This window comes from Microtus pennsylvanicus, chromosome 1 (assembly GCF_037038515.1).
Source record: "Microtus pennsylvanicus isolate mMicPen1 chromosome 1, mMicPen1.hap1, whole genome shotgun sequence".
NCBI classification, from domain to species: domain Eukaryota; kingdom Metazoa; phylum Chordata; class Mammalia; order Rodentia; family Cricetidae; genus Microtus; species Microtus pennsylvanicus.
This window is the reverse complement of record NC_134579.1, coordinates 51,382,757-51,512,402: the sequence shown is the minus strand read 5'-3', so window position 1 is coordinate 51,512,402 and position 129,646 is coordinate 51,382,757. Positions and strand designations below refer to the sequence as shown.

Here is a 129,646-nt window from a genome sequence, read left to right as displayed (position 1 = left end):
AAAAACCTTGGAATGAATATTGTTGCCATCCATGTGAATGCAAACTCTGTCTGATTTCTTTCTTTCTCTTTTACTTTCTTGATTGAGATTGAATAGGATGCATTTCTTAGACACTCACTGCCTAATGTGTGTCGTGGGGCCACATTAATTTATTCTGTCAACCATACCATCCATAGCATGGTGACTGCAATCTGCAATACTTCTTGGTTGAGTTTGTGATGGTCTACAGCAGCTTTCCAGACCTGTCTGGTTTCTGAAGAGTGTGGGGTAGCACATTAAACAGCGACACACACCACCATGGGAACCACCACTTGAATTGTCCAACTAGCTAGTGTGGATACACTTTTTATTAGTTTATCTTGCCACAACCCTCCATGAGACAATGAACTATTTTTAGTTTAGAATTTTGGAGTCTTTTCTGAGGTTTCGTTCAGCTGTTTGCACTGTGAGAGCTCACCACAGTCTCAGGACATGGAGAAGGGATCATTCTACCTGTTGATTGTCTAAACTGGAATGAATGCATGTAGGCACATGGCTTCCATGGCTGGGCAGTCTTTCCTTCTAGGTCCCATCTCTTTGTTTAGTCAGTGGGTTACAGACAGGAAAATGATTCATGGTCTGGAGACTGAACAGGTGATTATGGCTTTGTTAGGCAATCACTCTCAGCCTCCTCTCATCCACTCTTGTCTTGTGGCTGTAGTTTTAAACAGCACACTTGTTATCTGCCAGTCTGTTTTGTTTCTAGACATGCATGCTGAATTAACCACCTCTACAGCTCCCTATAGGTCAAAACTTTGCCAATGATTGTGATAATTGCAACCACCTGGAACACACAGGCTAAGTACTGTCAGCAGGCCTGTACTTGAAGACCTCATCTTCATGGCTGTTAATTAATCCTATGTGGCTGTTCTGGGATTATTGTCTCTGGTCTGCAGAAGGAGCACCACAGAATTTCTTAGCCCTGCCCTGTTTTGATAGTCTGTAAAGGGTGTGTGCTCAGGGCCCTTTTGAGACATAAGTGATGATCGTCTAGCCTCTGGTCATGTATCTGTTCTACATATCAGCTTTCCTTAGCCTCTTTATTTCTTCACCTACCTTCTGCTAGGGCATCTTAGGTATTTCTATGTAGTTGAGTATTGGCCAGGCTTCTAGGAGCTATACTAGCTGTAAGTTTACCCATTCTAAGGTTCTTGCTTGGGTATTAAATTTGTAGTCTTAAGAAACTATCCCCAAGTCAATGAGTCCTTACGTACTGAATTATGATAAGCACTTTCAGCATCCAATCCCTGACTCCTGCTCATATACTGTTACCTTGTATGAATATATGTTTGTTCAGATGTAGAAGATCTCAGTTTCTTCACAAGTCTCCACCATCAGCATTCCTGATTTACACTCACAATAACCAAAACTCTTTAGCTTATACTTTCATTTACTTTTGTTTCTCTCTTCCATGTTCTGCTTCATCTAATTTCAAGGTATTTAAGAGGCATTCCACCATCTGGTTTGCCTACTAACTTACATATGATTGTGTACGATTTAAGACAATAAGCTTAAAAGTTCATTTGTTTCAGCCAGTACCATAAGAGTTAACTTTCCTTTTTCTCTCATCTATATTAAATACAGGTTGATGAAAAGCAAGGATTACCCCCAAAACAAATCACAGGGAGCTGTTTCAGGATACTTTTCTTTCCTCGGAGACGGTTGATTAACATTTCAGCTCTAGCCTGACATATAATTCCAAAATAATAAAACCCAAATTTGCCTTCTGAAATGGCCTTTTCGAAATGGGAATTGGGGAGCTGAGTTCCTATCCAAAAGCAATTAAATGGCCTTCAAGAGGTAACTTGTGGTCTCATGATAGCATCTATGATGTATTTTAGAGCAATACACTACCACTGAGTGAGAAAGGAAGGAACAATAGCCCTCTGCCCTGAAGGGCACTAACTGTGGTTAGCCTTGTATTAGTCCCATATTCCTTTAGAAATCTTACCAAAACATAAATGGGCATAGATAATGAGACAAATTAAAGTATTTAATTTCTGTCTGCATGGGAGTTAAAATGCAATGTAGCAGAAGAAATAAAAGGAATGAATGAGAAAAACCCAAAATACACCTTATGACTGTGCACCAAATCAGCCTTCAATTTGTTTAATCTTCATGTCATTTATACTTGAAGAGCTGGCTAATTTGTGATATTGTTTGGAGAATTCAGAGGTATCAGAGTGGAGCCCTTTTTTCCAAAGTAAAATTAGTTGGGAAGATAAGAAAATCCACCATTTAAAATAAATTGGCTCGGGGACTCACTAAAACTCAAGGCAGAGCTGTATCACAAATGAAATCCTTATTGGAAACTTAGCTTTGACTTGTCAGTGAAGATAAAATCTTAGTGGGAAAGCAATAGATATGAATTACTTATAAATTTGATTTTTCTGATGATAATTGACACTGTTTGGTAATTGAAGAAACACAGAGTTTTTTTTTAATATTTATTTATTTATTACGTATACAATATTCTGTCTGTGTGTATGCCTGCAGAAGTGGGCACCAGATCCCATGACAGATGGTTGTGAGCCACGATGTGGTTGCTGGGAAGTGAACTCAGGACCTTTGGGAGAGCAGGAAATTCTCCCAACCTCTGAGCCATCTCTCTAGTCCACACACAGAGTTTTAAAGAGAAAGATACATTGGAATTAGAAAAAGCAAATTGCACGCCAATCTGCCTTTTATTATTGGTTTAATAAAATAGTAGGCTTACCTCAAATTGGACAGAATCTAATGACTGAACTCTGACCTCTCTTTCTTGGGAACTGCTAGAATAACACATTATCTGCCTCTTGTAGTTTTTTCATAGTCAGACTTGAATAGGGCGAAGAGACCTGCTCTCTCCATCTCACATTCAACCGGCCTAGTTAAAGAGAGTGGATCATAGATTTCCATTGCTTTAACAGAAATGCTACTGAATCAATAACTTTAAATAATAGTGAATACATTGAGTAGAAACATCTTGATTAGAAATGGGTTCTAGTTATGATGGAAGCAAGCAGGGCAGTTATATCTTACTTCAATGTTGTCTATGAGAAAAAAGAAAAATTTGGGAAATCCTTGATTTATTTGACTCTTAAGCTAGCACAGTCATTCCACATGTTCTTAGAAGTATATGGAAACTGTAGCACAAATTCGAATAGGTATTAATAATAAAAGCCTGGAAAAAACCTGGGAGAGCAGAGAGATGAAGGAACAAAACCACGGACACCTTACCTCTCAACTTTCTAGTAGAAAAGAGGCCATGTTCCTGTTTCCTCCCACCTTATTGCTTCCTCTCTCCATCCAATCATATCAGTTTCTATCTGTCTGTACAGACCTCCAGACCTCTATGGTTAGCTGGTGGCTAGCTCTGCCCTCTGATCTACAGACAAGCTTTATTTATACAAACAAGGTATCACCACATTTCCCTTCTTTTGTCTAAAAATTAAAAAAGAAAGTTTATAACTAATATAATAAAAACTATATACAATAAGTACAATAACTATATATAATATATACAGGTAATGGGTACAACAACAATGTCTAGTCCATTAACAATTGACAAATTAGAGAAAATACTCCATATCTATCCTAACTTGGTGAGTCCAAAAGTTGTGCCTAATTCACTTTGTATTCTAACTTGCATTACCAAAACTATCTTTTTATGCCTCTCAACATTATACACTTTACATTTCTTTAGTGAGTTTCTTTTCTGGATCTTATAACAAGGAACACTATAAGTATAAAGTCCTCAACTCCATCAGCGCCTTGAGAAAGAAATAATATTACCTGAGAAAGTAGGAAATGCAAGCAAGCAACTTCCAAAATGTGATAAATGACAGAAACAGCTGGCTGCCTGGACAGTCATCCAAGGTTCCTCTGCAACATTGCAGCATTCATCTTTGGCCTATAGGTTAGCATATCTGACAGACTTTTGTTGAAGCAGGATATTCTGAAGGGCTGTTCTACCTTGTCTTGGTAAAGTTTAGCCATTCTTTCTTTTGTGTCCTGCTTGTCCAATTTGTTCAGCATACTGTCAGCAGTCAAGTCAATATCACTTTCTTGCCCAGTGGTTAACATTTGCCACTAAGAAAGTAAACTCCATGTGCCTGCCTGTCATCGTCTCTGAAGTAGATTGGTGCTGCCAAAAGCAGGCGTATCTCATTGTTGACCTATGTTTATTGTTCCAATGCCTGACGTTGCCAGACCTTCTGCACAATCCAAAATGAAAAGACATTCTGTTTGATTTATGCTTAAAGAAAACATTGGGTGACTATGTTTGTCACAATTGGAACACTGGATATTTCAATTGTTCATCAAACTTATGGAAATCTTTTCTCCTATCCATATGCATCATCATGATCATGAGATTCAATACTGATTGTATCTCGGATTCATTCCTCCAAGGATACTTATCTTGTCTTTATTGGCCTAATTACCCTTTTACACGTGCATTAGCATTTTCAAAAGTCAGAGATTCAATTATTATTTGTCTATCTTCTGAATCTGGTATCATTCTATTTACTGCTGATGTTAGTCTTTGTATGAAATCTGTGAAGTCTTCCTTTGGGCCCTTATAACTTTAATAAATGACTCAATTTTCCTTCCTACTTCTCCAGTCCTGTTCCAAGCATTCAAAACTGCTTTGTGGCATCTAGGATATGGTCATCATATAGAGATTGACTTTGTACATCAGCATAATCTCCCTCTCTAAGGAGTTGGTCTTGGGAGACTTCCATACCTCTAGCCCTACTTCATTGTTCAATGGTCTTAACCTCTTTTTTCATCCAGGTCGTCCATTATAATGGAGGATTAGACTCCAAGACTGCTTTAATCCAGTCTCTCCAGGCTCTAGGGATAATTCTATTACAAGTTGACCACGAGTTTAACATATGCTTCACATAAGGTAGAATGCATGCCTTATGAGACTATTGCTTTCTTGAATCTCTTTAAATATAACATTTCACAGAAATCCATTTAACTTTTGCACAGTCTTGGGGATATCTATCATCTGGGAGTTCCTGAAAGGTGACTGGATGAATTAAAGTTGGTTGTTTGAAAACCTTAGGCTGTTCCTCTCTCTAACTTTATAATGCAGTTCTGAAATTGGTTCTCCATCAAATTTTTCTGTTTGGATCTGAATATCTCTATGATCTTTATTAAGGTTTTCTAAAACTTGTATCTTAGCACATTTTTTTTAGTGAAAAAACTGAAAATGATAAAACTGATAATGCTTATAATTGGCATTACATAAGTCCCATCTAAATTAGTTATCCTTTCATTTAATTGTTCCATTTTTAAATTGTCCATGGTAATAGCATACAGAGATCTAAATACTTCTATGGTAATAGTGTTTCCCTTTATTAATGTGGGAAAAGCTCCTCTTTTAACTAATTCCTCCCTTTAAAAAATATCCCAATTGTTTTACCAAATCTGCCAGGAATGTTAGTGAACTCCGAGATGTAGCATGGTTGAGTGGAGAACACAGGCAGTGAACAGCTTGCCAGAGGACAGCTGTGGGCAGCTAGCATGTAGCTGTGGGCTGCAATAGGTAGCCCAAGGAGACGAGGTATAGGCAAAGCCATCACCTCCTGGTGGGGAGAGAAAGAGGAGGCGGGGACTATCTGAAAAATGCACAGGATATTGTGAAGGGGGAGGAAGGGGGCAGGTTGCCTAAAGGCAGAGCCAGCCAGTCTAGGGTGGGTAAATCCTGGGTCTGGGGCATTTGGAGTCCGGGTACTTCTGGAGTTTGAGTGGTCTCTGGAGACTATTTCAGAGAGGCTACAACAGGAAAATCTCAGAGTTTCTCAGAGGCTTGGGGAATAAAGGAAAGAAAGCCTCGTTGGGTGGGGCAGGAGTCTCATGTGCAGTTCTGGCTTCTGCCAGTGGCTACAAAGCAAGGCAAGTAGCTTTTTCATGAATTCCTGCCTTTAAGTTGTATGCCAATATGTAGGACGAGTTCTCATATACCTTAGTAATAAAAGCCCAGAGTCAGATATTGGGGAAAATGTTGAGAGATCAGAGGGATGAAGGAGTAAACCATGGCCACCTAACCTCTCAACTTTCCTGTTTTTTCCGCCTTATCATTTTATCTCTCCGCCCAGTTATATCATGTCCTGTCTGTTTGTACAGACCTCCAGACCTCTATGGTTAGCTAGTGGCTAGCTCCACCCTCTGATCTTCAGGCAAGCTTTGTTTGTACAAACAAGATAACACTATAGGAAACAGTGTTGGTGAAAGTATCAGTTACTGTTATGTGGCTGTGAATAAAAGCCAAAGGGAGAAATGATTCATTCGGCCCTGACTTTAGTGAGATTTCAATCCATCATGGCAGGAAGGGAATACCGGGAGGCCAGCTCAATCAGTGATTGGAGCCTGTGGCAGTACCAAATTTTGGTAACTCAGGAAACTGTCTGGAATCAGAGTCTGGAGTAGTCACCTTCACTTTGGAGTCTGAGTTTTGGTAATCTGCTTCCACCAGTGAGGCCGTACCATCCAGGGGCTTTGCATTGCCCGCAACAGTGCTACTGGACAGGAAGCTAGTGTTCAAAATATGAGAGTGTGGGGTTCACCTCACATTTTAACTGTAAAAGCATAATCCACAGAGAAGCCTTTCAGGTAGTTAAAATAGCCTTTGGCGTTCCCTTTGTCATCTTTGTCAGTCTTCCTAAGCCTGCAAGCAAAGATCCCAGCTCACCCATCAGCTGATGGTTGGTTGCTATGCAGACGCCAGCTCCCACCAACCCTTAAGGATGTTCTGACTTAGTGTTCAGATGGAGTCTGTATAGATGTATGTTTAAAATTCCCTCCGTTGAATCTGATATGGAGCCGGGAGTTAGATCATCCTCCCAGGAAAGTTACTGCTTCTATCTAGCATCTCGCTGCTGGGGATAAGAAATCAGAACTACCACCCCATTCAGGAGTACTGCTTGTCCTGTGATATCTTGACATTCAAATTTTCTTCCCTTTGAGACCAGTTCACTCCATCAGTCTTGTGTTTCTCACCTTGAAATAAAACAATTTTTCCTTATGAAGGATGACTGAAAACAAAATTAAGAGGCTCTGCCTTCTTTACTCACTGGCTTTTTAAACAATGTATTCTGAGAGCAATGGGCGCTGTCTTGTCTTTGTTGCTCTTTTCTGCAAGTCTAATTTTGACAGCGTGATGTAGCCCGTTATTAGTTTTGGTTCTAGCTAGTTCCCTGAAGCTGCAACTGCTTCGTCTGCTTAGTCTGTCTCTATGCTTCTCTTTCTTTAGCTCCCGAGGTGGAGTGGAACCTCACACAAGTCCCAAACTGTTTCTCACTATAGTAGACTATCTGGTATGGGAATGCTCTAACTGCTTTTTAAAATAAATTTTCTTAGAACCTGGCACATTTTACAGTGTCCTTGACAGTGTCCTTTCTTGGATGTAATAGATTTGTTTGTTTTTTTTCCTTGCAGAGTTCCTATTCTCTTCTGATGGCACTAATTTATGGTCAAAGCCAAATTAATTCAAGGGGAAAATATACTTTTTGAAAAGAGGCTTCTTAAATACACAGTTTCATTCTTTTCAGAAGGATTCACCAGGCAAATCAAAAACTTAGCATATATCTTTTCCCTTCAATACTCTCTCTCCATAGAACATTGCTACATCAAAGTCAATGCAAAGCTTTATGTAAACAAAATTTTTCTATTAGTTCATACAATAGAAAAATAATTGGAAGCAACTAGCATGTCCAGTGGTACATAGTTAATATTCCATTGAATATATGGTGCTTAGTTAGACAACGTTAGAAAAGAGTCTGTGGGATACTTAATGACATGGGAAAAGACTCATGCAATCACAAAGTAGGTTTGAAGATTATGTAAAATGCACAATATCAGCTTTCTAAAAATAAATCAAATGAATTATCATGTTAACAACAGTTCTACTACCAGATTATTGTGGGTTTTGAGCTCTTTTTTTTTTCATTTCCAAACACTTTATAACGACATGGTACTTTAAATATAAGAAAAATATATTAGATTGTTTTTTTTATCATAGATTCTTATATCTCCATCTTTGGTTGTCTGCTTGGCTAGATTTCTCTTTTATTTTTATACATGGTCCTAAAACTTTATTCAAGTCTCAGCTATCAAAGATAATGAAAAGGACAGAGGAGACAGTCCAGTCGCTTGCTAAGCAATTCTCTTGATTCCCTGCTAGCTGGCATTTGAGTCTGTCTGTCAAATGGAGCACTTGGGGGTTAGAATACTCAGTTCTTTATGTATCGCATTTACTACTATCTCACACTAACCTTAAAAGGTATTTAGTGTTTTGTAGGTGTAGACTCTAGGTTCATATTTCCAAGAGCACACAATTGGTATGGTTGTCTGTGACCCAGCATCTCCAATGACAAACTCAATCTTTCCATTACAAGCCAAACCCGAGGCACGTAGCAGCCTCCAACAAATTATTAGATTTTATACAGCAAGTGTCTCCATTTCCTAGCCCTTGGATGAGTCATTTTTAAATTGAATTTTGTTTTTTATTTTGAAATAATTATAGCTCCACATGCACTTGCAAGAAATAGTAAGGACTCACTTTCTCTTTCCTCACCCAGCTTCACAGGGAAGATTGTACAAAAACTGGTGTAAGATCAGCACTAAGATCAACTAACTGACGTTGAAATGGTCAAGATACGGAACTCATCCATCACTATGCACATCCTTCTGCTTGACCTTTTCTAGCCAAATCCACTTACCTTATCATCCTACGTAATCCCCGAGGACTACTGAGTTGTACTAGTTGTATAATATCATAAATGATGACTGCTGCCTGAATAGAATCATGAGCTATGTAACTTTTGGGAATTTTAGGTCTTAAAACTGAACCTTATTCTCTGGATGCTCATATAGACTGTTGTGTGTAGCAATTGTTGGTTCCTTTTTCTTGCTGAGCTGTAGTCTGTGGTATGGGAGCACTACAGTTTAATTCTATTAGCAGTCATTCTGGTTGGCATATGATGATAGCTTATATTTCCAATAATGTTGATCATCTTTCCATGTAAATTTTTCTTATAGTATCTTACATGAAAGGTGTCTTCACATCTTTTGTTCTTTGTATTATTGTGTTCATCACTTTTATTGTTGAAATGTGATATTCTGGATAGGAGTCCTTCACCAGATGAGAGGTTTACAGAGAAAAGTTTCTTTGTCTCGCGTCCTTTGCTGTCTGAACGTTTTACATTTTAACGAATCCCAGTTCATAATATTTTTCCTTTTCTGGATTATAATTTCAGTGTCCAATATAAGCAATGTTTATCTGTAATACTAAAGATTTTTCTCAAATTGTTTACACTAAAAGTGTTATAACTCTACATCCTTATGCAATGATGATTGGGTTGCATTTTGTTCTTTGGCCGTTTTGGGGGCCTGCCCCCCAACTCACAAATAATCACACACAGAGACTTTTTTTTTTACTTATGAATGCCTGGCCTTAGCTTGGCTTGTTTCCAGCCAGCTTCTCTTAAATTATCTCATCTGCCTTATGCTCTGCACATTTAGCTTTCTCTAATCTATATTCCTTTGTTTGCTTCTTACTCTGGTGGCTTGCTGTGTAGCTGTGTGACTGGCCCCTGATGTCTTCCTCTTCTCCTTTCTGTGGCACCTCGATCTTCTCTTCCCAGATTTCTTCTTCTATTTAATCTTTCTGCCTGCCAGCACTGTCTACCCTCTCTCCTGCCTCACTATTAGCCATTCAGCTCTTTATTAGACCAATCCCGTGTTTTAGACAGGCAAAGTAACTCAGCTACACAGAGTTAAACAAATGCAACATAAAACAATGAACACATCTTTGCAGCATTAAACAAATATGCCACAGCACAAATAAATGTAGCACATCCTAAATTAATATTCCACAACAGCACACTGTAGACAATGTAAATGTTTGTGTACCTAGGCACAGAAGAAACAGAGAAAATGTGATAGATATAAAAAAAGAGTACAAGTGCTCAGGCCAGTTATGAAGAATGGAGTCTCCATGACTGGGAATCATTAAGAGAGAGTCAGTGGGTGATTGACGTGTGAGCATGAAAGGCTAGGACATCACTGTGCACAGCTGAATAGACTTTATAAGCACCATACACTTGGACTATCCCAATGTAATAAACAAACATTCCTTCAATAATAAGCTAACTTTGGCTCAGTAACATTTTGGCTTTATAAATATTTATATTTCAACTTTTGACTCACAAGAGCAGTTTAAAGCAGAAACACACTCTACAGGTATGCAAAATTGCTCTCTTAGTGTCCTCATTGTTATCTAAGTTCTCTGAGATTGTGATTTGATATGTAGGCTGGTTTTCTTTGCTTTATGTTTAAAAACTACATATGAGTGAGTACATGTGATAATTGTCTTTCTGTGTCTGGGTTACCTCACTCAAAATGATGTTTTCTAGCTCCATCCATTTTTCTGTAAAATTCAAGATGTCGTTATTTTCTTCTGCCATGTAGTACGCCATTGTATAAATGTACCACATTTTCCTCATCCATTCTTTGGTCAAGGTCCATTTAGGTTGTTTCCAGGTTCTGGCTATGTCAAACAATGCTGCTGTGAACATAGTTGAGCACATGTCCTTGTGGTACAACTGAGCATCCTTTGGGTATATACCCAAAAATGATATTACTGGGTCTTGAGGAAGGTTGTTTCCTAATTTTCTGAGAAATCGCCACACATTGATATCCAAAGGGGCTGTGCCAGCTTGCACTCCCACCAGCAATGCAGGAATGTTCCCTTTACCCCACAACCTCTCCAGCATAAGTTGTCATCAGTGTTTTTGATCTTTGCCATTCTTTCAGGTTTAAGATAAAACTCAGAGTTGTTTTGATTTACATTTCTCTGATGCCAAAGAATGTTTAGAATTTCCTTAAGTGTCTTTCAACCATTTTAGATTCCTCCTCTGTTGAGAGTTCTCTGTTTAAGTCTATACCCCATTTTTTTGGATCATTTGTTCTTTCTATGAGCAATTTCTTGAGTTCCTTATATATTTTGGAGATCAGCCTTCTGTCTGATGTGGTTGGTATAGGAATTCCTTCTGTTTGTGTGTTGCTTTCATTGGATAATGAATAAAGAAACTGCCTTGGCCTAGTTGATAGGGCAGAACTTAGGTAGGTGGAGAAGACAGAACTGAATTTTGGGAGAGAGAAATGAGAATGAGAGAGATGCCATGCAGCCTCCAGGTCAGACATGCTGAATCTTTCACAGTAAACCACAACCTCATGGTGATACATAGATTAATAGAAATGGGTTAAATTAAGATGTAAGAATTAGCCAATAAGAAACTAGAGCTAATGGGCTAGGCAGTGTTTTAATGAATACAGTTTCTGTGTGATTATTTCAGGTGTAAGCTAGCCTGGTGGCTGGGATGACAAGCAGCCTGCTCCTCCTGTTACAGTTGGTGAATATCTTTTCCCATTCTGTAGGCTGTTGTTTTTTATTGTTGACAGTGTCCTTTGCTTTACAGAAGATTTTCAGTTTTAGGAGGTTCCATTTATTAATTGTTTCTCTCAAATGTCTGTGCTACTGGGATTATATTTAGGAAGTGGTCTTCTGTGCCAATGTGTTCAAATATACTTCCCACTTTCTTTTCTATGAGGTTCAGTGTGCTTGGTTTTACGTTGAGGTCTTTGATCCATTTCGACTTAAGTTTTGTGCATAGCGATAGATATGGATCTTTTTTCATTCTTCTACATGTTGATATCCAGTTATGCCAGCACCATTTGTTGAATATGTCTTTCTTTTTTCCATTTTAGATTTTTTGCTTCTTTGCCAAAAATCAGGTGTTAGAACCTTTTTTTTTTTTAAGCTGACACAGAACTTGCTATCTTAGGCTTTCACAGAGTCAGGGTCGTTGATAATTAATGTCATTTTCTCTACCTCCTCATCTTGTCCTGGTGGAAGTTGTTCTGCAGTAATGAGAGAAAATGCAGGAAATGTCACTGTTACCTCCCATGATAAAGGATCTGTCTTCTGGAATACCTCCCAAACAGATTAGCTGGAAACTGTTTTTATGTGAGTATTTTCTATAAACAGGAGTGGTAAACCCTGAAGATTAAAATATAATATAGTAGATACAAAAGATGATAACATAGCTGTTTATTACTATTATGAAATGTTGCGTAGTGGATGAAATTGCATGAACTATTTTTACATGGCTGACTGTACAGTGCGTTCTCTGTACTCATGCACTGAAAGCATGAACACAAGAGTGTGATGGTATCACTGGCCAAAAGGGAAATTTCAGATCTACTAATGCTATGGTATCCCATAATATGAAACCTATCATTGACTGAAATACCTTTTCACAGTGTGTAAGTGCATCTAAGTCATCACATCTTGGATATTTCCAGCCCCCGTGCTAGAATCAGTCATTTCTCAAAAGAACTGTGGTTATTTTTAAATTGGTTTAGAAGCAGAGACTTGGTTTCTAGATGTGCTCATTGTTGCTAAATTGTCTTTGCTCCTAGATTCTCTCAGTCAACATGGCAGAGAATCGTGTGTTATACCTATCTCTGAATTAATAGTTGCACATATGCATCTATAAATACTTTTCTAGGCAAGCATATATAACTGTATTATCTAAGAGAGTTAATAATGCTATCTGTGACTACTGTCTGGTCTGTTAGAACACAGATTTCCTGTCTTTGTTGGTTTTCATATTCTCAATGAAAAAACCTGGCTCCTGTTCTTTTCCTAGTAACAGAGCTGCTTATCAGTACTGTATATGAAAGAGCTTTATCAACAAGAGTGCTGGCCTTTCTTTTGCGTTGGCATCAGATATTCTACTCATTTCTTGAGTTACTACCCAGCATCTTCGGTGAGGTTGTTGTATACATTACTAATACATTTAGGCTGTCTACATTGTCTGCATCCTATGCAGAGACTAGTAGACCTTGGAAATATTTTTATTTGCATATACATTTTTGTTCTGTACATTTCTATGAGTTTTACAAGTGTAATAATAGGCATCTATAATCACAACTTGCAGAACAAGTGCCTAGGAAAAAATGTTCAATATTTCCCCCATTTAACCTTCTGCCCTTGCCTGGCAACCACTAATCACTTTATGATCTCTATCGTTTTGTGTCTTATAACTTGCCCCATACCTTATGCAGTTTTCTAGACTGGCTTCTTCTACCTTTAATGTGCATATACGATTCATCCATATCTTTCTGTGGTATTATAGTTCAATTCTTCTTTTAATCCCCAGTTAGTAGTGCACTGTACAGACACATCATGGTGGTTTACCTAGGAACCTATTGAGGGATAACTTGATTTCTGTCATCTTTTCTGTATCTGTGAATAAAGCTGCAATAAACACTGACATGTAGATGGTTGTGTAAACACAAATATGCAAATCATTTGGGTAAGCATCTACAAGCATGATTGCTGGGTTACATGGTCAAACTATATTTAGATTTGTAAGAGGATGCCAAACTTTTTTTCATAGTGACTGTACTTTCCTGTATTCCCACCAGCAACAAATAAGGTTTGTTTTCCTCTACATCTTCAGCAGTGGTTACTACTGTTAGGTTTTTTTTTTGCCATTGTAATTGACGATGGGTAATTGTTATGCTTTAATTGTTAAAAATCAACTGGAAGACAGCTAGTTCTTTTGACAATAAGGGAAATGGTAAATACAGAGTTCTTTTCTGCTACTTTTTTAATTGATTTTTTTGAGCTCTACATTTTTCTCTGCTCCCCATAAACAGTTGTTTGGCCTTACAGAATGAGGAGTACCTTCACTGCAAAGGAGTGGCTTTAAGACCCACACAAGCCCATGTTTCTATACTTTCACTTAAATTCATAGTTCTTAGCCCTATCAGAACCAAAGCTCCCTTACGACAAATGTCTGTAATGACAAAATGAAGTTCATCAATAATGTACCTGGGCATAAGAGTTTTAAATAGCAATATGATGCTTTACTACATTAAAGAGAAAATTTAAATATGAGGATTAAATTATTTGTGTCAATGTATCCCATAATATTCTAGTTACATTAAAGACAATAAAATGGTCAGATATTAATACCGTAGTCTTAAACAAGAAGGTAAGACTAGCCAGTGTCGCTCCAAGAAGACAAGGATCTTAAAGCTGTAGCACTTCAGTTTCTTGTCACCACTGAGGGGCTTAAACCAACTTGCACTTCCCATATTCCCAAAGGCTTGAAGTTCAGGAGGAAGTGAGAGTCAGTACAGTTAGGCTCTGAGGGATTCCTTTTACGTTGAAGAATAATATTTTTTGTTGTGTGCTCATATGCTGAAAGAGAACAAGATGGTTCTTGTGTTCTCTCTTATGCTGTCATTAATCCTGTTAATGAACACTATACCTCCTTGACAATTTATTTCTCAAAGGCACACACCAGTGTATCATGTTGGTAACTAGAATTTTGACTTGAACTTTTGAGAGATATAAACATTCAGTCTTCACAAGCAGGATGGGTGGATACGAGGATTCATATATTATTCATGTTGTGCATGAGAAAAAGAGTGCTTATTTGTATGCTAAGGGAGGGCATCACCCCAGCTGAAGTAGAACTAACATGCTGAGCTAAATGTTGCTGAGGTGGAAACAATGGGAACATAAGGTTCTTACAGAAAGAGATCAATGTGCATGCGATGTTAAAGTTCCTCATAATACAATGCATAGTACGAGAGTGACAAACTGTCCTGTTTCCTGTTTTGAAATTCTATCCATTTTGAGATATGCATTTATTCTCATCTACCATGTCAGAAAAGGCCATATTCTTCAGTGAGCCACCGGAACGACAAAATGGATTGAAATAAGACACTTTAGGGGGAAAATGTGTGTTAAATGATTGGAAATGGTGTTGGAGCAAGTGCTAAAAAATAAGCAACTACAAAAATTTTTTATTGTTATTTTCACAGCATACAGTTTTATCATTGTACCAGAAAAAATAATACAAGATGACTAAGGATGTAAAATTTTAATGCACTTTTTGTAGTGAAATGCTTGAAGCTTTCCGTGTGGTCCTCTACTTTGATGATATTTGGCATCTAGTCACTTAAAAGGAGTCCCAAATCTATGATACATTTGCAGTCTGCCTGTAGTTTTTGAGGGACTGCACAATTGTACTTTTAACTAGTGTGTATTTGGAAGCGCTATGCTACATTGAGTAGGTAGAAACCAGAAACTAAGTCAATTATCTGATAGTTTAAAATAATGTCTTTATCCCACTTAAGTTTCTCTGTGCAATATCCTTTAATTTACTTTGATTTTTTGGTTGAATATATGTTAATTTTCAGTCTTTTATTTAATAAAATATTGACTTACTTTCGTAGTGTATTTGACACCTTAGGCCAATAAAAAAATGTACAAGAGCATTTCTTCAGTGAGATCTTAGAATACCTGGAGTGCTTAGTAATGCCCAAGTTTCCAGGTCTTTACCACTAATTATCAGAAAATGGGCAATGCTCCCAGGCTACCATGGATGTCAAAAGCCAAACTTGCTGTCAAAGCCTGTCTTGCTGATGATGACACAATTCAAACGCACGTTCCTGCCCTTCCACAAAGAGGATCTTGAGGTTGGGCTGTTGTGTCTGCAAAGGTATGTAGGTTCTCTGGTAACTTCCTGGTGGCTGCGAGGTAGGTGATTAAAAACAGGTCCCTGCGAAGTATGCTAATAATCAGCCAAGACCATGTCAACCACGTGAAAGCTAACCTAGCTATTCTGCTCTTCTTGTTTTTGTTTGGTTTTGATTTTGTTAGAACCTTGGTTATAACGAGAAAACAAAGAAAACGGAAACTTCTCTGTAAGCATGCACTATAGGCCATCGGCTATAGTGACGACTCCACATCTAATATTCATAAAAGGCTCAGAAGATTTTACTGCCCTCGTGTAATATTCACTTAGTAGAAGAAGAAACTGTTGGAAGACACGGGGAGAAAACTAGACATTGGAGGAGAGCTCGTGGGATTGCCTGCAGTGTTGAATAGGTCAGCAGTAAGGACTACTGAGAGGCTGTTTGCTTTTTAAAGATGAATGGCATTTTTGCAGTGTCAGGTAGAGACATTCTGTCTTCTAACCTTGTTTAAGGTCTCCTGTTTAACTTGTGGGAATATCCAACCGTTTAGTTTCGTTCCTTGCTTCTAGGAACAAGCACACTACCGAGGCAAAGGATTTGTGACTCAGCTGGAGCTGTCTGGTGGCCTCTGCTTAGTAAAGGGGATTTATGCACGTGCAACAGTTAAACGTTTCAACTTGAAAGATGGAAGAAAGTCCCCTCAGCTGAGATTAAAGATTCAGTGCGAGTGAAATAAAGTGCTTTCTGAGAGCTTGTGTACAGAACACGCCTAAGTTGTTTGTTCTGTGTGCCACCCTTTCATGATCTGTGTTTAAATCAGCTCATCCTATGCTGACTCTGGAGCCTCCGAGGTAGCATGTGGGAACACACTCCTGGAAGCTCAGGAAGGTCCACTGTGACATTTTAAGAACGCTTCCATCTGGTAGTTCATTGACTGATTATAGTTTAAAATGAGCCAGGAGAAGAATAGTACTATGACAGAAATCAGCAAATCTTACAAACAAAACCTACACTCCTCCTTCCAGATGCAATTGTGAAATATTTATCAGTAGACAGGGGTTTCAAGATTGACTGTTCCACTGTGGCCATTGGTGTTTATTTAGCTATATGATTAAGGGATCCCTGGATTTATTAGGATTTCTCTCAGTGACTTAAAATACTTGATTATATGACAAGTATGAAATTAAGGGGAATGAAGAAACCACATTACTGGTTTTCAAGGAGATCTCAAGGGCAGATGGCAATGTCCGTCAGTCTGTGACTCATTGTTGTAAGGCTGTTATTATTTCTGTGTATTCTCATTCTTTACTACCACTGTTCTCTACTGACATTGATAGGATGTTCATCTTTGTGTGTATCTTTATAAAATAGGAACTGCTCTGCATAGATCTGTTTGCTTACAGTAGTGGTTCAGTTCACTCAGTTTCATACCTTTTACACCAAAAAAATAGTTTTAACTATTCTTAATTTGATTATTATTAGTGATCAGTTGTACCCTGGGAAGATCTAGCCAGCTTACTTTCTCATCAGCCATTCTTGAGAACTCCCATATTGCCACATTCATACCAAACTTCAATAATTAATTTAGCTTTCCATTTCCAGGCTAATAGGTGTAAAGTTATATCTTTTCCTAATTTACATTTCTCTGATTATTAATGAGCTCAGGGATCATTTTATATTCTTGCTAGCCTTTGGGTTTTCTTCCATAAATTGCCTGTCAGTATATACTTACTACACTTTTATTTCTCCCACGGAGTTCCTGTCTTTTTATTATACATTTTAGATATTAATCTCTTATCAATATCTCCTACTGCAAATATCATAGAGAAAATAAATTAAAGTTCTTTGCTATCTAGCTGTGTATCAGAAGACAAACATTTCGTAAATTCTACGTGCTCATTTCTTTCCTCTCCACGCTCCTCATGGGCCCTTTTTATCAGTCAGGATTGATTCCACGGAGTTGCAGCAGCAAACATCTCCCAGATTTTTTATGACTTAGAACCGGCTACAGAGCTGAGTGAGAAATGATCACGTCAACTGTGGATCAACACAGGGCTTCTGTTTGTCATGGTCACTCAGGGACTGACAGATATGCTATTACTGTAAGCACTGCAGACACAAATGGAAGGGGGGGGGAGGTTGAAGGCACTGGTATAAAAATTAAATGGTTGGCCTGAAAGTAATAGGCTTTGCTCACGATTCTCTGACCAAGAGGTGTCATGGTGCTTCATCTAATTTCTAAAAGGGCCAGGAAGCAAATTCTTACTCTTTCTTCTGAAAGCAATCAGCAACAAAGGGTCACAAAAGAAATAACAATGGCAACAGCAGCAGCAGCAATGATAGAAAGCACTATTATTAACCCTTCTGGCCCAAACTAACACACTGCTGGCATCTTTGCAAGTGAGAAATAGTTGCTAGTTTTTGAGAATCAGCACCCAAAAGTCAGTTCCAGTTGGTTCGTCAAACTCAAAGTTCCTGCATCTCTGAATGGTTACATTGTCATCTCTGAATGGCTATGCCATCATCTAGGAATGGTTCCATTATCTGGAGATAATGAGCAAAGACGACTAATTACTCATGTCTCACACTGCCAGGGTGTGTAGAAGAATCAGGAGAAGGTAACTTTAGTCAAAAGCTGCTCAGGTGGGACAGAGTAGTGCAATTCACAATCCTAATATCAGCAGGGACTGCAAGGGGTCCTGAGCACCAAGGTAGGAGCTTCTAACCAGGACTCAGTGGGGGCATCTGCTCTGCTATCTTTATCTTCACCACTGGGAAATTTCTTCTTTAGTCTTTGTCATCCTCGGCCACATCTGAGCAGATGTTGGAGATTATGCCAGCTTTTACAGTTGAAAGCTTTCTCAAGCTGTGTTTTAGGGACCTAGCGTCACTTTCAGTCTCACACAGCCACCAATTCCTGATTAGTCTTGTGGTTCTCTGGACCATAATCGCCATGGTAATTGGATTCTCATTTGTTTGAGTTCAAACAGCATCCTGTGCCAATAGACTTGTACACAATTATTCTTAAAATTGCGCCGCTGCCTTCAGCTAAGTGCTCGGCTTGAACTTGGGTCTGGTGATCTAAGCCTTTGTGTCTTTTTACTGAGTGGATGCTATTACCACAAACGGATCTCTGTTATGAAATAACTGGCCATTCCACTGCTCTAAGCCTTGACTTGGTTCTTGCTGCGACACCAAATTCTAAGAAGACCCTTCCTCTGTCTTTACCATTTACTAGCTGGAGATACAGCAGTGACTCCCTGGCCCTTCAACTCCCAGACTCCCTGAGTCTCCCTTCTTCCTATCACTGTGGCAAATGAGCCAATGATCTCCCGAGTCATTGATTCCTTATGTGTTAGCAAATATCACCAACGGTAAATAGTATTTTATTTTTCAACCTTCTTCCCCTCAGATGCCATCTTACCAAGCACTTACATTGTCTAATAACATCCATGATGTCACAAGTGACAGTTTCAGAGAAGGTTTCACCACTAGATACTATGGATTGTTCCTTTTCCATGCACCAAAATTTATTGCCTTGTCACCTAGCTACTGGAACAATGATAAACAATTTGAATTTCAGTTATCTCGCCTTTATTTTTGGGTATTATTTAGTGCCTGAGCCAGTCATTCTTTCCCCAGGATGGATGACTGTTGTAGCAGATAAGTATGAAGTCTCCCTGAGAACTACAGCATTTTTTTTCTAAATATGAGTTAGAGAGAGAAATTTTATTGGTTAATTTTCTCTTAAAACCATGTATTTCTAGGCCAATAGTCTAAAGGTAACATATTAAATGACTATCAAGATTGAAATCACTAGTATCTAAAACCAATACATAGTAAGAGGATCATAGTCACTTGAGAAATTCTTCATATTACTTTCCCTCTTGCTGAATGCTTTCATACTGGTATAAAGGATTGATAACTTGATCATAGCTGGCTTTTGTAAAAATTTGCATAATCAGAAGCTTTCAAGGAGCTACAATAAGACTGCAACGGGCCTAGCTTTATAAATTTATATTTTTGAGAAATTGTTGAGTAATTCCTGACATTAATACACTAAGCTACAGTCTTTGAGGCATAAGAGAAATTGATGATGCTCTTTTACCATAGGGGTTAGGGTGGACCTTAAGTCATGTGGGCAGGGGAACTAGCATCATGACTAGAGTTTATTAAGCAGCCACATCTAATGCAGCTCTGTTTGAACAAAGAAGGTGGATGGAGATGGTAAAGAAGTCTGGGTTGGATGTAGAACACCTAATTCATCCCTAACTATACAAAATGAGCTTGACATTAAGAAAACTCAGTATCTCCAATAATCAAGGTGGCTAGCACTAATCAACAGATACAAGAGTACCAGTTCCACAGATCTGACAGCCTCAAATGCATATGTCCCCTCAAGGCCAAAATTTCAACTTCTTCAGGTTTAGTAGACATGCATGGTTTTTGTCTCTCTCTTTACTTCTAATTCTCAACTCTTTCAACAGATAAAATCAGGTTGTAGATCATACTTAGGGACTATCTATCCTTGATTATAAGTTTTCTGTTTCTGTGAAAAAATACTCTAGATAATCAATCCAGAATGGGAAAAAGGTTATTTTACACAACCTTTTTGGAAAATCTTGTCTGTGATTGAGTGGCCCCATTATTTCCAGCCTGTTTTACACACCACATCAAGAGCATGAGACAAAGAAAAACCAATCATCTCACAGCCAGGGAGCAAAAGAGAACGAGATAAGGCTGGTGACTCAGTGTCTCTAAGGACCTTTTGCTTGGCTTCACCTCTTAAATGTCCTACTACCTCACAAAGAGAACCACCCTCTGGATAAATCACTATCACATGGACTTTTGGAGTGTAATCATGATCCAAGTTATAACAGCCAGTTTAGTTCAATTTAGTCAGATCTCCATAGGATAGTGGGCAATGGGGGGCTAGAAAGCAGGACATAGGAAGCAGAGGCAAAAAAAACTCACTCCATCTAATTGAATGCCTGCTAAGGGACCTATCCCCAGACTCCATCCGCTATGCAGAGACAGCCTGAAAACACATGATTTTTTTTTCCTTTCTCCCCATAGCCAAGTGACATAATTTCTGAGAAACTCAAAGAAAGAGGAAAAGCTCTTCAAATCAGATCTTTAAACAGGAATGCAATTAGGTGATTTTTGAAGTTGGCTGGAAAGAAAATTATTGAATTGGATGACTTTTTCTGTATCTGGGCAGTCATGGGGAGCCAGCGCTAAGATGGAACTGGTTATAGAAAAAGGGCTCCCATTATGCTATTTGCAACTTGGCTTTCAAATCTGCACCTGGCATACAAAGATGTTTGGACCACAGCCAGTGGAATTAGAGGCACCGAGCATACATCTCTGCCAGTGTCACCTCCAGCTGTCAAGTTTGCCTACTGCTCATTTAATACATCTTCTCCAAAACACATCTCCATGTATATACCTAAACATACGAGAAGAACTAAAGTTATTTCAGAGTTCCCAGATACTTTTTATCATCATGTATAACTGAGATAGAGATATAATTTTTAAATATTTATTTGAGTAATTAATAAAGTTTGGATTTGGAATGCCCTTCAAAGTCTCATTTGAAAGACTTGATTGGCAGTCTGTGCGGTTGATAGAAGGGTGGGGCATTGTAGAGGAGAGGCTTTTCTCTGCTTTTTGGCTGCTGTGAGGTGAGCAGGTCGGCTTCACCTTAAGCTTCTCACCATAATCAACTTAGCACCAACTTCAAAGCAAGAAGATCAAGTACCCTCGAAAACCACCAGCCCCAGTCAATATTTTACTTCTGTTGTCCTGGTTGGTATTCAGTAACACTGACAAAGCTGACGCACAGAGTAGCCTTTGTAGGTTCTTAAGAATGTCTGTTGTAAGCTGATACTGATGACACCAAACCCACAGAAGCACACTATCAAAGTTTGTTGGATTGGGAAAGAAAAGAGTTTATACCATTTAGGTTTCAAGAAAAAAAAAAGAAAGAAAAATCAATTACGGTTATTGGAAACTCTCAGATTTTTTTAACCATCAAGAGTTCAGTCATAAAACTGATTTTCAGTCTTTTACATTTGCTGTTAGTTTTTTTTTTAAATTTACTATTATTTTATGTGTAAGGGGGTCTTGCCTGCATGTGTGTCTATTTGCTACATTCTTGCAGTTCCTGTGAAGGCCAAAAGAGGACATTGTATGCCCAGGAACTGGAGTTAGAGATGGTTGTGAGCAGCAGCCCATAGAGATCAAACCTTGGTCCTCTGGAAGAGTAAGCAGCAGGTGCTCTTAACTGCTGAGTCATTGTTCCAGCTCCTGCTGTCAGTAATCTCCATGGAAACATCAAGGACTGAGATGCCCTCAAGTCTTAAAACAGTATCTGTAAAAACGAATTTGACTCTTTGAATGGCTTGTGAGTTTTATCTGAAGTTCTAGTTTATATGTCTTTGGTCTTTACGTCTCTCTCTTCTGTTGAAAGTCTTCCTGTAATTTTTGCCTGGTACTTTTTTTATTTTCCTGTATATGCAGATCTGGGCAGAGTTTTATGGGGTTTAGGTCAGGCTGTCACATGGGTTGGATTTTATGCAATTCTTAGGACTAAAAAAAAAACCCAGGAATCTCAAAGATAGAATATCACAGTCACGAGAGCTTTGTGGACACCAACCTCACAGTGGGTATTGTTGACTTTTAGTTCCAAGGAAGCCCAGTGTCCCTTATCTAGTTCTGTTTGGATATTTTAGTACTATCAAGTTTCTACTTAAAGACTATGTCTTATCTCTTAGTCTAGTGACCAGCAAGATTATGTTATTAGGTTCATTTTAAGGGTCATCAGAAAGGCTTGAATCAACTTCTCAGAAGGAGTTTCTACTTTAATTTAATTGCTTTCCAGGGGATAGATAGGAATCTAGAATAGCTATATTAACCATGCTGTCTTGGTGCCCTGCCTGTCCAGTTATCCCATTTGCTTGTATTTGTACCATAGAGAGTATGGTAATTAGACTCCAGAAATTGTGTTCATCTTGTTCAGATTTGGGGAGAATCGAAGCTAATGTAATTAATTACTCAATGACATTAGCCGACCTAAAGATTTCCCGGAGAATGTCATTGTGGGGTCTATAATGATGCCCAGAGTCACTAAGAATCTTGCACTTCCCCAGGAGAATTCAGGGTAAATAAGGAGAGTGAAGCCTCTGAGTAAAGGATGGTCTATTACAAAGAGAATCACCTTGTCCTTGTTAGTGCAAATCAGGGAATTCTTATAGTTCCCCAGAGATCTACTGTCCATCGTCCCTCAACAAGCCTGTCAGAACCACTCAGCTGGCTCATGCTATGGTCTCCCCAGTTGACAGACTAAAATCCTAGACCCTGGGGCAGGTGGTGATGCAGATATTAAGTGCTTTTTGAGACAAAGCCTTTGTATTCTTCAGAAGTCTTTTAACTTGATGAAAAGCAATGTCTTCTTTCTGGAGGTCAAAGTTGTGTAAGAGGAAGGGTTGAACTATCTTAATAGGTTTTGGTTCAGAAGGCCTCCAGACCATGGTCCTCAACAGGCATCCATTCCTGTCATGTCTCCCCAACCTGGACCTTAGGATTTCATACTGGTTAACAGCTGGCCTAAGCAGCAGGTCCCCATCTGCCTTAGTCACTTTTCTATTGTTGTGGTAAGACACCCTGACCAATCTGGGGGCTACTGACACAGCACAAGTTTAGTGAAACCATACGCATCGGGTCCAAAATTTCCAATCTGAGTCAACAAAACATACTTGAGAGCAGACAAGGGCTCTGCTGTTCTAAGAGATACCCTAAATTTCCATTCTCTTTAGAGAATTCTTCCTTGGGAATGACTCTAGAGAGCTATTACTCTCTTTTCTCCCGTTAGCTGTATCTCGCCATTGTCTTCTTTCTTCCACGATACTATTCAGGAGGTGTTTTTTCTTCACACATTACCTTCTTTCTGTCATCAGCCCCTGTCACTCTCTTCCTCCAGTCCTCAAGCTCTTTTAGAACCCGAATTAGACTATTTTCCACATCTTCTCTTTTATATATTTGAGCATTAATCTTCCTGGGTACATATTAGAAGTCTCTTCAAAATTTACTTCAAGAATACACAGAACAAAAATAAAATTAATCAGCATTTTCAAGTTCTTACTCTGAACTTGACACACTGGATTCTTATTTTATACACACTGACTAACGATCTTGAAGCTCATAGCACACTTTCATTATTAGTTTTTGATTTGCATCTTGGTGTGTGTGTGTGTGTGTGTGTGTGTGTATACTCAGTTTAAGCTTCCTGCCAGTTCTTCTGAGAGAATTGATGCTTTATTTTATCACTATCAAAGGTATGGCTTATCCTGGATACTTTCAAATTAAAATGTGTACTTGAGATTTTCTTGGATAACACAGATGCCCTGATTTCTTCAGCTAACCATTGGGCTGGTTTACATTATGGGTTCTCAGGGAAGAATTGATTTCCTTTTAGATGAATCAACAACTTAGGGCCACAACCTGTACAGCTTTGGAATTGAACTAGCTGAGATAATACAAAATGATGAAGAAACAACAGACCTCATAGAGGAAATCTGGGATCAGGTGAGCGCTGATAGAGATGTACCAGCCTAAGAGAAACCGTCTGGGTTTACAATACACAGATGAAGGAAAAAGGCAGGTTGACTGAACTTTGGGATGTGTGTGTCTGTAGCAGGGAAATTTCAGACTGTAGTCATCTGGGAGGGAGAAGCTGCTGTTGACTCTTCCTGTACATACTGTCTGTAACATGTACAGGGCCTGCTCATTGGGCTTTTCTGTCCTGCCTGGTACCCCCAGCTGTTTAGCCCCAAAGAAAATCACTCAGAGATCTCTATATGTTATAAAGCTGATTGGCCCATTAGGTCAGGCTACTTATTAGCTCTTGTAGCTTATTATTAACCCATTATTCTGATCTATGTTAGCCATACAGCTCAGTACCTTTTTCAGTTGGGCAGATCACATCCTGCTGCTTTGGTGGTCTGGGCAGGAGTGGGAGGAATCTACTTCCTCCTTCCCAGAATTCTCCTGTTCTCATTGTATCAACTCAACTTCATGTCTGGTTTTCCTGCCTATACTTTCTACCTGGCCAATCAGTGTTTATTTAAAACATGATTGACAGAATACAGACAATTCTCCTGCACCACTTTGGCCCATTCATGTTACCCTGTCAACATCCAACATCCGTACCAGGGGAAGGCCTTGCCGTTTCTACTGGGATGAGGCATTGGTGTCCTTGACCTGACCACACTCATGCTCAGGGATATATTTATGTACACGGCTGAACTTGCTCCCTACAACTAAGTTTGAGAATGTATGTTATCTTGATTTTTGCCTTCTTTTTTCCTTGGTACTCTTTTCCTTTATATCCTAAAGGTATCAATATTTTAGTCAAAGCCTTCCTGTTAGAGTCTCCAACTGCACTGGCCAGAGGGCTTAGCTCCTTTTACACATATTAGTATCTACAGAAGAAACCCAAGCATCTCCAGAGGCCAGCAAAGATTGACAAATCTATTGTGATATTATCCTGTATTCTTTATTTTAGATGGTTTCAAGTTTTTTTTGTAGTCTCTAATTTTGCACCAACTTATTGACAGTTCAAGAATAACTTTTAATTTTCTACTCATTTTCTCATATTTAACTAAAACAAATTGTTTATGGCATTTAATCTACCATATTAGTAGAAATATAAATATTGATAACTATTATAATGTCAAAATTTTCCAACTGTTTCCTACTAAAAATTAAGATTGCATATTTTGAGAAATGGGTACTTTAATAGAACTAATTAAAACTCCATTTGCCCCAAATTGGAAAAGCCTTCTGTGAATGAAAAATGAAATGTGAACAAAAGAAAAAACCCAGCAAACAACAACAACAAAAAACCCTCCTTTGTTTTCAAAAGATGCAAGGGTGGTTTTGTTTTCTCCTTCCTCCCCATTGTCTTCTCTGCTGGCTTTTGTTACTTTTCACCCATTTCTGGCTTACTCCCATTGCTTTCTGGGGGTGCCTCCATGTCCTTTCATTGCCCTCTCCCCTTCTGCCTGGTGTAATTTTAGGCTGCATGGAAAGTTCCTAAGGCAGCATCCAGTCCAGTCGAAAGTAGGAAGATAAATTTCTAAGGCTCATGGTACCATATTCCCACGAAAGGTGCTCGAGGTCTAGATTTTCCCACATACTCCTGGGGGGTCCTTAGCCAGATAGTCCTCCCACCAGCTCTCCCTGAACTCAGTGGCCTTGACTGTGTCTGCCGACTATGAGGTGTTTCCTACACCCTAATGTCAACCCCCGCACGCACATGCTGATGTTAACCATTTTTTTCCTTTTCAAAAAGCCCTTTCAGATTTTATGCATTCAATATCTGCTCCTAAGTTACTGTCAGTGAGCCAGTGTGTAACAATGGTAACAAGACCTTTGTCCTGAAAGAGGACTTTGAAACAAGTTAAAGAGAGATAAGAAGCTTATGTGTGATTAAGACACTTTACTCCACTAGTAACCGAAGAAATATACTCCCAACTGGGGGTGAGCTTGACTTCTGGAGAGGAATAGGGAAAGAAGAATGTCAAAGGGTGCCTGACTCATCCCCAGATGGCAGTTTGGCAGGAGAACAAGGTAGAGGGTGAGGTGCAAAGGTCTTTTGTGAAGCCTTACAGCCTTAGAAGAAAAAAAAAACCCAACTTGGCAAATAGGAAGGCTGGAAAGTCCTCGCCAGAGGTCCATTGACCCTGCTTGTCGCTCAGGACAGGTAAGGCAGGTGCAGGCTCAGAGGCATTTCAAAGGTTCTGAGAATAACCTGTTTCATCAGAATATTAATTATTAATTCTAAAGTCAATGCTAATTAGAATACTCTTGAGTAGAGCTTTAAGATGTTAATGAGACATATAATGTATATGTATGCATAGAATTGTATATAACAGAGCGTGAACAAAAAAAGGCCATGTTATGCAAATGAGGCAAGAGTATGGACTTTTGTGCTGGAGACACCCGGTCCTGGAGAAACCCAGTCCCGGATGCAAAGGCACACTTGAGATACTGGACTTCCATGCTCCCTTGAAAGAGTGTCCTCTGAACCAGCTCTCTTGCTTTCTTCACCGCTGTCTAGTCCACTGCCATATTCTTTACTCCGGGACACAGGAACTGGGGACTTCCTGCAAGCACTCATCAAATGCCAAGATCAGCTACTATCAGTGAACATCAGTAAGATTACATTTCTGAGTATCAAAGTCCCTACTTCAACACATAGAATCAGAGACCACCTATGCCTGAACTCAACACAAACCAAGAGGCTCTTAAAGAACTTTATCAACTTTCAAAGTAGGGAAGATCATGGTACATTTCTACCCCAAAGAAAATGGGCTCATGTATCATATGTAGTCACTCCTAAGTGGTCTTTAAGCATAAAGTAAAGAAAGCCAGGCCACAAATCACAATCCCAGAGAATCTAGATAACAATGAGGACCCTAAGAGAGACATACATTGATCTACTCTACATGGGAAGTAGAAAAAGACAAGATCTCCTGAGTTAATTGGGAGCATGGGGACCATAGGAGAGGGCTGACGGAGAGGGGAGAGTATTGTAGAAAAGCAGAGTAAAATGTATAGCTCAATAAAAATCAATTAAAAAGAAAATGGACTCATGTAATTTTTGTACTATTTGTAAAAACGAAAGCCTAAATCTTGTAACTTGATGACTAGTGTGTTCAGCATTCTTCAAATGTGACAGAATATATATCTGAGATTCTCTTAGACTTGCTAGAATCCAAAAACTGAGTCAACTAACTAAATTCAGGTTGATGATCACATGCCTCACAGTTCTCCAGCTCTAAGACTTTGAAATACTTAAAAACCATTAATGACAAATGGTTGTTTAATAATTTTAAAAGCTTAGCACATGTGCTCTACCACTATAGATAGAGTCTAATTAAAACAAGTGTTCTACACAAGATGAAGAGAGGTGAACAACTTCCATGTGACTGAGCCAATGCTCACATCCCCTGGTAGCCAAAGAAATATACTCCCAACTCCAAGGAGCTTGACCTCTAGAGAGAGATAGGGAAGAAAGAATGTTGAGGGCATCTGACATAGGGCATCTGAGCCATCTGCAGATGGCAGTGAGGCAGGAGGACAGGGGAGAGCAGGTGCTCTTTCGGAATATTCTCTTTGCTATGTGTAGTTCTCACTCAGAAGTTTAAACTAGAAGCACATGACTTTACATGTCTATTTCACATTAGCCATAGATTCCTGCTTTTTTTTTTTTAAATAAAAGAGAGTCCGGGTTATGACCTCAAAATGGGGCTCTGCCTGAGTTTTCCCAATCGGGGGGCTAGAATTTTCTTTCAATGCAGTCCTGCACTGGTCTCTACTCCTGTTCTGTTCTCCTCCATGCCCCTCCCCCCCAGCTAGTTCCTGCTGTAGGACAGGAAATAAGACAGAACAAAAACTGCTGATAAAGACAGGTGCTATTGCAAAGGCACCTTTGTTGCTGTTAACTGTGAATGTGTCATTTTTGCATTTTACAAAATATAGAGTGGGCAGTCAATTTGTTCCTAGATTCTCCTAGATATTAGGATATTAGGTACAAGGAGCATCTCCTCTTTTGTACTGAGAAAGTCACCCTCTTGCTGAGGATTGGTCAAAATACTCACTTCAAGCTCTCAGTAATACAGGGGAAACTTTGAGTAAAGAACTTTTGTCTACTGTATATGGGGGCTTTGTTAAGAAAGTAATATCTGGGCATACCAATAATACATACCAGTTCCACAGTGTAAAACCAGCAATACTCCGAACAGTTTTGAGAAGGGTCTGGGACTATTGAGTGTCTCTGGAACTAGGAAATAATTCAGAAGTGTTTTATAAGTCACACTTAAAAATTTGGGAGAAGAACAACATGGTTTCATTTCAAAGAATTGTTTTTCTGTGTCTAGCATTAGTACCACATTATGTAGGTATTGCTTATTCTCATGAATTACCCTTTGAGGCTGATATCTCCCAGAATTTATAGGTAAGTCACCCTTGTGGTATAGAAACTTAATCAGAACTAATAAAGTGATAGTGAAGAATAACTGCTTCTGGACACTAAGGCTCAAGTGCTTGCTCCTATATTCCCACTAAAGACAACACAACCCTCAGAGCATTATACATAGAACACATGTGAAGCTGTGGGGGTGATAGGAAGACACACACAAACACATATGAAGCTCTCAGCGCTGGGGTTGGAAGGTCAGAAGATTTCAAGACCAAAGCATTAAGGAATAACACTTTTAGATTCCCACACCCCAGAGTTGAAGCTGAAGAGGCCAGCAACCTGGACATGCCAATGGGTCAAAAGAAGACTGAACTAAAGCCTTCTCACTCTGTGATTGTGATTAGGATATGGAAAACATGGAAAGAGAACTTCTCTGTGCTGGTCTAACATTCTAGAAAAACTTCCGGAGGGCTTTAGTGATGAAGGAAGGTCATTGGTTAATTAATAAAGAAACTGCTTGGCCTCATAGGTTAAAACAAGGGTGGGTGGAGTAAACAGAACAGAATGCTGGGAGGAAGAGGAAGTGAGCTCAGACTCGATAGCTCTTCTCCCTGGGGCAGACGTGATGAAGCTCTGACCCAGGATGGACGTAGGCTAGAATCTTCCCGGTAAGCGCACCTTGGGGTGCCACACACATTATTAGAAATGGGCTAGTCCAGGTGTAAGAGTTAGCTGAGAAGAGGCTAGATATAATGGGCCAAGTAGTGTTTAAAAGAATACAATTTGTCTGTTGTTATTTCAGGTAAAGCTAGCCAGTGGTGGGAGCTGGGTGGCGGAATGCAGCACGCAGCTCCTACAACACTTCAGTTTCTGTCTCCTGGCAGCTGTAAGAACGTGCCTGCCCTCCTGCTAGGCTGGGGTCACAGGAGGCAGAATGGAGGTCCTGGCTTTCCTAACCCACCCCAGGTAGTAACATGAACTCGGTGCTCCCCAGAGCATTGATCTCCAGGGCATTGCTGGAGACTAAGCTAAGGACCTGGACTTCTGCCTGCAGTGTGCAGTAATCAAACGCCTTCTTGCACTTCCCCTGCTGGAGCTATGTCAGAAAAAGGCAACTAAAATACAATGTAAAAATAAGTGCCAGCGTCTCTTAAATTAACTGGTTTTGCTCTGCAAAACTCTCTGTTACAAGAATATAAACATAAACTATAGAAAGAGACAAAATATTTGCAAACTCCATAGCTGCCAAAGGATAAAATCTGGAATATATAAAGAACCTTCAACAGCATGAAGACCATCCAATTAGGAAATGGGCAAAAGATGTGCACAGACATTTCACCCAAAAGCATATGCAGATGGTGAATATGCACATGAAAAGATGTTCAACATTATTAGACATTAGGGAAATGCAAATTAGAACCAAACAAGATACTACTACACACTTAAGAGAATTACTAAAATAAAAAATAATGACAATATCAAATCTGGTGAGGACTTAGAGAAGTTGGGTTGCTCCAATCATTGGTGGGTTTTGCATGTTGTTGGTGAGATTATAAATAGTACAGAATTCTGGGAAAACGGTTTGGCCTGTTCTTTAAAACACTAAATATCAAGGCAATTGCACACCTGGGCATTTTTCCCAGCGAGAAATAAAAAAAAAATCATATTCACTCAGAAACTTGTACACATATATTTATGGCAGCAGGACTCATATTTCCAACCACTGAAGCTAATCCAGTGTCTTCAGTGGGCAAACCTTAAACAGGAGTGTATCACAGGACTCCATCCAGCCATAAGAAGAATGGAACCATTGATATGTACAGCAACCTGGACGAGTCTCCTGAGAGTTAGACTAAGTTAAAAGAAAAAAAAAGTCCTTTTCTCAAAAAGTTATGTGGGAGTGATACTATCTGAAAGAGAGTATGGAAGTCTGGCGGTGGTGGCGTATGCCTTTAATCCCAGCACTCGAGCAGCAGAGGCAGGCAGATCCCTGTGAGTTGGAGGCCAGCCTGGTCTACAATAGTTCTAGGTCAGGCTCCAAAGCTACAATGAAACCATGTCTCGAAAAACCAACAAAAAGAAAGAGAAAGAAAGAAAAAAGAAAAAGAGGCTGTGGAAATTATAAAAGTGGAGATAATGTCTTTACAGAGGTACTTAAACTAAACTTAAAAAATGTCATTGGGTTGTAATCTAGTATGCCTGACTTCCCTTTAAGCAGAGTGATCCAGACGACAGATATAAAAGAACAATTCTGTGAATTACCAGGATCAAGTAGCCATCTGCAGCATCCGCAGGCCCAAGAAGAACGTCTCGGAAGAAATAACCTCTCTGACAGCTTTTGTTTGAACTTCTAGCATTTAGAATTGGGAGGAATTTTGTTTCTGTTGTTTAAGTCAGCCAGCCCCTGGCTTTTTGTTATAGCAAAGGAAATGATACACGCTGGTTATGATACTCTATTATAGTTTATATGTTATGTTATGGGGAGATGTTGCTTACCAGGGAAACTGAGTAAAGAGTACATCAGATATTGCTTATATGATTTCTACTACCGCCTGTGAAGCGTCAATCATCTCAAGACAGTTGTTTTTTGTTTTTTTTAAACTGCCATGTTTTAGTTTATTTTGCAAAAAAGGAAAAAAGCCTAGCTGAGAAGCAGCTAGTTCCACAGCTGCTTGTGTTCAGAGATCAAGAGGGAAATGAGGTGAGAAGGCAAACTTGCCTTCCTCCCAATGCAGCATTGCACACCCCAGAAACACATCAGAAGAATCCACACAGGAAACCCACGTTTTCAGCACAAGCAGCATGAATGAATATTGCAGGGCCATGGGGGTTGGTTGGCCTGGGAACTGTATGTTAGAAGCGTGAATCCATCCCTATAGCGTTTCCGCCCATCTTTCAGACGCATCCCTGCCTTTGATGACATAGCGGGTCATCCATAAGCCCACATCTCGGCAATTTCAATGGACTCATTTGCTCAGTATTTGAACTAGTCAGGTCCAGGCTGTTTCTGCACAGGGAGTTCTCTTTGTTTTCCGAGGACTCAGAATCCTCTGTGTTGCTTTGATGTGGATGACCACCTGCATCCCTTGCCTTCAGCTCTCCATTGGCTCATCACTTGGCAATTCATCACTGTCAACTCTCGGAGGTCTCGCGGACACCGGTGGAGTACTCGTACAGCTATCTCTGATGACCCTAGACTGCAGGGACAAGCACTAAGCTCTCCTCTAGGCCTGGAATTCTTTTCTTCCTTCTCTTAAACTCCCCAGTGTATTTTTACTGGGAGAATCTGACTGTCACTTTCCGGGCTGTGCTGGCTTTTAAAGGAGGTTTCAGCTTCAGCTTCAGCAGAGGGCCAGGCACTGAGTGACCTACAGGGAGTGGTTTCCAGGATCTGCGGAGTCCTGGAGCTGCAGTCTGGGGCAAGCACAGATTTTCTAAGGACCTTTTGGTCCTCCTTCAGATTCTGCTTGCAAGTGGGTACAAATTTATTTCTAAAATCCATTGGCATCTTCTGTGCAGGCAGATAAGATCCCATGCTGATATTAAACTTTTGGCCAACATGGGAACTGACTCACAGCAGATTCCACGTGTAAATACTTGACCGGTCCCATACATTACTATGTCAGGTTCTGTGTGAGACATCTGGCATCTCTGTAATGTCTGGAACTGGATTACCCCCTACCCTGGTGGCTTCATGGTACAGGATGAGAGAACTAATGGCGGAAGTCCTCCATGGAAGCAAGATGAGTGTCTAGAAAGTCACAAGATAAATTTTAGTCAGCTCAACTTGTGGATGACAAAATGTATTCCTACTGAAGGGACCTCTAAAGGGAGGCTGTTAGTTCGTTTTCCTGCTATCCAGACCCAAATAACCACACAGAAACCATATTAATATTAATTACAATACTGTTTGGCCAATGACTCAGGCTTCTTATTAACTAACTCTTACATCTTAAATTAACCCATTTTGCCACAAGGATGTGGTTTGCTGGTAGGTTCCAGCGTCCTTCTCCTTTAGCAGCTACATGGTGTCTTTTGACTCTGCCTAGTCTCTCTATACATCTTTGTTCAGATTTCCCACCTGGCTTTGCTCTCCTAAGCCATTGGCCAAAACAGCTTTATTCAGTGTCCAATAAAAGCAACACATATACAGAAAAACATCTCACATCAGGACCAGTGGTTGCAAGTGAGTGGAACATTCTCTCTTGTTTCCTGAGCATCCACTAAGATGAAGAAGGAAGGGTTGCTGCAGATGCAGTGGCTGGGCCACTAAGGATGCTTTGGAAGGACTGCTGCTGAGAGGTGCCAGAATGCAGGTGGGACCGGAGCCAGTAACACCTCTCCACCTGATGAAGTTTCATGCCTCTGTCAGTCTCCAGGTGTGAGGGCTAGGGCCTTTGTCCACGACACAATGGGTTACCACCCTACCTGTGTGGCTGCCTGGCAAGAGGCTCAGGGTACCTTCAAAATAAACGCTCAAAGTGATTCTAGGGTTCAAATGCAAATCTGCTGAAAGAGTTTGTATTCAAAACTGGCCCAGACTTTTGACCTGGTCCTGTGTCAGAGGACCTTCAGTCCTAAAGCTGAGTCAATAATCCGAAGTATAATTTTAGACTTCAGAGACTGATGTGGAGGCTGACCAAGAGTCCTAGCTCTGGTAGCTCCAACCGTAGTATTCCACCCAGCTTTCTGATTTTCCTCATTGTAGGCTAACACTTCCTGGTTGCTGTTTTCCATGGAGTAATGATTCACTCTCCCAGACCCGGAATTTAGTATAATGGCTGATATCTGCTGTCATGTCCACCTGTAAGTAAAGCCTTAACAGTCTTAGAGACGATTGGCACCACACAGTATTCTTCAATTTTCTAAAAATCGCACTGAACATCATTTCATAGTAATTAGAGGAACATTGCTTTTTAAATGGATATTTTGGTAAGGCATAGCCCCTAAACATAAGTCAACCACGTCATGTCTTCACTTGAGAAAATAGTAATTTCCCCCCATGTATTCATTTTTTATTGAAATAGAATTATATCACTTTCCCCTCCCTTTCATTCCAGACACCTTCCCTCAAACCCCACTATGTCTCCATCTCAATTTGATAACCTCTTCATATTATCATTGCACACATGTGTGTGCATGTATGAATGTATATGTGTGTCTATGTATGTACAAATACACACACACAACTTGTTAAGTCCTGTTGCTATCTGTGTGTAAATGGTTTCAAGACTGACCATTCAGCACCAGACAGTGACTAAATAGGCTCACCCTATCCTTGGGAGAGACTAACTCTTCCTCCAGCACTCATCAGTTGCCTGTAATTCTTTGTTCCGAACATTTTCCTCCTTCCGTATGAACTTGACTATTGATCCTGCCATTGTTCTGGTCTTGCTTGTGCAGCCATTTCTGTGAGAGACCTGTTCATTGGAGACTGTATTCCAGCTCTTCTAAGATTTCTACCATGTCTTCCACCATGTTTCAGGAAGACTGAAACCCCTTGTGTTTGTGCTTTGGGGAGCAGTTTAAATACCCTGTGGGAGTGGTCTTGAGTATCTCTTGGGAGGAATCATTGTTTGGCGGGCTTTCTTAGGGGTGAAGTCCAGACTGAGGCAGCCCCCAGGGATGGGGGCTTGGGGTGGAACTTCCACTTGAACATTCCAGACTCTTTGGCTATATGGATGCCAGGGGCTAGAATGATGCTTCCACCCAAATAATATGGTGTCAGAATGGAATAACAAAGAGAGTCTCCTATAAAGAAGGAGGGGCTAGGTCAATAAAAAGGGAGAAGGAGGAACAAAGAACAAATAACACCAAGGTTGTTTGATAAAGCCTCAATGAATCATTTTATATTTACCTAAAATTATATACAATACATTTAAGTATATGTGTACACATAAATATCTTTAAAAATCGCAACATTTAAAACATACAGACTCCCCTGCTTCTGTCTGGTCATTATGGAGGAAGAGATTTTCATAAGGAGTTTCAGAGGTAATTCTGACATTGTGAATATTTTGCTGCCTTGAGAAATTAACCTCTTCATAAAATCCAATCCTACTTTGCTATTTTGACACTTCTTTTGTGTGAAAGTATTCATTAACATTTCACATAATTGCCCTGTTTCCAGAGCAAGTATGTAATTTCCCCCAGAAGGAAGATTTCATAATGCATATCCAATAAAGTCCACCCTGTCTACCACTACTTGACACCTTAGACTTAATTTCAGTCTGAACGAGATTTTTCCTCTGTTGATCCTGCTGGATCTGGTTGATTCCTATTGTTCATGTGCACCCATTTAAAGCTGCCTGGCAGCCAAGGCCATTGTACTGTCTACAATTCGGTTACTGTCTCTGTCTCTCTTGTGAATGCCTGGATCTTTCCTGAATATGTATTGCTAGTGACTAGTGACAATTCGGCATGTAGGATTTTAATCAAACCTATGAGAGTACTATCACAACTTTGCCTTTGCCACAGTGTTCATGAAAACAGCAATTAAATTTTGATAATAATGTTGGGGACTACAGAAAGCCATGATAACTGTGAGAACTTATATTGTAATGGAATATGAAATCAGCCCAGGAATAGACTTACAGAAATAAAAGTATTTCATTTTCTAGCAAATTGCATGGAGATTCAAAGGCTGTGTGTGTGTGTGTGTGTGTGTGTGTGTGTGTGTTTGTGTGTGTGTGTGTGTGTGTGTGTGTGAATGAATGAACCAGTATGTATTGAAGCTAGAGATCAACCTTAGATGTTATTATCTAGGTGCTGACTACCAGTTCTGGAAATGGGCCTTTCATGGTCCTGGAATTCACTGCTTTGGCCAAACTGGATGACCAAAAAGCTCCAGGGACCTGTGTGCCCTGCCTCCTTAACAGTAGCAACACAAACATACTGTTGCAACCACCCAAGCTTTTTTACACAGATTCTGGCCATCCAACATAGAACATTATGCTTGTGAGATTGGCACTTTCTACACTGAGCTAGCTATCCAGCCTGAGGTCAATTTTAAAACATGCTTGTGTAGTTTATCAATCCTCTCATGAGTTGCTTTGCACAGTTACTGTGAAGAAAGCCATCACAAAAAATCTTTATTTCTGCTTATTGTTAGTACCATGCTGGCCTCTGCACTCTTCCCGCTGTTCTCTCAAAGGGCTTTTCTCTCACGCAAGCTAAATCTTGTAAGTCAGTTTTGGGGTTCATTTTTCTTTGTGCAATCCAAGCAGCCCAATCCTAAATAACATCGAAGGCTATTTATCGTCTTGCCATTACCAAAAGGAGTTCTGAATCCAAATCGAAAGATGAACTCTGGGATGGTCTTACACATTTTGGCTAATTTTCCTAAAATTACTGTCTTCAGAATCATTGCCTTCCTGTGGTAAAGACCATCAATAATCATTGGTTTCCTGTGAGGTAGTTGGTTGGTCATAAAATTGTGTACCTCAAAACTACTGCATCGTTTATGATGACTGAAGATACCTGGGTAGCTAGGGAGAAAAGAGATAGGCGCGAGTTCTTTTTTAAAGTACGTATGGATGGACCCGGTAGTGAAGGTCTGTAACTCCAGCTACTCCATAAGGTGAAGAAAGAGGATCACAGGTTCAAGAACTGCCTGGACTACTGAATAAATCAAGGCCAGTCTTAAAAACTTAGTGAAACCTTTTATCAAAGTAAAAAGAGACCTGGAGATGGAGCTCAATGGTAAAACCCAAGAGACTGGGTACAGTTCCTAGGACTGTCAAACAAACACACAGACAAAATTCCAGAATAGATTTTTCCTAAAGAGTTAAAAGTAATTATGAGTTTTAAGTGGTGTGTGTGTGTGTGTGTGTGTGTGTCTGTGTGTGTGTGTGTTGTGTGTATTTTTCAAGTAAGATAACTTGCTATTACTTTTATGCTCTGGTAAAATGAAATCAAACTACAAGAAACTATAGTCAGTCAACTCTAAAATGACAATTGCATATTCTTGCCAAGTTCCTTTTGTATCAAGTTATTAATCATTTGGGCAATTCTAGTGCCCATTTCATGGAATATTTACTGATAGAGGGTCTCTATTTTAAGATTGCTTTGAAAGAAATGAACTTGCTGGCTACTCTACATAGACCGGATATATGTTATTTAGGAAACAGAATAAACACAAACTGGTGTCTTAGAGTGACAAACACTTTAGTCAATATAGCTAAGACCTGGAAGACCAGTTCCTTTCTTCAAACTTATGACTTCATATATTATCTCTCAGTATGTTATGAAGAAACACACCAATCTTTTCATGCCTTGATATTTCTTCATCAAATATGTAAAATGACCCCTAGAGACTCTTGTCTCAGAAGTAGTATGTCCAACTAATCTGAATAGAGAATCCCTTTGGGGCTATTATTTATGTGAAAATTTATCCTTTCTGACTCAAGAACAGCAATTTGTTTTTGCTCTACAGTATGCTGCTATCAATATGATACTTCACCTGAGAGGCTTCATTTATTTTTTTCAATATCCTTCTTGTACAAGAAACAAACAGGTATGAATGCCCATGTCCCACCAATAAATCCTTAAAGGGCAGATCACAACACATACACACATGTACATGTAATTACAGCTGCAAATATTGATGCAATTTCTATTATAAACCTTAGATCTATAAAGATATTTTTCTGTTTTTTTTTCTGCTCAGTGAGACTGCTTAAAATAAGCCATCTGCACATCTAAAATAAGAAGCCATGAGAATTAAAGTCTGACTTCTTATTAGAAAACTCAGGATGAAAAGAAGCCTGCTAGGAAGCGTTACAGACTAAAATGTCACTGGGTAAAGATAGCTCCTTCAGTTCTCTTGAGCTGTCTGCAGACGGGCGCTACTTTTACATATGAATTTTTCTTCTGAAGCAACCCTCACTTGAGGTAACCACAGTTTTCTATTGTTAGGCACCTAATATATGCAAAGCATGCAGGACATAAAGAGATTAAATGCTTTCTATTCAAATATTAAATCTTATAACTTCGTCTGAGACTGGAAATGGGTATAATGAGTATCGACTTTTAGGTCTGGTGGTTGTTAGGGTAATAAGAAGAATGGACCCGATAATCGAATGAATATGTTTCTATCCTATTTTCTACATTGGGAGACCAAGAAACATGGCCAGAATACATCTTTCGAGTCCCAGGGAACAGAGGACAAGATCCTGAAAGGAGTAAGATAGGGTGAAGGGGGACCTAATTTTAGGGTACATTGCTGAATTGGTTGTTCGATGGGCAACAGGGACCTGTTCCTGGTGGGAAGTCATGTAGAATACCCTTGAAGATTATTGATTAGAAACACAGACATGGGGCAGCCTGATCCCCCAGTTGGCTAACATTAACAGCAGAAAATATCAGTGATATAGTTTTTAGGAGTCTTACTAGGAAGTAAAGAGCGTATGGGACAACAAGCAGGACAATCCCATTTTACAGCTGAGATAAGATACCAAGAATTCGTGTGAAGACAGTTGACTCAAAAACGTGCACAGCGAACACTTGAATTGAGGGGATGTGACAGAAACATAAACATATCTAACAGAACTCCCAGTACTAACAATTGTTCAATATAAATACCATGCCCACTCAGTCTTATTTCTTCACCCTAAAAGAGAAAGGAGGATCTCCTTCCCTGACTGTCCACCACAGTGATTTCAAAAGAGCATAGTGAAACTCTTTGGCAGAAAGCCCACTAGAAACTTGACAGTTTCTGAGGATACTGTAGAATGTAGGCATAGCCAGAAAATGGGGACAAGATCAAAGGAAGCATGGAGAAGGTCACAGGAATCCCTGACTTCATGCGACGGTTCTAAAACAGCAATGGACCAGAGCACAGAGCACACATAAGTGATAACAGCGTTGCATTTAGCATTTGGGGGGAAAAACGCGTAACTCCAACATGTAAGTTTTTCATTTATTGGAATGTTAGAGGAGTGTTTCTCGCTAGAATTGATATCAATTGATATACATACACTCTTTAAGGGACTAATATACGAAGAGTATCTAATGCCTGCTCTACCTCAAACCTACTGAAGATCTACATTTTAGTCATGCCTCTGCTTCTCAGCTTTAAACTTCAAGTTCACTTTCTTCTGCAGGGCCATGACAATGGAAAGACTCCAGTTACATTATTAATTTCAGCCTTTTTTGATCTCTATGATATCAACCAGTGGCTCTCCTTTCCTCCTTATGTTGTAAGACAGTTATGCTTTAATTCTTTCACCATTTTGCATATTTAATGAAGGTTAAACACCAATGTTACTATAAAACTTCCTCTGGAGTACAGATAAAGGTGGGTATGCATTATAGATATAATCACAGTTAACCGTATTCCATATGGCACTTCTTGAAGGGATTACGAAGCCACTTTGCAGAAAAGAACTCAAACTGGTGTTTGAAATGATTACATACATTCAGTGAGGAACAGCTGAACTTGTGCAAGCTGTGGCCCTACAGACTTCCCTTATGGAGCTTCCTAACGGTCCTTCCTACTTCCTTTTAGGTACCTTTTCCTGGGGTGGTTGAGGCAAACACCTCACAGGGGAAAATTACAAACCCTGAAGGTGCTAACCTACCTAGTCTTCAACATTGACATAGATGTGTGGTACCAGTGACATCCCTCTTGACTTATCTTTCAGTCATTGGTAGTGTTTAAAAACCTTAGCTCTATAGTTACCCTCAGTGTGAACAGTCTCTGCTCACCAAATATCTCTGGATGCATGCACCATTTCATTCTAAAACTTCAGACATCTTCAAAGAATGTCTAGGCTTTCTATTTTGAGATTCTATGAAAGTCTTGTGTCCCCCGAGCCTACACTTTAATACTTTAGGATCTTAGTTATTTCCCTAAACTAACATGAGAGTTGCCGTGATGTGTCAGGAGCTACGTGGCTCTCAGGGATTCAGAATTGGAAGCTAGGATTATCTGCATCCTTCAAGGACGTCTCAGTTTGATCTTGTGTCATAATAAATCTTACTAAAGAATGATAAAAGTTGCAGTGGGTAACAATGGGGATTCAGTGTTTCTCATTCAGTTTTCGGTTGGCAGTGGAAGTCTTAGGACATGTGACCCCAGGACAGAGTTGTAAGGGAGAGCTGGGAAAGAAGAGGGGACAAGTGCCCAAATGCACCTGTCTTCTCCCAGGTGAGTAAAGAGTGTAGTGAGTGATGCACAAAGACAAAGTCCCGTGAGAAAGAGAAAATCACGTGCTGATCAAAGACTCCTGGCTCTTGTCCTCATACTTTCTCTGCTCACTTTGTAGCTTTTGCGACTTTCCCCCTGTGTATTCAAGAAGCAAGTATTGACCATCCACTATGGACCAGTACCTGGTAAGAGCCACAACACAGTGCAAGCTGCTGAGGAAAGAGGTGTGACTGATGAGCGTGGATAATCATATCTACTGTGGAGATGCACACATGTGACATTAGAGAGAGAGACTAAGAGAGAGGGGAAGGGAATTATAACCATCACTGGTGCTATAGTGTAGAGTAATGATTTTCAACGTGTAAGGGTTGTGATCCCTTTGGTGGTAGCATATCAGATTACGATTCATGACAACAGCAAAATTGCAATTACAAAGTAGCATGAAATGTTTATGGTTGGGGGTCGCCACAACATGAGGAACTGTATTAAAGGTTTGCAGCATTAGGAAGCTTGAGAACCATTGCGTAAATGAAGCAGTGCTAAGTCCTCCACAGAGTGTGGAGAGATTTTTTTCTTTTTCTTTTTCTTTTTCTTTTTTTTTTTTTTTTTTTTGTAGATAAGGCTTTGCTTTGATTCTGTTTGCTAAGCTTATGTAGCAACCAGGACAGCAATAAAGATGATAGGTGTGAATGATTTGCTGTGGACTGTGGTTCCTTTACAAAGAACTGTCAAGTGACAAGCATGCTTCTTTACTATTCTGCAGCAAGCTAGTCAGTTTTGCAGTGGGCATGAAGATGACAAAGCAGCCTGCCTCAGGAAGTTTTGTCATTCTGATGCTGTTGCAGAGTGAAGTCTTCTGGTTGTTTATATAGCTGTGCCCTTTACTCCTGCAAAGTCAGCATGGGTGTATGAACTTTGGAGTCAAAGTTAGGGAGGGGTTCTAAGTAAAGAACTCTTGGCTTTCTACTTTCCTCCAAGTAACACGTTCCATTCCTCACTCCTTCTTGCCAGTTCTGCGTTCAGTGTTTACCCCCATGGGTTGCCTACCATTTGGCTAGATGGTATGGAGTTCTAACGAAGGTAAGGTTTTTTCTATAATGTTTATTTCTATATCTTAAAGTTGGACGTAATTGAATCAAATATCTAGTGTTTTTACTTGACACATTACTTTTATGTTAGGGAAAAGTGTGATTAATCTTTTAAATCAATTGAGTATAAATATGTATAAATATATATGTACATATATATATATATATAGTATACATGCACAAAACAAATAATAAAAAGTTGGCTGGTGGATGCTGCTATGTATTTTAAATAGAAGAAATTAAGAAAAACGAGACGCCTTAATGTTTTGACAAGACACAGAAGGAGGGACTGGATAATGCTTGCTTAAAGTGTTTGAGGACGTTTGATTTCAGTAGGTGCAGTCTGTACTTACCTAGTTACGATACTGGGCTTGTTAGTTACCCTAAAGTGGCAAACTTCACTCCTGTGATGTTTGGAGGAGATGGGGAAGAATATGGAAATGATATTTTAGTAGAATCATTGGGTGATTTTTACAAAATCATTTTTTGTACATTTTTGCTACCTCAAGAAAAAGTCACTAAATTGATTTTATTTTTAATGTGCAGAGAAATAATTTTAAAATTAGGATTTAATACTTATTATCATTTTATTGTTTGGGACCTTGGATAATAGGAAAAATAGTAGTAGGTATATATTGATGTATGTTGCTGTAATCTGATAAAGTGAAACTGAATCTTTTCATTTCCCAGAAACTGTCTGCTCAGACCACTGAACAGGTCCTGGGTGTTACGCTTCTGCTTTAGTGTTGCAAAAACTAAGCATCAAACCTCAAACCAAAGTCCTTGGCATGAAACTTACTTCTTCTTGTTCTTATCTGCCTACTCTGTAAAAGGAAGTGAGGAAATAAGACACCTAAGTGGCTGAGCTTTGGTTTTTGCCTGGTTGCTCATTATTGTCTCATACAAGATTATACACTTACCGAGTTTAGCTGATTTTTCTAGTTGGGAAATGAATATTGATATGATGGTCTAGTAATCTGACCCTATATGGTAATTTGAAATCGAAGGAGGAAGTTTTCTCAACTCACTTTGCTTTTCTGTGTGAATACGGTTAATTATTTATCTGACAGCTGATCCGCAGATGTCACCCTAGGGTAACTAGAAACCTGTTACTATTTCCCGTTCTGAATTGAGCCTCCCTCCTGCTGTTTTACTGATAGAAGGCTGGCAGAGGCAGACACTTCATTAAGTATCTGACGTATCTCCCTACTTCTTCCCTTGCCAACTTTACTTTGATTTGTTCAGGTTACTGGTGAGGAGTCCTGGGTTCTGACAACCAAACGCCATTCGCTGTTTTTGAGGGAAGTGAGAAGCTCTTCTCTGCCGTCCCTTTGTCTTGCCTTTGAATTCCAATGCTTTTCAATGTTCTGTTCTGTGTGCTCAGTTTAAGTCACAGTAAAGTCCTCTGTATTTTCTTGTCACACAGAATTTTCAAAGGCGGAAACTGATTTTTTTCCTTCCTCTCTTTCCTTCTTTCCTTCTTTCCTTCTTTCCTTCTTTCCTTCTTTCCTTCCTTCCTTCCTTCCTTCCTTCCTTCCTTCCTTCCTTCCTTCCTTTCCTTCTTTTTCTTTTCTCATTCTTTTTCTTTCTTTTAGACCTCATTAAAGATATTGCCCACCTGGGGCAATAAAGGCAAAAGATGCAATGAACTTACTTCACAAACAGTTCCTGCGTTTTCTAACTGGTGCTTGCTCCCTTCATGAAAACAGCATGGGATAATAGTCAAAGAATCAGCAAATACCACTATCTTCTGTGTGGAAACCAAATATTATTCCACTTCTTTCTCCCTTCTTCTTTTATTTGATGTTCAAATGTCTCATTACTGTATGCCCTAGCAATGAGTATGCTAGATTGACTTTCACCTGAAGGTGGACTTCCTGTAAAATTATTTTAGGCAAAAGGATTCCACTCTATTCTCACTTTAAGGACTATCTTTATTTTATTCTTGCATCATCTGCTCCATTTGGTGGCTTTTTTTTTACTTCAGGCTGCACCGTTTGTATCCTCAAGAGTAAACTCATGGATGCCAGTCATTTGAATTCAGCAGGCCAGCTCAACACTTCCTCTATTTCAAGAATGATTTCCAAAGGGTTGTCTTCTGGGCTTTACAAGTTGTATACTGACTGCCAATGAAATGACTCTTTCCTTGGCTCTTCAATCCTCTCTCATCTTACTATTTTGTTCAGCTTGTCTTTAGTTTTTGCATAGTTCTGTGTATATTCTGCCCATTACTTTCCAATTATGCTATTCCTAATGTCTAGTCCATCTATGGCCTTTGGTTATCTGTAACATATTTAATGTGATGTTTATTTTACTCAGAATAGTCAAATTAGTTCAATATAGTATACATGTGGCAGCCTCATGCTTAATTGGTTTTGGCACTACATTTGAGACCTTATAACTCATAATGATAGTTGTAACTGCTGTCATCTTACATGACGTGACTCACTGAGGGCTAACTATTTGCTGGGATGGATATTAAATAGTGTGTGTTTTTTGCTAGATAACTTGGCTGAATTTTTTTGTGTGAACGAAAAATCACATTCATGTGCTTAGACCATTTCATTGGGTTTTTGTGTGTCTGAGGTGACTTTTGGGGACTTTGTCTGATTTCCCACAGTTGAGGTATAGTCGTGTAAGCGCTACGTCAACTGTAGAGTCGGCTCCACAGTTTATGATACCTCTTGTGTTCAGTTATCCCAGACTTTAAAAAGTGAGAAAAAAATAAAACAAACAAATATTTCTCTTTAAACTCAGTTACTGGATTAGGTTCCTAGGGACCCCACATATGTGATGGCTTAGAATTATGAAAACACTGTTTTTACAGTTCTGAAGCCCTGATGTCTGAAATCTTGGGTTCAGGGGCCACACACTCCAGAGAGGAATCTGTGCTTGCCGCTTCCTGGTTCTGGTGTGGCATGAGCTTTTTTGGTTGTGGCAGTGTGATTCTAGTTCCAGCCTCCATCTTCTCTCGTGACCGTTCTTACTGTGCATCTATGTGTCCTTCTCTGCCTCTCACTGGGATTTAGGGCCCAGTCCAGGATGATCTTCCCTCAACCTTATCTTCTCCCTGCTGACAAAGTTCCTATCTTCAGATATGGGCTTAAATATTGCAGGATCTGAGTTAACTCACTATCATGTACTACGAAGGACTTCCAAGACTAGTCAACAAATCACAAGCCTATTGAGTCTGGGCATTGGTGAAAGTTCCTAGAGCCCCGCCCTGTAACCTTTCATGACTTTTGAATTTGGTAAATCCCTCTTTCAGCCTAAATTGGCCTAGTTGGCGCCTTCCTGTCTCTGCCTGTGGGTGTGGAGCTCCATTCACGCTGCTTTCCCTTAACTCTGCCCACAGACTTGTTGGTGATTTTTGTTTTATTTTATCTTATTTTTTTTTAAATTTTTATTTGTGTATATGTGTGCCTGACTTTTATGTGCACCGTGGGTCTCCCTGTTCCTCCAGTCCCTACCAGATACTTGAGGTAGAATTTAGGGCCTCCCTGTGCTAGACAAGTACTATACTGCCACAGAACACCTCGGCCCCAGCCATTTGTTCTTGATTACTCCAAAGGGTTCTTGTGCTTGCTGTGCAACTAGGACTCGTGTCTGATTCTATATCCTTGACCTATAGCATTTCTACTCATTCCCGATATGGGACTTTGTTGAAATTTTTGAAGACTTAACATTAAAATCACATTAAAATGTGTTTTATTTATATAACGAGGTCAAGTTAATTGTTTTCGCAAATTGTTAGTTTTTCTGCGCATATTCAGATGGTTCATTTTCAATTCTAAGCTAGTCAATTATAAGCCCGTGTTTTCTCAAAACTGAACCTGGGGCAAGGATTAAAATATTGATCTTTCACGTTGAAGGTGACAACCTGATGCAGCGAGGAGATGGAGGTGAGGCGGGTGGGTGGCTCTGTGAGAAACGGGTTTTTGTTTTGGCTGCTTCATGAGCAATGGAAAGGAGATTGAGAACTTTGGTGGCAGACAGGTACATTGGCTCAGCATGATGGGCGCTTCTATAGCTGTGTCTGGGAAAGGAGAATAAAGGGGTGTGTCTCGGAGTTCTCCATGAGAATGAGGGATGAAAGGCAGAGATGGCATTCATCTGCCAGATCTATTGTTTCCTTCCCATAAAGATTTAACACACACTTGGTGGGAAGATGGGTCAATGAATAAAAGTACTTGCTGTGCCAGCATGTGATGTTGTTCTTAGACCCAGAACTTGTGTAAAAGAAAACCAGAGACAGTTCTAGTATCGATAATTCTGTAGCCTAATGGGAGACCAGAGAGAGAGAGGAGAATGTCCAGGAGCTGGTAGGCTGGTTAGCCTGAAATATAAAGTAGAAAAATAGCAGAGAGACCCTACCTGAGCAGCAAAGACAGATATCCAATGTTCTCCTTTGACTGCCACAGGTATGCCCAAATTCACACCAACTAATGTGTGTGCACACGTCCATATACACATATATACACAGATTTAGTACACAGAGGAAAACCATCCTATATATCCAAACTTCATCATCTAGTCCCTTTGATGACAGTTCAGGATGCCACAACCGGCCCAGGCCCTGCAGTAAAGTGTTTCATTTTACTCCAGAAATATGAGGAAGAGCCAGGCTCTGCAGGTGTGTCGTTAGCTGGCTTAGCTCTGAAGTGACGTTCAGAGAAAATGGCCTGGCATTCAGTTCAAATGATGAACAAGCATCTCACAATTGCTGGGAAGTTAATAAAACAGTTAAGACAAAGCAATCTAAAGAGGCTCATGAGATTTTCATCCAAGGTGGCAAATCACATTTATAAATCTAATACTAATCTTTCTTCGACCTTCCTTGGAAGACACAACTTGGTTACTTTGGACATCCATAAAAAGAAGGTTCATTGTCAGACTGTAGAATAAGTGACCGATGAACCACTTGCTGCCTTCGGCATCTGTCACCATATTCTGTATTTATATTTTATTTATTTTTAAAATTTTAATTCAGAGCTCTTAAATAGTTTCCAATCTGACACCAAGTATAAGTACAAGAACACAATACAGTTTTATTTACTTTTCCCCAGGTCCCTCAGTGCTTAGCATCTAATACTCATGTTGCATTCTAAAAATTTAAGAAATTAGCAATGGGACAGTACTGTTATGGATGCTATCAATTTTATTTGAATGTCATCAGTTTTCCCCATAAGACCCAATCAGAATACCTCAACAGACCTAGCAGATCTGTCTCTCCAGTTTTCTCTGAGCTGTACATTCTTAGTTTTGCTTTGTCTTCTATGATTTTGGCGGAGTGGGGGTTAAGTAAATTGTAGCTCTGATTTATACTTTTCTTGTGGTTAGAATGAGGCTGTGAGTTTGTTGCATATTACCTATAGGTGTGATATACTGACCATTGTGAATGTGGTACTACAGATGTGGTACACCTAGCATCATGGGTAGCGTGGTGCAAGATTGCATCATGACTTGTCATGGATAGATAGTGTTAACCTGCTTGCTTGTGCAAAGTAGTTTGTCAGGCTTTCCCACTGAAATGATGATCTCCTCCCTTGAGTACTCGGGTCATTAGGAGGCACCAAGTCCAGTCTAGATTCAAGAAGATGGGCGCTGAACTTCACTTGTCATAAGGAATTTGGGTGCAGAGGTATTCTCTGGAATTATTTAGTAAGAGAAACAATTAGTTGCACCATGTACTTGTGTCAGAAAACCCAACATTGTGACTTAGTTTGCTGATTCAAATTTCTAGCCTTGGCCATTAGGGACTCTGAGGTTGAGAGCTGTACCCTTTGGGCATTGTTTCACTTCTCAAAAAGTTAGCACTGTCTCACTTTCCCTTCTTCGCAGCTCCCCAAATGTCCCTTCTCACCCAAGAGCATCTACCTCAGCCTGAGAAAGTGTATTTTCCCAGAGAAAGTCTAGCTAAGCTGGAAGGAAATATTTTATCCCGGGTTTTGATATTTATAAGAAAAATAGACCCTACACTGAAGAAAAGCAGTTACACAGTTTATAAATTGCCTTCAGGGATAAAATACCTTAAAATGCAAAATTCATCAAAAGACTGTTAACGGGCTTGTGTTATTTTCATCAATCATACTCTGTTGACATTAATGATGTATTGTTCTTACTGGAAAAATCAGCTGGCTTAATTGTTGATTTTTAAAAAATTCTTGGCAAGTCAGAGTAATTCATTTGGATTTTCAAGGGAAATTTTTCTAGTATAATGATCTGGATTCTGATTCTCAAAAGTTGTTAATCATTGAAAATGAACTGCATCCTGCGTGCATATTGGCAGCAAGGATGAATTTGCTTGTTTGTTATGATTGTGGATTTGATTTCTCATCTCAGCAAATATAGAACTGGATGCCCTTATGGTGCATCTCAAGATTGATTTGACAGCTTGAGAGGCCATTTAGAATGAGGGTGTAGGGAAGATGTAAGTACTTGATATTACATTTCACTCTATGTCATTTTCTCAAGAGTATAAATTCCTTGAGAACTGAAACTTTTTAAATGCGACCTTTAGCAGGAGTATTCAGCCATCACTGCCAGCCCAAATAAAGTTACAGTAACTGTGTGCTAACACACCTATGGAAAAATAGTATTTACTGCATAAGCTTTTGCTTGTCACCAAAATGCACTAGAGGTTTGGTAGATGGTTATAACTTACAGACTTTTTCAAGTTATTTTAAAACAATACCGAGTCAAGAATGCTGGCAGAATTCAATTGCTTTTCTTTGCTTTACCAAGTAGAAATGGGTTAATGTCTTTGCATGGTACTTGTAGACTTGAGAAATTATTCCACTCATAGCAAATCCATTGTTGTTTCTCTCCCCACCCCAGCTGTGTAATTCACAAGTGACAGAAAGCAACACCTGGAAGCCTTTGTCTTTTCTCCCTTTTCTAGCAAGCCTCTAATCACTTAGTTACATCCCTTGGGGTGGTCTTTGTCTCAACTGTCTCTTGGGTAATCCAGGTACTGTTCTAGTGGGAAAAATAATAATTAAAGACATATGTACATGTGTTGGCTAAACATGGACCTGTGACCCATGCTCAGTTATGCTATTCAGTTCCTGGTGAAATGTTGGAAGTGATGGTTAGGATTGTGGAAATGTCAAGTAACATCAGACATTAAGTATAACTTACTTAGATATGTGAGGGAGATGGTAGGAATCCAAGTGAAGGAAGTACCCCGTGAAGTCAGCTTGTGCCAAACTTACAAAAAGAACGAGGCATCCTATGGTAGTTGCTCTTTCCTGGCCTGACCCTATAGACTGTTGGCTATGTCAACTGGCTGATGTCATCATGTCCTTTCCCTATCTCCTCCGTCCTTGATGCCACTTTCAAAAGCTCTAACTCTTTCTAATTTCTTTGCTCGTTCTAATTTGGGGCTGGGAATGGGCATCAGCAGGAGCGGAGTTTTCAAGATTGGTCTTTTGCACAGTTTGGAAGCTAGGATCTGAGCCAGAGAAACAACACATGGTACATAGAATTTGATTGCAATGAGTGGGACGTGACATAAATGTGATTACTTCTATTTTAATCTATAGAGATATAGATGCCCCCAAACTGGTTAATTCTAGAGAATGGCAGAAAAAAAATGGATGTCACCCAGTTGCTGGGTGAGCACACAATTGGCGTGGTGTGAGCAGAAGCACCCACATGTAACAGAGGAGTGGTATTAGTGCCACCAATGGACACTTGTTCTTTCTGCTCTCCTTTACGCTGCTGTCAATCACAAAGAGTCACATTTTCCAGGCTCCCTCTCTCTATGACATCTATAGAAATAGGAGGCATCAGCCAATGGGAGGCACAGCCAGACAATTTCTCCCCGCTTTTGCTTGCTGAGGTGTCCCAGTAGAGGCTGTCTTTCCTCTGTCCCTCCTCCGTGCTTTCACAAAGAAGGCCCTATCTGTTTCTACTAACTTCCTCGGTTGCCCATCTAGGCCTGTAGCAGCTTCTCATTATTGATAATGACCAGATAATTTTATTCATTCTCTTATGAAAAACATAAAATAAAGAAAACAAAGTTCACCCATGGTTGTGGCTGTCTCCTAGCCTGACCCTGTTACTGCTGCAATATGACCAAGCAGGTGTCAGCAAGAGCAGTAGTCCCTGCCATGTTCTACACAAATCTGCCTGGTGGACCCGAACTCTGTGGGTTCTTGCTACTAATGACTTATGATGTCCTTTGTTCTGGGATGCCTGGGAAGCTATGCCTTAGCCAAGAACTGATATTTAGAGGCGCAAGCATTCTCTTACTGCAGGACAAAGCAAGACTGTGGTGCAACTCAGCTTTCAGGGTTTCCTGGATTATTATTAGTCAAAGTCTAGATTTTAGCCAAGCCTAGCCTGCTGGGCTTATACCATTTCTCTGCATTACTTCCTCATATCTTCATGACTCACTCTTGAAAGTTCATCCTTCTTAGTGATGCCTCTACTACAAGGAAACCAGAGTTTACAGTGTGCTTATAGAGGTGATAGAGAAAAATCTGCTAATTCGGCGAGATACATAAATGGAATTTAGGATTATCAGTTTCCAACAGTTTGAACAGTTATTCGATGGGGAAGGCAACAGCAACAGAACATCCAGAGGAATGAACAGTTGGTGGAAGGTTTGGAGTTTTAAAATTGAAGAGAAAAAGAGCCTTGCTATGATGTTTAACATTGATACATAGTATAAGGGATGTCCATGGGATTATTAGTGAAGTGTACCTCTGGGGGCTTCTGTGAGACTGTCCCAGATGGTCAGTTCATGAAGGCTCTGACACAGTGAACGGATTGGTCCATTGATGGATTAATCCCACAGTGACAGAATAGGAAGCTGTGAAAAGGAGGAGGCAGAGCCTACTTGGAGGAAGTAGGTCACCAGGATCCAAACAAAACCTTGTCCTGGCTTCTTCATGGCACCTCCCCTTTTCTCTGGTCATGCTTGTTATGGGAAAGCTCACCTGTCACACCCTCCTAACACCATGATGCTCTGAAACACAGCCAATGAGACAAAATTCCCTGAAACTATGAGACAAAGCAAACTGTCTCCTGTAGGTTGTTTCTTGCATCCCAGGGACAAGGAAGATAATATTCTTACCGAAAGTTAGAAGGCGCACAGAGGCTAAATTTTATGGCAGAAAGATGGCTCTGTGCCTTTGGCCAGTTGAGTGTGGAGTTTTCAGTAGTGCAAATGCCCGGATGGCAACTATAAATGAAGTCTGATGCAAGACTAGAAATCCAAATGCTAAGATAATGATATGAAGCCAGGAATTCTCGGAGTTGAATCATACATCTCCTTTTCTGGAAAAAGACTAGCATGTGTAGTCTTGTGGAGATGCAAATAGGACCGTGCAATTTAGTGGGAGTAAAGCCAGGAATAGCAGAAGCAGCTAAACAGAGTGGCACTATGGGTAAAGTCGCCACCGATGACTGTGTGCAACCCAGGGTAGGTTTGCTGAGACAGTGTATTTGAGGACCATTTGCCAGGAGGAGGGATAGGAGGCACTCACCCAATCCTTCCCAGCATTTTCCTGGACAGAGCATTCTCCCTGATTCTGGGATGTAGAAAATGTCTTGGGGGAGAATTGAGAGAACTTCTCTCTCCCTGCCTCTGACCTCTTTTGGTCAAGGCTTGCCCTCGGGCAGAATGCCTCAGGCTGTGGTCAGTGGGCTGGAGTCTTTCCCAGAACTGGTTGCTACAAAGTGGCCAAGGAAAGAAGTGGACAGGTAGATTAAAGCCATGCACACGAGTTGGCCGTCAAGTACATGTACATGTGGGGTCCAATGTGCTCACACCACCTGAGTGTAGTCTGCCTTCATATGTAGGGTACAGAATAAACAGAGTGGTTAGGAAAAACAACTGATTTAGTACAGGGTCAAGCCTCACTGCACATAGACATTAAGCTCTGAGCCTTTCCCACTGTTTTTATCTATTGGTGTGGGTTGAGGCTGAGTGTGTAGGGATTCATGGCTCCTTGGGTGGTTATGCTGGGTTTCCTTCAACCCCCACTTAATTTGCATTACATAACTCAATTATTTCTGAGACAGGGAGAGAAGGTGGTTGTTTAACAAGACTCGCTCTTCTGAGTGCCATTGTCCCCAGCTGAAGTCTAGACACACTTTGGTGCAGTGTATGCCTTGCTTCTGATGGATTTCTCTGGGTGAGCACAGGTTGGGTTTTATCTTTGTGCCATAACACTAACAAGTTGGCAATGTCACCAGTACTAGCAATTATGCCTTTAAAATATCCAATGCAGAGGAAAGAGTTAAAGGAAGAAAGAAGTGGAAGAAGCCAGAAGTAGCCATCAATCACCTCCAACTGAATTCTGTGTTCCCATGATGCTATGCTTGCTACCTGGACTAATGCACATCCGTGGTCCTATGTTGTCCTCTGAGAAACAAAAGGGCCTTCAATCCCATGTCTTGAGGCTTCCCTCCTTGACATTTTGCACATACTAGAAGTTTGATCTCCTGCCGCCCAGTGCGGGGGGCCTTGAAAGGTGAAGGAACCTTCCGAGGTGATTGGCAATGGAAGATGATTGGGTTATGTTGCTTTTATGGAGCTGGCTAAGTCCAGCATGAGTCGGTTCATTCCTTGTGGAGCAGTAGAGCAGGTTGTCAAAGAGCAAGGCTGGCTTCTCCTGTTTCGGGTCTTGCTGTACCTTATACCTTAGGGTGTTTTGTTTTTTTCTGTTGCAGTGATAGAACACCATGCCCAAAAAGGAACTTATAGAATGTATTTTGGTTTATAGTTCCAGAGACTGAGTCCATCATGGTAGGGGACACATGGCAGCAGGTGGACAGTGTAAGAGTCATAAGGCTTAAAACAGTACTGGTAACTGTCACCCCTGTAAATATGCATATTACTGCACATGTAAGAGATCCCAGATTATGGTATTGTCAGCCTTCTAGTAAGTTTTGAAGCTGAAAGTCACAGCCAGCTCCGATTCTACAACCCCTGCTCCTGACCTGGCAGCAATGCTCAGGTACCATCACTATCTGAAAAGACTTACAAGGTACCCTTGCTATCCAATAAGTCTGATAAGGTACCCTCGCTGTCCGCTATCTAATAAGGCTGACAAGGTACCCTCGCTATCTAATAAGAATGATGTTCAAATTGGAATTATTTTTCTCAACTCATCTGAATACAAGAGCTGTTGTGCGTACCAAGCGAGATGCCAGGCTCGGTGCCAAAGCTGCTTCTTGGCTCTTCAGAAGAGCAAGTGCCTTTATTTTTGCAGATGGGTTAAAAACGGTGCTTTTGTGCTCGCATTAAGCCTTTTTCTCAGAAGCTCTTGCCCTGTGGAATCAGATTAAATTCAAGGTAGCTCATCAAGTGTGGGCCAGGGGTGTGTTCCCTGCCCTCAGAAGAGCCTCCAGCTCAGCACCGAATACTGGCTGTTTCATGAAAGCACTGTGCATACTGATTGGGTGTGCTCTGTGCCTTTGGAGACAAGGGCATTGGCAACTGGAAAATACTCAAAGATGATAACAGAGAAGATCCCCTGCTACACAGAATGCTTAAGCACGTGCCAAAGCACTAGTATTAATTTCTCTTGGAGCTATTAACCTCTCCTTTGCCACTGGACCCTTCAGTTGGTCCTCTCTTCTGTAGGAGCAGAGGAGGGTACCCAGCCTGGACTGTGGCTCCCTTTCTGTGTGGTTCTGGGCAGGTCTCTCAGCTCCTGCTGCATTTGGTTTAACATACATGTGAGAGGGAGAGGGTGGTGCTGGCTAGGATGCTGAGAGGATTCATATCTGCTTGTGGGATTCTGGCATGTTTGGACAGGTGAGCTATTAGACAAAATTCAGATGATTTATCGTATGGTGAGAAATTTCCCCTTTCAGCTTTCCTCTAGATAACAAAGCAATATCAGATACTACAGGCGATATGTCTTAGAGGAGGAATTAAGGCAAATAGAGATTATCAGTCTCTGTGTGTTTTGGGTTAAGTATTCTTTGTTAGAAAATAATGTGGAATTTGAAGCTTAATTGAGATTTGGTCTAGTTTTAAGTGTTATTAGAAAGCTCGAAAGAGCCAGCCCGAAGCTTTGAGAAGGCTAACAGCAGATCTGCATGAGTTCAGGATGCAACAACCACGTGCTTTGCCAACATTTGTGAAAAACAACGTGGTTGGCAGCTGGATTTCTTGGTATTTTGAAAGGGCAGGTAATATGCATAAATAGATTTGGTGGCTTTCTTAAAGTTGTTTGTTTTCAAACGGGAATGCTGTACCTGTGTTTTCCTTTCTCCTGATTTCAAATATCTATGTGTTCCTCAGAGCTACCTGCTCTCAGAAGCCCGATCTGTTTGTGTGGTTTGCAAGGGGTTGATGTTTATTTGAATAATCTGAGGCAGCAGAAAAGGAATACGTTTAATCATCTAACCTTTACAACAAGGTGCATTTGAAATGTCAGCATTTTATTTCCGGAACAGGTGAGCTATTACATTATTAGGCTCGTATTTATTTATTTACACAGTACATCTTTTAGGGGAAAGGGTTTGGAGAACCTCTGAACAGCTTCAAATAAAGGATAAAACAATAAGAAGGACAAAAGAGATGAAAGAGTAAACAAAGAAAGGAAGCCAACATAGTATTTGTGATTTACCTAAGGGTATGGGAAGAGGACCAGGGCAGAAATAATTTGTGTGATCTTTACTATTCAAAAGAAGAGACCACTTCCTTTTGCTTTGAAACCCACAGCAAAGATTGTGCTTGGAATGTTGGTTAATGTTATTCTACAGATACTTACATACTAAATAGCCCTGTACTGCCTTGGAGGCAGAACGATGCAGGTGAAAATGTCCTTCTCATGAAGTTCACAGTAGCAGACATGGTAAGTGTTGCACCTGCTGACACTTGACCAGCTGTACTTTGTTTTTATATGATATATGGAAATAGTTCTGAATGCTTCCCTGACTCTCTAGTCAGACACCTGAGAAAGGGCAGACATCAGCCAGGTTAAGGAAAGCAGGAGAAGCAGCTGGGTAGACGGGAGACGCTACACTGAGCCAGTGTACCTGCAGAGAGAGCCAGAGAGGGGCCTGCGGAGGCCAACACTGTCAGCTCAGTCAGGATACCCATGCCCCGGACTGATTTAGTTTGATCAAAGTTAGCATGTAAGTGTATACATAGTTTTTACTTCCTGAAAGGAAAAACATGATTTCTTTTGGACTTACTGTACTTAGTAATTTACATAGTTTAAATCTTATATTGTTTTCAATGAAAATTTAAAAACATTATGTCAATTCTCACAAACTTTTTTTTAAAGTTTACTATGTCTAGGAAATCTAAAAGCTAGGAAACTTTGGTCTACTAAGCCTTCAACAAATCTGACTGCAGAGACATGAAGTTAGTGCAAACTGACGGCTGAAGCACTGTCTAGTGGCAAAGTTTTCTCCTTTGACTAAGGCAGGGATTTCAAAACACACAAGCCTGAACAATTGCTTTGGGATGAAAACCATGCTCAGTCCACTGAGCTTGTGGGGTGAGTAGAACTTGAATCCAGTCCTGTTTCCTGTTCCCATTCTATGTGCCTGGATGGGTGTGGGACCCTTCTTTATAGGAAAACAGTGGTCAGTTGTAGAGCATACACTTCCAGCTGTCTAATATAAGGATGAAATCCATCAATTCCACAAGAATCTGATGCAGACTGCAAACACATTGTCTGTTTCATTCATTTAGTGAGATATTAGTTTAATGAATAGGCCTGTTCTTGGTTGCCTTTTAGTAGGAGTCTGCATGCCAGCTATTGCTGAATTATGCTGCATCTATATACATTAGAAATTAGGTTGACAAGAGAGAGTGAATTCAGTGGGGAGGGGATATCTTGATATCCCATCCATTGGATAGGCACTTCGTTATTTCGTGCACGTTAAGATGTTTGCCTAGAGCCGGGCGGTGGTGGCGCACGCCTTTAATCCCAGCACTCGGGAGGCAGAGGCAGGCGGATCTCTGTGAGTTCGAGACCAGCCTGGTCTACAAGAGCTAGTGCCAGGACAGGCTCCAAAACCACAGAGAAACCCTGTCTCGAGAAACCAAAAACAAAAAAAAAAAAGATGTTTGCCTATACAATTTTGTAAGAGAAATACCTTAAGATGCCGGAAGATTGCTTCTAGAAGAAATCAGAAACTTTGGACTGGAGAGATGGTTCGGTTAACATTGATTGCTGTTCAAGAGCGATGACCTGAGTTTGATTCCTATATTCCAGGAACCCATGATAGAAGGAGAGAAAGTTCTTCTCTCCCCTCCGTGAGCTTGCTGCAGCATGTGTGTGACCACTTACACATATGTACATGTACACACATAGTAACAATTATAACGTTGTATCATAACCAATCTTGAATGCAGCCTTTATCAGACAACATTTTTCCTTCACTCTCATGATAAAGAAGAAATGAGCCTGGTCAAAGGGCATTGGAGGGAGGATCTAGATGGCCTTATCATGACCGTGGAAAAGGTCCTAGCTGAACCTTCCACTTTGTCTAAAGCCTCCTAAACATGCCCACTGAGATAAATTAACCATAAAACAGGTCCAAGGGTTGCAGGATGGATTGGCTCACTCCAGAAAATCCTTCGTAATTGGCCAATTACATTGGAAGCCGTGTTGAAAACAAACACTTTACTTAGCTAATGTTTACTTGAATTCCTGGAAACAAGCAATTACCTATATCATTTCTCTCCTCCCTACAATATCTTTTCCTTTATATTATGCCGATTTGTGCTTATTGAAGAAAATCAGAAATCGCAAACAAGAAAAAGCAAGGAGGCAAGAAAAATGAAGAAGCGGACAAAATCACGCCATAATCCTATTAGACGCTGAACAATAGCAACATTTTATTCACGCTGCCACCTATTGCCCACCCACACATACGCTGCATGTGTGAATGCATACGTTTTAAGAAATAAGTAAACTGTGCTGATCCTTACTCCTCCAGTGGCCTCAGGTCAGCCTGAACTGTCATCTGTCTCAGTGCCCCTGGAATTTAGACTCCTTTTCATCCTCGTCAGTGCTGGTCCTCTTGGTTCACCTTTTCCATCTTGTAGATATTTCCTTATCTTCTCTTGAGAAAACAGCTCTTGGTCGCAGACACAAAGTGCCATGCGTAAAGGCTTTAAAGTTATCTGGCTTCTGACTGACTGCCTGTGGTACCATACGTGTACTGGCTAGTTTTATTTCGGCTTGAGACAAGCTAGAGTCATCAGAGAGGAGGGAGCCTCAACAACAGCAACAACAACAACAACAACAAAAACACCTCCATAAGATCTGGTGGTAGGGCACTTTATTATTTAGTGATTGATGGGAAAAGGCACGGCACATTGTGGGTGGCGCGATCCCTAGGATGGTGATCCTGCATTCTATACGAAAACAGGTTGAAGCCTGGTGGTGGTGGTGGTGCATGCTTTTAATCCCACCACTAGGGACGCAGAGTCAGGTGGATCTCTGTGAGTTCGAGGCCAGCCTGGTCTACAAGTGCTAGTCTAGGACTGACTCCAAAGCAACAGAGAAACCCTGTCTTGAAAAATGGAAAAAGAAAAAGAAAAAAAAAGCAGATTGAGCAAGCCACAAGGAGCAAGCCAGTAAGCAACACAACTCTATGACCTCTGCATTAACTTCTGCCTCCTGGTTATTGCCCTGTTTGAGTTCCTATCCTGATTTCCTTCAGTAAAGAACAGTGGTATGAAAGTATAAGCCAAATAAACCCTTTTTCCCCCAAGTTGCTTTGGTCATAGCGTTCCAGCATAGTGACAGTAACCCAAATTAAGACACTAGGCCTTTTCTCAGTACTTTCCCTCTTCTGGGGTTCTTAATCCCAGATTCCTTCTTATTTTTTACTCACAGTGCCTTGGGAAGTAAGCCTCAAAAAATGATTTTGTCATCCAGTAAAGCAGTTTTTTTTTATTTTCACTCAACTCTAGCAAGGAATAGACAGTGTCAACTATGAGACCCCAGACTCAACCAAAAGCTATAGATAAAATATTAACCACAAGAGACAAAACTTTTTCCCACCCTGTATGATGCTGTAACCACTTGTACTGCCAAGTGGACACACTGTTCTGCCTGTGGGTGCGCCTAGTCAGAAAATTCCCTTTGTAGCTTGCAAGACTGCTTATGCTTCTGACGTTAGAGATGTAGGTCAAAAGGGTAATGGTTACGCGTGGGAGGTGGGAGGGGAAAGAGACAGAACATAAGCTAATAATTATTGTAACCATTTTTTTAAAAAAAGAAACTTAAGACGTAGAAACGTAGGAAGTAAAAATTGTTCTGTTCACGCAAGCCATTGAAACTGTATAAAACGGTTCAAGCTACTTGGGGCTACGTGCTTGGATGACCACCGGTGATCACAAACCTTTATTAGCACGAACTCCACGCATCCATTCCAGGTCCTTGAACCCATCTGCGGCAAGGCCTCCAGCACCTGTGTGCGTGCACCTTATGCACCTTCAGATGCCCTGGAGCTGGAGTTAGAGGTGGGTACCAGGAACTGAACTCAGGTCCTCTGCAAGAGCAACAAGTACTCTTGACCACTGGGTCATCTCTCCAACTCCAGGTTACATTTTATAGTTAACCAGAACAATCAGGTTCTCTTTCATGTGTGTGTGTATGTGTGTGTGTGTGTGTGAGAGAGAGAGAGAGAGAGAGAGAGAGAGAGACAGAGAGAGAGAGACAGAGAGAGAGAGACAGAGAGAGAGAGACAGAGAAAGAGATACAGAGAGAGAGGGAGGGAGGGAGGGAGGGAGGGAGGGAGGGAGGGGGAGCGAGAGAGAGAGAGAGAGAGAGAGAGAGAGACAGAGAGAGAGAGACAGAGAGAGAGAGACAGAGAGAGAGAGACAGAGAAAGAGATACAGAGAGAGAGGGAGGGAGGGAGGGAGGGAGGGAGGGAGGGAGGGAGGGGGAGCGAGAGAGAGAGAGAGAGAGAGAGAGAGAGAGAGAGAGAGAGAGAGAGAGAAAGTTGGATCTTTAGAGATTGTAAGAAGACTCAATTTCTCTTCTAAGTCTCAGCCTACCTCATGCCACAGCTTGTCTCATGGCAGCCTTGAAAATTCTCAAACCCTCTGCTAGGGTGGTATCAGTACCTGGCAGGGCCAGCTTTTAACCCTCTGGATTGACGGCCTCATTGCACTTTCCCATGACTGCTGCGAACAGTCACTGAGCATGGTTAGGAGTATTAACATGTACCTTTAGCTATAGGATATGATCCCTCCATAGTAACTCATTGGTGGCTACTTCTAAACAATGTTCCACTTAAAAACCTCCTATGAGGGCAGGCATTCTGAGATGCCTTGTGGGGTCTAAGTAATTTATTAGAAGAGTTATTAAAGCCATGGACAGGAAGATGAACAGACAGCAGCATTACAGGGGGGTCTGAGGAGAGTTTAGACTCCAATACTAGAGCTAGGCATTGGGGAGGAGCTCTGAGGAGAGGACTCAGGACCCACGTGGGTCTTATATGTTTTTGAGGATGAGGGTGGTTTCATAACGCAAACCTCTAGGCAGGCTCAGGGTTTGCAGAGCAGGAGTGTGCCCACCCACATTCTCTTTCATGTAAACACACTTCCCTAGGAGAGAGATCTGGCAGCTGGAGGTCTGTTAGCGAAGGACTCACAGAGGGACTCAGTAGGGTGCCTATCAGCATGTATGAGTAGAAGGCTGTTACAAATATGTTTTATAGCCTGACTATTGCTGGTCTTTGACCAGACATAAAAATGTCATAAAAATGCCTAGGAATCTGGAGTGAGATTACATTACATCACAGGTCTCATCGAAACTTCTTTGGACTTCCACTGATTCGTGAGACCTATCTTCCCTGTCTCTTGTCACAGGTTCAGCCTTCCTCCTCTAGCGCCACACTCTCGCCTGGTAAGTATTTCCCTAATATATGGGCTGCACTGACCATCCTTTTATTAGAAGAAGCCAAGTAGCACACACATCCAGTAAGTGGCTATTAAAAATTACAAAATCTAGTCATAGAAAGTCTGTGTCTACCAGCTTGCTGATCTCAAAGGTACGAGGTGTTCTCAGAGGAGAAGATCCCTAGAGGAAAATATTGAAATATGCTAATCTAAGTACTCCCAGAGTCACGAGCTTCTATTCTATTTCCACACAGGAACAGATGTGTTTGTTCACTCACAGGTGAAAACAGATTTTGAGCATCTCTTATGGTTGTTAGCAGGCCCTTCAACACTGATAGAATTAATCATCATTAAAGCACTTGTATTAGCAACTTCTACAGTACCGTCTTGGAAAGTGTGTTCTGAACAGTTACCTCTCATTCATCCTCAGGGAGCAGACGAAAAGCAATACACACACTCGTCACGTGGCCGGGGCTTAAGCATTCTATTGTATAGTATATTGTGAACCTTATCTATGTCAGTGAACTTCATATCTAATTGTAAACGAGTCAGTTACACGAGCATCGCAGCTGAAAGACAACATATTTTTGTTCCAGTTTTCTAACTGCCAATTTCTGATTCATCAAAGTCTTCATAGTTTATACACTTTACTTCTTACCAATCTTTTCTACAAGAAGAATTTGGTTGTTGACAAGTCATACAGGGAGTTCCAGTTTGCACAGCTGCATGAGTGGGTTTTATTCTCCCCCCTGTATTATTTACAGATGGAGTTATATGTAAACTGTAAGTATACAATCCCAAAGGCAGTAGACAGCTTCAGAGTCCTCCACAAAGATTATGATCTAGAGTTCAGAATCTTCCTGAGTTTGTCCCTGTCATTATTTCTTCTTAGGCCTGTCCTTCCAACAGGCTGATAGCCAGTCTGACAGCTGATTCTGTCTGAATCCCATCTTCTCCCTGGGCATTGATAGGCTCCTCTAGATGCTAGTCTAGAATTTAGGATATTTCCTTGAGTTTCTTCATGGTTTCTTGGCATTTTCATGATAAGGCGGGTCTCTATATATAAATTCAAAAAACAATATATTTTAAAAATGAATTTTAAAATTCAGTTCTGTGAAGAGAATGTGGTTGACACTTATAGGTGAGGGATTCTAGGGCAAGATGAAGTTAGTCGTGTCTCGGGTTAGATGTCTGCGTCTGGGGAGTTTATAAAAAGCCAGAGTATTGAAGAGAGGTCCTGAGTGGAGTTCTAGAGAATTTGAGCCCAACTGTCAATGTTGAATTGGAAAGAAAAAAAAAGAAACAAAACAAAACAAACAAACAAAAAGACTACAAAGGAAGTACTAAGCACAGCTCTGGAGGACTGTCCTGCGTCTCTTGTTTCTGAGCTCCCAGCGGTCCAGCGGTGTTCCCTCTCTCAGAAGTCAGAGCGGAGCATTTTGCCCAAAGAAGATACATTTGTAAATCTATACAGAGGGTTTCCTGGAGAAGAGAGCAGGGGATTTTTAACCCGTTTTCAAGATTGCCAGCTTCTTATGTGGGCTGTCCAGAGCTATCTCTCAGGTCTTTGAAAAATGGTCCCATTCCCAGGCAGTGCGTCTGTCTAGACTCACCCCGCTCAGTTCTGGGCTGGCTTCCAGCTCCTACTTGAGGATGTCGGCGATCCATCCTGGTGTTCATTCAGTCCTGAACTGCAGGAACCCGCCTTCCCAGGCCACGCCTCTCTTGTTTTTACATTCATTTTCGTGGACATTTGGTGGAGCGCTTTCTCCCACAGCTTCCTAACAAGGGGCAGATGGGTTATTTCTCGGAGGCTGTGTGAGTCTGAAAATGTCATTCTGCCCTCATAAGCTTGAGCTGGATGTAATTCTAGGTTGGAGGTCATCTTCCATTAGAATTCCCCACTGCAGAGACTTTTCTTTTCGCTCCAAAGTCACGCCGTTGTGAAGCTGAAAATTGTTACGATCAGTGATCTTTTTCTTCTCGGGAGTCTGTAGAGTTTTTTTTCCCCCCTCTTATGTTCTGAACTATCAGAATGGAGACTCTTAAGTTTTTCAATCTGCTGTGTCTGTTCAGTAAGGGTTTTCTGTCTTTGTGTTTCAGTAATAGACACTTATCTGGTATGTTCTGGAAATTTTGTATAGTAATTTTTCTCAGCTTTCTGTTCTTCCTTCCCTTTCTCCCCTTTCCCCAGCTTTTATAAAGCTGGCCTCGGAGTTTTCTTTTTCTCCTGTTTTGTGCCTCTGTAACTCTACTGTCAAGAAGCTCTCTTCCATTTTCTCTTTTGTTTCTAGTGACTTCACCTCTGCTTGTTTCCTATCTCAAAACACATGGTCTGTTAATTTTTATGACATTTCACTTCTCTTCTATGGATGCAGCATTTTCTTATCTCTCTGGGAATAATATGACAGTTTTATTGCAGGCAGTTTACTGTATTTGTTGATTTCTTACCTACATATTATTTAATCAGGATGCCTTTTGTGGAAGATGCTGTTGTGTTTTATTTTCTATCTTCTTGTGACAGCTTTCCTCCTGGTGCCTGGAAGTCACTGAATGTCTCCTAAATATTAAGAATGGGAATCTAAGAAGCCCATAGAATGCTTGCTGGAAGAGCCTGTACTTAGGACCATGCTGATCATCTAGGTTTGTTACAGAGGCTCTTTAGCAGGGCAGTGCAAGGGCCTCTATACAGCAGTAGATTCATTCATTAACGTTTCAATTCTCTTCGCAGTCCAGCTCTAAACTGTGTCTGGCTTATCAACTTGGATATTCATGTTTTTAATTTCTGTAGGGAACAAGCCTCCAGGCATCTCCCAGAGCAGGCGCAATTGCTCAGCAAAGAGGGATGGACGAAAGAGCCTGGAGAGCAATGCATAATTATTCCTCTTGTGTGTTGCAATAGAACTTGAGCCTTTTAGACTTTTAGACAGGGCCTCACTGATTGGCCTGGAACTCTGGAGCTCCCTATGCAGACCAAAGTGTCTTCACACTCAGAGAGTCACAGGCCTCTCCCTCCACAGACCTGGGATTAAAGGGGTGCGCCACTATGTTTAGTCTTGACTCCATTAAAAAAAAATCTTTGGCTGCTGCGATCTGTTCATTCTACTCTCTTTCAGTCAGCTGATGAGGAAGCTTTTCCCTCTTTCCCTTGGCACAGCAGAGGGGTCAGAGCACACAGATAAACTCCCCACAGTTTCTCTCCTAATATAAAACAGATTCAGCCGCTCCCATTCACACCAGCCCCAATTCCCTTCGCCACAGAGATCCCGCAGGCAAATTTCTGGGCAGCTTGGGCACTCTCCTGCTCTTCTTAGGAAGGTCTGTGATGATGAGGCCTTTGCTTCTTATTTTCATCTGTAGATGATATCACCAGGTAGGACATCACACCTACTTTTTCTTCCTTTCTTTTTTCTTTTTTTTTGAGCATTTTAAAATTATCTTATTGTATTTTAGTACATTTCTCTAATCACATCTTTCCCCCCCTCTTTCCTCCCTTCAAACTCTTCTATATACTCTTATACTCTTCATTGCTTTTTTTCAAATTTATGGTCTCTTTTTTATTAATTGCTTTTATACACACATTCACACAAATACACACACACACATGCATGTAGACACTTCCAAATGCATAAACACAAACTGCTTAATTTGCATAACTTTACCCTTGCATGTGTGTTTTCAGGGCTGATCATTTGGTGTTGGATAGCCAGTTGGTGTGCTTTCCCCCAGCATTCCTTGGTTGCCTGTAGGTCTTTGTATAGGGTTGCTGCTTCTTGGGCTTCCCCTCTTCCACTGTCCATTGCTGTCGTCCTTGTTCAGCTCATGTGTAGGCAGTCATGTTAGTGAGACTTTATGGGCATAGCTTCTGACATTGCTAAAAGGTGCAATCTCACAGCACTTATTAACTGCGATGGGCCCCGATTCCCTGTATTGGATGACTATAAGAAACTGTCTTCAGAGAGGGCTGTTTTGTCTTAATTGTCCCCTCACATCCCTTTCCCCTAGCCAGTTCCAAAAGCAGTTCCTAAGTCTTCTGGACACCCTCATACAAACTGGTTGACTCTCACAGTTTTCTAGTACTGTATAAATATTAATTTTCTTAGGTCTACTAAGTTCTTATGTTATGAACCCCCAAATTTTGTCCGCTATTTTTTTCTTTGCCTCTTTTGCTTAACTGCTCTGTGTCCTTTAAATAAATAGCTTTGCCAAGTGTTTATTGAGTTAAGGAGATGAGGAAACAATTAAAGTCAAGTGTCTAATCTGTGTTGCTATCGCAGAAGCCTTCCATGAGCTCCTTCTTCACACCTTGTGGATGCTATCATCCCGGGACTGCTGAATTCCTGAAGACCACACATGTTTTGCTCTTATTGCTCTCAGAGCGCAGTTCAACTATATTACTGGATTCTGATGAAATCTACTGTCTGCATTACTACGAGCTTAATGCTTAGTTTCCTTACCTACACTTGACTCTTGATTTCATCCATTTGGTTCACCTAAATCTGCTTCCTGTTATTAATAGTCCTCCATTGTAATAGAGATGCAAACCCTTCAGCCATCAGTCTAGAAAAAAGCTACAATAAAAGGGAATTAACGTTTCTTATCTGGCTAAAAAAATCTTGTTAGAAAATGCTAAAAATAGCAGTTGAAATGAAGTTTTTTGTTTGAAAACAATGATTCCATCTATTGGTAATACTATTTTGTTTTCATAGTTAATTTATAAATGAGTAAAAGTTGTTTGTATTGTTAAAATATAATTTCAAAAGTATCTTCACAATAAAAGCATAAAGATGCAAATTAATTTTTTAAGCCATATATACCACAGTTCTAGTCTCTGCTCCAAGTCAGTGATTCAGATTAAGTGTATTATGTATCCTTAAAAAAATGACTGTATGATATAATCATGATAGGATAGGAGTATGTGAGCTTTAAAAACACAAAGAATAGCATATTTTGCCTGCTATTCTGTGCTAGATCATATTTAACTATGTTTCTGAAGATTATTCCATAGTCAAACTATTACAGCTGCTTTATTCTTTTATTGGTTTTTGTGGAATAGAATAAAATAAAACCACATATGAAACGGGGCATAGCTAAACAAATCAACACAAAATAAAAGCTCCTCAGGTTAGCTAAGCAGTAGAATACTCTCAAGATTGTACAAAGCTGCTCGGGTCCCTTCCAAATCAGTAGTGTCTCTGCTTCCCTCACACGATGCCTCTCTCTACGCCTGTGGGCATTTCTTCTTTGTCTTTAATGTTGCTGCCTAAATATGGAGCCTCATGCATATGGTTAAGACATACCTGCTTTGATTATTTCAGGTAATTAGAATTGTACAACAGGAATTGCTCTGTGTCTAACTTGGGGTTCTCATTTGTCCTTCCTGTTCTGTGTGTCCCTTGACTGCCCAATCTTCCTTCTGTTGGAACCTTGCCAATAACTTATTATTTCAGTTTTTTTTTACTCACTGTATTAGTTACTTTTCTTTTGGCTGTGATAAAATAACTTAAAAAAGATAAATTAAAAAAAAAGAGTTTATTTTGTCTCACAGTTCTGGGAAGTCATAGCAATCAGAGCTTGGGACAGCTGGTCACATTGTGGTCCTAGCTGGGGAGTAGAGAGTTGAAAGCTTGTACCTAGCCTTGCTTTCTCCATTTTGTTCAGTACAAGACCCCAAACCATGGAATGTCACTGCCCTGCTTTAAGGGGTTGGCCTACATCTACATAATTTCCCACAGAAGTACCCAGAGATTTATTTCCATGTTGATTACAGATCCCATCGGTGGACAGTCAACTTTAATTGTTGACTCCCTTATGTTCTTCTGCTGGATTACTAGTTGTGTCCTTGGTTCTTAAGACCATAAGTCAGTTGGTATTTTACTATCTGCATAAGGAATGGGAAGCAACTAAGGTTTCGTTTAGCCTTTTCTAAACTTTTGAGGCCCTTATTGTCCCTTCCTGTTTTTCATTCATGTTTAAAATGTGTGTGTCAATAATGTACTCAAGTGTATTTGAAATGTTTATTCTTTAACTTTTATTGCCATTATTGCTGCTATGATACATGTTTAAATTAGTCTCATGTTCACCAGTTTATTGAGTTGAGAGGTTTTTTTTTCCCCTTTAACACTTAGGAGATATTTATTATTTCTTATCCCTTTATTTCTATTATGAGTGTTTAAAAATAAGGCGTATTTCTAATATTTACTGTTTTGAAGGCAGTCTATCTTTTTAGTTTGTGTTATTTTGTCCTTTATGGTTATTTAAATACTTTCTTTTTCTATTATTTGTGACAGTTTACTATGGTGTAATTTAATTTCTTTTTGTTTGAGGGTTTCTATGCTTTTTGAATCTTGCTAATTTTATGATTTAGAGAATCTTTATGCATTATTTCTTCAAATAGTTTCCATATGCACTATTTTTACTTTCCCTGGGGTATCACTTAAGGAATATAATAACACACACACCATTATCTATAGTATCCTTTGTTTCTTGTCTTTCATCCTAATGTCTCCCGTCATTTATTTCTCTTTGCATTATGCTGGAGGTTCTTTCTGATTAACCAGAATCTATCCAAGCTTCCTCCTTACTATTATTCTTTTGTACTGCTGAATTCCCTGGCCTTATTTCTTTGAATAAAATGAATATTTTATGTTTAAAATGAATAATTTGTGTTTAAAACCTCCAACATTTAAAGTTTTCCTGACTATTTGATAATTTTCTTGTCATTGAGTACTTGTTATATTTTTTATCATGTGTCATGATTTGTTTGCAAGATATTGAAATAATTTTCAACCTGGTATAATATCCCTCAAAGAGGATTTACGTTCTGTTTTGCTGGGACACTCATCTGCTGGGTCAAGTTGATCTAATTTCATTAATACAACATGAGGAAAAACACTAACATGCTCAAGGTGAGATGATAATGGTCGTTTCTGATTTATGCCAAAGCTCACAAAGCATCCCATGTAGTGAGTTGGGAGGAAAGCAATCAAGTTCAGTATGATTCATATAGATATCGATTTGATACATAGATATACATTTTAGTTGCTTTTCAAACATCATTAAGACAACCCTTGGAGCAATGAATCTGTGGTGGTTATATAACCATCCCAGGACTTCAGATGTGAAGCTGAGGCAGAGGGGAATCATGCCTTTTGGTCATGGAATAACTTGGGCTTCAAATCCATCCATCTGATTTTAGTTGTTATGGTAGAAGAACATCTAATATCTATGCCAGTTCTTCTGAACTTGGTTATATTCCTGGCTTTTCTGGATGTGCATGACTAGAAGACAATGCTGTTAGAATTATTTGGTTTCTTCTTTCAGGGGCAAGTTTTGAGAATGGTCACCAGGCTAACTAAAGGACTGAATCTGTACAGTGACTCCTATCCACACTCATTTCCACATAAACACACACATACACAAATTAGAAGCTTGGATCCTCACATGAGAGCACATGCAGTGTTTATCCTCCTGAGACTGGGTTACCTCACTTAATACAAGACTTTCCAATCTCATCCACTTTCCACAAATTTTATAGTCTCAGTATACTCTATTTTCTTTATGACTGAATGAAATTTCATTGTATATGCGAATGACATTTTGATTACCTCTTTATTTGTGGATCCAAACATCTAGACTGATTCCATCCCGTCCTATGAAATACAAACACATGTATCTGTGCTGTGGTGTACAGTCCTCTGCATATAAACCTCGGAGTAGGGTAGCTAGATCATATGACACTTTGAATCTTAGTTTCCATATTGACTCCTACTGTGGTTGCACTGGTAAACATTCCTATCAACAGATGTTCATGAGATACAGGGCAAACCTATTTAGAAGACTCAAACAACAATGGATTCTTTTTTTTAAATTTATTTATTTATTAAAGATTTCTGTCTCTTCCCCGCCACTGCCTCCCATTTCCCTCCCCCTCCCCCAATTAAGTCCCCCCCCAGCCCGAAAAGCAATCAGGGTTCCCTGTCTTGTGGGAAGTTCAAGGAACCCCCACCTCCAGTGGTGGCGCACGCCTTTAATCCTAGCACTTGGGAGGCAGAGGCAGGCGGATCTCTGGGAGTTCGAGACCAGCCTGGTCTACAAGAGCTAGTTCCAGCACAGGCTCCAAAACCACAGAGAAACCCTGTCTCGAAAAAAAAACCAAAAAAAACAACAACAACAAAAAACAATGGATTCTTAAGAGAGAATGAAATAATGTCTGTGATGTGGGGAAAGGGACTCACTGGAAAAGAGCCCAGTGTGCTCCTGTTCCTAATTGGGAGGAGGGAGGCTTTGGGGTTGAGTGATCCTGCCAAAAACTCTTTTGCACCGAGAGCAACAAGTAAGGGGATACTGCATCTCAGAACTTGGAAATGTTTGCTGGAATCATGTATGACATTTGTTTACTGTGTTGCTTTCCTCAATGACTGCTCGGGCTGCTTCAGTTTGGATGGTTGGCTCAGTACCCAGAGGGTGTTTGATTAGCTAAGTTTTGAAGCAAACACATACACTGTAGAGGAAATTTACCCTGGAACAAATGCAGATCACTTAGTCAAAAGGCTTTATTTTCAGTTAAGTCTTCCCCGGGAGAAAATGCCACAGGAGCTCTTTTAGAAGCACAGATGAACAAAACACATTTTTTTTTTGTACCCAAAGAAACAGAGGTGTGGCCTAACATGTGATTTAGAACCAGTCAACTTGACCTTGGAGAGAAAGAGACCGTAAAAGGAGAAAATTAAGGAGTGAGACACAAGGCTGATTCTGCAGAGACTATTTACCAGGCAGAACCTTCATTGAGAGTGGCAGAAATCAGATGCAAACCAGCTTAATCACAGATATCGAGATGGAGAAGATGAACAAATTGCTATGTTTAGCTTGACTATACTGCATATCAATGTGAATTTATTCTTTGCTGAGTTGGGGAGAGAGACAAAATGTTCTAGCAGGTTCAAACATACTTAAAAGACTATGAACTTGAAATGAGTGCGGCACGCCTCTTGCCACAGTCCCCAAAACAACATGGACAAGTGGCCTTGATCGGAACTCATTACGATCAGAAGGCAAAATAAATCTTCCCCTTTTCAAGTTGGTTTTCCTAAGTATTTAGTCATGGGTGATGGAAGTTGATTAACACGGCTATCTACTGCTGCATGACAATTATGCCCTGAAAGGTAGAGTCTCCCAAAAGTACAGTGTCTTTTATGGTGTTTCAGTTAAGGTGTGGCCAAGGATGTGGTAGCTGAAGCTGTTGAAGAAACTGCTTCCAAGCCATTCATATGAACTGCTCTGAAACTTTGGCTTTTGGTCCTTGATGTGTGGGTCTTCACTTAGGATTGTTCATCAAAAGAGCGTAACTATAGAGGGAAACAGATGAAATAATCATAAAAGTGGAGTATCACGATTTCTGCTGTTTTCTTTTTTATGTTTGTGTGTGTGTGTGTGTGTGTGCGCATGCGTGTGTGGGCGTGAGCATGTGCATGTTCATTTACGTGTGTTTCAACCACCTTTGTTTCTATTCTTCTTCCTGGACCACAGGAATATTCGTTCTGATGAGACAGATTGCTAAAGCAGGCTGCAGAATCCTTTGAAATGCACATTACTCCACTTCCAAGGCCAGGACTACAGGTGAGTCAGCCATACAATTTAATGGATTCTAAAGTAGCATAGATCAGTGTCATGCCAAAGACAAAACACCGCAGACTCCAGATGGCTACGGCCATGAATCCAAAGACAGTTCTGTATACAGTGCTTAGGAAATAACCCAAAGAGGCAGAAATCTCTGGCTCTAACTAAATATAGGAGCTTCTGGGATTAATTAGAGCCCATCTTTAAAGCCTGTGTTTATTTATCTTCACTTTGGAAAATGAAACAAAAAATTTTTATTCTCCAAGTGTCATCAAAGTTGTATCATAGCCAAAACAAAAAATTAGAAAGGAAAAAGGTATAAATATCCATATGTCCATCCTTCTATGCTTTGAAAACAGCCTAGAATGTAGCATTATTTTAATCTACTAGTTTGAAGAGCAAACAAATTGCTGCCCCCTGGCTTTCCTAATATACCACATTTCTATACATATAAAAAAATGCAAGGTACCAATTTGGGGACTCAGAAAGTTGGCAAGAATAGACATGTAATCAGAGAAAAGCCTTAATTATAGACCCATGGGTACTAGTGAAAATGGGATGGTTGATACCCAGTGTATTCAGAAAAATATCATTCACATCAAGTATGTTTAATAGAGGGAGCTTAATGTAGGGAAATAGGCTCGAAAAGCTGAAAAACCAGCAGACAATGACAAGAAACCCAGCTGTAGTGTGCCTCTTCCTGGGGATACATAAAGAAATGGCTGTGTGCTCCAGATAGGCTAATGACAGACGAAAGAAAGGTTCCATTCAAGTCCAGCTTGGTGAGCCAAGGAATCGATTGGGGTTATGTGCAGGAATACAGGGTGGCTTAGAAGCAGCTGTATCACTGAAAGGTCCACCTTAGCATGGGCGACAACTCACGAAAGCTGCACCACTAGCCTCCCAGTCCCTAATTAAATGCCCATCTCCTACGTACTGTAGCAACTCCCAAGGACATGCATGGTTGGGGACAGGCAGGTGGGGATGGTGGATGGAATCCCAAGGAAGAATTTAGTGATGCTCACCCCTGCTACTATGGAATAACCTTATTATTACCACTACCATGGGCTTAGTCATCATTGTATTGCTTTGCTTATTTTGTTACCATGATGTAAGCCTCGATATTCTATATACCACTCAAATGAACCACACCTGAAATTACAGAGTACCACACGTATTGAGCCAATTAAGAGTGTAAGAGTTTATTATGGGATAGTGCCTCAGAAAGATTCTTGTTGGAGAAGCTCAGGGCACAGCATTTTTAAAGCCAGAAGACCTCACAGACCACATTTACATCAATCTTAAATGAGGATCAGAGTAACATTGTAAGATCTGTTTTGGCAGAACATAGTTATTCAGATACAGAATCATTAATTAAAAGATTTATACTATTAGCTGTTATTTTTGTTTATTCTTAAATTGTACAAACATTAATTATTTCAGTTAATGCATCCAGAACATAGTCAAGGTCGTGGAAAACCCAGAGTTGTCAAAACAGATGTGGCTGTTAATAGGGAGGTGGGTAGAGGGCTGAGAAGTGTAGAAGCAGATGCAGAATAGAGTCAGGACAACATGGCGTTACCTTAGTCTCTTCACCATAGTGATCCAGTCTCATTATCCAATAGTCATGTCATGCCCAGCGGAAACAGCTCCACTACACTGCTTCACCCTCTTCTGGCTCATACATTAGTTCTGCTCCCTTTTCTATTATGTTCTTATAGTCTTGGATAGTGTGTGTGTGTGTGTGTGTGTGTGTGTGTGTGTGTGTGTGTGTGTATCAAAGGGGGAAGAGAGGGTAGAAGGAGAGGGGGGGAGTATGCATATGTAACACATACTGGGTCACTGTGCCACACAAGCAGTATAAGCAAGAGCATGACAGAATAAACCACAGTAAAAGACACTTGTTCTCAGCAGCTAAAGTGTCTGAAGTATCAACAACTGCCAAGGAGGTTTTCTTTCATTATTATAGGCAACAACAGTCATCTTTGGTTGTGAATATAAATGTTCAGAAGAGAATTAGGCGAACCCTTTTTTTAAACAAAAACAGTATTATAGCCTTCTCAAGGGGACTTATGATTTCACAATCACAGGTTTTACCCTCAAGTATATGAAACACGGGCTCTCTTCTATAGAGCAGGACTTAAATACAATCCAAAAGTAACTTGGTTTTACCTATAGCAGTAATGCCACTATTACACCAGCAGGCACATATTAGCTTGCACACTCACAGAGGAACATATGGGATTCAGAGCTGGACTGGACCCTTGGTGATCAGCCTGCAGAGCATGTTATGGCACTACAGCATACAGCATACTCACTATGGGCACAACTCTAGCAAATTTCATGGGGTCTGCCTGGCCAGCAACTCAAAGGAAATTCACCCTGGGCCTACCAATCATCCCGCCTGATCTTCACAGGTAGACACACAGACCACTTAGTTAAAGAAGAAACTGGGGCTAGCTATTACAAACTATGGAAACTCCTTCTTCTGTGATAGTTGTGGTCTGCTACCCCAAGATTTTATCCTATAGAGGTAAGGAATGATGAGAGAGCTAGCTAGCTAGACAGAGACAGAGAGAGACACACAGAGAGAGACATCAACCAACATGTTAATTGAAAAGAAAGTGAGAGAGCTTGTACTTGATTGGTAATGAAGAAGAGTTCTTTGAAGACAAGATACTGTTCTAACTTCAAGTACACATGCCATGTGCTTTTAAATAGCTCTGGAACAAAGGAAACAATAGGGGAGCAAAGGTTTGCTGTCTTCTCAAGCGCAAGCACAGGTTCTGGTTCTCTCTCATCATTTTCTCCAGCAAATCCTGCATGATATAAATTTTGCCTGTTCCTTTCAAGTGACCCAGACAAGCCCCTTTGTCTATTTACCCTTTCCTCAGCCCCTCTTAAAAGTTTCAGTACTTCACAAATCCAATTTAAATGATGACTTCACTCACTTAGGTCCACCAAAGCTAATCCTACCTCATGAAAAAAAAAATCATGTCCTATCATGAAACTCAATAAAGCCACTAAAACCTTAAATAGTCCCGAATTTTCCACTAAATTAAAGTATGCTTTTGAGACAGAAACTCCCTCTGTAGCCCAGATTGTCCTTCACCTTAAAACAATCTTGCCTCACCATCCTGAGTGCTATGACAGGCACATGGCATCGTCGCTGACTTAACTTCTCTTTTTACTATCGTGTCTGACCTGGGATATTGGACTTTAAACATTGCCTCTCTTGGGACCATTATGTTTATTTCATCTCCTCAGTGCTGTCCCATTTACTGATTTACTGTTTGAATCTCGGGGGGGGGGGGGGGCTTAATCGACACAGTTTTTAGTGCCCCCTTACCCTGATGCCCTGCCCCTAGCGGCAAGTATCAGTACCTGCATCTCTTTCTTCCTCTGACCTTATTTTTCCTAGTAAATCAGGGCTAATAAGGAAGATTCTTCCACACATCTCTTCCTTATTCAGGACAGCTCCCCCTGGGCAGAAAGCACAGCATCATGTGTTTTTTATCACTCACAGCAAAGGCTTCACAACTTGCCACAAGAACTTCCTTATAACCTTATTTTGTATGTGTTACTTTCAGGGACTGCAATGCATTACCTAGTCCATCTGGAATTTTGAGGGTATCCCCAGACTCATATGGCAGACCGCATTCACCAGGGAGGTGTGCTACTGGACACCATGTAGAAGATGGTTGTTTTAGGATTTATTCTGTAGATGCTCTGCCCCCAAATGAAACAACCTCACTTTTATAGCACGAGCTATAAAACCGGTCCACTTAGACCTATCTTTGGTTTTGCTAATTTCTCATGTGTCTTCCTAAGGACATATAAAGAAGTCAGTAGGGCGTTGATTGTGTGTTGCGTGGGAAACCAATGAATGTACTGGTTTCAGTGGTCATCCCATACTCAGAAGAAATTGTTTTGCTGCAACACTAGGCACATGTGGAAGTCACTTTCAAGCTAGAAATAATTCTATCAGATTTCAGAGGTCAGGTTACTTCAGGGAAGTTAGGGCCCTAGTAGGACTTTAAGTCATAGAAAAAGAAAACCTTCTCAATATATAATTAATTAGTCTGGTGTTGATTCTTAATGAAATTGTTATTCCATATGTTATCTCCTTAATAGAGCAAGTTTATGCAATGACTAAGGCAGATCCAAATGCTGGAAAATGCCTCTGGCAAATACCATTAGCACAATTGTGACACACTCGCTCAGATTTTGGAGAAAAGCTGCTACCTTTTGCTGGGCTATTATTTTTAGAAACCTTGCTGATTCAGATTCTGAATCAAGAAGGTACTTGAATTTTAAGTTCCATGGTAAGGAATACAGAACCACAGCAAAGTAAGGAAGGACAAAGATACATTTCCCTGGCAGAACTCCATCAAATAATAAGTTTTATGAGTGTGTTGGTTTCATGCCCACTGAGACTACCACGTTTGTGATCCTTCCTCACAAGTTGTTATGGCTCTGTGAAGAGCTGCTTTGAAAAAGCAGGGTATGGGACCAACAGGATGACTCAGAGAGGAAGCATTTGCTTTACAAACTAAGTAACTTGAGTTCAGTCCCTGGGAACTCACATAGGGTAGAAGGAAAGAACTGTCCTCTGACATTGCTTGTGGGGGCTTAGATGAAAACGGCCCACAATAGGCTCATATATTTCAGTGTTTGGTTCCCTGTCAATGGACTGCTAAGGGAGAATTGGGGGGTATAAGGACGTTGTGGAATTTTTCTTAGCACTTAGGGAAAGCCACCAAAGTCAGACATGTGGTGGGGGAGCCTTTGTATGAGGGCCTGGAGAGGCCATTGCATGAAGCTGTGAAGGTGAAGCCTGGATTGCATTGAAGGCTCCAAGATGTTGGCAATGCTAGAGCCATAGGATACCTCTCAGCGAAAGCTGCAGATAAGACATGGAACCAGTCCTAGAGGAAGAAGTATGTTGTAGTCTGCAAACCTGGAAGGAGTGGCAAACACAGAGCATAGATACAGAATTTAGAGTTTCGTTTTTGCTTTGGTCCAGCATTTCCTCACTATACTCTCTTTGTCCACTTTGGGTGTGGGAATGTGTATTCTGCACCATTATATATTGGAAGTATGCACTTTTCTTTTTGGTTTTTACAGAGGGTTACAGCTAAAAGATTGCCTTGAGTCTCAGAAAGGATGCTGGGTTTTGAAATGGTATTAGGACTGAAAGACTATGGGAACTTTTGGGGTTGGATTGAATGTATTTTGTATTATGATATGGCCACAAGCCTATGGTGGTCAGGGAGCAGAATGTGGTAGATTGATTGAGAGTGGCTCCTATAAGCTCATATATTTGGATGTTTGATTCTCAGTTGGTAGACTATTTAGAAAGGATTAAGAGGTGTTGGTGTGGAAAGTCCTTCTGTCTATGTGTTGCCTTTATTAGTTAATGAATAAATCTGTTTTGGTGAGTGCCTTAGCAGAACAGGGTAAGGCAGAAGTTCCAAACAGATAGAAGAGGAGAGAGTAGGCAGAGTTAGGGAGCTTCCATGAAGCCACCAGAGGAGAAAGACACAAGCTGCCAGCTAGAACCTTGTCAGTAGACCACGAGCCTTATGGTAAAATATAAAATAATAGAAATGGGTTAACCAAAGATATAAGAGCTAACTAGCAACATGCTTAGGTTATTGGCCAAATATTATTGTAATTAATATAGTTTCTGAGTGATTCTTTCAGATCTGAGAGGCTAGGAAACAAACGAGCAGCCTCCCCCAACAAGGTGAGGCCTTGTTGAAAGAAGTGTGTCACTAGTGATAGACTTTGAAGTTTCAAAAGCCCAAGCAAGCCATTCCCAGTTCGTTCTCTCTCTCTGTCTCTCTCTTTGTCTCTGTCTCTCTGTCTCTGTCTCTCTCTCTCTCCCTCCTGTCTGTGGATCAGGATGTACAGTATGTGAGCTCTCAGCTGCTGCTCCAGTACCATGCCTGCCTGCCTGGTGTTAGACTCCCTGCCGTGATGGTCATGTACAAACCCTCTGAATCTGTAAGCAAGCCCCCAATTAAATGCTTTCTCCTTCGAGTTGCCTTAGTCATGGTGTCCTTTCACAGCAATAAAAGAGTATCCAAGACATCCCTCCATTACCTACACACACACACAATAATGATGAGCAATAAAATAAAATAAGGCACAGGAAACCAGACATCATCAGTACTGAGTAGTGTCTTCACAGCCACCCTACTCTTGGCAGGGTTACCTCTGCAGGACCATAAATGATGGAGGAAAACTTCCAAGTAGATGGGATATTGAACATTGCATCTCACTTCATTTTTTTCTTGGTGAAAAAGATCATAAAGGCAGGATCAGTATCCATTCTGGCACCTGCCACTCAAGGAAACAAAAAAAACTTACTAGAGGACTGAAGAAAAAAACCTGAAACCGTGGGTCACTGAGAATGGATCCAGAGTATAAGATAGCCTTGGAGGCCACTGAACAAGTATGTCACAGGTACTAGACCAACCCAACTGTGCAGAGGCTCCTGCACACATCTGAGAGCCTCCTTCAAAGTTGGGTTTTCCTGACAATGAAATGGAGCATGGAAGATGCAGACACTGGGGTAGGATGAGAGGCTTTAGGCATACTCCATAGATAACCTTCCTGTTATCAAAGCAAACAAGGCTACAACCATATATGAGTGTGCCATCTGCCTAGCTTCAGGACCTGCCTATATCTCTGATTCAGCATCACCGTCAGCTCTATGTTGTGTTATGTTTAACCACTCCAAACAAGAAAGGGAACGGCATTCCGTTTTCTCTCTTTCTCTTGGCTATGCTTCTTCCAGACCTGTCAACCCCAGACTTTCTTCCAAACACTTCATACTCCGTCTTATTATTCCACGCAAACTGGTTGTGAAGAAAGTTTCTTGTTTAAAGAATGAAAGCTGATGAGCAAATTCAACAGTAATTAGTTGTTTCATCTTCTCTATTGATGAACGTGATAGCCTCATGACTGGGTCAAATGGTCTCTAATACCAAGTCCTAGAAACTCACAGGGCATCCTTTACCTGATAACACAGCAATTTGCAGAATGCAAGTGAGAATCTGACTCTGGCCTCAAAATAATGTGCTGTTTCTTGTAGCTAGAAGACATGGAGTGGAAGGGGCAATGATGTGCCAAACACTTCCAACTCATTAACTCCTTTGTAAAATCTTGACCGACTGCTTCTTATAGTGTCACTCATTGCTCATTAGTGCCCAAGGGAGAAACCATGGAATACGTTTGATTCTTCTGAATTGGAAGACGAAATGAGCTACTCGGGCTCTTTGAGGTTGGAGAAAAGTGGCAGAAGAAGGAATTCTGTCCTATCTGTGGTGACTGAGCTTGTCTAATAAGGGGAAGTACAAACATATTTGGGAGAAACATGATATGTAGTAGATCTTTTTCACTTCCTAGTCTGCTCAGTGACAAGGGTTCATAGGGGTCTCCTTTTCCTCCTATGGGCAAAGCCACTTAGAATTGACAGAGATCAAGCACCAAAGCACAGGGTACTGCAGTGGGGAGACGGCTGAGGGGTGGCAAAAGTTAGTAATCACAGAGTCAGTAAGGCAAGGGGAAAGATATTTATGCCTAAACCATCCCTCAGACAGAAAAATGAAGGCTGTTTTCTTGCTAGCTGTATTATAGCTCAAAACAAATGCTATCTTTTGTCTCCAAATTCTACAGAGGGTGGTGGTGGTGGTGGTACAGGGTGTCTCTTGGACTATATTAAGCAGAGCTGGCACATCAATGGGTATCATCTGGAGCAATACAAGTCGAAGTAGGGTAACAGTTAATAGGCTAGCACCAGTGCACAGAAACGGAGTATTGCAATGTTACTGTGACATTGTACTTACTGTGTGTGATAATAACTTGAGGTTTGAAGAGTATGCCCCTTTAATTTAATTTTTACCAATTCACTTTTATTGCATTTCTCCAGTGATTTCACCTATGGCATATTAGGAACAAATGTTATTGCCCCTTTTCTACAGGCAGTTTGAGAAGCACTGACCTCCATGAACAGTGGCAGCTTGCAAAACAGGCTTTGATTCTTGATGCAGTAGCCCTGTGGAGCTTCCACTTCCCATTGTGAAGGGAAGCTTGCCACTTTTATCAGAGTATTTATTATTGTTACATGAGAAAGCTTTGTGAGAGAAAGACAGAGAGAGAGAGAGAGAGAGAGAGAGAGAGAGAGAGAGAGAGAGAGAGAGAAAGAGAGAAGAGAGAGAGAGAGAGAGAGAGAGAGAGAGAGAGAGAGAGAGAGAGAGAGGAATGAGTGTGGATTGGGCAGTCAAAAGTACTACACAGAGATTTGAATAAGCTGCAGCTTTTGTCTTTGTTATCTTCTCTCTTCCTCTCCTAACCAGTTGGTGTATTAGCTGTGGTTTCCTTTCCCAAGGACAGAAATGTATAACCAAATATTGGTCTCTATAAAAAAGCTGGGAAGTAGAACAAAGACCCATCAGAGCAGAAGTTGGTTGGAGTCCAGTGGGCTAGACTTCTACTAGTCTCTAGTGTTCTTATTGCTGACATTCCTGGACTGCCTGGGCCTCTGCTGGTTTTGATACTTAGTTGATCCTTGTTCAGTTGCAGAGTTGTTGTTGTTGTTTAATCTAAGAAGACACAGGTCTTTCTACTCTTCCAATCTCTCTCTCCCCTTGAAACTCCCTCCCTTTTGCATAATGTTCACACTTTTTTGTAACCTGTTCTTTTGTCACTAAACCTATCTTAAATGATACTGTCTTGTACTGTTCTTTTGCTGTGAAGAGACACCATGACCAAGGCAACTCTTATAAAAAGAAAACATGTAACTGGGGTTTGACTTACAGCTTCAGAAGGTTAGTGCGTTATCATCATGGCAGGAAGTGTGGTGGCAGGCAGAAAGGCAGGGTGCTGGGGCAGTAGCTGAGAGTTTTACATCCTCATCTACAGATAGCAAGCAGAGAGAAAGAGGGAGATACTGGTCCTGGCCTTTTGAGACCTCAAAGCTCATCCCTAGTGATATGCTTTTTCCAATAAGACAGCATGCACTCTACCAAGGTCATACCTTCTAAATCTTCCAGTGATCTTAAACAATTCCAGTCACTGGTGACTAAGCCTTCAAATATATAAGCCTTCTCATTAAAACCACCACAGAAAAAAAGGACTTTACAGTCTTAAAAGTGTTTGATAAATATTGCTGATTTATTTTTCAGAAAAATTAAAATTAGTCCATGTCATTATCTGAGATTTAAGTGACTGTTACCTGGTGTATTTCCCACAACAGAATAGCAAATGCACATATATATAAGTATATGCATGTGAAAAAAGTGTGCTAGGTTAAACATGCCCAACCAAAAATTCTGAAATGAAATATTCTAAAACCAAAGTCTTTAAACAATAGCAATGATGCCACAAGCAGAAATAGTTGCCTCATGAAACTTTGTTTCAAGTACAAAGTTATTTTTTTTTATTTATTTATTAAGGATTTCTGCCTCCTCCCCGCAACCGCCTCCCATTTCCCTCCCCCTCCCCTGATCAAGTCACCCTCCCTAATCTGCTCGAAGAGCAATCAGGGTTCCCTGACCTGTGGGAAGCCCAAGGACCGCCCACCTCTATCCAGGTCTCCTAAGGTGAGCATCCAAACTGCCTAGGCTCCCCCAAAGCCAGTACGTGCAGTAGGATCAAAAACCCTCTGCGATTGTTCTTGAGTTCTCAGTATTCCTCATTGTCCTCTATGTTCAGCCAGTCCGGATTTATCCCATGCTTTTTCAGACCCAGGCCAGTTGGCCTTGGTGAGTTCCCGATAGAACATCCCCATTGTCTCAGTGTGTGGGTGCACCCCTCGCGGTCCTGAGTTCCTTGCTCGTGCTCCGTCTCCTTCTGCTCCTGATTTGGACCTTGAGATTTCTGTCCAAGTACAAAGTTATTAAAAGCATTATATAAGATTACATTCAGGATATGTGTGTATGTAAGATATCTTATTATATACATGTTAATATTTCAAAATAAGAAATAATAGAAAACAGTTAATGCATGAAGCCTTTTGGATAAATGAAACCCAGTCTGTAGCTGTACATCTATCCATATATGTCGCTTGGACTAATGACACGAGCCTGTAAGCATGCATCTTTCTATATATGTCTCTTTGACATTCTTCTAAGTTGGAAATGGGGCAATATTTGCATTTTTCATATCTTTTTATAAATCATTGACGGGTGAATTGGGTGATAGGAAGTGTCAGAATATTTTTATCTGCAAGTTATAGAAACTGAATTCAAATTAAATAAGACAGAAAGGGTTTTATTAGCATATATGCAAAGACACCAGTGTAGCTGATAGAACTGAATGAAAATGTATGGACCCAAGTCAGGAAATCATGTGTTTTAGACAGCACATTTGCTCATTCATGCAATCACCTGCTTTCCAACAATCAGTCACCCGAAGCCCTGGTGGTCACTTATTCCCTTTCTGTGTAGAACTTTCTTTTGTTTAGTAGGAATTATTGCTGCTGCATGAGTAGATCTTGGTTAAGGTTCAGCAGTGGTGTGGCTTCTTTTGTATCACTTAGCCTACTGTGCATAGGGATAGGTTGCTATGACTGCTGTGCCTGAGTTATTAACTTATCCTCAGATGGAATAGTAGGACACAACTGTAATTAGCTAAGATCCTTCTCAGGAAGAAATGAAAATTGGGGAAGAAAGACTGACTTAAAGGCAAGGTTACTAGGCATGAAGAAATGGCCTCTCCTTCCTTGGGTGGGACTCTAAATGAGCAGTCAACAGTGATATGATGATAAGATAATTATGAAGTTCATCATCTAAACTGGAACATTTTTGTAAAGGAAAGTGGCTTCCATGAATAATTAATGGAATATATATACTTATCCTACCAGGAGAAAGCTGAGCAAATGAAAGAGAGGCAATTTGGAACTGCTGTACTAACTGACCTCTTCCCTGAGGTCTAAGACAAGCTATGACTGAAAAGCAACATAGGATTTCACAATCACCACCCAGCACTTGCCAAAACTAAATAAATTCTTGGAACCAGGACCAAGACTCAGAAAAGGGTTATGACTCACAAAAGAAACATTTACTTGTTGATGATTGGTTCTCAGGGGAATAATTCTAGGGTGATGAATCATGCTTTCAGTTTAAGATTTCTTAGCAGAATAGCTAAAAGAAATCTCAAAATTCATGAGCCTGGTGAAATTCAAAGTCCCCACTGACATTTGCCAAGTATGACCTTGAACAAGTTATTTAGTGCCTTTAAATACTTGTCTTTGACTATAAAATGGTAATTTCAATATGACACATGATTATGCTTAAAATACATATTGATACTATATACAATGCATTTATAAATTGCTTATAGTTAAATATTATACTTTGTTTAGAACTCTAAAAGGCTAAAATATCCAAAATGGAATAAAGAACATAAAGAAAAAAATCTGTAGGTGTTCCTAGTATGTAGAATCTTCTAGTAAACATTGTTGGTGCTAATTATTTCATTTATCTTGATTTACTTGTTATACCAATTGTTTCCTTCAAGACACATACAAAACCAAACAAAATCCACCAAAATATGAAGGAATGGCTGGATATCTCTCTTGTGGTTTAAGGATGTCTTTGGCATTGTCTGTTCTGTAGCTAGAAACTTCCAAAGTGTCCTCAGGATTGGTAGGAAGAAAAGTATCCTTCACAGGACTTGCTTTCATATGTTAGAATACCACAACTAACTTTACTGGGATCATAAGTGTACAAACCTGACCTGGACTCAGGTAGACAATTTCCACTCTCCTTCCTCTCCACCATTTCAATCTCTCCAGTCTCCTCCCCAATTCTGTAGCAAAATGTTTGTAAGGGCCTGCCCTTTTTCTTTTCTTCCCTCCATCCCTGGGGACTCTGCTAAACCTTGCTATCCTCCCTCACCCAGAATCCACTTGTGTTAGCCCCTAATACCAATAAACACTCTCTACAGGATCCCTAGTGGCCACAATGGGAGGAAGAGGGAAGAGATGGAAAAAGAAATCTCAGGTGTTTATAACAAGGTAGAAGAAATAGACACTTCAGTCAAAAAGAATGTTAAATCAAAAGCAATTTAGGCACGTAGTATCCAAGAAATCTGGGACACTATGAGAAGACCAGATTTGTGAATAATAGAAATAGAGGAAGGAAAAGAAACCTATGTTAGAGGCAGAGAAAATATTTTTAATAAAATGATAGAAAAATGTTCTAACCTAAAGAAGGAGGTACCCTCTCAAAGTAGATAAAAGAAGCTTACAGAACACTAAATAGTCAGGATCAGAAGAGGAATCCCTTTGGTATATAAAAATTAAAACCGTAAACATAAAAAATAAAGAAAATATACCAAAAGCTACAAGGAAAGAGACCAAGAAAAATATAAAGGCAGATCAATTAGAACAGTGGCTTTCAATGAGTGGGTTATGACCCCAGGGTCAAACAACCCTTTCACAGAGGTTGCCTAAGAGCATCTGAAAACACGTGTTTAAATTATAATTTGTAACAGTAACAAAATTACAGTTATGAAGTAGCAACAAAAATAATTTTATGATTGAGGGTCACCACAATACAAAAAACTGTGTTAGAAGGTCACAGAATTAAGAAGGTTGAGAACCACTGCATTATAATAACAACACCTGACTTCTCAATGGAGACTCTAAAAGCCAGAAGAGCCTGAACAAATGTTGGAGAAATTCTAAGAAAATACAAATGTCATCTCAGACTACCATAACCAGCAAAACTATCAATCACAATGGATGGAGAAAGAAAATATTTCTTGATAAAACCATATTTAAGCAGTATTTATTTAGCACTTCAGCTCTTCAGAAGATGCTAGAAGGAAAACTTCATCTCCAGAAATTAACAACATCCAAGAAAACACAAAGAATATATAATTGTCAACAAGTAAATCAAAAGGGTCCGGTAGGGAAAAAATCCACACTATAACAATAAAACCTTGGGAATCAATAAACACTATTCATTGATAACTCTCAACATCATTGCCCTCAATTCTTCATAGAAAGACACAGCCTAATAAACTGGATTAGAAAATAAGATCCATCTTGTTGCTGCATCTAAGAAACACACCTTACCTTCAAGGATAGACATCACCTCAGGGTAAAGGGATGAAAAAAGATATTCCAAAAAAATGGACACAAGAAGAAAGCAGGTGTAGCCATTTTAATATCTGACAAAATACTCTTCAAACCCAACCCGTCAGAAGAATACTGCATATTCATCAAAAGAAAAAAAATCTACCAAGAGGATACCAAAATTCTAAATAGAACTATAACCCCTAGTGAAATAGAAGCAAGTATTAAAAGTATCAAACCAAAAGAAAAAAAGAAAAAAGAAAAATATTCCAGGTCCAGAAGGTTTTAGTGCAGAATTCTATCAGACATTCAATGAAGAGTTAACACCAACACCCCTCAAATTATTTTACAAAATAGAAACAGAAGAAATATTGCCTAATTCATTTTTATGAGGTCACAGTTATTCTGATAAGAAACCCTCATGTAGACCCAACAAAGAGAATTACAGATCAATTTTCCTTATGAACATAAATGTAAAAATACTCAATAAAATATTACAAACACCTACATGACCCACTGACCATGTAGATGTCAAGCTGTTGACTACCTAGGTTCTTCACCCTTACTGAATAGTACTTATGGTATTGGAAGTTACTGCACACTTCCAGAAGAGAAAGGTAAACCCTTTCTCGGACATGCTTGCTTGATGTGGTGATGTAGTAGTGGGGCAAATGTTGAAGGAGTAACCAATCACTGTCTGATTGGAATTAAAGCCCCCTCCATGAGATGGAACCCATGCCTGACACTGCTTTGGCTGCCAAGAATCTGAGCCTAGAAAGGCAATAAACCTAGGGCAAAATCAAATGTTGTTTTTTTTTCTGCTAATGGAACATAGTGATAAAATGACTCTTAACAACATTCTTCTATACCCATGGATCAGTATTTCACTCATTTATTAACAGAGAAGCTTTCTCGTGTAGAAGTTGGGAACTGACTGATATAGAACCAACACCTGAACTATTTCAGAGAGTGAGAAATCTGGCATCATTCAGTCTTAAATGGGATGTCTTCATCAGATCCCTCTCCTCATTGCTCAAGAAGAGAGTCAGAGGGGATGGAGCTACCAAGGAAACAGTATCCTCCAGACACAGCAGACTGATGTTCATATGGAACTCATAGAGATTGTGACAGCATAATTGGGTCTGCATAGGTTCAAACAAGATGGAGTCCCAGAACTGAGATGGGGAAATAGACACAAGCTCTCATTCCCCACCCTTGTTTAAATTAAAAGCTACTTTTAATTAATAATCACTTAAGACAGAAAAACTAGTTTCTCCAAGGGAGTCTCACTTACCTGTTTTGTTAGATTTCCTTAGTGGATTTGTTAGAATTTCCTATCTATAAAACCATGGCATCTCTAAACAGAGATAATACTTTCCTATCTGGGTGCCTTTTACTTATTCCTCTTGCCTGATTCTGTGGCTAAGACTTCTACTACATTGATAAAATGGTGACAGTAGACATATGGCTAAGGGTTTGCCATGTAGCTTTTTGTCATGGTGCATTTCTTCCACACGTAATTCATTGAGTGTTCTTATCAGGACAGAGTGTTAGACTTTATGGGTACAACATGTATATATTGAAATTATCTTATGCTTTTTTAAAGTCATGTATGGCATCTATTGATTTATGTACAGTGAACCATCCTTATATCACTTTAATAAATCCTCCTTGATCTTGGTTTATGCTCTTTTTATTGTGCTAGTCTTTAGTTGAGAATTTTTAAGTCTATATATCCTAGGGATTCAGGTTTTCGATAGTTCTCTATATTTTGTTATATCCTTATCTGGTTTTGTTATCAAGGTAGTATTGGCTTCATTGGACGAGTTTGGGGAAATTCCGTTCTTTACACTGCTTTTTTGTTTGCTTGTTTGTTTTTGGAATAGTTTATAACCTTGTCTTAATTCTTTTTGAATAGTTTAGCAAAATTTACTAGTCCCAACAGTTAGGGAGCATGCATGGGACCAGATTAGGCCCTCTGTATGTGTTTGACACCTGTATGGCTTGATCTGTTTGTAAGGCTTCAAGCCATAGATCAGGATCTGTCCCTGGTGCTTAGCTGGCTTTTGGGAACCTGTTCCCCATGCTGGATTACTTACTTAGCATTGATGCAGGGGGAGGAGCTCCCTCAACTTGATGTGCCATGCTTTGTTCAAACCCAAGGGAGGCCTGCCCCTTTCTGAGTGAGGATGGGAGAGGAGTGAATGGGAAGGAGGAGAGGAGGGAAGGGAAACTGTGATGGGTATATAAAAATAAATGAAAAAATGTTAATAAAGTAAATAAAATAAAATTTAGAAAAAGAAAGTATCTGGTCCCAGGCTTCTTTCGTGGATATATTTTATTACTGATTCAATTTTATAACTTGTTATTGGTCTGCTCAAGTTTTTAATATCTCCATAGTACAATTATGTAGATATATGTATTCAGAAAGTTATTTCATTTAAAATTTCAAATTTGTTGATATGGAAATTACTCGGATGGTACCTAACAATCCTATGTTTTTTAGTGCTGCCATTAATAATGTCATCTTCACAGCAGAATAATTCACACGGCCTAGGCAGGCTGAACATCATCAGACAGGGCACCCAGCCCTTTAATCAGCCAAGATGTCCAAACAGAATGACTCCTTTGTCTCTGGGCACAGTTGCCAGGCTGCTCTGAGGTCAGGCAAAGTTTCTCTTTTCTTTTCTTTTCTTTTCTTTTCTTTTCTTTTCTTTTCTTTTCTTTTCTTCCCTCCCTCCCTCCCTCTCTCCCTCCCTTCCTTCCTTTCTTTCTTTTTCTGTGTAACAGCCTTGGCTGCCCTGTAACTTCCTTTGTAGACCAGGTTGTTCGGGAACTCACAAAGATCTATCTGCCTCTGCTTCCCAAGTGTTTGGGTTAAACATGTGGGTCACCACTGCCCGAGCCAGAATCTCTTGTTGTTACATCATGGTACTTAGAGTCTCCAAAGGGTAACATACAATAGTGACTGGTGTTAAATAAAAGTCATTGGTTAATCTGTTTCTTTGGGTGAGTGCAATAACGTGAATTTGTTGCTGTTTCTGCAAATGGACTCATGGACTGTTAGCTTCTCCAACAACAAGATATCATCCCAGAAAAAGCTCAGAAGCTAAAAGTAGTAGAATTAGGATAATACATAGAAGGAAAAATAGCACCAACAAATGTTTGCTGTGTGTTTGAAGGTATAGGAAAGTCTTTTAAATGAGAATTCTTGTTGAAAAACAGGAAGATTTATGGAGAGATGAGATTAGGGGCTAAGATAAAGATTCAGAGGACTTATCAGAAGTTGAGTTTTCTTGAGAAAGAGATGGGGAATTTTATATTGTTTGAAGTGGGTAACATTTGATCTTTCAATAGTAAGAGGCTGGAAGCCACCGCAAGAGAAACAATCATCTTTTGACAATAAATTATGCCAGGTCTAGACTTCATTGTCAATACACAGGCCGTGAGATGCCTCACTCATAGGAACTTCTTCTCCTATGTGTTATGCACCACTGGTTGATTTCTCGTCTTTCACATCCCCTTGCCTGAGTTTGTAGCATCTTTACTAAGATCAGACAATTCCAGGGCATCTCTAACCTTAGAACCCAATGGATCTGGGTAGAGCTTGACTAGGTAGGTGCACTGCGGGACTTAATTTGTATGACTGAACATATATGTGTGTCAGAATGAGTAAAACTTAAATTTTTTAAAAAGTAAAAGCCTATATGCCAAATTAAATCTTTTCTCTTGCCCCTCTTAATGTCTTAGCTGACTCAGCACTAACTCTATGGCCTTGAAGTACAAAGAGTTATAGTGTAAAATGTCAGCTTCGTTATTTCTCAGGTATTTACCTTGAAGTTTCTTTACTGTTTTATAGGCTTATTTTTATAATCCCCTTGAAAACAAGGATTTATTTCTTTCCTTTTTTGTTTGAAATAAATAAGGAAGCACGATTTCCTGGAGAGTCAAATAGGCAGACAAACTCTTTTCTGGTGGAGTGGAAATCTCTCACGTTTGTAAAACGATGCTTCATTTGAAAGTCAGTATTTTCGTCTTAATGTTGATACTAAAAGGAAAGAGGAATTTTAAAGTAAATGTGCTTTTTCTGTTAGAAACCTTCTATATACAACATAAGGTGCATCCAGCAAGCTATAAAATTCCAATGGCTCATATCTAATGTTTGTAGCTTCAAATTAAATGTTACTTGTACTATTACCAAGCACATGAATGCCTCTTTACTCTGGTAAAAGATAATAGGACTTCTTGTGGCATTTTGCTAAGATAAGGCGAGAGATTGCTTTCTTCTGTACTTTATTAGAAAAATAAGAAAAAGCTTCAGCTGTTTTTCTTCACTGATTGTTTTAATTCGGTGTCACTTCTAAATACCTGGAGACATCCGAAGACTCATTTCAAGGTAATTTAAATCTACTGCTTAATTAACAGTTCAGGAGTAGGGGATTCAGAACAAGTAGGAGGAGGGACTCAGAAGTTAAACATGTAGATCTTATTATTCTGTCCCTTCATCTATCTCTGTGACATTTAACTATTTTGCTTCTCACATACCTGCTAGATGGGTACTGCCCCTCTAGGCATCAAATCGATGTTTAGACAGTAGAGACAGGGAGGAAAGCAGCAAGCTACAGCAGACATCCTCCTATGGACTTTTCTTTCTTCTCCATCTTCAGATGGTGGCTGTTGTTTTTTAAATTGATTTCAGAAGTTTATCAGGGAATAAAACAGTAGAAGACATTGAACATACTTTATTGAATATACTTTATTACTTCCATTAGACTCAAAGTCAAGAATCGGAAAGGGTGGACGCACAGGCATTGTGGTTATGGTACCACACTCAGGAGTCAAATATGCAGTTCTGTTGGCGGCCAGTTTTCAAGGAACTTGAGAATTTCTGGCGAGCTTACACCTCGCACAACTCAGCTTCACTTCAGTGTGGCCACCAGCTTATCAAACTTCGGAGGCCTCCAAATGCTGTCTTGAGCCAGTCCTCGCTATCTCAGCTACCTTTCCCGAACATCTCAGTTCTCCACTGAGCTGGAATTGATCATGTCCTGCATGGGACTGGGCAGAGGGATTCTGTGGGCAGAGAAGGAATGGAAGCGATGCATTTCACACCGTCCTTAGAGAGTTCATCCCTTTCACACTGATGAGCTGCTTTGGAATGACTTCCTGCTGCCTTCTTAGCCGCAGACTGGCTCCTTTTGTTAACCATTACAGTTGTACTGGTGTACTCTTTCTGAAATAAAGTCTGACTTCATGATTAGCACATATGTGCTTAGTATGAGTTCTAAAAATAATCAGGATACATCCGTTCTACCTCTTTCCAACACTTTCTATTCCGTGTAGTTGCTTGGTCATAGCACTTAAGATTTATGTTGCAATGTGGCTGCAGCTTAGCTCCGTTTTCTGTTAGAATATCTAACCTCCCCCTCTTTTCCCTATTTTCCCTTCTGGGCCGGTTTCTCCTCGTTCATCAAGCTGTTGCCTTGAAAGCCTTTTCTAAGTACCCTACCCCAGCAGGCTCCAGTGTTTAATAGCATCTCATGAGAGCTCTTACTACTGCTCATGTTTCTGTACTGTGATATATTTATTTCATAATCCACCTGTCTTTCGGTACTAGACTGAACTTTCTGAGATTAAGGACTGTCTGACTCATCCGTGTAGTTTATGACCCATAGGTGATGTTCAGCTTGTATGGTTTTAGTGGTCCAAAAGATGTCAAATTTGCTGCGTGACAAAAACTTAGTCCTGTTTTGTAGAAGGTCAGAATAAATTCGAGGTATTTGTTCTTGTGTCTTACAATCTTAATGTTTTCTGACTCTAACTTAGGAATGGATCGTGTATACAATTCAGGGCTTCAGACACAATGCTTTATAAACAAAAGTTATTTGGCAGAACTGACCCTGAGTGCTACAGAAGTCTCACTGGCACAAAGCAAACATGATAACCACTGTACTTTAGAAGTGATTCACCTAGCTTTGCCAGGTAGTTTTTCTTTTCTTATATACCAGGCAGTCAGGTTAGCAGCAGCATTAAATCCTAAGGACAGGAAGTCACTAATCCAGGTGTACCTAGGCAGGATGCTTGCTGGAAGTCATATATCATAGAGCATCACCGGATAGAAGTTCAAAGTCATATACGCAACTATGAATGAGTCTTTTCAAGATTGATTTGATGCCTGCTCTGGACCTCAAATCTTTGATTTTGATATTTAGTTAGATATGGGGATACAAGGAGGAGCTTCCTACTTCCTGATCTGAAGGAAGGAGACAGGGATTAAAATGGAGTGACTAAACTTCCCCTGGGAAATGAGGTGTGTTGGACCTATCACCGAGAGGCTACCATAGTTGTATTTTTGTGCAGTGCTTCTGACCAGCATAGGATGAAATTCACAGAGTTGGGTGATAAATGCAAGGAATCACATGGAGCATCCTATGTCAGTGCGGCACGCCTCCTCATCCTCCACATGTTGATGAGCCTCCTCTGCGATACCTTATTTGTAAGATTTGGGACTGTTTGTTGCTTCAGTTGAAATCCTTACATCTGCATTATAAGAAAGTAGTTGAACTTGTTTTTAAGAAAGTTACATAGGCAATTAAATTCTAAATTTTGTAAACTTAGAGGAATCCACTTGTGGTCTAGGTTTTTGGGGAGGGCGAAGGGGGGCTTTGCTCTGAACATGGGAACTGCTGTCTGATGTTTCTCTGAGTCTCCTTTCTTGTGCTACCCACGCCTGTAATGTCATATCTCACATCTTCAATGCTGACTGCTTGCACATGGCCGGGAATCTCTGCCTTCAAGAGACTCTATTCACGTTGGGGATTCTACAGTTTGCTTTCAGGCTTTTTCCATTTATCCCTCTTATACTGCATCAGAGAACAGAGGTTTTAAATTCTCCATTTCTGTAATTTTGCTTTTATTTAGCTTTTCCTAAACATGCATCCTACTCAGCTTCCTTGCTGCAGAAATTCTGTTTGTTCTCATCTTTCTGCAGAATTAACATTCTATTACATAGCATTCTGTTAAATTATTCAAGGAGCATGCGGGAGCAGAAGTGCACGGAAATGGCTTTCCGCAAACATTTAGTGTGCCGTCGGCACTATTGACATGATTTAAAGAGGGAGAGGTCACTCTTTTTAAGAAGTCCTAGGTTTTACATTGGCACACGCTCTACACTCCTAATGGAGTCTTCTTCCATTGTATCCCACTTCTATGTGCTTGACAAGGTGCCTGCTGTCTACTTTGTTACCCGTGGTGATTTCCTTTGTCTGTTTTTCTCCTGTGATTTTACAGCATCCTCACTACAGGAAAAGAAAAAAAAAGAAAGGAAAAACCAAAAGCTCACTCTCCCACTCTGACTATATTCCTTCTTTTACAGAATACTACTGTGGAGGGTTTTATAATTTACTCCCACCCAGCATCATTTCACACATGATTAGAAGCTAAACTGGAAAATGGTCCTTGTAGGCACAGAGACACGTGTGGATCCTTTCAGGCGATGGCCTCCCATCCAAGTCTTAGGCTTTACGTCTGGGGATGCAAACTGAGAGGGAATGTGTGAGCAAGGGTTCACGGTGGTCCCACATGTGCCCTGTAAGGAAGTATCACCAGCTCCATAAACGCAGCTAAGCAAGGATGTGAGCAGATAAAGGCTCAGCCATGACCCAGGGAAGCGCTGGACTGCGGAAGGTGTTTTGTGTTAAACCTACTACCAGGATAGGCGTAGAGAAATAATCAACCTCCCTGACGCTACTGCTTCTGCCACAGGTCACTGCCTTCTGAAGAACTTTCCAGTTACTGAACAAGTAAAAGCAGCTGGATAACTCACATCCAAAAGCTAAATTGATTAAGGCGATTGTAGGGGACCGGGCAGGCCATTAATTGTCTTCTAATTAGGAAAAGATCAGAAATTAAATGATTACCTCTCCTGGTTAGGGTTTCTATTACTGTGATAAAAACATCATGACTGAAAGCCAGTCGGGGAGAAGAGGGTTATTCGGCTCTCACAAATTCTAGTCACAGCCCGTTAACTGCGAGGGAAGGAAATCACGGTGGAACCTGGAGGCAGGAACTGAGCCGGAGACCAAAGAAGATGCTGCTTGTTGGCTTGCTCAGCTTGCTTTCTTGTACACCCACCCCACCCAGGTAGTAGTACCACCCACAGTGAACCGGGCCCTCCTCCATCAGTCATCAACAAAAATGCACCAAAGGTCAATCTGGTGGTGCGTATTTCCTCAGCTAAAGTTCCTCTTCCCAAATAATTCACATCTTAAGGCAGAACTTTAAAAAAATGGGTACTTTGATTGTACTCAGTTTACCACATTTGGTGTGGATTGTCTCTTGGGTCCCTACCTTGTTGAGGGGTGATTAAGGGGGGGGGGAGTCTGAGTTGAACTGCCACATTTCTATGTGTCCTCATCAGACCCTGGCTCACCAATTTCAGCAGGTCCTCCACTGGACTCTCCACAGGGGAAGCTGCAGTCAGTACAGTCTAGACCTGCCTCAGAGAGACTCATCGAGATTGCGGCTCCCCACCCTCTAGAGTAGCGCAGTGTGCCTTATGGTTAAGATTCCATACAGAAGGGCTAGGGAGACGGCTCATGGCTGAAGAGCACAAACTGCTTTTCCAGAGTTTGATTCTCAGTACACACGCCAGGCATCTCACAACTACCTAATCCCAGCTCCAAGGAAAACCAACACCTCTGGACTCTGTGGGCGCACACACACGTATGCCATACATAAACCAAAGCATCTTGCTTCCTTAGTGGCTGTCCCAAGAGGTGAGGTATACAAACAGAAAGAAAATTGAAGTTCCTCTGGCCATAGGAAGAATTTGACCAGTGTGCTCGTCCTGAGATTCTAGGCGCTGTGGTCCTTAGAGCTTTTAGCTGAGCCAGTGGCTCTTTGCTTTTCTGGTTGCCAAAAAGACAGTCATCATCTTGCATCTACTTTCCGCTCTTGCTTAATTTCCCCTTTCTTACACCCTTATTGCTCAACAATTCTGCCTCTCCATCTTACCCAGAAGGCATCGGTGTGGACTCTTCACCTGGTTTCCAACACAAAACAAAACAGATATCTCAACCAATAGATCCTAAGGCAATAATGGTACCCCCTAGAGATTCAGACTTTCAATTTAATGTATGAGTCCCCTGTGTGGTGGAGTTCTGCTGTAAAACATCAGGGGAGATATTTGCATAAAGAGGAGGCAATCCTAGTCCTATTCTTTGTTCTTATTCTGTCTAAACAAAGGCAATACTATTAAAATCTAAGTAGACGCTAAGGAGAAATCCCCAGGATGCTACAAAGAGTTTGCCCTTCTGTTTCCATTTCTTTTACAAATTGGCTCAGTGCCATGGGCCCTGTGGAAAGACAGTGAAATTTTTAAAAATACAGAGGAGGAGGAAGTATCCTGGAATCTGCCCTTTTCTCAAAGGAACTCAGAAAGCTGACTGGCCCCGTGATGTGTGATGTACTGCACTTTTTCAGAATAGAGCTGCTGACTTGCTGGCTGGAGACCAGTACTGGCCTGCATTTGCAATGTATAGGTTCAAGCCTCTGGTCTGGCCCCAAGGGATGTGGGCATCACTGTCATCTTCTACTGACAGTACCTATTGCTTTGGTCTGTAGCTGCTAAGACAAGCACAGGGCTAACTCTTCTCTCACCCTTATGTTCCAGTTGTGGCAATAGCTTCAGCTTTCTCCTCTGACGGATAGCCTTTAGCATCTGGATTCCCTTTGCTCATGTTCTTTCCAGAGGCTGGCGAATGCTTTTCTCTTTCACATCTGGAACCTAGTCAGAGTGTACTAGAACAAACTGCTTCTAACATTTGAACCCTTTTGTAAGCCTGCTGATTGCAACTTGGACAACCAGCTTCATCCAAGGTAGATGCTTTCTGCTGCTTTGAGGGGAAAAAAAATAAATGTCTAAAAATAAAACCTAGGCATAAAAATAGGGCCAAATACTCATTAACTGTCTGCCTCACTTAGCTGAATGCTGAAACTATTTCTATAGTGTTAAATCAAGCTTTTGTGTACTTTATTCATGCCGCTTTATCTTAGATGATAAGTAGGTTACTGTAATTAGTCATTTTATTTAAAATACATGAATTAAATTGTCTCAAGGACCCAATTTTCAGTTCATGCTTATGCTGACCCTTAGACTGGAGTACTTGCGTTCATGAGTCTCTGAGAATATACACTATTGGATGCTGTGGGGGAGGCTGAAGAAGGAAGAAGGCAGAGCATGGGGAGCTTACAGTGCAGGAGGAAGAATTTAAATCTTCATCTTGGTGGTGGGAAGCCACTGTGGGATTTAATTAGGATAATGTCACAGAATGACTTATATATTTTAAAAAGATGATTCTTAACTGTTGTGTTGACAGTGATCTATAAGGAGGCAAGGGCAGACAAGGATTATCATCCAGATGTCTATTTTTAGATTTCCACATATGAGACAGTAGTGCTTTTAGTCGCATTATTACAGAGGAATGGGAGAGAAGAAGACAGCAGACTGGCCAATGGACTTGATGTGGGCTTGAGGAGCTGGAAGAAAGAAGCTTAGTTTTTGGCTTAAACAATGGAAGAATTTGATATCATTTATGAGGATGAATACTCGAGGGAGCACATGATAATTCTTACCATTTGGTTTTGTAGAGAATGGAGCCAAATGAGAGGGATAAAGCACATATCTCAGGCTCAAACTGACTTTGTGAAAAGGCTTGGTTCACAGGAGAAGTTTTAGAATCCTTGGTTCTGACAGCTTGCATTTCCATGGAATAAAGGAACTCATTTACGGAGGGCATGGGTAGAAGAAAGCTTGGGAACACTCCCTATTTCCACACAATCAGGACAAGCAGAAAAGAACCAGAAAAGGACCAAGGGATCCAATAGAAGGAAAAGCAGGGAAAACAGTACCTTGAAGCAGCCTTTCAGGCATAAGTGAGATGGCTGGGATGCGGGGGAGGGTTGGGAGAGTTAGCAGTCAACTGGGCTATGGCACTCTGGGACTGAGTAAGAGGGCATGATATCAGATGGGAGTTCTTCATGACAGTGACAAAGGTCAATTTTGATATGGCCTACAAAGAGAAAGACAGGATAGATTAAGGTGAGCCTAAAAAGGGAAAAATGGAGACAGTTACTTAGTCGATTTTTTTTAAGGATTACTGAGGTGAAAAATAGGTAGGTACACACACACAAATAGGCATTATACAGGTAAAATAAAAATTAATAAATCTTAAAAAATATGAGTTTACTGATATTTTCATACAGATTGTCATTGTGATATAGTACTTATTCATACCTTGCACATGTAATTAGGTCTGTAAGAAGAAATATACCTTATTTTTTAACTAATGCTATTTTTTAAGTTTTCATTTTACCAAATATTTTGCTTTGAAGGGATAGAAGCTGATAGATAACACCTTAGTCCTGCTGCAAATGTTCACCCTGTTTATATTTTAGCATTTGGTTTTGTCTATATTGCTCTTCTGCTTTTTATGCAGCTATATTTTAATAAAAATGAACAAGTTTAATAGAAAATGAACACATTTTAATAGAAAGTCAGAAAATGAGTCAAGTTGAAGAAACTTTTTGCAAAGTTGCAAATTCAATTATTTCCTTCCACTCTTTAAAATGTAAAATTAAAACTATAAATTATTATGCTACTGGGTTTTGTTTTGATGGAAGAGTCTAATTTAAAATTTTAGAATAATTCTAATCATTCTAAAACTTTATATCATATGGCACATTTAAAGTATTCTCAGTTGTAGAACTGTCAAATGATTCTTCAAAATCTTCTAGTGATTTTAAAACAAATTATAGGCTATTCTTAAAGACGCTGCTTCTCAAAGAGAAAAATTAACTCTAATCCCATCATTCAAGAAAATCAGTTCTATTTTATGTGAAACTATGTTGTGTGTGGACAAGTAAGCAATCATCTGTATTAGACACTTGTCTGTAGCTGTAATAACACACCATGACCAGAAGCAACTTACGAAAGAAAGAACACATTTGGGCTTACGGTTCCAGAGGGATAAATGCCCATCATGGTGGGGAGTCATGATAACAAGTGACAGGCACGGCAGCAGAAACAGAAAGCTAAGAGATCATTTCTTTAACGACAAGAATGAAGTGGGAGAAAGGGCTGGAAGTGAGGCCAGACTATAAACTCTCAAAGTCCATACACTAACCAGTGACATACTTCCTCTTCCTCTAGCAAGTCCACACCAAATAAGCTTCCCCAAATAGGACCGCCAACTGGGGACCAAGTGTTCAAACATCCAAGACTATGAGCAACATCCCTCACTATAACCACAGACACTATGTGTTGTCCCCAGGCCCCTTTTTAACAGCAGCCTTGTGGTGTGCACCAAGGTTGGTGTCATCCTTGGGCTGTTTTTATGCATGATTATAAACAATGCCTTAGCTATCATCGGCATTTAATATTGAATTGAGTTTAGTCTTAGTATATTTTACTATAAAAACCCTGTAGAAGGCTTCATAAATAACAGCTATTGTCTAGAGAGCTACCACAGGATCCCTGCCAAATCCCTATTTATTCAGCAGCCATTTATCAGTGACTAACACACCGCACATCCAGCTCTGGGTGACAAGTCCACCCTTTAGCGTTAACATCGTCGTGTAGATTTGGTGGTGGATCCTGCTACTGTCTTGTATGCACAAAGGCGTGTTCTTCAAACAAACAAATAAAAAACAGGAGCACAGTGTTTCAAGTTGTATCATAATTGAGTTTTCTCCTATGCGGCAGGAAGGGATTCAATGCCACTGAACTGAATAATATTGTGTGTAATGGCTACAGCAAATTATTAGTATGATTGTATAATAACTTAATCTCCTGGAGTCAGACACTGTAATTCTTTTCAATTGTATACTATGGTTCTTCTGAAGTTACAATTCATAATGTGAATGTTTTTTCTGTTTTTCAGCAGCACAGTTAATATGACCTCCACAAGACATGAAGGCACAGGCACTGCTGTGGATCTTCTTTGCTGTCACATTGTACCCTTGTGGATCTTTTGGTAACTTCTTTTGTAATGCGGGTGTTAGTTATTCGTATCACTTGAGATTAACAGTAGCACAAAAATAAATTGGATATGAATTGTACATTCCTTATTCAAACAGCTCCAAAATCTAAAATATTTTGAGCATTGACATGACACCACAGTTGGGACTTCGTGTGACAGGTGACAGTGAAAATACAGATAAAAGTTTTCCATTAGGTTATAATGTGTACACAGAGTGTAAGTGTTGGGGACCAGCCTCAACAAAAATACCACTTACCAGGGAAGGGGTGTGAGGATTTAGAAAAATTAGTAAAGAATATGAATATGCATGAAAAATAATGAAACAGAAACTATAGAATAATGTTGGGAGGGTATCCCAGCGAAAACTGAAATTGCCTGTGTGTTTAATTTTCCATATGCTTTTATAGCTCAGTACAAAAGGGGGAAGAGGGCAAAAAAAGGAAGGCTTCTTTAACATGGTACAAAGGACAACTCGAAAAGTTAATTGCTTTAACACTTTGAAGCATCAAATCATCAGCATTCGGTCGTTTAGGTAGTGAAGCCACTCTAGACCAAGTAATCTGAAGGCAGAAGGCAGCCATTCCCCAGGTAATCTCCAATTACAAAAGAAGGACCAAAATTATGCTTGCATTACCTGACCATCTGTCAGGATGGAATGGACCTACTTGTATGAGCCATCTTAATGTCAGAAGAATCAGGTAACCACTTCCTGAGTCAGGATGTGTAGCTACACTTGTCAACCATTTTGAGCAACCTCCAAACTCTCTGACGATCAGACAAGGTGGCAGTAGGCTCACACTTTTGGATCTCCATATGTAAGTGAGTGGTACTTACATTGGGGTCCTTTCCTCAGTCATCTCACTATGTATGCTCAAATACCCTGAATCTGCAGAAGTCAGAACCAGCTCTGATTTCAGCTGAGGGGACTTAAACTATATCTCCGCAGCCCTGGAGGCTTGCTTTCCTGAGTGATCAGTTTGTGTCTTAGCAGAAACAGCAGCCCCGAAGTATACACGAATGTTAAAAGCCACATTTTCCTCTCTGTGCTCTATTTCTAGCTCTCTAACATGTTATCAGCTACTAACATCACTAGAAAAGAATGTTTGACTGATGCAGTGTCAGAGTGGAGGTTCGGTACCCAAGCTTGAAACATTTCCAAGGTTTTATCATCGACATTCTTTTTTTTTAAACCATCATTATCATTTTCCTTTTAGAGAATGCCATCTAGATAAACTGTTTTCATAAAGATCGAATCTTAGAAGGTTTATCACACACAGAAGAAAGCGCCAGCAACAATTAGCATCATAGCAGAAGCACACAAAAGTCCTTTACATACCAAATCAGCTTTACTAGGCAAGTTAAATTCAGAACTTTCAGTCGAATACAATAATAGGGCTATCACACTGGCAAAAACTAAAATTTTTGACTTCTTACAGATTTAGAGAAAGGTTTCAGTTACACATGTGGGGTTCATGGTGTGTTTGGGGGGAGGAGGAGGGGGCTTACGTAAAGATGGCTGACCACCAAAGTCTAGTAAACTAGAAGCAAACTTTATTCCAAGAAAAGAAATTAAAAATTAAATCTCCATGGAGCACAAATGCTTATCAGCTAGCTGAGCCCACACTCAGAGATGAATTTGTAAGGTTTTGGCAAAGGACAGCTTTTGAACCTTCCCTTTTTATATTAATAAGCAACAAGCATTAGGCAATAGCAAAGGAATTTTTAAAATCTTGAGGTGAAACTTAGACACAAATTGCCCTTCTTTGCAATTTCCATCAACAGAGTGTTTGTATTTAGTCCATTGTTTTCCCCTGGTGTTCCCTGACAGTGCTTACAGAGGCTCTGCATCTCCCCCGACACTGCTAATTTCGCATGGCAGGGAAGGGTATGGGAAAATGCACAAGCAAAAAGTCAAAAGTCATGTACATCCCATCACTTAAAAGTTAACTCAGCTCACATCAATTGCTGAACATGAGTGGCCAGGGGGTTATCTAAAACATGACCCTCAGTTTGCAGAGCAACCCAAAGTTTTCAGAGGGCCGCTTCAGCCTCACAAATAGAGCTATGGGTTGTAAAGCAGGGTAACCCACTGTTAATAGTTAATCCTTAAGCTGCTGAGAAAGCTGCTGACAGCCTGCTCTCATTCCCCTAGGCTTACAACTTTATATTTATTTATTTATACTTATTTTTGGAATCTATATATTCTTATTCTTGTACTCTTTACACATACATTCTGTGTAAGTGTATAATATATAAAACACACATATATATTATATGAAATCAAAACACGTTTTTTATTGAAAATAATTTTTATACAACACATTTTGACCATGGTTCCCCCTTTCTCATCCCTTCTCAGAACCTTGACACCTTCCCACCCATTGAACTCTACGTCTTCTTTCTCTCTCTTTATAAAAAAAGGAAAAAAATGAACAAGAAATATTAATCACAATAGTAATAATAAATGACTAAAACAAAGAATAAGTATGAGAAACATACCCACACACACAAAACCCATTGAAAACACCAAGTTAAAAACCATAATATACAAGCAAAAGACCAGTAAGGTTAAAGAAAAATGTTCAAACAAAGCAATATAAGACAAAAAACAAAATAACAACTAAAAAATACTCCAAAAATACCATTGAGTTCTTTTTGGCTATCTATTGCTGGACGTGGAGCCAGCCTTAAAATGTGGTTTGTATTTCCAGTGAGATTCTATTGGAGAAAACTGATTTTTCCCTTGCTAGAGTTATCAGTTGGAGATAGTTTCTTGGTTAGGGATGGAGCTTGTGTTCATGTCCCCTTCTCAGCACTCCAACCCTGTCTAGCTGGGACCTAGGCAGGTTTTGTGCTTTGGTCTCTGTGTGTCAGTACTGGTAAAGCTGTTATTTAGTCAGGACAAATGGATACAGAGGGCTTTTTTAAAAAAAATATTGTTATTTATTTATTTTCATTTTTATGTGCATTTGTGTTTTGCATGCCCATATAGGGTATTTAGGTACCCTGAAATTGTAGTCACAGACAGTTGTGAGCCAACATGTGGGTGCTGACAATTGAATTCAGGTCCTCAGGAAGAGGACTCATAAGCCATCTCTCCAGCCCCACAGAGGGGGTTGGTTTAAATAACAATCCAGATGCCAGGTTCTGCATCTGAATATAGTGAAAACAGCCTTCCCAGGTCTCTTTGCACACATGAAACATATACAGCTTTACCATTTATAAATATATACGATATAGATGCACAGTTTTACTGCTGAATATCACAGGTACATAACCTGTTGAATGTACAAAACCCACTTCAAAATAGCTATTCAAAAGGTAGCCATTCAAAAGACTATAATCCAAGCAGACTCCAGAGTGAAACTTTACTTTTTGTTCTTTTGTTTTAGACATTTTAATTAATTCCTCAAGAATTGCACACAACACACTTTGATCATATTCACTTCTCCGACTCCTCTCATTTCCACCCTCTCCATTGCCACACCCAGCTTAGAGATGAGAGCTGAGTGAGGTGCTGATCTATGGTTATAGCAGTATGTGATTAGGAGTCGTTCTAGGGCTGTGTTCATGCAGCTCAATAATATTTGGTTATATAAATATGCACTATTTTCACTCCCCATTCATCAAATAGTGGACACCTAGGCTGTTTTCATTTCCTGGCTATTGTGAATAAAGGAGCAATGACTACTGAAGAACAAATATCTCTGTAGTAAGATGCAATGACCTTGAGCATCTGTGCAAAAGAGGTAGAGTTGGAACATGGGGTAAATCTATTTCTAGTTTTTTTGAGGAAACTCCACACTGATTTCCATGATGGCTATACCATTTTGCACTCCTAGCAGCGGTGAATAAATGTTCCCCTTTCTCATTATCCGTGTCAGCATTTCCTGTCTAGTTTTTCTTAACTCTTGGCTATTCTGATCTGAGTAAAACAAAATCTCAAAGTAGTTTTAATTTGCATTTTCTTGACGGCAAAAGATGCTCAACATTTTTTTTATTTCTTAATTTAGAAGAAATTTCTATTTCATCTTTAACAAACTCTACATTGAGTTACTTGCATGCCCCATTTTAAGATTTCAGTGTTTGTTTTCTTGAGGTTTCATTTTTTTTGAGTTATTTGTATATTCTAGACACCAACCCTCTGTAAGACTCTTAATTGGTAACGATTTTCTTCATTCAGTAGGCTGTCTTTTTACTCACTGATTGTGTTCTTTGCTGTACAGAAGGTTTGGGGTTTCATGTGGTCCCATTTGTAGTGGGGAGTAGAGAGGTAGGGCAGTACAGTTAGAGAATCAACAGTCACTTCTTTTCTTCCTTACTGTTCCACGTGTTTTTTTTTTAACATAATGCCACATCTCTTGCATTTGCTTCAGAGACTCTATGCCTCTCCGAGAAAGAACAATAAAATAAAGCATGGTCAGAGAGAAACATCCACAGGGGAGTGGACAAAGGACAAAGGCAAAAGAGAGTCTTGCCAGTGCTCAGCTGTTCAGTCTTAGACAACGTTGGCAAAACTCCAAAAGGCTTTATTCCATTGTCCATAATAGAAGGTTCTTTCTCACCTTAATATCTCAGAATTCAGCCAAGAAAATAGGACCTACTTACATATTTTATGATTAGTCAAAGAAGTAGATACAATTTTCAATGATGTGATATGATTAGGCATGTTTTCATTACAGTTATTTTGACTTTTGAAATCTCACATTCACAATAAAATAACAGTCAAATCCAATAATTCAAGACTATTAGAATTTTACACTTATATCCAGAATTATATTCCCCAAGTTTCATTTGTCTGACTCATATAGTATTGTGAGTTTTGTCTTACTATGATTTGAATGTGAATTGTCCCTCACAGACTCCATGTTAAATATTTGGCTTCCAGTTACTAGTGTTATTATGAAAAGCCCCCACTCAGGAGGTGGGGACTCTAACACATGCTGGAAAATCCGTCACGTGTGTATATCAGGAGGTGTAGAAAAGAAACCAACAAAATGGCTGTTCTGTAGAATGGTTAAGGGGGTAGCGTTGTTGTGAATGAAAGAGAGAATATATCCAGAGGCATATGCAAGAGTCCAGAGTGGAGCGAAAGAGGAGGAGAGTGAATGGCCAGCACCATCTGTGAGAGACAGAAGAACATCAGGAGAGACTAGTGGAGACGGTGAGATAACGCGAGACAGCATGAAAGCCAGGAGACAGCAAGAGAGAGAATAGAAGAGTAGCTGGGTTATAAGGAGAATGAGTAGCTGGGGACTTGAGAGGGAAGTCCAGGAGGCTATCGTGGGCTTTGAAATTTATAAGAAGTAGTTGTGAGTAGAGACTGAGGGAGCCTGGGGGCCAGCATGGGTTTTGATATGCAACCACATGTACATGTCCATAGAGAGCCTTCTGTTCCTTCTGCCAGAGGTAAGGGACATGATCCCTTTTAGAAGATGGCAATTGGTTTCACAAGTTCCTGAATAATGCTGGCTTTTATTTAACCAGCAGAAATCCTTCAGTAGTCCAGTGTGAGCTCTTTTCTGGATATACGAACTTCCTGGATCTAGCAATGTGCTACTTAAACTTTTTGAAAGCAGGTTCTGAGACTGTGGAGCCGTGCCTCTTATAAGACTGAAGCATGGTTTTATCATGCAACCTCTAAAATCTTGGGCTGAGTTAGGCTGGCCACTTGGCTCTCTGTAATAGGAAATATGGGCGGAGAGCAAACAGATAAACACATCAAAAACATTGTGTTCTTGAGAACACATAGAAGCCAAACCATGCCTCACAGACATTGCTATTGTTTATCCTGAGATAAAAAGAAATACTTCCAGTGGGAACAGGAAGCTAGAAGTTTATCAATGTGGAGACTCTCAGCAGGGAACTCAGACAGTGATTTGAGGGTGTTACCTTTGTTTCTCTCTTACTCAGGCTGCTCTGGTTATTTCTGCTTGATGCTTTAAGCACATGAAAGATGGTGCTTTGCTCTCTGTCTTCAGATTATATCTACCCACTGCTTGCTATTTGTTCTTTTACTTCTGTTTGCTACATGCTTAATAGTCACTTAATTGAACCTGAAAGGTATGGCTATTGCAGGTCATTGTCCAGAACACACTGAGCAGGGCCTTAGCTGAAGGAAGTAGGTCATTGTGGATCTCCTTGGGAGCCATACCTTGCTTTTGTCTCCTCTCCTTTTCTCTGTCTCTGCCAGATGCTTCCACCATCACGATGATCTGCCTCACCACTGCTCTGGAAACAATCAAGTCATTCAGGATGAACTGAACCTTCTGAGACAATGAGCTCAAATAAATATTTCCTCCCTTAGGTTACTCTTAGCAGGTGTCTTCTCACAATGACGAAAAAGCACTAGTACAGTTTTAAAGCCAGAGTCAATGAAATACTTCATTTCTCTTTTTTTGGTCTCCTGTTTGTGTCCTCTTGGATTGAGACTGTCTTCCAGATTACTAACTGACTGTTGAACCCAGGATTGTCTTCTAAATTCTCCACATACTTATTGACTAAGTAAAACTAATTTCTCCCTAGTTTTAGGGTCTTCTGGATCGAGTTAGCTTCAAAACCTACTAATATTGCAGTAGATATCAAAGATGAATTCTTATGAATTCACTCTTCCCAGTACCACAGCAGTGATTTGGAGAGAGGCAGACTGCTGGTCAAGAGGGTCACAAGCTAATATGCTTAAGTCTTGGACTTTGCCAATCTCATAGTTATTTTGACTGAATTCAACGGAAAGGGAAGATACTCTGTCACAGAGTCGGGGTTTGTTTCCAGTGACTAGCAAACCAGAGCTTCTTGAGATGTGGTCAGGCTGTTTTTCTAGGAGGTTCTCTCAGGAAGTCCTGACATAAACCCTGACAAGCACTTGCCACTAACCTGTTCATTTTGTCTCTGCTCTGCATGTTAGACATATTCCTCCCAGTCCTCTTCAGTCACCGTAACCGTAATAACGAGCAACTCATTCTTGGAAGATACAATGAAGATGTCATTCTCCCTTGCCTGTTCACGAATGGGTCTCAGGTTGTAATTCACTGGATAAGTCAAGATAACTATGTTCACAGTTACTACAATGGCAAGGACCAATTGGAAAAACAGCATTTTAGATATGCACACAGGACATCCCTCGTTCATAGTGAAATTAACAATGGGAATGCCTCTTTAACTGTCAGAAGATTGAGTCTTCAGGATGAAGGAATTTATATCTGCTATGTGGGAACAACAAGTACACGTACTGAAAACACAGTGGTACTAAAAGTGGGAGGTAAGTGAGCATGCAAATTTTAATAAGGTGTAATGATATAATTTGATATAATTCTGAAAGAGCTTTTTTTCTGAACTTAATATGGTAAGATACTTTCAAGTCACTTCCTACAAATCTACCTCATTATTTCAATGCATAATATCACAGACAGTGCCCAGTGTACAATATTTCATAGTATGGGCCTGTGATGATTCATATATCCATTCCCCACGTTGGTGAGTGTTCAGGGCTTCTACGGTGGTTTTTTTTAATCACAGACTCTGTTATGGTGCATGTCTTTATAGATACATAAAATGATGACAAATTATCTGAAATAAAAATACCAGAAGTAAGGTTTTAATATTCCAATAACATTAGCAGCCTAAGTACATTCATTTCCTTAGCAGTTCTAACAGCACTGAATATTATCAGCCCTAAACATCTCTTCCAACATGGTGACAAGAAATAGTGAATTTAAGTTGCCTTTTTAATTGTTTTTATTGACCTTTACATTTTTGTCTGCTTCCCTCCTTTTCTCCCCTTCTACCATCTGCTGTGACCCCCTACACTCCCAATTTACTCAGGAGATCTTGTCTTTCTCTCCTTCTTATGTAGGTCTATGCATGTCTCTCTTGGGGTCCTCTTTGTTGTCTAGGTTCTAAGTTGGCCCTCTTGAAATAAAATAGAAGTTACTTTTGGTATTGCATCACTTTATCTTCTCTGCAGTAACTGTTTTGTAACTCTAACCATACTATTTGATTAATGTACTCATGGTTGCCAATGGTTAAGTTTATGTTTAATTAAACTAAAATGTAATTTAAACTTAAGAAATAATAGAAATAATATTGTGGCCTATTCATAATTAATCATACTACCAAGAATTCTTGTTGATATGGCATGTTAATGTTGACATGGTTGAGATAGTATTCTTTATTTCACAGTCAATTTTGATGCTATTATGAATTTGTTGTTAGTTTAGTGGTATTTTTTAGTTTTAAATACATATACTGTTTTCATTTATACAAATTTGCAATGTATTTTGATCATATCCAATCTCATTCCCTGTTTCTAAACTTCTCTTGGATCTATATTCCCTTCCTAACTTCCTGTTTGTTTTTTTCTTTCTAAATAACCCACTGTACGTAATTAGTGCTTCCTGTATATGTATGAGTATGGGGCCATTTACAAGACCATGGCCAACCTACTAGGGGGTCATACTTGTAAAGAAAATGATCCCTTCCCTAGCTGCATCAACAGTAGCTCCTCAACCGGCATGGAGACTCATGCCTTGCCTTCCCCAACCTGGAATATCAATTGGCTTGATTTTTTGCAGGTCTTGTGCAGGTGACCATAGCTTTTGTAAGTTCATGAATACAATTATTCTGTCATTTCCAGAAGGCACTACTTTACCTCAGTCCTCCACAACCTGTAATTTTTACAGTCTATCTTCCCTTCTTCTACTATGGCCACTGACCATTGAGAGGAGGGTTGTGACTTAGATGTCTCATTTGCTGAGAATAGATCTTAAGATATAATGCTGTTATTACAGAACATAAGGTGGTGACATGTACTCATAATTCTAACACTAGGGAGGCTGAAAAGATAGGATCTATCGCCAGGTGGTGGTGGGGCACACTTTAATCCCAGCACTAGGGAGGCAGAGGCAGGAGGATCTCTGTGAGTTCAAGGATAGCCTGGTCTACGGAGTGAGTCTCAGGACAGCTAGAAATACATCCAGAAACTCTGTCTTGAAAAAAAAAGAAAAAAAGGAAAGAAAGAATGAAAAATAAAAAATAGGATCCATGACTTGAGGCCAGACTACTCCATAAAGAGAATCTGTTTCAAATGAAACAAAGCAATTATAAAACTATTGCATATGTAAGTGACTTTGTAAATAATGTAGAACTGCTTTCATATGCTTCAGGAAATCACAAAAATCATATGACTTATTTTATTGCAATATTTGCTATACATTAGTGGACCGGAAGAAAAATCACATTTTTTATGTACTCTGGCAAGTGAATATGAGTGTATGTAAGTGTGTGCACAGCTAGAGTGTTCTGTATAATAGAGTGTTTTACAGTATTGTATGTATTAGGGGGATATCTTCTAATATATTTTTAAAAATTTAATTCTTACTCTTTCTTTCTCTGACTCACTTAACTGTTTTAGATCTTGACTCAAAATTGTACTTTAAAAAATAAAACTTAAGTTGACTGATTCAGTAGCTAAGAAATCCAGAAAGTGCTGCCTGAACTCTAAAGATTTTGACCCTACTTCCTTGCTTAGTGAGGCCATTAAATTTGTCAGAGAAGGGTCCAGAGAATAGTGATTATTTGTGTATCATGCATGTTCTTTTTATTCTTCCTGGAAAATAATGCGCAATCATCAGCTTTTTTAGTTTTGGGGGGGGATTATTTTTCTTTAAGTAATTAAGAGATTTTGTTCGTAAAATTTAGCTTTTATTACAAAGGTATTGATAAAGAAACTAATGGCCCAGTTCTTCATAACTCACTGTTTGTTTTGTGCAGCTTTTCACACACCTTTAATAAAATATGAAAAGAGGAACACAGAGAGTTTTCTGGTGTGCAGTATTCCGAGTGTTTACCCTTGTCCACATATCATATGGAAAATGGACAATACAAATGTCTCTGAAAGCGGTTCACAAGTAACCGGAGCTCCAGGCCCTTTTAATATTAGTAGCACACTGAATATTACAGGATCAAATTCGTCTTTTGAGTGTACTATTGAAAATTCACTTCTCAATCAAACATGGAGAGGAGAGTGGACATTGGCAGGTAGGTTCCACTGGACTTTCTGTGTACATATTAGTGCTATATTAGAGGCTGGGAGGTGCTGGGAGATAGATCTACAAGGAAACAAGAAAGAAAACCAACCTGCAGAAGGGATAATTTGACTACATTGGTTCTGAGCATCAGCTCCTATTCATAAAATAGTATCTCAGTAGGCACTTTTACACTGAGTGAAAACACTAGAGATCTGTCCATGAATGTTTATTCTTCTATGGTTCCTCCTCCAAACAGGATTTCCCACCTGCACAGGAATATGTGTCTTTTAGCAGATCACAGCCCCTGATTCTCTGCAATCAAAAGACTTATTAAGTTTAACTATGATTATTGTTGGGTTTTAAACATTGATCTCTAAAAGCATTTTTATTTCACTTATTGGGAGCAACATAATGCTAGATTGAGCATGAGGAAGTCAAAAAATAATTTGCAGGAGTTGGTTCTCTCCTTCCACCATGTGCCTCCTGGGAATTGACCTCAGATTGCCAGCTTAGCAGCAGGTCCAATGCTCCAGATTGCTTCTTCAGGGTAGAAGAGCTAAATTCCCGGAGTTTTCCTCCCTGGAAGACTTCACTCCAGCACAACTTGAAGATCTACTATAACCTTAGAGGGAAACTTTAAAATAGAACCTGGGCAGCTTCTCATGTGTGAAACTCTACAATACAGACACGAGAATGCTTTTCCCACAGACATCAGTACTGTAGCTTGTATTCTTTCCTAATCTTAAGTGAAATTTACAAAATTCACCCAACAGTTTGGTTTTTACTAGTTTCCTTTTTTTTTCTGTTGTTAGGTAGTCATCAGAAGAATGAACGTGACTCTATTTCTCTCTGGTGTACAACCAGCCACAATTTTTCTCTACTAAATCAAGACTTCCAAGTTTCTTGGTCCAAGGTAGTAAATGGGGCATCCTTTGTCTTGGATTGGCATCCGAAATCTTCACAGGACATAGCTACTAATGACCCTCAATTCTCAGGGAATAAAGAGCTGAGATATAATAGTGACTTCTCCTTAATATTGAAAGATCTTCGTGCTTCAGACAGTGGGGAATACTTGTGTAATGTTTCTTCTATTGAGTACACATTACTCACCGTCCACAGGCTGAATGTAGGTAAGTTGCAAATTGGGCACATTAATTGTTTTTGGGTGCTGCAACAAAGGTTTGTTATGACTTTTCCCGATGTCATTGATGGAGATACCTTTGCTCATGGTGGTAGATGATATGCCATCTTTTGATCAAAGTTACTCTTAGAAGATCGTCTTTTCTTCTTTCTATGTTTTGAAATGAAGGAAAACGTGCATTTTGGTGGCTCTAGTACCTTCAACTCCTCTTCACTGCTGTGTGTACTATATAGCTTCATGTTGAGGAGTTGAGGCTGTAGGCACAGAGGAAATTAGAGTTGGGAACTGCTGGATGCTGAGAAACATAGTAATGTCTGTTAATCTGGTGGAAACAGCCACATGGTATTTCAAGCATGAAGAATGTGCCTGGTTCGGATCACTTTTCACTGCAGTCAGTTGCCAAAATTCTTTGTTTAAAAGAACTATTCCTAGTCCACTGACCAGACTCGGAATGCATGACATGAAATTGGCTTCCTGGGTGAGGTCCCTGGCCTCCTCGCTATTCTTCTACCACCCTGGCATAGAGGAAACACTAATAGCTCTCTTTCATCCCTTGATAAGGATATTTGAGATTGTTAAAATTATTACATGTTTCATAAATTTTTAGTTATCCATGTGTTATGTTGCTTCCAAAGAAAGCTTCTATGCTGAATGATAAAACTTCTTTTGATGATATAGGATGAAAAATAAGGATGCATTTAAGCTTCCAACTTTTCTCTCCAATAAGTGTTGGTTTTATGTAAAATGCAGTAAAGCCCAAATTCTATTTTTAAAACTGTTGCCTCATACTGGATTCATTTTGGAGTATAGAAAAACAATCAGGAAGCAAATGTGTGAAGACTATATGTGCCCCATCTTCCTAAGCAGAGATTCAGTTTTCAGTGCCTCCAAAGTGAAGAAGCAACAGGAAAATTCCATCTATGGAAAAGTTTTTTGTTTTTGTTCTTTTGAACCTTGCATCCTCAAATATACCTTGTCAAGTATGGCCAGGGAAAGAATCTTCCCACACTCCCCAAGAAGAGTCATAGCAGAAGCATTCTATCAGGGAAGAGACCAGAATGAACAGTCATGGTATGGGAAAAGAATTTTTCACTGAGGCTTGTTTTCTTAGTTCCTTTACTATTGCCATGACAAAACTCTATGTATAAGACAACTCACAAAAGGAAGCATTTAATTTGGGATCACAATTCTAGAGGGTTAGAGCCCATGGCCATTATGGAAGGTAGCATATCAATGGGCAGACTAGCATGGTACTGGAGAAATAGCTGAGAGCATACATCTGATCTACAAGCAAATGACAGAGATAGAGAGGGAGAGAGAGAAAGAGAGAGAGAGAGAGAGAGAGAGAGAGAGAGAGAGAGAGAGATAACTAAGCTAAGTGGGAAAGACATGAACTTTTGAAACTTCAAAGCCTACCCACAGAGACACACCTTCTCCAACAAAGCCACACCTCCTAATCCTTCTCAAATAGTTCCACCAAGGACCAAGCATTTAAATATAAGAACCTGTCGGGGCTATTTTTATTCATACCACTTTTCTTTCTTTCTTTTTATTTAGCCTTCTTTAAGAAATTTATTCATTTCCTCCAATTGTTTGTTTGTATTTTCCTGAATTTTCTTGAAGGATTTATTTATTTCCTCCCTAAGGTCTTTAATCATCTTCATAAAGTTGACTTTAAGGTCTTTTTCTTGTGCTTCTCTTGTGTTGTAATATTCAGAACTTGCTGTAGTAGAATAGTTGGGCTCTGGTGGTGACATATTTCCTATTCTGTTATTTCTTGTGTTTTTATGCTGACTTCTAGACATTTGGGTTTGGGTTAATTAAAAGTCTAGGTATTGATTCCTGAGTTTGTCTTTGTTGAGTTTGTCTTTTTGGATGGGTGTTTTGTTCCTTGGTTTCTGTTTCCTCTCTAGTCTTATGGTCTGGGTGGCCTGGACTTCTTCCAATCTGTGTGGTCTCTGGTGGATCGGGGAGTATCTGTTCCATTTGGAAGTTAGGAAAAAAAATTAGGAGGGTGAGGGACTGGTGATAGAAATGAGGAAACTTGAGATGGTGTATGATTGGGAGAGTTTGGTGGGCTGGCAGCATACTTGGGCTTCTCCCAATTCCCTGAGCAGGGAATCTCTGGCCCTATTAGAGGTTGAAGCACAGAAAGTAAGGCATGGAACTAAGGATAGTGTGGGGAGGTGCTGAGATAGTGAGAAAGTGTGGAATTTTGTGGGGAGGGGTGACCACCTAGACTTCTCCCAGTCTGCAAGGTCTCTAGTAGAGTGGGTCAATAGTTCTCCTTAACTGTAGAGAAAAATTCCACAACCTCTTACTCCTGTATCTTTCCTGACTTTAAAACTAGAACCCTGTGGCCAGTGCTGCCAAGTTCTGCTGACTTTTTGACCCCCTTTGAATGGCACTAACTTAACTTTCATTTGTTGTTGCTCTTTAGGATCAAGTTCTTTCTTTTCAGAAGCTGCAGGACTCTGAGTGGGGTCATGTTTTCCAAGCTCCTATAATAACAGCCCACTTTGGCCTGCTTATAGTATTCAACCCCTTTCCTAATCCAAAATCCCCAAATCTGCTCCATTTCTTCAAAACCAGCATGGTCATGTTGGTCACAGCAAGGGCCCACTCCTTAGTACCAACTTCTCTCATAGTTACTTTTTCTATTGTTGTACTAAGATACCATGACCAAGGCAACATATAGAACAAAAAAGCGTATTGAGAGCCTTACAGTTTCAGAGGGTAAGTCCATGACCACCATGACAGGGAGCATGGCAGTAGATCAGCAGGCATGACATTGAGCAGTAGCTGAGAGCTTACATCTTGATCTACAAGCATGAGGCAGTGTTGTACTTTGAATAAATATGACCCCCATTGACTCAAGTGCTTGAATGCTTGGCATATAGTAAGTGGCACTATTATGAGTATTAGGAGGTATGGCCTTGTTGGACTAGATGTAGTTTTGCTGGAGAAAGTTTTACTGTGAGGCCACAGCATGCAAACTGGAAATCCACTTTGAATTCCTAGTGTTTAGATCTGTTCAGTGAAAGTTTCAGTGAACTGAAGGGACCTAAGCAATCTTGTCTAAATTGTCTTTTTGAGTTAATATGTGACTTTTTATCTATCTCATCACTCTGGAAGGAACTACAGGCCAAAGGAAAAAAATGTGAAGTAATCATATTGTTCCAGATCTATTTTCAGAAGGGAAAACATACATCTGGATACACATTAGAAATTGAACTTGTCCTCTCTACCTAAACTCTTCCTCCTCACAAGAGCCAGATATTCAGAATTAACAACTGAATGGAAAGATTAATATTTTCCTTGTTAGAACGCAGACTTATTAAATAATAGCTGTATTCAGAATTGTTTCCTTGTGACATATAAGTAGAGATAATCATTTTAAAGAACAATGCATAAACATTGTTTCCACCCTAAATCAGCCTTTGTGCTCTAATACCACCTACTATATGGTAGGATTGTAAGATCAGCTGGGTCTCACTTTAGTAATCCAAACCCCTTTACCAGTTTGCTGGAGGAGGCTGCTTGTTGTTCCTGGCTGCTTAGACTCCCATAATAATCACACAGAAACTATATTAATTAAATCACTGCTTGGCCCATTAGCTCTAGCTTCTTATTGGCTAACTCTTACATGTTTATTGAACCCACCTCCATTAATCTGTATATTGCTACATGGCTGTGGCTTACCGGGAAAATTTTCGGCATCTGTCTCCAGCAGGGCTACATGGCTTTTCTTTGACTCCACTCTTTCTCCCAGCATTTAGCTTAGCTTTACCCACCCAGCTCTGTTCTACTCTATCATGGCTCAAGACAGTTTCTTTATTAACCAATGATATTCACAGCATACAGAGGGGAATCCCACATCACCTCCCCTTTACTGTTTAAACATAAAAGGAAGCTTTTAACTTTAACATAGTAAAATTACATATAACAAAACAGATATCAAGCAATAATTACAGTTACAATATTTATATCTACTTTATATTTTATTATAACTAAGGAAAACTATAACTATATAAGTTCTTCAACTCCATCAAAGACTCCAGAAGGAAACAGAAAGAACATTGTAAGCAACTTTCAAAATTCTAGGAATGACAGAAACATCTTGCTACTTGGACAGTCATGCAAAGTTTTTCTGTACTGTTGGGTCATCCATCTTTAGCTTACAGGCCCATAGTATCTAGCAGACCTTTCCATAAAGCAGGAAATTTTAAAGACAGTTTTGTCTATATTGGCAGTTTGTCAGTCACTTTTTTCTGTATCCTGAAGAATATCTGGGAGACTCTTTCATAAAACTGGAACCTTGAAGGATCATCTCACTTTTAGGCAAGTTCAGCAGTCATCTCTCTGTTGGTACTGCATATCCATTTTATGCAACAGTCCAGGAAAGAGCACTTTCTTTCCCAAATGGCTAACCAACTCCATAAGGAGCCTCTTCGATACCCATCTTTCTCTTGAAGTAATTGGTGCTGCCTAGAGCAGATGTGTCTCATTGTCATGAAAAGTCCTAAGTACTTAAACATTTTAAATGCCATATTCTGAAGGTCTCAAAAATATTTGAAGAATATGTATCTAATTGAAATATATCTCTATATATCTAGAAAGCCTAACATGATTACAACTTGACTATTATAGTTGATTTTCTATTAACCTATATTTCTTAATTATACATTACACTTTTAAATGAGTTGCACAAACACAATACCTTAATCAAGAGCAGAAATATGTATAACAAAATTGACCTTAAATTTGTATAAATAAACCAAGATCCATACCAATGCAAATCTCTATAGCATATTCCCCCTTTTAATATAAATAAACATTTATAGGCAACATTTGGGAATATGGGTGTAGTTCTGTCCAAACTTTTTTTTAATGTTTATTGGGCAAAGTAATTTTTTTGAGGGGTGTTCAAGGCGACCTTGCTTAACTGTTTTCTTGTGTCTAGGATTCCTTTTTAACTTTATAGGTTTTATGTAGATTTAGTTAACCACGTTGACATGACAATTTGTTGTAGGAAACTGCTTGTTGGTTGGTTTCTGGATGCTTAGACTCCCGTAATAATCACACAAAACTATATTAATTAAATCACTGCTTGGCCCATTAGCTCTAACTTTTTATTAGCTAACTCTTACAAATTAGTTTAATCTATCTCCATTAAATAACACAGGTCAAAGAATACCAGGCTAACCCCAAGATAAACCAATTCTATTTTTCTTTATTATAAGGGGCAAACTCATGAAACAAGAACAAGAAGTCCAAACCCAGTTGTGTAGTACAGGAACCATAGAGAAAGCAAACCCTGGGCCACCCGGTGTTTTTCTCTGGGTACCCAAAAGGTCATGCCCTAATCTGGTCTCACCTCTTAAAGATTATTGGCTGATGAGATTCCCCATCAGCCCCAAGCCTTTATCTCATTACTATGAACATCCTATCACTGTTCCCTTAGGACTGTCTTCTCCAGACCAGTGTGGAAAGAGTCTTGCATGAGGGTCTGAGGCGAACTACAGGCTAACACAGGTTTCCATTCTTAATCAGTCCTTTTTCTAAAAAAAAAAAATAATAATTTCCTGATATGATATAAAACAATAGAAAATTAAAATGCAGAGTTGCGTGCTTTCTGTTTGAGCTTTCAAACTTTTTTCTCTCCTAAGTTTTCCATCTACCTAGACCCAAATTGATTGACATTATAGTGACCCTAAGTTTCTTATAACAGAGAGGCTGAGAACAGCCTCATATTTATACCAATGGTTTACTTATACTATTTCTTTTAAATTTTTTTTGAGGGATTTTTTACTCTGTGAATCATTCTCCATATTATAACTATAACCAATCTTAAAATAGTAAACATCTGTCTGGGGCACTAGCCTTCTCACGTTAGTTTTACTTGGTATGTTTCCTTCAGTTCACAGCCCTTGTTACTTTGTTTTATTCAGCCTCCAGTCTTTTACAGCGAAAACGTGTTGGAACTTGGATTTCATTTTTACTGCTTCTGATGTTGCTAGCAGCATATTGCTGTTACTCTAAAGTGAGAAGAGACTCCAATGACGTTGAAGGTAATATGGAGAATTTGACTTTAACAAAGCACCTATATTACTGCTCACTGTGGATATAAACACCTTATTTTTCTGCAAGTCATTCTAAAATTTATCAAAATCCATTAACACTCTTTTGCATTTTCACCTAAGCATTCTGCTTCTTAAAATTTGTTCTGAGCAAGAGGTCAGAGGCGCGTTAAGGCATATATAAGCACAATTGCTGTATCTTACTGTGAATATTCCCAGGTTTTCACTATTTTAATCACTAGTAGGGAAGATGGTTTAATGAACTGACCATCATAGGTGCTCTTTTACAAAAAATTCAAACTATTATTTAAAATAGTAAACAGAATGATCTGATCAGCTTGCACTGAAAAAATAGCTAGAAGGAAATAAAACTAAGCTGTAAAAAGTTGTCTTTGTAGTGATTAGATCATGGATTTCCTTGTTATGATTCTGCGTGCAAAAGACATGAGTGGGTGAGAACCCAGAGGCCTTAGGGTGGGCAAGAGACAAATAACACCCTGCAGACAGAGCTTAAGTGAGGAGTTTATTGAGATAAAGGAAATGGGGGAGGAAAGAGAGACAGAGAGAAAAAGAGAGAAGGGGACAGAGACCTGCTTGTCTCTTCTGAAGAACAGTGGGAAAGAGAACTGAAATGGGCAGAGCTTGTCTCTTAAAGGGACCTTTTTCACCTGTGCACAGATTACATAGTGACATAGCAGTCGTAGGACCATGGGTGGGTCAGGATACTGCCTGAATGCATCCTCCCAGGTGACAGGTCAGCATAATTCCTAAGTCCTAATTCTCCACCCTCCACCTCATGCAGGTAATTCCTTCATGTCCCCAGACTCAGTTGTGTGCTGCACAGACCTTGTTCTATGTATGATGCTTTCAAAAATTGCTATAATTTTGAGTCATTTTTTGAAATCCTTGACATATCAAAAAATGATTTTCTTAATTTGTGTGAAACAAACTTGAATTGTACAATAATCACTTAAAACAATGCCTTCAGATACTGTGACCACCCATCCTTAGATTTCTTTTGAAATGTGCATCAATGATCAGAACTTGACCTGGAAGGAATCTGTTCAAACTAGGGATTAGTTTACTTCCACAATCCAGGAAAACAGCAGCACAGTGCTTAAAAAAGCACCATCTGGCCCCCAAGAAAGCCCCGGGTTTCCTGGGGGTTCAGATAAATCTCATGTTCCAGGCATGTGTTTCTTGCAAGTAAAAGATTTTGGCTACTGGAAAACCATTATTGAGAATGAGGTTTCAAGGTGACATCACAGGATTATTTCACCAACTTTGACCTTGTGATCATCCAGTCTAATAAGCAGGCTGGCCTTGATTGTTACCGCCTCCGCTTAATTGACTAGAAATAATCAGAGATGGTGCATCTCAAGTAGTCTAACTTGTTTCCGGGTTCATCCTTTGGGTTATGATAATGGTCCTGTGGTTGGATTAAATTCAAATTATGGGAGATGGGGTATCACATGCTGCTTAGCAATGACAGCTTCTGCACTGGAAATCTGCCCACATCCAGGTCTACAGAAAAACACAGAGAACACTCAGAACTTACAAAGTTAGCATAGAATAATGCATTCACCGCCTCCCACCCCCCAGCTTTCCACACCTGAATCAGAATCGAACTTAAACATGAGGTGTCAAGGAGAGAGAAGAGTTCCCCAATCCTGCAACTGGGAGTCACATCAAATCACTCCCTTAGGTTAGAGTGACCTTCAGTGAGAAGACACAGCCAAAGTAAGAAGAGTATGCAAGGGAGAATCTGGGGGGCGGGGGATGCATACATACTTAACCCTTTCTTCCCTCTGATCTGCAACCAAACTAGGGACTAGCAGATACACATACTCTGACCCTGGAGACCAACGCGTCCAGCTTCCCCAGCCAGAGGAAGAAGTGCAATGTGGTTCTGACGAAGTAAACAATCTCAATTCAGGTAAGGGTGGTATGTTCCTCTTGAACATAAAGAGAAATGTTCTTTATTGTTATATGATATCTGATTGCCCTGTGATACTCTGAGAATGTTATCCTTGAACAGGGGAGGGGATAAGCAGGACCAGCAACTACCTGACATGAATTAGCCATAGAGACGCCAGGAATTTGGATGGAGAAGATGAAAAGGAAGGAAATGGCATTACTAGAGTTTGGTGCTTCTTTTTAGTTTTTGGGACAAGTGGGCCAAAAAGCAATTTCAGCTGGTTGCTTCTCAGGTTTTCTGATCTAGCAAATTTTCACCCCCCCCATCTGACTTCCAAGTCTTTGTTTGCAAATAGAATGATAGAAACTTAGTTTAAACCCACATATCGAGGCTGCAACAATGGTTAAAATATCAGTAGACTCAAGAAAAGCCACTAAGTTGACAGAAAAACATCTCTACACTTCTGTCGTTAGAGGTAATGAAGATATATTTGGAGCTCTTATACTAAATCCTATAAAATATAACCTGTCTCCTGGTTCCCGGTTGTTGTTTAATATGCTATGGTTCATATGTTTTGATTTCTAATTCAGTTTTCTATTGCTTAAAATGCTCTTACTCTAGGCTAAGTTTAGATGGTTCAGAGTTTTCAGCAAGGCTAAGAAAGAAGGGCTTCCCTGACAAATGGCATTCTATTCTTGTCCCCTAACTGCCACTCTCAGCCCATCCTTTGCAGGCTATTTCCTTTGTTAGTGCTTGGTGGGAACCTGGCCAACAGCTGTAGTGAACCAAGAATTTCTCATTGTTTGACTTGTATTTATTCTCCTCTTTGGAGCACTTGAATCAATCATAGAAACGCATTGCTACTTTGGATGCCGTATTGCTACAGTGAAAGTATTTTTAACATGGTTTGTTGAGATAATATGTAAAGAGAGAAGTAACCAAGGTGATTCTCATGATTACAAAAAAGTGGGAAAGAGGAAGAATGCGAATTCTTAGAAAGAGAGATTTATTCTGTTCTTTCTTTCTTTTAGAAACGCACCCTGACTCTGTTGATGATTGTGCTATGAATGGTGATAACTCCAATGGATATGACATACAACATTGTGGGGACCAACAGATGTAAACGTATTCCACTCAGACTGGAGGTCAGAGAGTTTGAGCTTACTTTTGCTCTTTCAAAGTTGTTGACAACAGCTGTGGCTACAAATCCTGACCTAGGGTGTGGTTATTTGGTGTTTCAGACATTAACATGGCCCATAGAGGTGGATGTGCTCCACCCTGACCAAAGGTCAGAGAATTCAAACCTATTCCTGCTCCTTCATTACACAATAGAAAGTTTTGACATACTTCACCCACAATGTATAGTTTAGTTTATTTTGTTGCATCATGTTCCCCTAATCTGAACATAGGTAAGGAGTAGAACTGAGACTTGATCCCAGCACTCGGGAGGCAGAGGTAGGTGAATCTCTGTGAGTTCGAGGCCAGCCTGGTCTACAAGAGCTAGTTCCAGGACAACCTCTAAAGCTACAGAGAAACCCTGTCTCGAAAAAAAAAAAAACAAAAACAAAAACAAAACAACAACAACAAAAAAACCTTGAAACTCAGGGACATCTAGAAGGCAGATTAAAGTTGGCTGACATGACCCAAGGCTGTGTCACTATTATTTTATAACTGATTCATAGATCTATGATCACAGATATAGTGATGGCTATGATCTTCCCATCCCCCACTTGTACAGAACCAAGTAACATCATTGCTTAAGATAAAAGTGGTTATTCTGACTTGGTTTCATTTTCTTGCTTCTAGTCTTCTTCAGAAGCATCAGCCAGCAAGCAAAATCTTGTGCTTGTCTTACAGAAGAAATCCTCTATTTGATTTCCCCCATTTACCTGCAGATTTACTTGACTGACATAATGCTCACCTCTCTCACTGTCATTCCAGGCGATGGCTTGTCAGATTTGACAGTTCTCACATGCACAGATTTGAATGCAGTCCTAAAGCTCATGTATTAGAAACATTGTTTAATAGTGTTGGAGGGTAACCCCCCCCCCCAAAGAAGCAATTGTGTTGAAAACTTCCACAACATTATGGAAGTAGGTTAATTACTGGGAAACTGGTTTGTTCTAAAAGTACGTTCTCTTTCTCTTGACCTCTCTTGACCTTCAGACTTTTGCCAAGGGATGCTCTGCCAAAAAGGCTCAACCCAGATGCTAACATCTTAATACTGGACGTCCAAGTTTGAAGAATTATGATTAAATTTATTTTCTTTATAAATTACTCTCTGTGCAACAACACCAAACGAAGACCTCCAGAACTGTATTGACTCTTCAGGATGTAAACGTCAATTGCAGATCTGCTACCTTCAATAAGACAATGGATATCTGTGTCGAGAGAATTCCAGCTCCACTTAGAAAACAAATGTCTTATTAATGGACATCACTGTTGTAGCCAGGTTAGGATGTTACTGTGCATTTCCACCAATAACTCAGTAGAACTGTACGATTAGAGGTTGCTTCAAGATCTGAGAACAGGAGGGAGCAGGATTATCCATAGTGGAACTGTAAAGAGCTATTTACGGTCTGGAAACAAGACAACCGATGTGATTATTATACCCTAGTCTTAGGTAATGGTTGTTTGAGCAATACTGATTAGCATTAGGATGAGTTATGGGACTCTGGAGAGTAAGAATGTCCGTGTCCCCAAGACTACTTAGGGAAAGAGATCTCATCATCACTAGAACTGATCTGTCTGCTGGGAGTGACAACTGGCGACACCAGGCTAGCATAGCTGCTGACGGATAGATTTGAGGTTTATTTGAAGAAGGCTCTCTGGCTTAGTTGGCATCTTGAATCAGCCTTCTAAGAAGGGGAGAGTTCCATGTAACCGTTCTGCAGGGATTGAATGTAGAGCCCGGCTGTTTTGATGATCTGTTGCCTTCATTTTAATAATCAACTTAGAGAAAAAAGACGGATGTTAGTATTTGGAAGTTTGTCAATATGATATAACTGGACTTTTTTTTAAACTTGGATAAGCAAATTTTTGAGATTGTAGTTGGTTTGATTGCCAACTACCTAGAGTTTTTTTATCATTTGATATTGGTATCATATTTGTATACTTTGTATTTGTATTGATAACTTTTTGTATAGTGCTGTGTAAGATATTCATAAACAGTAATGTGTTAAAGATTCCAATGTAAAGAAAAACTCCCTTGAGATAATACTATAATTCAATCAACTGTAATACCCCTGGTACCTAGTGAGGCAGTAGTTAAAATTAGCCTATTAAAAACACAGGTTGGCAAAGAAAGAGTCAAGAATCACTCCAGTCAAGGCCACCTAAGACTCACTGCCAATTTGATGTAGTGACTCTTCATTGTCCAAGAGTAACTTATGGCTCAGTATAATTCTAAAACACAACCCTGGGCAGAGACTTAAAATGCTGATTAGACGTATTACATGAGAAGTTGCAAGTTGAACATATAACAGATTGAGTGTGCTTAGAAAAATTAGCATTATGCAAATAGATAAAAAATTCATGCTAAACCAAGAAAATATTCAGAACTCTGGCTGGAGAGATGTCTCAGTGGTTAAGAGTACTCGCTGCTCTTGCAGAAGATTCATGTTTGATTATCAGCACTCACATGGTGGGTCACAACCATCTATAACTCCAGTTCTGAGGATTTGACACCCTTTTCTGACTTCCATGGGCACAAGGCAAGCACGTGGTATATAGACATACATGCAGGCAAAATATTCAGATACGTAAAACAAAAAGCAAAATACATCTTAGAAAATAAAGTTCACCCCAAGGGTACCCACCAGAAAGCTTCATCAAGTCTCTGCCTTTGTAAATTAATTTTTTGCTATTGCTACAAGTGTCCCACCTGCTGTTTATAATAAAGGCAGATGGGTGACAAGAAAGAATGAAAGGAAGAAAGAAAAGAGAGAAAGAAAGAAAGAAAGAAAGAAAGAAAGAAAGAAAGAAAGAGAAAAGTTTATAGTGAACAAAGTTGCTAGACTTCCTCCATGTTACCGCCCTTGGCTCTTCTCTTGGAAGAATATTCTCAATAAAATAATTCTGATTTAGCTATACCTTGTGTTTTCTGCTCAATCCTTTGTGGATATAAGGGCCTGAAACCCCTATAGTGATGTCCTCGCAACCTGACATTAACTGGTAATGTCAGTTGGTGAACTAGCCAGGAGGCAAGATTTGTGTTTCTAATCTCTTAAACTTCCAACTCATTTTGGGGTGACTGATAGGAGCTGCTTCAAACTGTGAGCAGAGGGAGCGGACCATTCAAGGGCTATTGGGACACCAGCTGCTTGAAAATCACCCGGACAGGATTATCTGGTCATGTGCCAAGGTGAGAAGTTAGTCCTCACCAAGGTACCCTTCAGAACAACACACTGTCCCACTCCTGTATCAGCTCCCTGTTAAGGACTAATAATGACAAGGAAGCCTTGAATATTTTCCCCATCTCTCTCCCGTAATGAGTCTCCTCCTCAGCCATCCTTTCCTTCCTGCTTCCTCCCTTTGCTTTCACCTCCCTTCACATCCTTGCTGGAGACCCTTGGCAGGAGGCGGAGGGGGCTGTCTGGTGCTCGTGGTTAGTCAAGCACTAAGGATTCAAGCCACAGTGGCCAGGAAACCTGGGTGTTTGGGAGTCTGACCTACAGGCCCAGTTGTAATAAATGTGCCATGCATGTGATAGGGCAGCCCTAGGTCTGGGGATATCCAGCCCAGACTGCCTCTACTCGATCCTGAACTGCTCCCCTGAGCTGGTGGAACCTCCCATGCCTCTCCCCATTCTCAACCTCTCTGGACGCCTTGCTGAACTTGTTCCATGTATCCCTACTGTCTTTCTGTGTCGCCACTCTCTGCCAATTCTCAGTGTTTCTGCTCATTTACTACATGCAATTCTGGCAGCAAAAGTCTGCATTTAGTCTCCCAGGTAGTAAGACACTTCCTGAAATGTGATGTTCATGAAAACACATGAATGGCAATATGGAAAAAGAGACCAGAGCCATTTGTGGGGAGAGACACTTTGTTCCACCCAAGTAGAAAGACTTAAGCTGAGAGATCCCTAGAACAAGGGCTTGTACCTCAGTCTTGTGATAGTTACTGCAGAATGTGGTCCCTGGACAGATAACACAAGGGTCTGAACATGCAGCATTCCAAATTCTCAACAGGCATTGAAGGGGTGCTTTCTTTTAATTTTGAAATTATAATGAAATCATATTATTTCTCCCTCTCCTTTCTCTCTTTCCAAATTCTTCTGTGTTCCCCTCTTTTTTCTCTTTCAAATCCATGACCTCCTTTTCATTGCTTGTTGTTATAGATATATAGGTATATGCATATATATTCTTAAATACAACCTGCTCACTCTGTATAATGTAACTTGTATGTATGTTTCCAGGACTGACCATTTGGCATTGAATAACCAGTATGTGTTCTTCCTGGAGATTATTTCTCACACTCTCAGCATTACTTAGTCACCTGTTGTTCTTTGTGTAGGGTTGAGGCCTCCTAATCTTTCCCACACCCATTTCTGTTGAGCATGTCTTTAGTGTGGTCCTTGTTCAGCTCATGTGTAGGCAGTCATGCTGATGAGACTTTATGGGTGTACCTTCTGACATCACTAGGAGAGAGTCTCATGACAAACTCTCCAGCCCTTTGGCTTTTCATTTTGATGGTTCAGTGAGCCTTTGTAGCCAGCCATAGCTTCTTTACGGGAATCCTCTTTCACAATAGAGAGAGCTGGACTTGGTTCTGATTGCTTTTTGTACCTCAAAGGGGAAAGATGACCTGGGTGGAAGTTAGGGGACATGCAAATGAGTGACTTGCTCAAACCCTATTGACCATCTTCCCACAGTACAGACACAGCCAGATCAGGAAGCCCTGCTTGGGATTACAGCACCCCTGGAGATGCCATAGATCGTGTGCATAGACTCCTAACAGGGATGAAAATTACACTAAGAAATCTGTGAACTCTGGCAAGATCAGAGAGGTCACTTAAGGAAGGGGGTGTTTCTCAACAGGCTAATTGAGGTCTTTACAATATTAAGGTTATCCAAGATGCCCTTCCTTCTGCCTTTTATCTCCTAAACAGGAAAAGATATTAACCTAAATCTACTTAACAAGCTTCACCTCGCTACTCCTTTTGCTTTCCTTGGGGCCTTTCTTTCACCTCAAAGATGTAGAGGTGTAAACTTTCTACTCTGTTCAATTAATTACCCAGGCTGATTTAATGTAATTCTGTCATGTATGTTTATAATTGCTTTCACATAATTGGTTTTAGGTATGATTTTCGCCTGGGCCAAAACTCAATCTGCTTCCCAAATTGTTGAAACTGAGTAGTAAAATCCATGATAGTTAAATCTTCCTTTCATATTCCAACTTACTTTATGATGAAATTACTATTCTTGGCATGCCTAACTTGAGATGTAAAGGTAAATGTTTCCAGGATGATTTTCATTATATTTATTTATTTGTTTTGTGTGGCAGACGTGCATTTGCCATGGTGTATGTGTGGAGGCCAGAGAAGAGATTTCTGGAGGGAGTTGATTCTCTCCTTCTACCATGTGAGTCCCAGTGATTGAACTCGAGTTTTTGGCTTTGACAGCAAGCACCCTTACCTGCAAGCCGGATCCCACCCTCTATGATACTTTTTAAACTTGCCATTATGGCACCAAGAAATGGGAGCTGCTATTGCCTGTCTGCCTGAGCTTTCTTTCCCCGCTGCTTGCTACTTTTTTTTTTTAGAAACACAAAACAGATTATTTTTTTTTTTACTAAGACCTTATCTTGACCAATTTTAGATAAAAAAAATCATTTTAAGACAAAATCATTGGTGCCTACTCTGTGTGATTTGAATCTTACAAATGATATTATATGAACTTAATCCTAATGTGTTTAAATATAGTTGAGATCCAGTTCCATTTTACAAATACAGTGAAAGCAAGGCTTGTCCTCATGGTTCTTCATGCTAATGTGTAGAAGTAACCAGATACACTTAAGGGAAGGAAACAAACACAAAATGAAGCAGAGACCAGACCTTTATCCTCCTTTTCATTAGAGGCAAGCTAGAAATACCTTTAGGAGTGTTAGTGTGTGTTACCTGCATTTCAGATGTAGCTTCCTGTGTTTTCATTGGAATATAGACATTTTTATTAAGAAAAACCATGTTTTCTAAAGACAAAGAAGATAGATAGGAACCATCAAGAAAAGGAAGTAGAGAGCGATAGGGGAGGTATGTTTTTTGGTAAGGAAGGTTAAAGGTAAAAAGGCAATAGCTTTAGATGAGAATGGGTTTCACATGGTAGTTTTGACCTAAGTAAAGGATTGTTCCAAAAGGGAAATAGAAAAAAAGGGTAGACAAAATGGGAATACTTATTTGTATTACAGAGGGTCCAGGCAAGTCACGAAAGTGTTTATGAACTATAGAACTCAGTGACTAGAAATACGCATGGTTAAGTTTACCATAGCTAATGCTAATTAAAAATTCTAAGTGTCACATCTTTGCTGGGTAATTATTTCATGGGTCAGTATGCCCATTCATCAGGAAGGAGCTGTAAAAGGATGTGGGGCCACTCCAGACACTCCAATTCTTCACAACAGAGATAAAACAGAGACAGTCCAAATGCCCCGAAAAGTAACCGCAGACAAAAGAACTAGCCAGATTGATAGCCTAAACCATGAGGAATAATATATTTCACCAGGCTAATAAAGTACCTGCTACTTCAGAGAAATCCCAGACAGAAGTTTCTAAAGGATAATGCTTGCCATAGCTGTGGAAAACGAAGACACGGGAAAAGAGCTACTCTCAAAGAGTTCTAAGAAAGTGTGGCTCTCCCCACTCTACAAAAGAGACTGTCCTCTGCGGAGAGGACAGACCTTCAGACACAATGATGGGTGACATTCTTAAGGACGAAAGCTGTCCCTGGTTTCCTATTGAAAGCTGGACTCCAATGAGTACAAATGACCACCAAGGTGCCCTGGATAACTTTTAATGTGACAATAAAAATGTAAATGTGGCCTCACTTGGTAGAACTAGAACTCCTTATTAAATAACTGTTGGAAATGCCTCAAAGTTGAAGAAATCCTTGTTGCCAGGCTCACCTTGTCCCATAACAAGGCATAACACTGGGAGTCCTCACCTAAAACTTAGAGGACATTCCCAATACTCTTAGCTGACTTTCCTCCACTCTCTAGCTAGCATGCGGATAAGTAGGACACTTACAAGCTATAGCAGGTATACAGCAAAATGCGTAGAGGAAATGACAAAAATGGCCTCAATAACTGTCCCAAAATAAAACCTAAGCATATCTTACATAGGAACGAGAGAAAATGGGCAGGCAGCACAGCAAGGGTATAAACTTACTGAAAATGCCTGGTGGACTCAGGCTCAGGGGAGCATAAAATTCTATTGCTCAAATGAAAAAAAAAATGTTAAGGAACCTCATAACTCATGTTACCTTCACATTCAGACATGAACTGTCCTAACCACTTGTCGTTTTTATTAAAGAGCAAAAGGACTATAAGGCTATAAGTCTATAACAGAAAACAGGTAGAAGGCTGTTTACTCTGTCTCTAGAATTTACTTTTCAGGTAGAATTAAGCCACAACTTTTCTTTAAGGTAGTATAAAGGACAGGCACCTTCCGGAGAAAAGATGAGCAATTCAGTTTGACTCAAATGTATCCCTGGAAAGGATGTTAACACCTTTTGCTGTTTTATAATGGTTTCTTAAGATGGATAGAGATCTCTCCTTCCACATGGATAGAGATCTACCCCTCTATTTGAAAGAACTCAAATATTTTTTCTCTAGAACAAAATCTCTCCTGCTGGAGACCCCACAGCTTCCAGAATATGCTGAAGACAAAGCAGCTCACATCAATTGTAATGGCTCATCTTGCTTGTCTGGTTGACACATCTAGGAAGAGGAAAACTCGATTGAGAGATTATGCCTGCCTACATCAAACTGGCCAGTAGACATGGTTGTACGGACATTTTCCTGATTGGTCACTGACATGGGAAGTCCAGCCCACTTTGAGCATTGCTATTCCTAGGCAGGTGGGCCTGGACTATCTAAGAATGGTAGTTGAGCAAGGCAGAGGAAGCAAGCCAATAAAGAGGGTTCCTTTGTGCTCTTTGCTTCAGTTCTTGCTTCTAGGTTCCTGCCTTGGCTTCCTAGACTTCATGTCCCCATCAGTCAAAACTCTAATTCGGTATCCTGTGCTTGGAGCAGCCCTGACATTCAAGAGGATCAGCTTTGACCTGTCTGAACCAACGCTGGTCATTGTCATTCTACCTCAAAATTGGCTCAGCACAGGGGCGCAGCAAAGTCTAGTTAATGAGGCAGAGTAATGCTACTCCTGTGGAAGGCTAGGCAGGCATATATATATATATATGTATATATATATATATATATACATATATATATATATATATATTAAATGTTAAAAAGACACAGATATTGTATTAGGAGAGAAGTCTGAGAACTGCTGTGGTCCCTATGGAACAACGAGAGACACAAATCTAGAGACCAAAGCCCCACACATGTAAGTTGTTAGATAAGAATGGCCTTTTGGTTGTTTCTGACAGTGCTAAGCCCCTGAATTAATCCCAGAGCCTCCAGTGTGAAGGAGATTGGGCAGAGAGGCAGAAAACCCAAGAATGACAGAGAATAGGATCTGTAGTTGAGATCCAGCCTTACGCCACTGTGGGTGCCAGTCCTCGCTTGACTAGAGGTCAGCTGAGGAAACAATCCTGGATGTGGAGTGAGAATGGAAGCGGTCAATGAGGAGCAGACCAGACTGTCCCTGATGTGTGAGCACCAGGGCAAAGCAGGGAGTGCTCCGCTGGGGTGTGGGTGCCTTGGAGCTGCAGAGCAGCCCCTCTGGGCCTTTGCAAAGCTGAAGGAAAGCTGCAGAGTAATCAATCTTGACAGCAGTCACTGATCTTTGCCAGCTCGAGTTTTTGGCCTCTGGTTATACTGTATGAGCGATCACAGTGCCATTTACTGACCTTATGAGTAAGAAATGAACATCTGCTCCTTCACATTTGCTTAATCAGTTGTGAGTTTTTCTGTTGGTAAGAGGGGGCCGCTTGTTGGCTCCCCAGCCGATTAGCCAGGAAACAATCACACAGAAACTGTATTAATTAAACCACTGCTCTAACTTCTTATTGGCTAACTTTTACATATTAATTTAATCCATTTCTATTAATGTGTGTATTGCCAAGTGACTGTGGCTAACCGGCTAAAGTTCTGTCTGGCTCCGGTGGAGTTACATGGTTTCTCTCTAACTCCTCCTCCTTTCTCCCAGCATTCCATTTAGTTTTCCCTGCCTAGCTCTGTTCCTTTATTAATCAATGATATTCACAGCATACAGAGAGGAATCCCACATCATTTTTTCTGGTGACCAGCTCCTACACAGAACCCCACATGGAGGAATTCTAGGATGCCTCCCTCTTACTTAGCAATGTTGTAGGATATGAAGCCTACATGTGGCCCGGCACTATCTTGGGTGAAACAGTTTACCTTAACAGTGAAAGTCCACAGGAGCCTCCAACGTGTGCTATTTAGGAAGGTCTTAATTGCACATTTCACATGCCTAACTGGGGCAATGTCGGCATCATAATGCTTAGCCACTAGAGCTAAAAATAGAGTAACAAATGAAGGCACCGGCTAAGCCGAGTCAGCTAACTTCAGTAACCACTGCCAACCTGCCCTACCTTAGGCCCCTTGGAACACAATTAGCCTCAAGATGCCTTCTATGAATCTTATATATTAAAAGGCAACAGGGAATAAAAGAATTATTTTCCTAGCATCCGAGGTTAGGAAATTCTTGTATCTGTTTAATCTTTTGTGTTTACTTTCATTTGAAGATCAAAAATCTCCAGTAGCCCTGAAAGCAAAGGCATGGCATTTAATTTTTACATTTCTTTAATCACCTTGTTTCAGTGCCCTCCGAGTTACATAAATATGTCTTTTTCAAGTGTTTCTTTCAAATGCAATTTAAGTTTTGATTTGTAGCTTAGCAGCTGCCTTTTACTTCTCTGATTGATCTTTATGAAAAAGAAACTTCTTATTCTTCTTGAACTTAGAAAATAGAGTGTATGTCAGTGTGTCCTGTAAAATTCAAGAGACTTTCCACATGAAGGCAGGCCTTAGCTGCAATCCATGGACTTCCAAGGGAGGCAAGGAATTGAGGCAATTATCTGTCTTGCAGAGCTGGCCCTAGTGACTCACCCCAAGGACATGCTCTGTCCCTCTCCATCTCTGCCCCCGCCCCACAGGGGGAAAAGTTTCTGCAATCTTCACCAGTTTGCTCCTGATACAATTGTACCAGGAGACCCTTTCCCTGCATTGATGGCAGTTGAAGGATTTTAGGCTTTTCTTCTGTGAATGGGGAACAATTAGTCATCGCACTGCCTAGCAAGGTTTTCCTGTTCAGCTCCTGCCAGAAGCAATTTCTACCTCACTTGTTTTATTCATTCTTGGACACACCATGACAAGGTGAAATGTATGGATGTATTTTGGAGGCCCTGTGACCTCCTGTAGCTGAGTGCATTGGAGCACATGGGAGGTGCCTACTTAAGCAAATTCTTTGTATGGCCTTGCTGGGCAGGCTCTGCCCAAGAGACCCAGAATCAGTGGGGTAACAGTTTTCCAACTGAGGCTAGCATTCAAGCATTCTCCAACTGAGGCCAACATTCAAGTCTAGATCCCTCCAATTGGGACTTGAACCTTGAGACAGCTGTTCAGGCACAATGAGAACTCTCTGGAGCTGCCAATGACTCAAGGCTTCTTATATTTTGATCTCGGTGTTTTACATGTAGCCCACTTTTGGCCTCATTCAAAAAATCCATTTGACCTCTCTTCAGGTAATACTGTTTTTTGTGGGCAATACTATCAACTTCCCTTGGGGGACTATTTGTAAATCATCTATCATAAAAAAGGCTAGGCATCTCAAACTTCTGAAAATGAAAGGAGGGTGTCATCTATATTGGGGACTGTCCTAACTGCTTTACAGCCATTTTTGTGAACGGTAACTCATCTTCCAACTTCTTTAACTCATTTCTCCTAAATCCAAATCTCATTTAAAAACTTTGTTCCTGGGAAAAATCTCAGTAAAGAAGCTGAGGTCCCACTGCCTCTGCCCAGCATTCAGTTCAAAGTTCTGTGTCCCTTCCTCACTTTGAGCAGAAAATGAGGCCACTGGCTTCGACCACTGCATTGGAATAGCCAGTTAATGAACCACAGAGCTGCTGTAAGATCCATTGTCTTTGCTTAGGGGAATATTCGGAGGAAAAAGCAGAGACCTAAAACCGAGGACTCTTTCCCCCTGCTCTGCATCCTTGCCTCTATACTAAGTACTATCCTTCTAGGTCTCCATCAATACAGGACAAAGTTATGTTCTTGGGTACCATGGAAAGTGTTCATTTGGAATTTCCAGCAGACACGTTTGTGCCTTACAAGTTATCTTTGTTGCATGGACCACTGCATGCTCTACACACATGAACTGAGGGCCCACCTGGACTCAAGCATTTGAAGGAAAGAAAAGCTCTTCCTTCTCAAATACTTAGCACTTCAGTAACACCTGGGTAAAGATGAACTTTATAAATAAGGGAAGATTTTAATTGGATTTCTCTTTTGCTGTTCTTTTTAAGAAAAAAGAGAAGACAAAATCTATTCTGGTACTTGGGATGTTCTGAGCCCTAGGCCAATACATTTCAAAGGTTAGAACCCCTGAATATCTATCACATATTTTTCCCCAAAATTCTTTTGCTTTAGCTTTGAGTTTATTGACTTGAGATTCTGCTATCTCTGCCCTTTTGTTGACTTTATTCAGTCCATGCTGCTGCATCTAATACTTGTAAACATATTGATTGACTTTTGGGTCTTATAAAAAATACTAAAAAAAATCTGTATATAGATTTTTGTTGTTGTTTGCTCTGACATGAAAGAGTCAAATATATGAAAGGAATAATCAAGACTTTTGAGTACTGAATGAAAAATCAAGTTTGGTTATGCTGAATGTAAAGTCAAGTTTGGTTATGCTCCCAACATTTGGAACAGGCACACAGGGTCCATTTTGACAGATGTCAATCCCCAGAATCTCAGAATGTGGTTGGTAGTATTCACCAATTGTATATCACAGTCTGATGTTCACAAGTTTTCCATGTTCTGTAATAGTCACAGCTGCTTGCTTTGTTAGTTCAGTGCCTTATTCTTTTACTGGGCAGAAGGGACTGAACTTAAAAAGTGACATGAATCAATAGGTATTCATTTGACACAGTGACGTTTTAGTCCAAATAATTTAATCAGTTCAAAACCTCTTATTAGAAAATATTATCAGACACAAACACACATGCACATGTACATCTTGATTATTAGGATTATTAGTTATAGTCTATAAATCTGTGAAGCTGTGCTATCAAGAATAACATTTTTATTTCAGTGCGGGTGGTTTGGTCAACAGCTGTATCCAGGCTAAACTGAAATGTAATGCAAACTGTATATTTATCTAAGATTTGATTACTAGGGTACCCCAGTATGACAACTAAATCCAGAAGGTGCCAACCCTACTTTTGCTTGGCAAATATCTTGCAGAAAACATGAGTGGCTGTACTCCCAAGGTCAATGGAGAGTGTTCTGGCTTCCCGTGGGGAAAAGCAGCACTCCCCTCCCCCCACGCCCTGCCCTCTGCTCTCTTGCCATAATTCTGATTTGAGCAAAATCAGAGACTGGGCAGACATGATGCCAACCTGGTTTCTTCTGCCAAGCTGCTTGCCTAGCTCAGGGTATCAGCCAACAATAACAGCTGGGAAATGTACAACACTGGTTCTGCCTCTGGAAGTTTCTGCTGCCTCTAGTTGCTGCTGCGACTTTGTGTTTTCAGCTGAGCTTTGACCACCAGAGTCTGAATTCTGCTCCTATGTGTCTTGTCTACCTGTGCCTGAAATGCAGAGATAAGCATGTGAAAGCCGTTTGAAGGATACTGTGTTCTATACTGGGTATAGCTTCATGTGAGGATTGGAAATATATTACATTTTATCCCAAAGCTGTGATTTATAATACTTCACTTGCTCCAAATTTTGAGAAATTGTTAACTGTAGTTTTGAGTAACAACAGGGTTATTTCTGTTGGTTCGTAACAGCCACCTACCAGCTAGAAGTCAGCCTAAGATTCAATGTGGTCTTCTGTCTTTCCATCCCAACTAAGTTACCCTAACCTAAATTTTCTCAGTAGGAGCAAAACCCATTAGTAAGTCATTACAAAAGCCACATGTGCAAAACAAGAAACCAAACATCCTTCCAACAAACCACCACTTGAATTTCTAATTGACTTTGAGCTTCAAATAATGTGCTATAGAAAAAGCGTGTTTCCTGGAATTCTTGCCTGAATATCAGCAGAAGTTGAGGACAATTCTCTAAGTTCTGTGGATCTTGGTGCATCTTTTCTCAGGGTTTTAATTATAGTTCAGACTGGGGCTGGAGGAAGGAAATCTGGGCCAGGTTTTCTCACCTGAGCTCTGTGGAGCTCCTGTTATTTTGAAAAAAGAGAGGAATGATAAGCAAGTAGAAAGGGCCATTCATGACCCCTTCCCACCTTTAATGGGCCGTTGCCATTTCAGTCATGCTTGTTTGAAGCTATTTAACTTCTCAAATGAAGAAATATCTCAACTTCCTGCAACTTGAGAAGCTGATTTCAGATCTACCCATTGTCCAGCCCCCTAACCCCACGTTCACATGTTGTTACTGGCTCCATCTGCTGGTAAACTTGTGTTACTGGATCAAAATACAAGAGACAATCCTTAAAGGTGATCGGATCAGATGGATTCACAGTGCCAGAGATTACAATTCATTATTCAATGACCAGTTCATTTTGGCCCTGAAGTGAAACAGCAAAACACGGTGGGAGCATGTGATAGAAGAAGTGTCTCATCGCATGGCACAGGACCAACAGAGCTCGAAAGGAAGGAATTCAGGAAGGACCATGGTCCCAATATCCCTCCTGTGGCATGCCTACAGTAACTGCACTTCTTTCTATAGGTTCTAGTTTTTAACACTTCTATTACTCACCAATTACAGTACATGCTAAGTACCAGGTCTTTAAGTTATAGGGGTTGGGGCACATTCATGATTTAAACTATAGCATCCTGCTATTGTCCACAAGCTTCCTGTTTTCATCAGCATAAAATGCATTATTGTACATTCCCAATTCCCAGTTTTAACTGTACTAGACGTATTCAAGAGTACAAGTCGGGAGTTTACTCTGAGACTTGAGACAAATTCTGTCTGTAAGCTGTAAAAATCAAAACAAAGAGCATACTTATAAGATCATGGAACAGGATAGTCATTCCCAATCCAAAGGAGAGAAATTTGGGCTAAGAAAGGAAGAATCAGACCAAAGCAAAACCAAAATTCCGTGTCTTAAATAAATCCCAAGTCTCCATGTCTCCATGTCTTGCATTCTGTGCAAATGATGTCATAGTGGGTTCCCAAGATTTGGGAAAGTCTGGCTTTATAGCTTTGCTGGCTGCATCCCACATGACCTCTCTCAGATTGGCTCTGTGTGCTGCCTGTAGACTTCTCAAGTCTAAGTCACCTTTTCATTGCTATGAGAAAATATTCAAAATACACAACATAGAAACAGGAAAGGTTTATCTGTGTTCCTAATTTTGTAGGCTTTAGCCTGTGATCCCTTGACTGTGTTGCTTTGGGCCCTTTTATGAAGCAGAACATTACAATGGGGATCTTGTGATAAACCAAAGCTATTCACCTTATGGAAAAAGAGAGTTCAAAGGAGCAGAGAAAAAGGAGGGGTGGAGAATAGCTAGATGATGCACACACCACCAATGATTCAACATTCATTTGCCAGGCTTCGTTGGCACCCACAAAGTGTCAATCACCTTTCAATACCATCGCCGGCTGTCTACCAAATCTTGCATACGGTTCACAGATGCAGGCTCCAGATGTTCCATGTTCTTGGCACCGCTATCTTCCCAAGGTCTCCATCAAGGCTTCAGTTCTTACCGCTGCGTACATTATGCTATCAGCAACTTCTATCAGATA

The 129,646-nt window shown here is 40.0% G+C and overlaps 1 protein-coding gene across 10 annotated transcripts; it reads left to right on the top strand.

The window, feature by feature from the left end:
- Window positions 1–40,672: 40,672 nt before the first annotated feature.
- Window positions 40,673–117,656, top strand: Hhla2 (HHLA2 member of B7 family). Of its 10 annotated transcripts, none has more exons than XM_075964012.1 (13): window positions 40,681–40,805; window positions 57,105–57,269; window positions 58,623–58,659; window positions 68,181–68,270; window positions 94,305–94,397; window positions 101,308–101,661; window positions 104,172–104,442; window positions 105,245–105,558; window positions 111,521–111,640; window positions 113,478–113,585; window positions 114,599–114,712; window positions 115,734–117,476; window positions 117,510–117,656. In XM_075964012.1, the coding sequence occupies exons 5-11, from the start codon at window positions 94,334–94,336 to the stop codon at window positions 114,688–114,690; spliced, it is 1,323 nt and encodes a 440-aa protein (XP_075820127.1). In that variant the 5' UTR covers window positions 40,681–40,805; window positions 57,105–57,269; window positions 58,623–58,659; window positions 68,181–68,270; window positions 94,305–94,333; the 3' UTR covers window positions 114,691–114,712; window positions 115,734–117,476; window positions 117,510–117,656. The 10 variants fall into 10 exon arrangements, with proteins under 10 accessions (XP_075820163.1, XP_075820199.1, XP_075820147.1 ...); XM_075964023.1 differs by lacking the exon at window positions 40,681–40,805 and adding an exon at window positions 53,604–53,634; XM_075964032.1 differs by lacking the exons at window positions 57,105–57,269; window positions 58,623–58,659 and having other exon boundaries at window positions 40,680–40,805; window positions 94,308–94,397.
- The last annotated feature ends 11,990 nt before the right edge of the window (window positions 117,657–129,646 follow it).

What these genes read in the sequence shown, in the direction of transcription:
- Hhla2 (XM_075964048.1), top strand. Translation starts at nt 94,334, where the DNA reads ATGAAGGCACAGGCACTGCTGTGGATCTTCTTTGCTGTCACATTGTAC. An exon ending in GTACCCTTGTGGATCTTTTG is followed by an intron (nt 94,398 to 101,307) that starts GTAACTTCTTTT and finishes TCTGCATGTTAG; the next exon opens with ACATATTCCTCCCAGTCCTC. An exon ending in CGTCCACAGGCTGAATGTAG is followed by an intron (nt 105,559 to 111,520) that starts GTAAGTTGCAAA and finishes TGTTTTATTCAG; the next exon opens with CCTCCAGTCTTTTACAGCGA.